At 35.4% G+C, this 144,179-nt stretch overlaps 5 protein-coding genes across 11 annotated transcripts; 2 read left to right on the top strand and 3 right to left on the bottom strand.

Annotated features, from left to right (window-relative positions):
- Positions 1-4,519: 4,519 nt before the first annotated feature.
- On the top strand, positions 4,520-38,574 carry LOC117917445 (probable manganese-transporting ATPase PDR2). Its single transcript, XM_034833733.1, has 22 exons — positions 4,520-4,682; positions 6,000-6,321; positions 7,409-7,501; positions 11,440-11,639; positions 12,863-12,935; positions 13,062-13,234; positions 13,328-13,499; positions 15,721-15,825; positions 15,986-16,096; positions 16,201-16,287; positions 16,430-16,612; positions 17,216-17,266; positions 17,388-17,513; positions 25,867-25,946; positions 27,217-27,325; positions 32,171-32,299; positions 33,614-33,679; positions 33,839-33,910; positions 34,535-34,686; positions 34,907-35,018; positions 35,100-35,216; positions 36,962-38,574. The coding sequence occupies exons 2-22, from the start codon at positions 6,073-6,075 to the stop codon at positions 38,072-38,074; spliced, it is 3,573 nt and encodes a 1,190-aa protein (XP_034689624.1). The 5' UTR covers positions 4,520-4,682; positions 6,000-6,072; the 3' UTR covers positions 38,075-38,574.
- A 475-nt stretch (positions 38,575-39,049) lies between these two features.
- LOC117919416 (protein APEM9) lies at positions 39,050-53,657 on the bottom strand. 2 transcript variants are annotated; one of them, XM_034836615.1, is made up of 7 exons: positions 53,462-53,510; positions 52,281-52,623; positions 49,643-49,807; positions 48,326-48,403; positions 45,084-45,369; positions 40,340-40,701; positions 39,050-39,437 (listed from the first exon to the last, which is right to left on the bottom strand). In XM_034836615.1, the coding sequence occupies exons 3-7, from the start codon at positions 49,789-49,791 to the stop codon at positions 39,305-39,307; spliced, it is 1,008 nt and encodes a 335-aa protein (XP_034692506.1). In that variant the 5' UTR covers positions 49,792-49,807; positions 52,281-52,623; positions 53,462-53,510; the 3' UTR covers positions 39,050-39,304. The 2 variants fall into 2 exon arrangements, with proteins under 2 accessions (XP_034692506.1, XP_034692505.1); XM_034836614.1 differs by lacking the exon at positions 52,281-52,623 and having other exon boundaries at positions 53,462-53,657.
- Positions 53,658-58,999: 5,342 nt separating this feature from the next.
- LOC117918912 lies at positions 59,000-59,463 on the bottom strand. Its single transcript, XM_034835884.1, has one exon. It carries the CDS (start codon positions 59,340-59,342, stop codon positions 59,139-59,141), a length of 204 nt encoding a protein of 67 aa, XP_034691775.1. The 5' UTR covers positions 59,343-59,463; the 3' UTR covers positions 59,000-59,138.
- Positions 59,464-68,314: 8,851 nt separating this feature from the next.
- LOC117917240 (protein AMEIOTIC 1) lies at positions 68,315-75,182 on the top strand. 5 transcript variants are annotated; one of them, XM_034833447.1, is made up of 9 exons: positions 68,315-68,362; positions 68,612-68,661; positions 72,185-72,742; positions 72,826-73,206; positions 73,313-73,409; positions 73,492-73,575; positions 73,763-74,349; positions 74,436-74,547; positions 74,650-75,182. In XM_034833447.1, exons 3-9 carry the CDS (start codon positions 72,258-72,260, stop codon positions 74,767-74,769), a joined length of 1,866 nt encoding a protein of 621 aa, XP_034689338.1. In that variant the 5' UTR covers positions 68,315-68,362; positions 68,612-68,661; positions 72,185-72,257; the 3' UTR covers positions 74,770-75,182. The 5 variants fall into 5 exon arrangements, with proteins under 5 accessions (XP_034689338.1, XP_034689337.1, XP_034689339.1 ...); XM_034833446.1 differs by having other exon boundaries at positions 68,328-68,362; positions 72,115-72,742; XM_034833448.1 differs by lacking the exon at positions 68,315-68,362 and adding an exon at positions 68,398-68,531.
- Positions 75,183-75,466: 284 nt separating this feature from the next.
- Positions 75,467-139,213, bottom strand: LOC117917239 (tetratricopeptide repeat protein 27 homolog). 2 transcript variants are annotated; one of them, XM_034833443.1, is made up of 21 exons: positions 138,742-139,213; positions 137,876-137,999; positions 135,138-135,469; positions 130,362-130,443; positions 129,958-130,282; positions 115,251-115,309; positions 100,581-100,679; positions 98,057-98,148; positions 97,710-97,808; positions 97,524-97,601; positions 96,143-96,227; positions 96,001-96,059; positions 95,746-95,815; positions 95,502-95,593; positions 84,638-84,700; positions 84,383-84,449; positions 79,973-80,248; positions 78,815-78,931; positions 77,251-77,403; positions 76,864-77,011; positions 75,467-75,778 (listed from the first exon to the last, which is right to left on the bottom strand). In XM_034833443.1, the coding sequence occupies exons 1-20, from the start codon at positions 139,152-139,154 to the stop codon at positions 76,916-76,918; spliced, it is 2,781 nt and encodes a 926-aa protein (XP_034689334.1). In that variant the 5' UTR covers positions 139,155-139,213; the 3' UTR covers positions 75,467-75,778; positions 76,864-76,915. The 2 variants fall into 2 exon arrangements, with proteins under 2 accessions (XP_034689334.1, XP_034689335.1); XM_034833444.1 differs by having other exon boundaries at positions 100,590-100,679; positions 138,742-139,212.
- Between the last annotated feature and the right edge of the window lie 4,966 nt (positions 139,214-144,179).

Raw genomic sequence — 144,179 nt, 5'->3', positions numbered from 1 at the left:
ATCCATAGTTTGTAGTTCTTGATCTTCATAATTTCTCATGATGTCCATAGCCACTTGGAATGCAAATATGTTGTCTATAATAACGTCACTATGGTTCCTTGCTTCTACCATGTGACTCATTGAGATCTCTTCAATTTTAGATATTGATATTTGATCAATTTGTGCCTCTTAGGGGTTAACTATTTATCTAGTTGGGTTTCATCATTTAACCCTTTTACATTTGTGAACTCTTCAAGAGTACCAAACTTTTCATATATTATTCGTTTTTTTAGGAACTGAATCATTTAAGTCAATAGGTCTACCATGCTTCAAGCATGTCTTAAATTCATTTGCTATGATATTCTCCAATTGTCCTTCAAGGACATCAATATGTGTCAAAGTATTCACAACCGACACATGCATGTGACTTTGTTACTTTCTTTATATATGTGAAAGCATTAGATAACTGATTTGCAAGTCCTTACAAATGAATAATCCTTTGAACTTCTAGTTCACACTGCCTTGTACGAGGATAAAGATGAGATAAATAGGGTACATACCATGTAATGTCTCTTCATTCTTTTGTAATCGACTTGCCTCCCCCTAATGGCGAGAAAATTGTCTTTTTAAACTAGAAATTTGCATAACATGTAATAATATCCTTCAAAGGTTCAAATATACTAATCACTAGTTGAAGAAACTTCTAGTTCTTTAATGAATATCCATTTGACATTTCAAGGAGTTAATGCATCATTGTTCACCCCGGGGGACCAAGTTGGTCATCTCAAATTCTTTTAAATTTGATAGAATGTCAAGTATCATTCATATGGATTCATGTGCCACTAGTGACATAGTATAAGCTTATCTAGAGTTTTCAATCAGGTTTTCATAAATTCATATATGTAATAATGGCATCAATCAACTAGTGACATAGTACGAGCTCTTCAAGAGCTTTCAATCAAGTTTCCATAAATTGACATGGTACTAACATCAATTATTACATATTGTACAATTAATGAGACAAACATCTTATAATATACTTACTAAACAATCAATATTATGTGTAAATAAAACATAAACATGTATTGGCAAATATGATATGTACTATATTAGATAAAAAGACACAACATAAGAAAATAAAGATCCCACATGAGAATAAACATTTTTTCATCACTAATCAATCAATAAATTTTATCATTAGGATTTCTAAAGAAAGTTATAATAATCTAGGTTAGACATGTTAACCTTCTATTTACCAATCTTTTTCTTTTAATTTTGGTAAAAGTCAATGGAATGTTTGATCGTATGACTAGCATGTATCAACAATTATTTTATGTTCAACTATGGTAGGTTTACTCTACAAACCTAACCTTTTTTTTTCATTTCACCACTTCTAGTGGTAGGGTATGAATTTCTTCCTAGGAAAATAATGACCTTCATGGATTAAGAAGTTATTGTATACTAGATTTATATTATATCCTATTCTATGATTGTATTCCTAATGGGTTACATTCACTTCGAGGAACAATTACAATGAGTTTCTTAAGTATTGCAGTTGCAAATGCATTTTCATGAAACATGACGACTATTTTAAATATGAACTATGAAAATTATAGATTTAGATATTTAAACCTTCATATCTAATAGAAAGAATACTAATGATACATTCAAATCCAAAACATAGAAAATTAAGGATTTCGATAATTGAATTCTTAAAAATAAAAATAAAAATCATATTTCATAACTTCAAACTATAAAATATATAAAATTCTTGTAGTTATAGGCTGTCAGTGAAACAATAGTATTTATATCATAATACTTATAATAATTCCTATTTATGTATAACATATATGACTTCAGATCATCAATTTTCTATACGGCTTTTAGCCATGAAATATTATAAAATTAATTATTCAACATAGATCTTAGTTGTGAGAAATTATATAATATTAATTTTTTTAGTATAACTTTTAGCTATAATAACATATAAAATAATAATCTCTATAGTTTTCATTTATAAGAAATACTTATTTTCTTTCATAAAACTTCAGGCTATGAAAATATTTTACATATTTTTTTTTTCAAGATATAAAATATATACAAAAAATTTCCATATAGCTTCATGATTTGGGCTGCAATAGTATATAAAAGTTTTTGATATAGCTTCGAGTTATAAAAATATGCAAATTAATTATTCATATAGCTTTAGGCTATAACAATATACAAATTATTTTTTCATGTAGCTTTAGGCCATCAAATATAAATTATTATATAACTTCTAATTATAAGAATATATAGGAATATATTTTCCATCTCTATATAGGTTGATCATGATAAACAATATTTTTTGTATTATCATAAAGTAAAATAATTACTATGAATTCAAGAAACTAGCTAACAAGGCAATATTAACTAATGAATAAATTTGTAAGAACTTTTAACTATAATTTTATTACGATAAAATGAACATTTTTGCATAGCATCAAACTATAAAATATTCTCTATATAGCTTCCAACTATAAAATTTCATAAAATTATTAATTGACAATTTAATTTGTATAACTTTTAGTTATACCATAGTTAGAAAATCTCTATATAGCTTCAGGCTATACAAAATTAACACATCAATATTTTCAAGTTTCTACCTTAAGTACATAAAGTATGGCTTTTATAGCTTTTGGCCATGAAAACATTTTTTTATATAGTTTCTACTTTCTACTAAACATTCTATTTTATCGTAACAAAAATGTATAAATTTATACATAACTTCAAGTTGTGAAATATTCATTGTATAGCTTTTCGGTATAAAATTTTGTTTTGTATAACTTTCGGTTATACAATATAATTAAAAGAAATTAAAAGCTAATATATTTCGTAACTTCGGGTTATGATTATTTTGTCATAACAAAAATGTACAAATTAATATATAGCTTTAGGTTATAAACTATTTTTATGTAACTTTTTGTGTATAGCTTCAAATTATGAACTTTCATTATATAGATTTGTATATAGTTTTAGGCTATGAACTTTCATTATTTAGATTTGTACATAGCTTTAGGTTATGAATTATTTATTTTTATAACATCTGGTCATATAATATTGTGCATAACTTTCAGACTATGAACTTTCATTATGTATATTTATACATAACTTCACACTATGAACTATTTATTTTTATAGCTTTTGGCTAGATAATATTTTTTTTGTATAACTTCTAGTTATATCGTATAGTTAAAAATAAACAATTAGAAATCATAAACATAACTTTTGACCATATATTTGTAATTTTGTAGTTTACCCCATAACTTCTAGTTATAAGAATTACATATATTTTTCATAACTTTTAGTTATGAATTTACCCCATAGTTTTGTAATTTACGTCATAACTTCTAATTATAGTGATTGTACATATTTTTTCATAACTTCGAGTTATGATTTTTTACTAGAAAGAAATTATATTCTCTAAGTAATACTTGTACATATTTATGTATTCAAATAAAATAAGCGAATAAGAAAATCAAAGGGCAATTTTATTATATATATAAATAAAATAGAAAATCATGATATAAGTTTATGATATATTTTTTTTGTGAGAAACAAAAGATAAAAGTCTTTCTATTTCTCTGAAGATCCTTCCCCATATATAGGGAGTTACAAAGATATAAACATTATTACCGATGGATCATCTATAAGTTTGTATAATGATACAAATTCTCACATTATACATGAGTAAATAATCTAATTGAAATCGATATGTTTGTTTGTTTTTTTTTTTTTTAATAGCATTCATATATATTTTTTCAAATTTAATTAAATATGATTTTCTTATATTTTTCATGATAAACCAAATATAAAATAATATTTTTTAAAAGCTTTTTTAGTTAAAACAAATATAATATATATATATTTTATATTTGGATGCCGAAAAAGGCAAGGAAAAAAATATTGAAAGATTTGTGATAAAGATCAAAAGAGTATACCTTGTTTGGTAACTCAAAAACAATGATAAAAAATAGTTTTTGAGAACAATTTTTTAAAATTGTTATTTGAGAATAAATGTTTATTTGTAAATTTGAAATATTTTTAATTTGTTTTTAATATTTTTGAATATGTTTTAAAAATGAGTTTTTTATGCTTTATTTGTAATCTTTTTATATACTTATATAATTATTTTTCAAAAACACTCAATTTTCCTTAAGAATATAAAATATAAAATAATTGTGAACATGTTTTTTTATTTTGAAGAATAAAAAAATTATTTTTAAAAACAGCCAGCAAACATACCCTATATTTTTTTTAAAATATAAAGAAAAATACAAAAAAATAAAATAAAAATAAAAATAGATTTAAAATTAAATTATTTTTAATTTCCTTATTTTAACTCCTTCATGTGAAACAAATAAGAATCATAAAGTCACGTTTCTTGTTATTTTTTTCATCCCTTGGTAACTTCCGGAACCAAACGTATTAGTAATTTACTAATTTTCTTTCACACAACTTTTCCATCAAATGATTTTTTTTTTCTTTTTTTCCTCTTTAACTTTTCGTCTGTTCTCTTTCCTACTATTTCTCGAGAACCAAACATAACCTAATTGTTATTGAGGTCCAGCCGTCCGGAGGCCAAGCTCTGTTTTTCTCTCTTCCAGTCTCCCTAGGGCGAAACGCTCTGATCTCTCTCTTCGGACCAATCGCCGCTATAACAGGTACTTTCAAAATCTGAAAATATCTCGCAAAAACCACTATGCTTTTCAATCTTTCCCCAAAATTCCGATTTTTTCACACTTAACTTTTCCATGTTCGGGTAGAAGTTATTGAAATTTACCAGGGTTTTGCATGATCAACTTACAAAACCCTAATCAGTGGTGAAGGACGAAGATTGATGTGGAGTTAAGTGTTTTGAGGATCGCCAAAAACCAGTATACGGATCCGTAAAGGGAATTGATTTTGGGTTAGGATTTTTCTCCATCGGGAATATTTGAAAATTTTCTCCCATTTTTTTCTCATTCTGCTTATCTTATTAACGGCGTGTTCTTGGGTATTTATTTGGATCAGGATATTCACTACAATAATTTTAGTTATTTCGTGTGATCGTTATTATATTTGATTATTTGCATTGAAATATTTATGTATAGTGGTTTTCTGTATTCATCTATTTAAAATTTATATTGATTTATAGCATAAATAAGTGGGTATTAATTTATTCCACCGCAAAGAATGTGGTAACCTCGTGATTAGCGAATATTTGCATATTTCGATTATTTGTGATTACAAAAACATGAACAGCACTCTTCTGGAACCCAGTGTTATTTTCAAAACTATTTTGCTTTTTTTTTTTTTTTTAATATATGTTCTTTTCCAATTATGAGAGCATTTTCCATAGCATTGCCAAGTTGGCAGTTCTGTCGAAATTCCAAATTATGCGTTTGATATACCTAAATGTTGTTATTGGTTGAAGCTGCAACTGAATGTTGTTGTTGCTTGAAATTTCAAATTATTTGGTTAGCATGGTAGTTGCTGCTTTATAAATGTCTAGATTTCAAAATATTTGGTGGCATGTTTGACAATATGTTGAAAAACAGTTCTCAAAAATCAGATTTTGAGAACAGTTCTTACAAATGATTTTTTTCAATTATTTAAAGGAAGAAAATTGTGTTTGAGAATTCAAATATGACTCTTGGCCTATTATCTATGAAGGCCATGTGCACCTATGTGCAATGCAAAAGTTCTTTGCATATTTTCTATACTTTACAAAAATCTCCTTAAATGCCTCAAATTCTTTCTCAAAAATCATCTTGTTTTTAGAACAAATTCCAATAAAATTGTTTTCAGTCAGACCTGTTTTTGAAGTTGGAAAACTGTTTTTGTTCTAAAAAAAATAGAGAAATGTTTTTAAAAACAGTTTTCAAACTTGCCCTTTGCTTCCATGACCTGATTGTAGTTATCACTTTATAAACTTTCTCATGCAACTGTGCAATTAGGCACTGTTCTAACTGTTTCGTGGTTTGCTTCTTTCCTACCAGCAAAAGAGAGCTTGGAGAAGGATTACTTTGGCACTCAATTTTTCACCTTTTAGCTTGGTGGGCAGATAGGGAGATGTTGAGGTTCCATGTTGGAGGTAAAGTAGTGGAGGATGTTGATTTGTTGAGGAAGAGGCACTGGCCTTGGCGCTTGGATGTATGGCCTTTCGCCATCCTCTATACCATTTGGCTAGTCACCGTTGTTCCCAGCATTGACATATCCGACGCCATCATAGTTTTTGGTGGACTCGTGGTACTTCATATTCTGGTCGGGCTCTTCACTGCTTGGTCAGTGGAATTTAGATGCTTTGTTCAGTATAGTAAGGTATGCAGTATGCTGAAGTCATGAATCAAACAAATTTTCTTTTGGGTGAGATGTATTTTGTACACAGGTTTTTCCTATGTGGCACTAATGCCATCTACTTTAAACTTTTTGATTCATATTATTAGTTGTTCAGGTTTTTAACTGATTGATCATTTTTGAGATGATAAAGGTGTAAAAGCAAGTGATGGGATTGATCATGCAGATGTTTATAGGTCTTCAGATATATTCTCTTTAGTAATTGACCTTACAACATTTGTTAGACCATTTAACCATTACTACTTTAATCATCACAGGAAAGCAAGTCACTGATTGGTTTCATAAAGTTAGTTGTATCTGTTACAGTAATGATATAGTGACTAACATATTTAAACCCAAAGCTAATTTAATAGTATTTTAGGTCCATGTAGAGAATGATCCATTAACCTAGTGCACACTTTGTTAGCTTGCTCATCTCATTTTAAAATCTTTCATAAAATGCATGTGGTTTTCAAATTAAAGACTTGACAAAAAATTCTGATTAAAAGATTTAGTTCACATCATGCGATGGTGTGTATGATATTATAAAATTTCTTGAAATTTAAAGAGAATTTTAGGGAATTTGGAGAATTCACAAAATTGTAAGTTCCAAAAAGATGTAGAGCTTCAATAACACATATTTTAAGGTAATAGAGTTTAGTAATTTTAGAGGTAGTTATCTTTGAGAGACTAGTAAAAGGTGAAGGAGAGAAAAATTGAGAATTCACTTTCAATTTAAAATTGAAGATAAATGTGCACAGAGTGCTGGAACTTACCTACTTTGATAGATTAAAAATATTGATGCAAAAAATTGTTCCAACAGTGTAGCAACTAGGTGCACCTACAAAAGAATTACAATATGTGCTATTTTGACTGCCCCCTGTTTTTTAAATTTTTAACCTTTCTGGATCTCTAGTTGCTGGGTTCTGATGCTTCTTTTAGAATTCTCTCTCTCTCTCTCTCTCTGTCAATTCTTGAATGTGTCTTTTTGGTGATAGATTGGATGTATTTTGCTTGCCTAATTGTTGTAAATAATCTTATAATATGTAAAGATACTAATTTTGGTTTGCAGGTTAATAGCATTCAACAAGCTGATGCTTGCAAAATAACTCCAGCAAAATTCTCTGGATCTAAGGAAATTGTACCACTTCATTTTCGTAAATTAGTAAGTCCAACATTAATTTCAAATTCTAAAATCAAGTTTCACTTTTCAAGAGCTGTCACATGATATATGGAAAATGTAATTTCATACTGTATTTCTTTCCTGACAAGGTACTTGAAATTAACGTTTGGTATTTAGTATTATTTAGCTGTCATGGTCTTCTTATCTCTACTTGGGGCTCTGTTATATGGGTTTTATTGTGTAAACTGCTGCAAAAAATGGATCTCATGAAGTTTATGTTAGAAATAAATCAGATATGGGGGAAATCTATTGATAAAACGGGGTGTTCTTAATAATCTTGTCAATCTTTGGAAAAATGTTTGAGGTTTAGTGAGGTACACAAAATGTAGATCAGCAAGCAACAATTCAAGCAATCTGATTTGAATTGCTTGAAATTTAAAAAATGCGTACTAGATGCTAAGAATCCAGGTGAAAAGAGACCTTTTTTTTTATATTTTTTATTGGGTTGAAATAAGAGCATTGAAAGGACAGCGATAATTCATGGTTCATGTCACCTGCTAGGATGGTGCAGTTGTGTAGGTTCAGTTTCTATGATGGTGGCAGTGCCACAATTCTATTATCATGCTACTTTATGAGACAAATTTTATGTATTGAAGTAGTGCTGCCATTGCAATGTGGTGGTTATGTGTTGCCATCTATCATGTACCATCAGATACCTATGCATTTTGGCTCTAGATTTGGTGCTTTGGTGGCTAAATCATGATGCCAACTTTGGCTCTTGGTAAGGTGTCATAGGCGCAAAAACTCCCGTATAATTTTCGCATCTGTGCAATGCCTAGACATGAGATTAGATCAAAGGAACCCATACAAGCACACACAGAATTACAGGGCACCAACCCCCAACTAGTATTTTATTACTTCTTTGAATAAGAATATAAGACATGAATTAGGAAGACTCCCACAATAGCACTGGAAAATTCATGCTCTCTCAAGATCTCCCTCTCTAGATCCCTCTGATTGTGTGTGTCAAGGAGGCTTTTCTATCCCCCCTTTTATAGAGTGGCTGCCACCCATTCCTTGTTAGACTAGGACTCCTCATCCTAGTTCTACTAGGACTCTTCTTGATAGTTGTGGCACCAACCACTCTTACTAGGACTATGAGTTCTACTCAAACTACAATTACAATCACAATAGGAATGAGACTCTACTCATGCAGGGCTCACAATCTCACTTTGACCAACTATTTCATGTTGCTGCCACATGAATCTATGTATAGCTCATGTGCCTTCTAAACTCTCTTTTGGCCCACACATCCGAGTCACATCCATGTCGAGGCTACATGCTCTTGCACTCATCATTTTGCTGCTGTGTGTGTCCATGTGAGTAGCTCTTGTGCGTGCCAAGCCCTCTTCTTGGTTTGCATGTCTGAGTCTCATCCAAGTCGAGGCAACCATCTGTTTCTATGCCCACACCCGATGTCGTTGCGCCTATAGGTTGCATCACATCCTGGCTCCTTGCCCATGGCTTGCATACTTTATCAAGGGTCACTACCACCCCTTGCTCATGTCTGAAGCCCACACTTCTTCATGTTGCCTCTATGGCACCGTGTCACAATCCTTCCTTCTCTTGGTGCAACAACGAGTCGTGGCATTGTGCCCATGACTCCTCATCTATGCATGGGGCATTACACCCTCATGTGTTGCATTTTACATCGTGTCTTGAGTCGGCTTTGTTGCTGTTGCATCTCCATGCTACATCCAAGCAACATGCCATGGCATTGTGCCCATGGCTCTTCAAGCCGCCTTCCACAAGGCATTGCGCCCTTTTGCCACAGTTGGGAGGGGAGTCTGCATCACGCCCCGTGCCATTGTGGCCACTGGTTGCATACCTCCACATGTCATGGAGCCCATCTGCAGGTGCCAACAAGGCTCATCCCCCATGTGCCTTGCTCGTGTCAGAGGCCTTACACTTGGGTGTGGCCATGCCTAAGCTACCACACCTCACCTTGAGTCACCTACTCCCCCTTAAAGAGCATTTTAGGTTGTGGTGACTTGAGGAGGACTAATGGATTTATTTAATAATTCAAAAAATACATAATTTTCCTAGAAAGCCTCTCGTTCTTGTGCGCGCGCCCTGTGCATGTGTGCTGTTGTTGTGCGTGTGTGTGCCTTGTGCATGTGGCTATTGTGTGCGTGGCTGTGCATGTGCCCCATGTGCATAGCTCGTGCATGCATCCCATGTGTGGCCCATGCATGCACCTATGTGCGACCCCTTTGCACCTTCCCTAAGTGTTGCAACCCTTTTGCCTAACTGATGCCAAAAACCCTCTGTCACCTTGTTCCTTTAGGGCTTCCCTCATGGGTGCAAGGTGCCTACCCATGGACCCTTAGTGGCATTAGTGTTTGGGCGAAGGCATGCGTGTTGACATAAGGACCTAGTGTATTTAGAACAGTTGGATGATTGATGGATTGGTGCTTGACTTAGTAGAAAAGAAAACACGGATTGTGTAGACTTTGAGAGCAATAAGGTTGTTGATAATGCCAAACTTGCTAGCTTGCAAATCAAAGGTTTTGACTTGCCAAGAGGTATTCGATTGATGTTTAGATGTGTACTAGCAATTTATGTGGTAACAACAATCGACCTGTGATCCCAATATCCAATACCATTTAGAGTAGTTTCGGATAAAAATATTCCTATTTCTTCAATTCTCGGTTCTACTCGTCCTTTCTCTTGGAACTTTAATTTCCGCTGTAACCTTTCCGATTTTGAGATAGAAGATTTAGAAGGCCTCATGTAGTCACTTGATGGTTTGCATCTATCACCTTCGATTTCAGATGCGAAATCCTAGTCTTTATCTTCTTTAGGGCTTTTTTCAGTCAAATCTTTCTTTCTAGCCTTATCCCAATTTTCTGGTTCTCCTCTAGTTTTCCCTACTAAGTTTGTTGAGAATTCTCAAGTCCCTTTCAAAGTCAAGTCCTTTGTCTGGTTAGTGGCACACAAGAAGTAAATACTAATGACTTGCTACAATTGAGAAAACCCTACAAAGCTCTTAGTCCTGATATTTGTAAACTGTGTATGAAGTATGGAGAATTAGTAGATCATCTTTTCCTACATTGCTCTTTGACGATGGGGTTGTGGCATAGATTATTTCAGTTAACCAAGATGGATTGGGTTCCCCCGAGGAGCATTTTCGACATGCTGTCCATCAATTATAATGGTTTTGGTTTATTTAAAAGAGGGATAGTTTTGTGGCAAGTTGCGAGCATCGCTTTAATTTGGGTTGTGTGGTGGGAAAGAAATGTGAGGATTTTTGAGGATAACCAAGGAATTCAGAGTATCTTTGAGATTTTATTCATTTCCTTGCTTCTCTTTGGGCTTTCTGTTCCAAGGTTTTTAAGGGGATTCCCTTTAATGTGTTACAACTTGATTGGATAGCGGTGTGCAATTCCAAAGGGTTGGTCTAATCTAGAGAGTTTTTATGTTTTTACTGTGTATTTTCTTGTTTTTGTATTCTTGTAGTTTAGTTTTCTTTGGTGGGAGGATTCCTCATCCTTCTTTTGTACTTCTTTTTTCTATCAATATATCCCTTTGTCGTTTCCTATAAAAAAAAACAATCGACTTGTGAATTTTTGACATTGCCATTTTAAACTATTAATATCATAGACCAGCATGTATTCTTATCAATAATTAGGAAATCTTTCTTTAAGTTTGTTATTCTTGATACTAACCTGTTTTTGTACAAAGGGCATACAGTGCGCAGTTTTCTTAGATTATTTCTTCTTTATTTTTAAAATTTATTTATTTTTTACATTCATACTGAGAATTCAAAAGCAGGGTAAGTAATGATAACTTTTGGGGTATCTAATTCTTTCCATTATGTTGTTTTAAAAGTTTTTTTCCTTAATGAGGTAAATTGTGCAATTTATTACTCTTGTAGAATTATTTTTTCCAGCTGTTGACTCAGTGTTTCATGTGTTCAGCTGGTAGGTTCTTCATCCTCAGATGTAGAAGAGATTTACTTCGATTTCAGAAAGCAATGCTTCATCTATTCAAAGGAGAAGGAGACATTCTTCAAGCTTTCTTATCCTTCCAAGGAAAGCTTCGGCTACTATCACAAAAGTACTGGACACGGCTCAGAAGCTAAAGTTGTTGCTGCTACTGAGAAGTGGGGACGGAATGTGTGAGTTTTCTTTCTTATGCTTTCCCCCCTTGTTCCACATCCATCTGTTGAAACACTATAGGCTATAATACTATTTGCTTTTAGTCTTCTTTATATTTTTGAATGATGATATGAGATGATGTAGAAAGTTTTCCTCATTGACAAAGGCTGGCTCATTATCTCCTTTCCTAGCATGTGGAAAGGCTTGAACATTTGCTGTTTCTTTGTCTTTTTTTCTGAGGGAGGCTGCTTTTGGATAAACCCTTGTTTCCTATTTACAGAAACTTTGCTGTGCTTGGCATCTTTCTATGTTGAGAGACTGCTATAAGTTTCTCCTACCATCCCTCTCTCTCCCTTGCTCGTTCGGTCACTCGCTCGCGCACACCGATTTGCACGTGTGCTTGTTCTCTCTCTGTCTATATATATATATATATGATTCACCCCTCCCAGGAAACTGCTTGGTGGGTCCTGTGTTGGCTAGGTAGTGGGTAGTGGCCTTTTGTAGCTTCTCCTCTCACTCATTCTTGGATGGCACAATCTAATTGTTTTATCTTCTCTGTAGTAGTGTAGATCTGTGGCAACAGTGTGGAGGTGTGGTCATGGTTGTGATTGTTACCATGATTGTTTATGTAATTTTTAAATTATTTGTGTCCAACATTGCAGCAGCATTAATGTCATTGTTACATGTCTGTTTGAAAAATGATTTTGTGTTTGTTGAGGGGAAAGCTGACTAAGAATGCCTAGTAGAGCATGTGATGTGGTGAGGATATCATACATAATGTGAGTATGGTGGGAAATGGGGTAAAGGTAATTGCAGAATTTTTTTTTTCAACATCTTGGATGACTGAAGTTGTGAAATTTTATATATTGCTTAGTCCATTCAGTTTCTGATCTTCCCTAACCCATGTTGAGTTTCCATGAGTTGAAATTATGAAAACTATATTGTGCAAGATGCACATTTTGGTCATCCCCTGTTTCATATCTGGGTACTGCTCTAACTTTTATGTCTATCCATAGTTTTGATGTGGGGACACCTCAAATGTTGTCACTATTTGTCTCAACATCCTGTTTTTACTTTTTAGTTTCTGATTAGTTGTATATCAAAAGTCTGTCTTTCTGAGCTGTTAATTTCATCTCTCATTTAGTTTAATAATGCATGGTTAGTGAATCTTGATTTTTCTGAGCATGGTTTTACTTATTATGTTATTTTGGCTTCTTAAATTGGATGTTTCTTGGTCATACAGATTTGAATATCCACAGCCCACATTCCAGAAATTAATGAAAGAGAACTGTATGGAGCCATTTTTTGTTTTTCAGGTTTGTAATCATTGAAAGCTCTTTTGCTTGCTAAGTTACACCATTAATTTTTTTCCCTTTTTTTGTTGTCTTTTATTTAGTTCTTTACTCTTTGTCCACTCTGTCTCATCTGCTCCCTACTTATAGGTCTTCTGTGTCGGTCTCTGGTGTTTGGATGAATATTGGTATTACAGTTTGTTTACCCTATTCATGCTATTTATGTTTGAATCTACAATGGCAAAAAGTCGGCTAAAGACTCTAACTGAGCTCAGACGTGTAAGAGTGGACAATCAGACGATCATGGTGCATCGCTGTGGGAAGTGCGTTATCTTGATGCCAATTGTACTGCTTTTTATTTATTTTTTTTTATATAAGCTGTTTTCAAGGTATTTGTTGAATGTTGTGAATTCTAGGTGGGTGAAGCTCTCTGGGACAGAACTTCTCCCAGGGGATGTTGTCTCCATTGGACGCTCTTCTGGCCAGAATGGAGAGGATAAGACTGTACCAGCTGACATGCTTATATTAGCTGGAAGTGCTATTGTGAATGAAGCCATTCTTACAGGCGAATCTACCCCCCAATGGAAGGTAATTCTTTCTTACCTTTTCTACTTTTTTGTTCCTTGCTAGTTTGTGGTTATGTGTTACTTGATGGATTTGATTTGTGGAAATCGTTGCTATTGTGTCTGTCTGTTGCTTTTCTTTATCAAACTATTTTCTGTTCCAAAAGATTTTTGTTTGCATTACTACTGTACAAGAATGGTTACTTGTTGGATGTTTAAAACCATTTTTATAAAATGGTATTGATTGAAATCTTCTTCTATTATAACAAAAAAGGAAGGGAAAAAAAAGAGTACTTGTGTAGACCAGTGTTTTCAAATGTGTTGGTGAGGCTCACTTCAGGGCATGCCTTGACGCGAAGCGTTCCCAAAAGGCGTTGAAGCGTTCACAAAAGTGCTAGGCTCCTAAAAGGCACACGCCTCTGGAGTCGAAGTGTATCTAGGGCGTGCTTCCGGTGCGCCTTCAACACATCAGTGCTTGAGGCATAGGCGTCAGATGTGTTTTTGTTGCTGTGACTAGACCAAAAAAAATAAAAAAATACAAAAAGGTTTGTCTTTAACCAAAAGACCCTATGGAAAGTGCAATCAAGGGAGAAAACACAAAAAAAACCCTAATTCTTAATTCACTGTTGGTGAATTGTGGCAACGGCTCACTCTGGCGTAGATAGCTTCGACATCTCCCCATTGCTCCAACGAGATCTCCTGATACGGTCCTCAGCTTTTCTTCTCCCTTATCGTTCTCAACTCTTCCTTCTTCTCCCTCTTTGGTTTCCGTTCTTTTCTCCAATTCTAATATCTTTTCTTCTCCCAAATTGGTTTTATATTTTATTTTTCATTTTATATTACCCTTTTTTTTTTTTTTTTCACACCTATAAGTTTCTTCCTCATCTTTCTTTTTTGTTTTGGTTTTTCAAAAAGTATCTCGATCTCTTTGTTTAATGAAGCTGGCCTCCTTTTTTTTTTTTTTTTTTTTTCCCTTTTTCTATTTTAAAAATTAGCAAACTACTAATTTCTTTTTCTATAATTGATTTTATAGTAAATAGTATAAATTTTTAGATAGTTGATTTTTCGAAATAGTAAAAAAATTTAGATAATTAATTTCATTTTACTCTGTAATTTTCTTTAGTTATTAATTTTTTTCAAACAACAAAAAAATTAGACGATCGATTTATTATTTAAATTATTTAGAATATGAATTTGTAGACTTTGATCTTCATTATATAATTAAATTTTATTATTTTATATTCTAAAAAAGGTTATGAAATTAATTTGAGATTTAATAGCAAAAATTTATATAATTCAATTATCTTTTAAATATTTTATACATTTTAAATTATATTTTAATAGTTATTAATTCTAAAAATGATAGTCTCAAAAGGCTTACGCCTTAACGCTTCAAGGCTTACACCTTGCCTCAAGGACATGAAAACGGTTCGCCTTACGCTTTCGCCTTTAAAAACTTTGGTGTAGACAAAGTCCAGGTGGATGCAGACTATATTTCAAGCTTTGACCATTGTGCCATAGGTGTATGGACTAGATATTCCCTTAATATAATGACTAATGAGTGTTTGACCAGTTGTATACTGGTGAACAGGATAATGATTAACGAATGAATTTATTCAGACTGAAATTTTTTTATTGTTGTTATCAATTTAAAAGGGGAAGATAAAAAACAAATAACAGAGCTGTTGCTATAAATGATTGAATGTCTGATAAAAGAAAAAAAATGATTTAATTTCTTAATGTGTTGCTATTATTTTGAATTTTCATCATGGATTGGTTAGATATCCATAATTAACTGGATTTCTTCAAGTATAATTGGAATTAATGCTTCTCTTTTCTTCTTGTTCTCTTTGTTACCCTGCAATAACTTTTGGTGATGCATGTGAAGTACTTTGTTTATTGGGCTTTGGTATTTTCCAAATCCACTTGCAACATTTCTTTTTATTAGAGAATATGTTGTTTCTAGTACTATGAGGTCCTTGATATTTGGCATGCATGATGGGCAATAGTGGGAATATCCATTCAAAGTCCAGTTTATTGAAGCATTCACCCTGTGGGAATTTTATTCTGGGTATGAGAATAATAAGCTCTGCACCTGGTTCTGTGGTATCAGCATCTATCTGAGATGGCATGGCACTATGTATATGACACCTAAGTTCCTGATCAATGCACATCAGACAATTCTATATCTCAATGTTAATCAAATCAACTGATTTCTGACTATGTGTAAAATATGATCACTTCAGGTATCAATCATGGGTAGGGGAAATGAGGAGAAGTTATCAGTGAAGCGAGATAAAAACCATGTCCTTTTTGGTGGGACAAAGATATTGCAGCATACTCCTGATAAGGTAGTTTACTGTTAATTATAAATTTTATTTGTGTTTTACTGTTAAGAAAGAGCTGTTCCCCTTCCTTCCTCTCCCTCCCTGCCCCTCTCTAAATTTTTATTATTATTATTATTTAAATTTGTAATTTCTGATTTCCTTTTTGTTTCCTACTATGAGTCAGACCGTTCATCTTAAAACCCCAGATGGGGGCTGCTTGGCTGTTGTTCTACGAACTGGCTTTGAAACAAGTCAAGGAAAACTGATGCGGACCATTTTATTTTCAACAGAGAGGGTGAATGATTTTTAATCCTTGAGGATTGGTTACTGTTAATCTAAAGGTGCTTTGATTTCTTCTGGATTGCTTGGAATATTTATCAATCCCACATGTTGTTATAGGTTACCGCTAACAGCTGGGAAAGCGGGCTCTTCATTTTGTTCTTAGTCATATTTGCAGTAATAGCTGCCGGTTATGTGCTCAAAAAGGTAAATACATGCTTCCCTTAAAGTTGGATGATGAAATTATATGGTTTTGGCTTAATGCGTATTACTTCCTCTTATTTTCATAGTTCATGCTAATGGCACTAATTGTCACACTTTTCATGTTACCTGGACATCTTTGATACAGGGCCTAGAAGATCCAACAAGAAGTAAATACAAGCTTTTCTTGAGTTGTTCATTGATTATTACGTCTGTGATCCCCCCTGAGTTGCCAATGGAGTTGTCAATAGCTGTTAATACATCTTTGATTGCATTGGCACGGCGTGGGATATTTTGTACGGAGCCGTTTCGAATTCCATTTGCTGGAAAAGTGAGTATTGATGTTCTTATTCCATTTCATGTTATGATGGAGTCTTTGCTAGTATGTAATATTGGGATTGTGCTTTTGCTTATGTTGTGCATCTGGCACATCTTTGTATTTCATATAGAGGGTTGTTTTGGTCATGTTGGGCTCACGCTACTTAACCTAAAAATAGGTTATCTGAAGATTTTGTACAATCTTTCCTCTGTTTGTAACCTCTGTTTGTAACCTCTTATATTCCAAATATCCAACAAAATTTGGCTGTAAGTTAATTTATCCAAAATTAAAAAACAAAATTCAAATTCAGGAAATTGCTGGCTCATGTCAACTGTATTTCAATCACATTCAAAGACATTTTGTATCTGATCTGTGTCCAACATGGATATGGTGCACCTTTCCAAGTGTCTATGCTATGTCAACTCCAGCCATCTACTTACTTACCTCTTGCCTGTGACTGCACTATAAGGTTTTTGGGGTTCTGATAGCTTTGTGTATGATGAAGGTCTGAGGCCACATTTTGTACATGAAAGGGTGCAAGAATCAATGTTTATACTAGAAGAAGAATATCTATCAAGTTTCTGTCTTATGTTGATAATCTCTTTTTCTCTGCAGGTTGACATATGTTGTTTTGATAAGACTGGAACACTTACATCAGATGACATGGTATGCAGTTGTATATCTAGGGCTTTTATGATCATTTGTTGGCTGAAACTGTATCTCATGTTATGTTATTTTCTTTGCTTCTTTTTTTGTTCTTCTTTGTTCTTATCTTTTCAATTACCAGGAGTTCCGTGGAGTCACTGGGTTGACGGATGCTGCAGATCTAGAGTCAGATATGAGTAAAGTGCCTGCCCGCACTGTTGAAATTTTGGCTTCCTGTCATGCCTTGGTGTTTGTGGACAACAAGCTGGTATGCTAATGTAATTTCCTTATATGGTGACTACATGTACCAATAGTCTTTGAGAGTTGGGATTTTATGCATGACCTTTCTTATTCCCAATAGAAAATGAGAATTTGTTGAGAACTTAAGAGTGCAAACAAGGTAGAAAAAGAAGTCCTTTAACAGAAACAAACTAAAAAAAGCACCAAAGTAGCATTTGACCCAAACTCTTGTTAAGGAGGATAATAATGGGCCTTGGATACTTAGAGTTGCCCCATACTAAAAAGTCTACCTCACTGTAGGTGTTGGAGGAACAGAGAATTCATATGAACTCTATATTCATAGGGTGGCATTTTGCTTAAAACTTTTGAGGTCTTTCAGGCTTTGAGCTCAAAACTCTAGGATCTTTGCCATAGGTTTTTGGTTCATTGCTCTTTTGCATACGAAAACATAGGCTATGTTTCAGAACTGTTAAGAACAATTTTTTGTTCTTGAGAGCAAAAAACCAGTAAAAACTCGTTTAGTTGTTGATTGTTACTAAAATAAATTTTTGAGAATTGTTTTGAAAACATGGTGTTTTATGAGAATATATTTTATTGTTTTAAGTTGTTTTCACTTGTTTTCTAAGGGTTATTTTAAAAAATAATGTACAAAAATGGAGAATGATTTAAAATAAAGCATTATATATATGTGTGTGTGTATATATTATAAGAGTTATATTTAAAAAATATTTAGAAATATAGAAAACAGGTTGAAAACATTCCAAGTTCCCATATAGGGATTTGTTTTAAAAAAAATCAGAGAACTCTTTTTGAAAATTGTTAAAAAATGATTTTAGAATATTCATTTAAAAAACATTTCCAACTTAGCCTATATGTTCTATATTATAGCTTTTTTGGGCCCTTTGGCTTGGAGCATTTCTTTGGCATTCGTTTTGTCATGATTTAACCAGCCAAGCAAAGGCTCCAACTTTAGGGGGGAACTTTTGCCTTTCAATCAATTTCTTTTGCATGGAGAACAATTCTAGAAGGTTATCATTGTTGGATAGCAAATTAAAGTTGGATGTAAAAGTGATGAGCCATGATTTCAAGCGAATGAACACACCCATTTGGAAAAAAGGTTAGTAGATAAACAAATTGAGGTTATTAAGAAGGGATGTCATATTTTTTATTTTTTATTTTTTAATAGGCAAGCAAATTAAGCGCCTAGAAAGTAATGTCATTTTTCTATTAGGTGTCACTTGATTGAATACCAATAATTTTTTAGTTTATAATAATCATTTTGAAGGGAAGAAGATTGTGTTTCATCAATATATAAAAGTTGCCAAATGTGGAGTGTGGAAAAAAGGCCTCTATTATGTTTGATTGCCTCTTTGGATGATTTAATTGAGATTTCCTATTGCAATCTTGAAGAAAATGGGTTTTGGCCAAAAGTGGATTAGATGGATCAAATGGTGCATCTCCTTAACCAAATTTTCAGTTCTAGTTAATGCAATGGAACCCGTTTGGTTTTTTTAAATCTCTAAGAGGTTGAGAGGGGGACCCCTTTTTGCCTTATTTATTTATATTGCCTATGGAGGCACTTAATCACATTTTGTAGAGGGCTGGGGAAGGTTTAATATCAGGCTTCAAAGTGGGTGGTAAAGGAGATGAGGGGTTAGAAATGACGCATCTACTATTGCCTGACGATACCCTAATTTTTTGACACTAGTCAAGAGCAATTAGTGTATTTGAATTAGGCTTTTATCTAGTTTGAGGCAATCTTTGGTTTGAAAATTAATTTGGAGAAAAAGTGTGCTAATTCCTATCAGGGGAGTTGAAAACGTGGAGGCTCTTACCACCACACTGGGATGTAAGATGGGACATCTACCCACTTCATATCTAGGCTTGCCTTTGGGAGGGTTTGGGAAGAGACAATATCTAATCAAAGGAGGGAGATTTACCTTGATTAAAAGCACATTGTCTAGCTTACAAATTTATTTCATGTCATTGTTTGTCATTCCAAAAAAGGCGAGTTTAAGATTAGAGTAGAAATTTCCTCTAATATGGGTTTCCGTCAATGAAAAAACCCTGTTTGGTAAATTGGTCCATAGTGGGCTCAGACAAAAAGTTTGGGGGTCTTAGCATTAGAAATCTTTCCACTCTAAACAAGGTGCTCCTTGACAAGTGCAGCTATAGATTTGCAACTGAGAGGGAATCCTTGTGGAAAAGTTTATAGCACAAAAGTTTGAGGAAGAAGGGGATGATGCTCAAAGGGTGTGAGGGATGGTCATGTGGTGGGTGGTGGTTGTGTTGAAGGCAATTAGAAATGGGTGGGAGGCTTTCATGAGCGGATGTCATTTCTTACTTGGCAATGAAAAGAAGGGTGAAGGTTTAGAAAGATAGGTGGTATGGAGACTTATCTTTGGAAGAGGTAGGGCGTCCTTGCTTCTCAAGACAATTTCACTTTAGGGAGATTTAAGGAAGAGAGTTTTTTTTTCCCCATAAATTGCAGAAGCATTCAATCAAGGGAGTGGAGGACGACAAAGTGGGATGGAAGGAGTCCAAGTGTGGCAATCCTTTTGCTACTCCCTAGTTTGAAGAAGAAGAATCTCTTTCCTCAAAAGCATAGTTTGGAATTCCTAGGTTCCTATAAAGGTGGGATTCTTTGCGTGGGAAGCAACATGGGGACAGATTTTGATGATCAATAGGCTTAAAAGGAGGGATGGATAATGCCAAAAAAAATTCTATATGTGCAAAGTTGAGAAAGAATTGGCTAATCATTTGCTACTTCATTGTTGTGAAGCAGTATCATGTGGCAATGGGTATTCTCTTTGTTTGGTGTGGCTTAAGTGATACACTCTATGGTAAGAGGAAATATTTTAAGTTGACATGGATCTTTCATGGAAAGAAACTGAAAAAAGCTTGGTGGGTCGCCCCTTTATATTTTTTCTGGGATGTTGTGGAAGGAAAGAAATAGAAGGTCCTTTGAAGGCTTGGAACAATCAGAACAAACAATTAAATATTCTTTTATGAGCATTTTTTTTGAATGGAATCGAGTGTATATAGAGGTCATTGTACTCGGGATGTGATGGGAAGAAACGGAGTGGGCCTTGGAAAGCAATTAGGAAGAAGTGGGGGTTGTTAGATGGCAGGGTAGCTTTCCATTTGGGCAATGGGCAAAGAGTGAAATTTTGGAAAGACAAGTGGTGTGGAGATGGGCCTCTTTGTGAGTCCTTCCCCTCTCTTTTCTCCATGTCCATGTCGAAGAATGCTTGGGTTTCGGAGGTTTGGAATTCTGTTGGTGATGGGGTTGGTTGAACTCCTCTCTTTGCAAGGGCGTTTAATGATTGGGAGATTGATTTAGTGGAGCGGTTGTTGCAGAAGATCCAAGCTTTCAGGGTTCAAAGGGAGGAAGAAGATAGAGTGATCTGGACAACTTTAAATGATGGGACTTTCTAAGTTAGGTCCCTTTATTCTATGATGGAGCCGGGGGGCCTTTCTATGTTCCCTAGTGAAAGAATTTGGAGGGCAAGAGTGCCTCCCAAGGTAGCTTTCTTTGCTTGGGAGGCTTCTTGGGGTAAAGTTTTAACACAGGAGCAACTTCAAATGAGGGGGTTCTCTTTGGCAAATAGGTACTTTCTCTGTCTATCTGAAGAAGAAATAGTGGATCATCTCCTACTGCATTGTGTCAAGACACGGGTCCTGTGGAACCTCCTTTTCTCCCTTTTTGGTATATCTTGGACTCTTTCGTGTACAGTGAAGACAACCCTTCTTGGGTGGAATGGAGGGTTTGTGGGGAAAAGACGCAAGAAGGCTTGGCAAATGGCGCCTTTATGTATTTTTTGGTCAGTTTGGAAGGAGAGAAATAGGCTAGCGTTTCGGGATGAGGATCTATCGCTTCAAAGGTTGAAATATTCTTTTGTATGTAATATTTGGTTATGGGTCAGGGGTTCCCTAGCAGAGAGTCATTCTTCATTTGTAAGTTTTGTAGACTGGATTGTCTCCTAGTTAGGGAAGGTGGTGTGTATACTCCCTGTATATTTAGAGGGCACTGGTTTTTGGTGTTTCCTCTTTTCGTTTAATATACTTCTTTTTACTTATCAAAAAAATAAAAATATATAGAGGTCATTCTCTAATGATGATAGGCTTTATTGATTACTTAGCTTGAAGTAAGAAGAGAGGACTTGTATTTTGTTATTTTCTCCTCTTCAAGTGTGCCTTTTTTCAGCGCGAAATGTATACATTGTGTATACTTTGCTACTCCATTTGCTTAGGTGCTATTAATACATAGACAATCTAATGAATAAATTTTCATTTATTTACATGAGTCATGCCAATCTATCGCATTACATACTTAAGATGCTGCTTTTTTTTTTTAATTTATTTTTAATTTTTAATTTTTTATTATTATTATGAACTATACAAAAAATGAAGGTGTGATCCCACTGGCACGATCCCCTTGCAACACATGCCAATGACCTCTTTCCCAACTTGATTGCATGAAGTTGTATAAGCTATGCCAACTGCTGCTTCACCAGAAAAACTTTTGCCCCTTGCTAGACGCATGTTGATCCCCCTTTTCAAGGAAATCTCTAGCCAACCCCACTCTCTTTACAGTGTGTGCATGCTCGTCTTTGCTTTCCCTGATCTCCAAACCACTACAATTTTTCTTTGGCTCTACTTGGATCTTCCATGGCGGGACTTCCTACCATAGTTAAATGGAAAAACAAGACTTACCACCACGTTCAGAGAGCAGGTACCTTTCTCCTGCTGGATTTAACAAGGATCCTGGCCAATGAAAATTGCAATGGCACACATTGTCCTCATCACTAGCCACAAAACCCCCTTAGGCATCCCCTACCTTCTTAGAGAGATCCCTTCCCCAGATATGGATTGGTAGGTCCTCCCTAAAGCACCCAGCTTCTGGAGTCTTTCTCTTTAGATGTAGAGTCTTTTCCATGAAATTTTTTCATATCAGATTGCAGCAACTTTTTAGCCCCTGCCACCTTCTCAAACTTGAACAAAATGAGGGAGCTATCCAAAGATGCCGGAGCTTCCCCTTTCAATGTTTAGTTGAACACTACCCAAGAATTCAATGAAAACAGGTTGGGGACCTTGTCTAAAGAACCTCCCTACTTTCCCACAAGGCATCATTGAAGACAATCCAAATTTCTGCTTAAATTCTTCATATTCATTTGAATTCATGTGGATTCGCCTATCTCACCTTGACCTTTGCACACCACCTTTGCATAAGAGGCTTCTTTTAAAGGGATGTCCTCACCTTGCTCCCAAAGCTGAAGATTTGCTTATTGGACTGGTTGCTCCAAGAAAGGACTAAACTCCTCAACTTCTTTGCCAAAGTCTTCCAACCCCTTGGATAATCTCTATCTTCTTCTAGAAAGACCACATTAAATCTATTCTCTTAGAAAAAGTAGAACACATTAGGAACCAACTAGCACCAATGCTACGCATCTCCAAGTTGTAAACTCTTCTTCCCTCCATCCAATCCTTCCTATATGCTTTCCAACTGATTTCATCACTGCAAAATTCTGCCCACTCTAGCAACTAGGAAAGACCTTTCTCGTCAAACTTGATCCAAGAAGGGAAGCCTTGACCCCTCTTTGATGACAAACCTGCTATCTTACCTTTTGATCTTTTGAACCAAAATTTTGAAAGATTTGGACTCAACACTAAACCAACATCTACCCACCTCCATAAGCATCTCTATTGAGAACCATATTTTTTCTTTATATATATATATATATATATGTATGTATGTATGTATGTATACGCGTGTGTATTTTTTTATCGGCAAATAATATGATTTTATGAACAAGTGTCACAAAGATGGCAAACTATAGTACACAGGATATATACAATGAGCATCAAGAGGTGCAATAAAAAAGAGAACAAAAAACAACTCTCTCTTAGTAAGAGCCTAACCAAACTACAAAATCATTTGAAAATAGAGAACCTATATTTGGGTACATCTTCATCCATAAAAACAAATTTCTAGGATAAATTTTTTTTCAAGGCGTGGTTAGGTTGCTTTGCATTGTTAAAAGACCTTCTATTCCTTTCTTTCCATATAGTTCAAAAGATGTACAATGCAACTGCTCTCCAAACTTTCTTGCGCCTTTTATCCACAATGGGAACATGCCACCCTAAGATAGTTTGTTTAACTATAGCAACTCTTTTTTTGATAGTTAATTTTTGTCCCCATTGGGATTTGAACTTGGAACCTCCCACAAACCCTCCCATTCCTTTACCACTTGAGCCAGGCCTCAAGTGCTTAACTATAGCAACTTGCACCCAATGAATACCAAACAACGCAAAAAAAAATATATTCTAGAGGACCTGTCTTGGCACAAGGAAGAAAGTTTTGATCTATAAATCTTTCCTCCACTTTAGAAAGAAAACATCTATTGACTAAAGATCATAACCAATCTTTGAAGTTGATCTAGGGTCAACACCTTTCTTGAATTAGCTTCCCAAGTGAAAAAACCTACTTTAGAAGGTACCTAAGAATTCCAAATCACACTTGGAAAAAAAATTTGATTCCCTAAGCTCCAAGGCAACATATAAAGACTTTACTGAAAACTTATTATATTTTGAGTTCATCTACACGACCTTGTCTTCCCCCTTGTTATCTACCAACATTCCTTGGAATTTTGAATAGAATTCCTCTATATTGTCCAATTCCCAATAATTTAAAAGTCCAAAAAAACATGGGTTCCAATGAACCCCCTCACCTGTCTGATCCTATGAATTTGTCACCCAAGTCTCTTTTGAAATGACTACAACATATGAAGAAAGGAAGGATACACGCAAAGGTTCATCCCCACACCATTATCCTTCTAAAACTTCACCCTCCTCTCATTTCATACCATAAAGGAAGATTTGCTATAAAAGGTTTCCCAACCCTTCTTGATAGTTTTCCATAGCCCCACCGCATGACTGTCTCTCGATTCACAAGACCACCAACCTCCATCTTTCTCCCCATATTTGCTAATAATGACTTGTTTCCAAAACACTTCTCTTTCAGTTGCATATCGCCAACTCTGCTTGCATAAAAGTGCCTTATTAAGCGAAGAAAGGCATCTAATGTCCTAAGCCCCCATCCCCTGTGCATAGACACACACTCTTTTCCATGCACACTGTTGGCTGCTTCATAAGATGCATCTTGTTCTCCAATGCCCTACCTCCCTAGAGGAAATCCCTTTGAATTTTCTCTAGCTTCAGTTTGACTTTCCTTGGAATATTGAACAAAGACAAAAAGTATATGGGAAGACTAGATAATGTATGTATTTTATATGTATTAATCCTGTTCTTGCAATTTCAGTTCTCATTTATGCCCTCTATTTATAGCTTAATGGTAGTGCCCTTTGGCTATATATGAGAGTTCTCAAGTTTGAGCCTCCTCGGTATTTAAGTGGTGCAGGATAGAGGGTTGGACGTATATCACCTGGGTTTAACCATGCCAATACTTGGAATAACTGTCTTGGGGTTGCTCTTCAACCCTATCTATCTACCGTCTACAATATAATGGAATGACAGGCTTTGTGAAGTTCTCATATACCTACTTGAAAAAACAATAAAATAAATCTAAATCTGTCCAATCCTCTATAAATTTAAGTCTCTCTTCAGTTGAATGTCCTCAAATTTCTCTTCTTCCAGATAACCTGGTAGAATGCAAAGTGAGAGAATCTCATTAGATCTTGTTGCAGCTCATGCTTTTATGGCTAGAGAAGAGTCTTGTCCTAGATTGTAGTCATATTCCCTCATGCTAAATCTGTAACTGGTGAAGAAATAAACAATAGACCAATCGATGTTCAACTAATTCAGTGTTAGGATTACATAACACATCCATTTGAAGTTATTTAGTTTCTGAAAACCTGAGTTATCCATCATTCCTTTCTCTTCTCCTTATTTTTCCTGTGTCAAGATATCAGACTATTAGAAAATTTTCAAGTCGGCACCTTAGAAAAGGCCACTTTGAAAGGAATTGGACATTCTCATTGCCATCGGCCAAATATTAGCTGCTGAATTTTGACATAAACAAGCCAAACTGTATAAGAGATCAGTTCCTTGTATCACAACTAGACTTGTTCAATATGTGTGCATGAAGCCTGTATACTTCGTGTGTATGTTGGGGTTCCTCATTTTAGGCGCTATTAATATATTTTCTCTTTTGCCTGTCAAATAAAAAAAAAAAAAAGTGTACGTGAAGCTTTGTAACTGGTGGTCATAAATCTTGGGATGGCTGCAAGTTTTGCTTATATAACACTTTCTGTATGTTTATTAAGCTTAGATAGCACCATATTCGTTTGTTTTGTTGAAACTTGTACTGAACAGCCCATCTTGTAGTCCTGTTAAATAACTAAATGCATCTTTGCTTGTAGGTTGGTGATCCTCTTGAGAAGGCTGCCCTTAAAGGAATAGATTGGTCTTACAAATCTGATGAGAAGGCTGTGCCCAAAAAGTAAGATGCTGTATTTATCAGTATTAAGTTATTTCCCAAATAACTTTGTTCTTAGTTTCATCTTTTTTTCTTTTTCATCTCTGGCTGGAGTGTAACCTCTCAGATTGTTAAATCTTTTGGGTTCTATGCAATTGTAAATATTTTCCTTTTTCTTTTTTTTGAACAAAACTTCTAGAAGGGAAAAAAGATTTATCATAAAAAAAGATGGAGATATAAAAGGAAGGGTTTTCCTCTGAGAGCAAAACATTAAAGAAAGGACAAGGAAAAATAACGCCAGAGAAGAACAGGGTACCATGTACCATGTTTTCCTTATATAAAGGAAAAAAAAAAAATGGAAGAAAGAAAAGTCTTCTGGGATTACTGAATCTGTGTTCTGGAAGGATGGTCTATCAAGTTTCAGATGGCAGCTTGCTAGGCTACTAGATCATTATGGTAAAACTAGTTAACACTGGTGGAAATGAGGGAAAAAAATATTGGTGTTAAATGCAACCATTCAACTTAATCTTTGGTGACATAGTTAGCAGCTTAGTAATCTTGACAGTGATACAATGAATAAATTTTACAAGTAAAATATGGGTAGACTCAACCTATATCATTTTCTATTAAATAATAGCTGTGCCTACCTATATTGTCAAATTATTTCAATGCTAGCAACTAGGACCAAAATGTGACACACTTTGGGTTCAGCTGGAATTCTCCAATTCATTAGTTTACTGGTGGTATGTATGGTGTGCCCATGCTAAGCTCTTTTCCCATTTTGAATGCATGTTTATTGCTGTTGTCATTGATTACATACCTCCTTCAACCAAAAATATGCCAGGATATATCCCCCCTTTTGTAAAGGTAGGAAATGTTTAAATGCGTGTTTATTTCTGTTAGTTGTCATTGAATACATACCTCCTTCAACCAAAACTATTCCCAGGATACAACTTCGATATAGATTTATATAGAGATACAATTCTACATCATTTACATATTCATACAAGTTTACTGAGTTTATTTTCATTACATGTATGCGTACATGCATACATAAGAACACTTAGTTACATCTTTGAAGGATTGCTCCCTTCTTGTATCTATTCAAAAAATAAAAAAAATTTCATATATACATAGGCAGGATATCTTATCTGATATGGGAATCTAGGCTTCCAGCACTCTTTTAGTTTTTGTTTCTTTTAGGGGACAAAATTGCTGATGAGATTTCTAATGTGTTGATGTATGGGCTGTTGAATTCACTGTATGGTCAATTGGTTTTTTCCTTCAATTTTAGGGGAAGCGGCCAAGCTGTGCAAATTGTTAAGAGACACCACTTTGCCTCTTACTTGAAACGAATGTCAGTTGTTGTTCGCGTTCAGGAGGAATTCCTTGCTTTTGTGAAGGTATGTTGGTTGCTTTTTTGCTTATTCATGTCCTTGCATTTTGAACTGATCAAGATACCTCATTTTATCATAATAGATCCTTATGTTATTTGGAAGCTATCTGGTAAAAAAAATGTTATTTGGAAGCTCATGAATAAGAAAGTTAAGCATGTAATTTGAATGATTCATAGGACATTATCAATTATTCTCTCTCCATGATGAAATGAAGTATTTTCTTTGTATTTATGTTTCTTCCTATTTCTGTTACTATTTGATCCTTTATGTGATGTTTATTTTTAACAATGACAAAGGCATGTAAAGAGAGGAATGCACCCAATGAATACATTTTTTTTTATAAAATATAAGCTAGATTTGGTGTGTTTTCAGGAGACAAAAATGAAGGAGATGTCTGATAGGTTTGTTAGAAGCTTGGGGGTTGGTAGGAACTTGGGTTGGGTGTCATTAGATGCAAGGGGCACGGCGGGAGGGGTGTTATTACTATGGGATAAGAGAGTTTTGGAAGGGTTGGAGGTTGAAGTGGGTTCTTTTTCTATTTCTTGTTGCTTTAGAAATTCCGAGGAGGGGTTTGTTTGGGTGTTCTCTGGGTTATATGGCCCGCTTAAAGGAAGGGAGAGGAGGGAGTTGTGGGAGGAGCTAGTTGCTGTCAAGGGGCTTTGGAATGAGCCTTGGTGCATAGTAGAGGACTTTAATGTGGTGCGGTTTCCTAGAGAAACAAGTAATGGTAGGCAAATGTCAACTACTATGAGAGAATTCTCTAGCTTTATTGATGAATTCAAACTAGTAGACCCGCCACTAGGTGGTGGTGCCTACACTTGGAGTGGAGGGGAAGGAGGTTTGCTAAAGGCTTGGTTGGATCGCTTTTTGTTTTCAGGAGACTGGGAGGATCTTGTTTGGGGGGCAATGCAAATTCTTTTGCCAAGACAAGTTTCTGATCATTGCCCTATTCTGTTAGATTACGAAGGGGTGAGAAAAGGCAAAAACCCTTTTAGGTTTGAAAACATGTAGCTAAGGGTGGAAGGTTTTACGGATAAATTTAAAGAGTGGTGACAATCTTACAATTTCAAGGGAAACCGAGTTTTGTGCTTGCTAAGAAGTTACGGGCTTTGAAATGCAACCTGAGTAAATGGAACAAAGAGGTCCTTGGTAATTGTTGATTGGTTGGGTTCTAGTTGAGGGCTGGTGAGTGTTTGCCTTTTTGTTTTTTGTCTTTTGGCATCTCGTGTATACTCCCTGTATGCTTCGGGTTGCCTTTTAAACTCCCTTTTTCTAAATAGCTTCTGTGGGTTTATCTATCCAAAAAAAAAAAAAATCTTTTTCATTTGGCAAACAAACATACTTCCATTCGAGATCTCTTCTTCCACTTGCACTAGAGTCCACTTGAGTTTCACTCTCATTATCCATCTTGCAAACAAATTATTTATACTACAATAAAGTAATTATAATTAAATTAAGAAAATAAAAAAAATAAATATGCATATCATATTAACCAAAAATATGCACATGAGAGTTTTTTATTTGTTTATTTTTATTTAGTAAAATTTTCATGTCAAAATACAATATTTATTTATTTATTTTAAAATGCCAATGAGAGTTATGAGACAAGAACGGAAAAAAATGCAAAAAAGTGAAGAAAAGAGAAAAATACCAAGGTCCCGACAAAGGTACGTCTATTTTTTCTCTATTTTTCCTTATCTTCTTTGTCTTCTTCACTGCTTCACTTCTTCACCGCATAGCAGATGCTATGGCAAAATTTGGGGGTGTTCTCGAGTTGAAAACAACTAGAAAAAGGGGGCTAGAATGAGAAATAGGGCCAAAACGGCGTCGTTTTAGCCTGTCTTTTTTTAAAGAATAGGGACCAAACGATGTCGTTCTAATCTAAAAAAAAAAGGGTTCTCTCTGCCCTCTACAACCCATCACCGGAGAAGAAGACCAAAAGAAGAAGAAGAAGAAGAAGAAGCAGAAGGAGGAGAAGAAGGAGATAGGGGATCAAGGCGCACCTGTAGACCTTGTCGCGTCTTGCCAGAGGCGAGCGCCTTGCACGCCTAAGCGGCGCCTTCGTGAAGTGGCGTCGCCTGCTTCAGGTGAGGTGCCGGAAGGTCGCGTCACGCCGCCTGGAGCCTTGCGCACCTTTCACAACTATGGTTCTTAATTCAATCTGCCTTTATATATATATATATACATGTATATATATATATATATATATATATATATATATATATATATATATATATATATATATATATATATATATATATATTACAAAAGGGGACACAACCTTTGGTACACAGAATGTTTAGATGGAGCACCCAAACAAAGCTAAAGTGAAATAAAAGCATTAGGCTATAGAGAGGGCCTTATTCCCACCTCACCCTATATGTGAAGTCTAGGAATAACAGACTTCCCTCCCCAAGTAAGTCCCCGATCCATGAAATCAAAGGATTTGGGAAGTTAATTTTTCAACATTAACTTTTATAAGTGAATTCTTCAAAAGTTTTCTTATTTCATTCCTTCCATATGCACCAAAATTAGCTCAACAATGGAGTCCTACTCAGTTTCCTCCTCTTTCATCACAAAACCACCTTGCCAACTAGCCAAATGCTCCTTTGGGCTTCATTGATAGTAGACATGATAAATAACAATAAGGTCCGAATGCTTCAAACCATCATGAAATGGATAACCATGTGATCAGACTCCTCCTTTCCCTGTGTTACATTAGTTTGCCTAGGTTATCCCCCTCATTAGTTGGTCTATGGTAAGGATTCTTTAGGTTGTAGACCAAATTACCATAATATACATTGTTGGCTCACAATTACCTAATAGTGGAAGCTTTTGGATCAAATAAATAGCTTAACAAAAATTGTTTTCCAAACAACTTCCAATATACACACACATTAAAAAAAGGGGAACCAACCTGGGATGATACGTTAGAACTCCACACACTGGTGATGGAAATGTCGATCATTGCACACAGTGCCTTGAAGTATGATTTAATTGAAATGACTTATTTTAGAAATCTTTCATATAGGAACATCCTCCCTATCCTCTCTTACAACAAAATTTTAGATGCAAACCATGAATATTTCCATCAGCTTGAGTTCCTAGTCATGAATACTTCTAAGCAACATCAGGTGCCAATGACTACTACATCTATCCCAGCATTAGTAATTAACACCGTTATCTGGTTGCTGCTAATATGAAGAGATACGAGAATTGAAGAGTCTCCTTACACCAGACATCATACCAAGATTTAGTCACACAATTCCCCATGAGAATCCTAGTCAGGTCAAGTTAATGGCCTTTCAGAGAACATTGCACCTCCATTTCCCTTAGCTTGTCCACCACTATTTCCTGCATAACCCATCTCTATCACTTGCAAATCTCCAACTTCACGTGCTTTCCATTGCTTTATTAAGTACACACAAACCTCTAATCTAGAACCTCCCACCATTTTTGTGATCACACTCTATTTGGTCAAATGGAATTTCCCTCCTTTTTCACCCCCTCCACACAATAAGTCTATTTGAAGTTTCTCTGACTTTCCTGAACTGATGCTACTGTTATAATTCTGAAAAAACCTTTTAATAGACGCTACTATTACAATAGTGGATATAATATAGGCTGACAGATTCAAAAGGTAAGAGAGTGAGTCTTGCTGCTTTTGAAGATGTTGCTTATCGAAGAGTTCCACCACTGTGTCATAAACAGCTTTAATCTTAAAAGCAGCACCAAAGGCAAATCCTCAAAAGGAGATTGGTAATTGATCCTCCCTTTACCAGGCTTAGATGCTAAATTCTCCATGATTCCCTCTAGAGTAGTCTCCTTTTTTCTCCAAACTTACGTTCAACCCAAAAACAACGTTGAAATACAGAAGAATACACTTGAGATACAAAACTGTCCCCTTTTGCTCCACAGAATGACAGAGTATGAATTCCAGAAATATTTCTTTCTTTCTCATTGCCATTATATTGTTTTTTATCGAATCATTACTGTATCATGAAAATATGGAGGGGTTAATTAATCATTCTCTCTCTCTTTCATGGTTATTTGAAAATTGCCCTTCTTAGAAATGCCCATAAAGATTAAAGGAATTAACATATATATGTGTATATATGTATGTAATTTTTTTAAAGTTCATTTTTTATGTTTATATCTAAATTATCAAGTTTAGGTGGTGCAGCTTAGTAGTAGCATGCTCTGGCAATGAACCAAAGTCTTGAATTCTGAGCCTAAGTGGTATTTAAGTGTAGGGTAGCGAGATGGACTCATATCACCTAAGGTTTGTTTTGCTCACAGTTGGGATAAATGCCTCGCTCTCTCTGTTTATCCAAAAAAGAATCTAGTTAATATCAGTAGTGTCCTTATGTGGCAAACTCATGTAATTAGATGTGTATTGTCAGAAATGTTAAGTCATGCTCATTTATTTTCAGAATTTCCTGAGGTGGAAGGTCTTTTCACATTTGCTTTTGTGGCCAGTACCACATTTAAGGCTCTCAGTAACTTACAAGCAAACCATCAAGATTAAAAACTGCCTGTGAAAGTTGGATTCACAAGAGTTGCTAGATACATGTTGCTTCAGTTGATGTTAATCAACATTATTTTATTTATGGCATCTCGTATTTTTTCTTCTTGTCAGTTCTATTTTTGTCAACTGAAAAATGACCAGTATGTTTGACTCCATGTGACATTTTTCCTTTGTTATTTTATCATCAGTTGGCTTGTTTCCTCTGTTTTCTGTGCAGAAGTGTGCCTACACTAAATAGAAGCAACTGGAAAAGCAATTCAGATTTAACCTCGCATGGCTCATTCATTATTCTCACTAAGCAAGCTTCTTTTCTCCCATTTCAGGGGGCTCCAGAAACTATTCAGGAGAGGCTTGTTGATTTGCCACCTTCCTATGTTGAGACCTACAAGAAATACACGCGTCAAGGATCTCGTGTTTTGGCCCTTGCTTTCAAGTCCCTTCCAGAAATGACAGTAAGAATTCTCTTCCATGTAATTTTATTTCCGTTGTGTTTTTCTTCTTTGCTTTTTAATTGAAAATGTTCATATGGCAATTTCAGTTCTTTTGTACATTTAGTTAGTGTTAATTTTTATTTATTTATTTTATTTTATAGGAAACAACTTTAGTTAGTGTTAAGTTTTGAAGACATTGAACCTTGAATATGGCAATTTAAGTTCATTGCAAATTTAGTTTTAAGTTTGAAGACATAGAGCCTGTTTGGGAGTGATTCTAGTAAAAGTGCTTTTACCTTGTAGTGCTTTTGTCATTGTCAGTGGCACTTCTATTAAAAACACTATTATGAAGAATGAGTTAATGTTAGAATAGAAACTAGAAGAAGTGCTCTGATAGTGTTTTTGGTGATGCATTATATAACAAAAAAGTGATTTTTAAAAATTTGTCAAATATCTCATTTTTGTAAGAAAAACTCTTTCTAGCATTAGAAAAGTTTCTCACCCTTCTAGAATTACTCCCAAACAAGCTCTGAATTATCACCTTTCTGTATAAGTTCTGCATCAGCAGCAATTGTGAAGTAATATTTGCACAAGTAGCGCAAAGATTGGACTCCTGGCATTATTTACTCTAGATTACCAGGTGTGGAGCAAGAGTTCAGTTTTTCCAAACTAAATTTTAATACTTTAAGGAAAGTAGGTTTCATTTGAGAAATTTTTGAGTATGCTATTTTCTCTCTTTGCAAATATTCATATGCTTGTAAGAATGGATATACTGCCATTATAATAATGGACAGACGGTGTTGCTTCTGCTGTCAAATAACATCACATTCGGTAAAATGAATAAAATTTAAAGGACCCAATGAATTCCTAATTGGAATTGGGGAATCTCTTTTAATTGGTTCCGTGATCACATTGTGATACTTTACATTGTTCAATAGAATTTGAGAACAATGGGATGATGACAACATCTTCAAAGATGACATTCATTATTTCTATTCAACCACAAGGTAATAGTTCCTTGGTTCTTTATTTAGTTATTGTCTAGGCAATTGTTGAATCCTTTCCTTGGGATTTTATTGTTGCCTAAGATTTTACTTTGTATTTTTACTGGGTAATATGTCTGTATTCTTAAGACTGGCTCAGTGGTATCAACTTGAAAAACAATATACCATTATCGTGTTTTTACCATTTCCTAAGTTCATCTTTTTTATTCTATCCATATTTTTATTTTTGGTGTTTCTAAAAACATCTTTTTTCATTTCCATTTTATTCACATTTCATGATGGCGACTATGTATACCTCAGTGGTTGCTTTCTTGTTTTATACTGAATGAAGGTTAGCGAAGCTAGGAACATGGATAGAGATGTGGTGGAGAGTGGCCTTACCTTTGCAGGTTTTGCGGTAAGTAATTATGTATTTAATTTTTTTGCCCTCTTTATATTTTTATTTTATGGTCTACTTTTTAGTTTTTTCTTTAGTATTTAGATCAATTTTGTGTAGTAAGTGCTGTTAACCATTCACATCTTTGTTGTCAACAATGGCTTATCATTTAAATTTCAGGTATTTAACTGTCCTATTAGAGCAGATTCAGCTACTGTTCTGTCTGAATTAAAAGGATCATCACATGACTTGGTAAGCAAATCACTCTTCTTACTAACCTGACCTCTCCTTGATAGACATTTTGTTCACTTAACTAGAGTTTTGCATTTGATTCCAGTTTGAACTTCCAAAATAGATTTGATTTATGGAAATTTAAAATTGGAAATTCAAAACAAAAAAGACAAACAAACTTGCCTCTTCTGTATTTCTTTAGTTTCATGTGGTTTCTAGCAGATAATCTGATTGAGAAAAAAAAAAAATTAGTTTTTCTTTGATCCTGGACGTGAACACAGGATGTTGGTTTCAGAACCCTTGGCGCTCTAGGATTTTGATTTCAGTGTTATCTTTCTCAACTACTGTTGTCAAACCTCATATTTTTCAAAATGATTGCTAAAATTTTTTTGTGTTTCACTATGAATATGATATTGACTGCTTAGTTCTAGACTTGAACTCCTCAAGTTTAGAAGTTGAAACCAGGGTAAGGGTTTGTATCGTTATCTGGGCAGTAATTTCTTGGTGTTGGCTTCCTGTACTCTCATTGGGTGCACTGCATCAAAATATTTCTTCTTATGCTTTTAGATTTATAGGGATCAAGTTAAATGATATTCATCCTAAAAATAAAGTTATCCTTCTGAAGATGGGGTTTTCTAATGTCAGGTAATGATTACTGGTGATCAAGCTTTGACAGCTTGTCATGTTGCTGGCCAAGTTCTTATTATTTCAAAGCCAACATTAATTCTTGGTCCAGCAAGGAATAGTGCAGGATATGAGTGGATTTCACCAGATGAAACTGAGATAATTCGCTACAGGTATATGTGCACCTGCCATAGTTTTGCCATATTTAACATCCTTGTAAACTCAATCTTAATTTCTTGCTTTGTGCCCATATCCCTTGTTTTTGTCATTTTCTTAAATCTATTTGGAAAGGGCCTTATTTCTTCTTCTGCTGATTTATTAGTCATTGTAGTGCAATAACATACTCATTTAATCCCCTCCTGCCCTTCTTTTCTAAATTAACTGTGACTACAGTGCGAAAGAGGTTGAAGCTTTATCAGAAACCCATGATCTCTGCATTGGAGGTGACTGCTTCGAAATGTTACAACAGACTTCTGCTGTTCTACAAGTCATTCCCTTTGTGAAGGTTGTAGCTCATACTATATGTCTGATACTAGTTTTCAGCACAGCTTCATCTTGACAATTCTTATTCCAACAATGCTATCAGGTATTTGCAAGGGTTGCTCCTGAGCAAAAGGAACTTATATTGACCACTTTCAAAACAGTGGGAAGGATGACATTGATGTGTGGTGATGGAACCAATGATGTTGGAGCTCTGAAACAGGTATTCTATTTTTTTGAAAATTTTTAATTATTTGTTTTGTTTCTTGAAATTAAGGGATATGCCTATTCAGAAAGAGCTTGAGTAAGGCAGGGAGAAATTATATAATAACTTTGAATCAAGTATGACATGACCCAAAATAGAGCTGAATGGCAGTCAAGAATTCCTGTGGAAAACCTAAATGGTTGGGAATTGGTTGGCCTTGTTCTTATATAGAGTTAAAACCAATCTGTTTGGGACATGATAGTCAAGCATGGGCATCTGTAAAATATAAAGCCTCCTTCTGAGCATCTAAAGAGTATGACAAATTAAATACTCTATCCAGTGAATGGGAGTCTTATGCAAACAATTTCCTTGCTCCCACCAGCCTCATACTTGACACCACCTGAAGTATGTCTTGGCCAGGAAACCAATGATTTAAACATTTTATTTTAGGTTGTGGCAATACAATCCTAGTGTTACATCCCTGCAAAGGAACCATACCTCCCTAATATAGTGTCCCTTACTGACAAAAGAAGTACCAAGGAATGTCCAACAAAGAGAACAAAAGCTACCAAAGCGATATGAATGAGAATATGATCTATCGATTACTCTTCTCATTTGCAAAGAACACATCTATTTGCCAAAGCCCATCCTCTCTTCTGAATCTGATCTATGGTTAACACCATAACTAGCTTCCCATGCAAAAAAAACACTTTTGAAGGGACTCATGAATTCCAATGACAGCGACAGGGAAGGGAATTGCATGCCTTAGGTCCAGAATGGAATAAAAATATTTGACAAAGAAAACCCCCTTTCTAGAACCCATCTAAACCACTCTATACTTATCATCCCTTGTAACTGACTCTCCTTGAATCCTTAAGAAAAAATCCTCTACCTAATCTAGCTCCCAATGATTCAAATGTCTAATGAAACAAGTCCCCCCCTCACCCATATCAAATCAGGCCTCTGCCACCCAAGCCTCCTTTGATGCAACTAAGGCATACAAGGAGGGAAAGTACTAGCTAAGGGTTCATCCTCACATTACTTATCCTTCCAAAACATCACCCTCCTCTCCTAAAAAGGATATACTCTACTGTCAACCAAGTCCCAACCCTTCCTGATGGTTTTCCAAACACCAACCTCATACCCTTCCCTTACGTTGAGCACCAACTCCTCCTCTCCATACTTAGCCTTACACATATCTCTTACTCCATTTTCCTAGAAGAGACTTATTAAGAGAAGAAAGATTCTTGATTCCTATGCCCCCCTTATTTTTCTCCCTGCAAACAATCAGCCATTTTACCAAATGAATCTTTTTTTCTAAAGCCCCTTCTCCTTGAAGGAAATCTCTTTGAATTTTCTCAATTCTCAATCTTACCTTTCTAGGCATGCTATAAATCAATGGAGGGAGTGGTGGTTTTTTGGTTGTCCTCTCCCTTGAGGCTTATGCCTTTTGGTACCCTCTGTATACGCCTTTTATACCTTGGTGTATAGCAACCTTGTTTGTTATTTATAGATATTACCCTCTTGACTTATCAAAAAAAAAAAAATTACCTCATTCAAGTATTGGGTACTTATATTTTGCTACCATCATCCATCATGTCATAGTTAGGACCATAGGAGGATAATTAGAAAGTGTTCTCTATTATATCATAGGTAACCTGTTTCATAATTGTAAAGATGTGGAAAAAGATTTGAAGTTTTATCTTATTCATTTTTCTTTTTTGGGAAAAAAAGTTCAAATTTTATCTTATTCATTTTCTCAGGCCCATGTAGGAGTTGCTTTATTGAATGCTATGCCACCAACTCAAATTGGAGGATCTTCCTCAGAAGCATCTAAAGATGAAACTAGCAAGTCTGTCAAGTCAAAGAAACCCAAGCCTGCAACAGAAACAACCAAAGCCCTTAGTCTGAATGGAGAAGGCCCTTCAAAAGGCAGATCTGCCTCAAAGTCAGAATCCACCAGTCACTCAGCTGCTAATCGCCATCTGACGGCTGCAGAGATGCAACGTCAGAAGCTGAAGAAGCTCATGGATGAACTGAATGAGGAGGGTGATGGTCGTGCAGTTCCCATTGTGAAGCTTGGGGATGCTTCAATGGCATCACCATTCACAGCAAAGCATGCATCAGTTGCTCCTACCACTGACATTATTCGTCAAGGCCGCAGTACTCTAGTGACAACCCTTCAGATGTTTAAGATTCTTGGCCTCAACTGCCTTGCAACAGCTTATGTGCTGAGTGTCATGTATTTAGATGGCGTCAAACTTGGTGATGTCCAAGCTACCATAAGCGGTGTTTTCACAGCTGCTTTTTTCCTATTTATCTCACATGCACGACCCCTTCCTACACTATCAGCTGCACGTCCCCACCCTCATGTCTTCTGCTCCTACGTCCTCCTGTCTCTCCTAGGACAGTTTGCCCTCCACTTGTTCTTTTTGATTTCTTCTGTGAAGGAGGCTGAGAAATATATGCCAGATGAATGCATCGAGCCAGACTCTGATTTCCACCCCAACCTTGTGAACACTGTATCATACATGGTGAACATGATGATCCAAGTGGCAACCTTTGCTGTGAACTACATGGGCCATCCTTTCAACCAGAGTATCCCAGAAAACAAACCATTTTTCTATGCCCTTTTTGGCGCTGTTGGTTTCTTCACAGTCATCACCTCTGATTTATTTAGGGACTTGAATGACTGGTTGAAATTGGTGCCCATGCCAGTGGGATTGAGGAACAAGCTACTGATCTGGGCTTTCCTCATGTTCTTGGGCTGCTATTCATGGGAAAGATTGTTGAGGTGGATTTTCCCTGGTCGTATTCCAGCCTGGAAGAAGCGACAAAGACTGGCTGCTGCTAACCTAGAAAAGAAGCTACTCTGAAAAAATGAAACCTGACATAGTAGAGAGAACTGCAAGCCGCCACTACAGCAACGCCTTCTGGGAGAGCTGTGCTGGTAAGAGAGCAGCAGCTGCAGCAGACGAGCAATGAAGGTGATATAGCAGGACATTTTTGGTTAAGTAATTAATTAATTGTTGTCTCATTAAAAATTATGAGTTTCTTATTTTTTTTTCCTACCCCCGTAGAAGTTGTTATCCTTGTTCTTATAATGAGAGTAGGACGATTTGAAAAGGCATTTTGCCAACTGCAATTCAAGTTGTCATGAAATATTGAACTCAGCTCAAGAAAGAAGTGAAAACATTCAAACCATTCCATGTTGGATTTGCAGCTCAAGATTAATGAATTTAACCCGATTTATTACTTGGTCAAAACTTTACATGAGGGCTGTGATGCTTCATTGTGACAAGAGTTGTTATTTTGCTTGTAAGTCTTAGCAGTGCAAGCGTTAATGGAAGACCATTTGGTAGGTTTTTATGACTGATTATTGTAGTAATATATGCAGGATGAATCCCTGGTTGTGGGTTCCACTTGTATTTTCTTTTGGGAGCCTTCATGGATCCTGTTTTTGGGTGGATTGTTTTGTGTTGTGATGCCTTTTGTCAGATTCTTCGGCCTATTATGGGTCTCTATGGGAATGATAATGATTCCCGTAAAACTGCTTTTAGTTATGGAAAAACTATTTTCTAGTGTTTTGATAAGAGGATGCATAACCCCAATTTTTTTTTTTAAAAAAAAAAGTGAATACTGAAACAGTAATGGATTAAAAATCACTTTAAATAATTTTTAAATTTGATCGGTGCATTTTCTATCCTTTAAATATTATAATTTATAAGAACATAAGTCTTTGAAAAATAGAAAAATAATTATTTGATTTATTGAAGAACCATCAATGAGTTCTTCAATAAATTAAACCATCTAGCATTAGGCTAGCTTGATCATGTTTTGTTTGCAGGGAATATGAAAGAAAATGGAAAAAATTGACATATCATCCTTTTCTATTTTTCGCTAAATATCAACAAAACACTACGAATTTATGACAACAATGGGGCTAAATCTTACGACAATGCATACCAGTGTGGCCCATGCCCCCAATATATCTATCTATTACGATTTCCAGGAATTATTTAAGGTTCACAAAAAAGGCAAAACCTCCATCCCTCAGTCGATGAAGCACACGGTTTTCTGGAGAAAGAAAGCTGTAATAAAAAGCTTCATGACCGGTTTCCGGGTGCTGCAGCAGGGAGGGGTTGAAGGGCTGCTAGGGGGTTTACTTGGTATGAGAAGGCAAGCTGCCACAAGCTGGTCAAAGCCTCTTTCATGGAGGAAGCTTGTCTGCTAGCAATCCTGGAAAGAAAAAAAGAAAAAAAAAATTGAGACTTACAATGAAATACCATATCAAATAACAAATTCTTTATTCTGGCACCAAATCTATCATCATTTTTTGTATGGTTCTCACAATGATTCAGTGACTAATAATAGAGCTTTATGAAGAAAATGTCTACTTCCTTACTCCGTAAGGGCATAAAGAAACTAACATGGGCAAAAGTTAGGGATGTAAATTTGGCCCGTTGGCCCAGAACCTAACCTATAAGCCTGCACAAGCCTTCCAGGGCTAGGCTTATACTTTTTATGCAGCAGTCCTGCCCGAGGATTAAAATTAAAAAAAAATCTACAAATATTATGCATGAATGGGAATTGACATAACCAACCAACAAATGAACCTTCGCCTTAAATGTAATTATATTTATTCAAGATCTGTGCCTAGGACTGGGCTTGGGCTTTAAGTTAAATTCCCAGCTCGGCTGAAGCCCGATCTCTGAGTCAAATCCAAGCACGTGTGCCAGAGGCAATATCTACAGTGGGGCTATTTCATAATTTACTGGTCTAAGCCTGCCCATATAATGAAACAAGACTGTTTAAGCTATTTTAAGTCAGAAAACCTAGCTTGAGTTTTCAACACAAGTAACAAGAATGCAGCAGATGATGCACAATAGCTCATGGATTTTATCATAATACTATTCACCAAAGTCTATCCTCCCTCCTAGTTCACCATCTTATAGTTCATTTGGTTTGTGTTCAGTAGGAGGTGATGTCAATCCACCTATAAAAGGAAAGGAAAAAGGAAAAAAATCGTGTTCACAAGCATGGTTTCTGTAACATGCTTATGAAAACGAGTCATAGGATACCTTTTTGTGACATTTGATGTTAAAGCATGTGTATAGACCAGCAAGAAAAGAGTATCGTACCTCTTTAAAGTAGCTCGTTTCCTTCGAAAAATGTAATATACTAGAAAGATCAAACAGCCCAGCATAATCTTTCCATTGGATATGACCACCCGAGTATTGCCAAGCTTCAGAGTGATGGAACGGTACCACCAGAAACATGAATCCATTCGTTTGGACAAGTTTAGAACTGTTGTTCTCCTATCCTTCTCTCCATTGGTTGGTGGGTGTTGGGGCTTCAAGCCTTTCAGGTGTCCCTCAGATAGAATTACTTCTTTTGAAGAAGAACAATGAGCTTCATGATCATCCACTAGAGAATTTGACAAGGAACCTTGTGATAATTTGGCTTTAGGGGGGTGAAGGGAGTGTAATGTCATCAAAAGTTCCTAGAAAAAGAAGCAGCAGAATACTTAGAACGAAATTCTCCTCATCTAATAAGAAAATGAAACACTACACTTTAGTTTGAGTCCACCAACACTCATTCAGCAATGTAAGAAAGAACATCAAAGTATTTGGCAATATTTTTGGGTCACATGAAGTAAGTTCACAAACCCCACATTTCATTTTGGTAGATCAATGCTGCCAACTGGTTTAGCCTAGAGGGCAAATCACTTTATTCTGTATCACTCCTTCAATGCCTTTCATATTGTTTTCAACAAAGATCCTTTAGACAGAGGTGGAGCGTAGTCAAACCAATACACCAAACATTATGGATGGTGAATCTTGCAGTGTACATGTAGACCAGAAAGTTTCTTTGTGTAAATCTTTCACATCTTCCCCAAATGTAAGAGTTTAGTCATTATTATCTTCCAGGTTAGATCTTTCTTCTTAGCCTTATCTAATCAATCAACTCCACTTTTCTTTTTTACAACAAAATTCATATGGAAATCAAAGTCCCATTAAAGGTCAAGGGATTTGCTTGTTTAGCAGCCAATAAAAGGGTTAATACCAATGACTTGCTTCAGGTGAGAAGACCTTTCACAATCATTAGTCTGGATAGTTGCACTTTGTGTATGGGCAACGACCTGTTTTTACATTGTCCGAGGACTTTGGAATTATAGAACAAGCTATTCAGACCAACCCGATTGGATTTGGTCTCTCCCAGAAATATTGGTATCATGTTGACAATTTCCTCTAGAGGTTTGGGGAACACTATTAGAGACAAAGTTCATTGGAAAATCACTTGTATTATGTCAATTTGGATAGTATGGTAGGAAAGAAATGTGAGGATCTTTGAGGACAAGTGGAGGACTTCAGAAATGATATGGGATCTAGTTTATTCCTATTTACCTTTTTGGGCCTCTACTGCTACAGCTTTCAAGGCAGTCCTCTGAACATCATCTAATTTGATAGGATCTCAATATGTAGATCAAAAGTGTTAAAATAGCAATATCGAGTCATTTTGATGTCTATTGGTGGGTTCTTCTTTTCCTCTGTTTTAATCAGATTTTGTAATTTAGCAAAAGATTTCTCATCCTTCTCTTTTAATCTTGTATTTTTATGAATATGCTTTTGTTTCTGATTTAAAAAAAAAGAAAAAAAAAAAGGAGTAACCAATAGACGTACTAGTTGATATACCTTGAGAAACACCTTAAAACATTAGGTCAATGTCCATATGTTTAGCCTAAAATGGTGTGAAGGTCAGGAATCCAGGAACCAAATTCACCAAGAACATACAAAGGTAACTCAAAGAAACACAAGGGTTATCAATTGGATGGGATCCATGTAAGTTCTGCTACATCATGACCCGGATCCAATTATATGCACAGATGTTATAGGTCTCATGAGGACTGGATATGGGTTAACAATACAAACACAAAACTGATCCATTGAAAACCCTGACACTTAAAACTAATGAAAAAGGAATAAAGGACAAAACAAAGAAATCCTGAAAATCTACATTATAATATTACAAAAGAAAAGGGAAAATAGGAAACCAAATAATAAAAAATAGAAGTGCCTGAAATCTTATGTGCTTGCATAATCCTTGTGTGTCCAATACAAAGTCCTAATATGTCTGATTTTAACCAGGTATTAATCAAATATTGGACCATCCCCTTCCCAATTACAGATCATATTCAGGACTTTCAAGATGAAGCTTAATAGTCAAGTGAAGCAGGTAATTGGTCTTGAATGAGAACGAAAACAAAGATATTGTGTGCTCTTATCACTAAAAACAACCAAATCTTTGGAAGGAAAAAGAAGGTATCATTGATCATATCACTAAAAACAATCAAATCTTTCATTTGGTTTCAATTATTTTCATTTCAAAAGCCATCCGAGCATGAAAACTTTCAAATATAATGGATTTGATATCTTTAATCAAATCCTTATTTAAGCTACCCGCTTCAGTTGTGCAAAAATCGAGAGGTTGCAAAGGGATTTTTTATGGTCAGGGATTGGGGAAGGCAAAAGAGATTATTTAGTGAGGTGGAATGTTGTGTGTAAACCGAAGGAGGTTTGGGTTTTGGGAATATTTCTCTGAGAAATCTTGCTCTTTAGGGAAATGGCTGTGGAGGTACCCTAAAGAGGGTTCAGCTCTATGACATCATGTCATATTAAGCATTTATGGTTCACACTCTAATGGTTGGGATGCTAACACTTTAGTCAGATGGTCACATCGCTGTCCTTGGAAGGCTATCGCACAGGTCTTTCAGGAGTTTTCCTTGTTTACTCGGTTTGTGGTAGGAAATGAGGAAAGAATTCGATTCTAGGAAGATTTGTGGTGGGGGGACCAACCTTTGGGAACCCAATATCCAAGACTATTTAGAGTAGTCTTGGATAAAAACATCCCTATTTCTTCAGTTCTCGGTCCTACTCGTCCTTTCTCTTGGAATTTAAATTTCCGCCTTAACCTGTCAGATTCTGAGATAGAGGACTTAGAGGGCTTCATGCGGTTACTTGATGGATTGCATTTATCTCCTTCGGTTCCAGATGCCAGATCTTGGCCATTATCTTCTTCAGCGCTTTTTTCAGTCAAATCCTTCTTTCTAACATTATCTCAATTTTCTGGATCTCCTTAGGTTTTCCCTTCTAAGTTCGTTTGGAATTCTCAAGTTCCTTTCAAAGTGAAGTCCTTTGTTTGGTTAGTAGCACACAAGAAGGTGAATACTAATGACATGCTACAAGTGAGAAGACCCTACAAAGCCCTTAGTCTTGATATTTGTATTCTGTGCATGAAGCATGGGGAATCGGTAGATCATCTTTTTCTTCATTGTTCCTTGACGATTGGGTTGTGGCATAAGTTATTTCAGTTAGCTAAGTTGGATTGGGTCCCCTCGAGGAGCATCTTTGACATGATGTCCATCAAATTTAATGGTTTTGGTTCTTCTAAGAGGGGGTTAGTTTTGTGGCAAGCTGCGAGCATCGCTCTTATTCGGGTTGTGTGGTGGGAAAGAAACGCGAGGATTTTGAGGATAAAACAAGGTATTCAAAGTATCTTTGGGACTCTATTGTTTTCCTTGCTTCTCTTTGGGCTTTCTATTCCAAGGTTTTTAAGGGGACTCCCCTTAATGTGCTACAACTTGATTGGTTAGCGGTGTGTACTCCATAAGGAATGGTCCTTTATAGAGTGTTCGCTTGTTTTACAGTGTAATTTCCTATAATTTAGTTTTCTTTGGCGGGAGGATTTCTCATCCTGTATGTGTACTTCTTTTTTTCTATCAATATATCTCTGTGTTGTTTCCAATAAAAAAAAATATATCTTTAATCAATAAAAAAATATCATAAACTCTTTCTTTGGAAAATACTCCATTGTTTTTATTACATCTCTTTTTGAAATCCATCAAAATTCCTATCTCATGAGAGCACCCTGAGATCAAGTGAAAGAAAAATTTAAGAAGAAAAAAATGTCCATTTTATTCCAAAAAAAAATGAAAATCATACACAATTTTTCCAAGGTGAATTTTAGCAAGTGGCAATGACAGCCCCAAAATGATGTCTTATGGTTTTGGCTAGTATGATCTTATTTTTACCAAGCCTAATATTTGATAGAAAAAATAACAACCATAATCTGTCGCAATGATGATTAATAGGAATCCCACAAGTCACTCCCAAGACTAGCCATCCTATCATCCATACAGATCAGAATTCTTAATTACAATCAGAACAGAATGCAGCGTATGCAATGGGAAAACTTAGGACTTTAGCATTTGAAAGGGGAGTTCGATAGCAATTAGCTCACATATTATGAAAGCAAAAGGATTTAGCCCTTGTTTGGTAACTATTTTTGAAAACAGGTTTTTGTTCTCTGAAACAAAAAAAAAAAAAAAAAGGGAAAATAAGTCTGACAACCAAAAACCAGAAAACAATTTTATGTTCATAAATACAGAAAATGGGGTTTTTTTTAAGCATTACATATAAAATGGAAACATCTTTTAGTTGTTTTTTTATTGTTTTCTTATTAGGACTGTTTTAAAAAATAATTATATAAATATGAAGAATGATTAAAAATGAAGCATTACATATAAAAGTCATTTTTAAAACATATTTAAAAACATAGAAAACAGGTTAAAAAATTTCAGGTTCCAAACATCCTTTTGTTTTACAAAACATCATAGAACATTTTTTAAAAAATGTTTTTCAAAATTGTTTTTGAAAACACTTCCCAAACAGTCTTAGTTTCAATTTTCATGTAGTTTCCAAAATCCCCAAAAAATAGATAAATTAACAGTTTTATATCGGATATAATAGTGACAAAATAAACCATATCAATCAATTGTAATAATAACCCAATCTCAAATTATAGGCCAGAAAAAATATGTTTTACCTTTCTTTTTTCCTCAGGTAATTCAGCTTTCTCAACCCAAGAGAAAGCATGTTCCATGTCATTTAGAACACTCCCAAGAAGTGTCACAACATAGACATCAACGACTTCAAGGTACTCGCCAATTCCCAATGTAAAACTCCTATCACATCCTCCCATACAAACCACATTTGGCTCTCTGCCAGCAGGAACATAGTATTGTTCATCCACATACCTCCATTTGCCAAGGAACTCCTCAAGAAATTGTTTAACACCAAAAGTAGAACCTTCTGATATTTCAAAACATGCCCTGAAAAACAAAATAAGTGGAATTCAATTACCTACCTCTCAAAGATATTAGGATTTATCTTCCCCAAATGCTATATTTTCCACAACCCATCTTACACAACCAATTTATAATGAATGTTGTACACATATTACAATCAGAGTGTGTGGGGTACAAGAAGGAGATGCTTCCAGTATAAAGAAAATACTTTTTTTTTCTTATAGGCAAAAAGAGAACATGTATTAAAAGTGTCGTAGAAAAGGCCAAGCAAGTACACACAAAGTATACAATAAAAGCCCAGAAGAAGCGAAAAGGTAAGGAGCAAAAAAAACCTTCCCCTTACTATGAACTCAACCAATCTACCAAATCTAACATAGATAGTGTGGTCCTTAATATACACCCTATGCCAATCCACAAAAGTATACATAAAAACATATTTAATTACTTGGTTAGATTGCTTAACATTATTTAAAGCCCTTTTGTTCCTTTCCTTCCAAATAGTCCACCACAAGTACAAGGAAGCAACCCTTCGTGCTTTCCTCCATTTCTTACACAAGAAAGAGCCATGCCAACCCAACAAATTCCCTCTAATTGAGGAATGCAAAACTCACTTCACTCCAAAAAGGAAATAAATCAAAATCCACAACATTCTTGATTTGCATAAATAACACCCATTCGGGAAATTCCAACCCCTCCTTTTAAGCTGATAAAGAGTTAGAATTATATCCAAGATGCTTCCTAAGCAAAAAAGCTAACATTCATAGAAGCCCAAGTCCTTCACACAATACTAAATAGAAAAGGATCACTAGGTCCTCCAGAAAAGGAATAATAAAAAGATCTAACTGAGAACCTATCATTCTTGGTTTTATTCCAACCCAGATTGTCCTCCACATCTCTTTTAACTACCAAAGGTTGTAAGTTTCAAAACGAAGTTTCCACTTCACCTAGCTTCCTATCATTAAAATGTCTTGAGAAACGTCCCAAGCCTCAGCCACCCATCCATCTTTGTTGACCACACAAGAGAATAAATTTAGGAATGCTTCTTCCGAAGTTTAGTTCTTGCACCACAAGTCTTTTCAGAATTTAAACCTTCTCTCATTCCCAAATAAAAAGCGAGAACTACTTATACCCTCACACTTATTTCTAATGGCCTTCTACACCCTAACTCCATAACTTTCTCTCACTTCTTCCAAATATCCCCCCCCCCCCCCCCCCCCCCCTCCCCTTCACTAAGAATAGTTTCCATTAGCACTCTCCTTCTATAGCAAATCTCCAACTCCACTTCCCAAGCAAAGCTTTGTTTAGGACAACGAGGTTATGAATTCCAAGGCCCCCCTCCTTGCTTAACTGAGCTAGATTCCAATTCACCAAATGAGGTTTTTTCTCTAGTGCACTAGCTCCCCATAAAAAATCTCTTTGGATCTTTTCAAACCTTGACCTTTCTTGGGATGTTGAATAAAGACATGAAAAAAAAAAAAAGGGAAAACTTGATAAAGTGCTTTTGATCAAAGTAAGTCTCCCACCCTCGGAAGGGTATTGTCTCTTCCACATTGCTAATTTTTTTCTAAATCTCTCTTCCACTACATCCCACTCCCTAGAAGAGAATTTGTCCCCAATTTTCTAGATATCCTATAAACTACTCTTACACTATTCTAGTGTCAAATTGGCAGCACAATATGGGCAAAGTAGCCATGTTGCAAGGCCAAAAGATGATAGATGCACACTTCAACCATGTTAGCACATTATAAGTTTTAGGAATATTTTTTTTCCTTTTTCTTTTTACCTTTTTTATTGGAGAAAACAAATCCTTTCATTTAAAATGGGCATAGCAGCACAAGAAGGATGAGCCATGCCTCAAGGAAGTATACAAAATCAAAATCAAAACAAAAGCACAGCACAAGTAGTTTAGTGTTCTTTGGTGGGAGGATTTCTCATTCTTCTTTTGTACTTCTTTTGTCTATCAATATATCTCTTTATCGTTTCCAATAAAAAAAAAAAAGTAGTGAAACATTTCAAACAAAAAGACTTTATGAAGAATGAAAATTGGGATTCTATGATTTCTTCTTTACTATTCTTTTAATTTCCCTTTTATAGAATTTATATGTGAGATCTTGAGGGGGTAAATTTCCTTACTTGAAACTCTCTAAAAAATTAAGCCTCTACAATTATTTTTCAAAAAACTAGTCTAAAAAACAAAGAGTGCAATTAAATATTATATTTTTAAGCACCTTTAGAACTTGGAGTTTTCCATAGTAGATCTCCCTAACACTTACTTTGTTCTGGATCTCCTAAAATCTCCTCTGGCCTGCGTTCACAAATAACCTTCTTGCCATGGGTGGGATTTGGGGCTAAAAATAACCTTCGTGTCTGGGCTTTAGATCTTTCCAATTTACTGGTAGAGGGATATTTTGCTGTAGTGGTCTCATGGGTGTCCAAGTACGACATGTAACTCCATCAAATCCTAGATCTAGCTAGCAACTTGGGTTGTTCTTTCTTCAAGTTCCCTCATTCAACTAATGATGATGTGGATTGACTAATGGGGCCAAGTAGATGGTTTCTTTTTTAGGGGAATTTTTACCCCATTGTGTTGTAGATTGTAGCTATATTCCATACATGTTCTTGTTTCATCCTTGATCAACATAGCTATATTGTTGCTCTTGTTAGGTATTTTTGTCATCCATTGTACTTTTGGAAGGATTTCTCATCCTTTGCTTGTACTTAAATTTCATTTCAATGAATATTTTGTTCCTGATAAAAAGAATAAAAATAAAAATAAAAAGCTCCTCAAAACACTGCCTATGAAATTCTAGCTCCATCACTGGTATTTCTAATGCAATTAACATATGAGAGTTGACTTGATTTGGCAAATCTCAAGGCCAGACAACCCCTCAAATATGGAATTCAACAACTTGATAAATATTCTGTTCAAAATTGAGAATTTCAAATCAATTGAAAAGATGGGTGCAAGAGAATAGAGTACCCAGCAAGAAGAACTTGAATGGGGATAGCCGTAACTGAACCAAATAATTGCCTAAGCTCATTCAGTATTTCCAGTGTCCTGCATCAGTCGAATAAGAACATATTGAGTGATTAGCATCTCAGATCACAGTTATGCATGATGTTGATGTTTGTATATGCTTTTTATGCCATGCAGTAAGATAAAATGTTTCCGCTAATTAGAAGGCTAAAATAGCAGCTTGTAAAGTAAGAAAAAAAATGTCTTCAGAGGTTACAGACAGATTAATACTCCAAGTTCCCCCTGATAGAATCTTAACTAACATCAACCACATCACGTGTTCTGCAATCAATGCGGAGAAACAGAGAAAACTGTAGACAGATGGAAGATTGAAAAGGCAATTCATAACTAGCTGTAAAACCAGTCAAACTTCATTATGGGCACTGTTTGATAGTCAAGGAAGGGCATACCTATAGGATAAGTGTAATTGAGGTGAAAATTATTGACACAGACGAGGAAATATGGAAATGATGAATTAGAAAAGAAACCATTGGTTGGAAGTGAGAAGTCTGACTGCCAGGTGGCAATTAAAAATCAACTGAGATGGAATGGCATTTTGCAGCAAAGTCAAATATCTGACCAAATAGGAGCCATATGAAAATTGATTAAGATAGTGAAAAAAAAACTGATATTTATTGATTAACCACTGGAATGATAGAACAATACTCTTGCAGGATGCAGCCAATTCCACATGGTTGAAATGTGGCTTTTCTTGAGTTTCTAAATTCCTAAAGTTTCCCTAGATTATAAGATTAGAAATAAGATGTGTTAAAAAATGATTAACCAATAACAATGTTTGCCCAATGGCATGAATAGCATTTAAATGATTATTTGAGCATGTTGAGTATCCATATACATCAACCACTGTACCATAATCAAAGGATGAGGTACAAGAATCAATAATCCTGAGAAGCAAACTTGAATCTTTTAAGTTTGTGAACTCCCAAATGTGAACATCTCCCATTCCCTATAAGGGGGAAAGCCTGGCATGGAATTCTATAGTGTACTAATTTTCAAATTTACAGATGAGAGATGGGATTGGAACAACAAGCAACAAGTATAAACATGCAGTGACAAGTGTACTACTTAACCATACTAATAACTAGCTGAAAGAAAATGCAAACAGTAGTCAGAGGAAAGAACAGGAAGAGGATAAGAATTCACCAACAAAGTTACAACAAAGCATGCAAACAGAAAAAACAAAAAAGAAAGAAAAAAGTTAAGATGTCAACAGAAAATAAGGAATAAATCAAAAGAAACGAGATGTGGGGAATAAAGTACCTCCCAAGTTCCTTTAAGGACTGAACCAACACCATACCAGCTGATTCCATTATGTCATACAGTTGATCATCTTCTCTAACATCAGTAGATTTATTGTCACATACATGCTTCAGAACAGAGGAAGCTATTGTCGCTGCCTCCTCAAACATACAGCAAACAAGGTAGCTGCAAATTGTAGCAACAATAAATAGTTAACATAAGGAAAGGCTTCTTTCTAGCTCATAAAATTAGTTGAAAATTTGTGCATAGTTATCAGCAAAAACAGGGAGAGAAAAAGAGAGAGAGAGAGAGAGAGAGAGAGAGAGAGAGATTCTGAACACAAGGGTATAGATATAATATATGAAAATGACGCAGGCAAGGACCATAAGCTCTCCCATCGTATTCGAAGTGCTTTGTTCATATCCATGGACGCTCTCAATGAAAGCATGATCCTAGGGCATTGAAATATGTGTTTGCTGATTATTCTCCCACTGAAAATAGTACATATTGTGAAACCAAGGTTTGGTTAATCTTGATTTTGATGATAACAAAACAAGGTTTAGAACTAATGATCATATTTTAAGTGTGATTACCATAAGTTGGATTAGCCTCAAATTCCTAACACATATGTTGTCATCCTAGTACTAAAAATTTGAGTTTCTGGATGTTACTTTTTCTTTATAAATGAACATCCTTTTCAAGTTGGAAGACCTCTCTTAAGGGAAGACAACTAATGACTAGAAGTTTGTTCAATTCCCTCTACATGTTCCTGATTTGTCATAATTTTTTTGAAGCAATGGCAGAAAGAGGTACCAAGGATTCCCCAGTATATAACTCAAAGACAAATCAGTACCATTCCTTCTTTATTTAATGAGCCAAGAAGGTGTCTTGGAACCAAGTAGCGTTTTTTCATTTTCTCTTATTTCCAAGATACATTTTTTTTTTTATAGGAAACCACACATGAATATATTGATAGAAAAAGAAGTACAATAGGAGGATGAGGAATCCTCCCGCCAAAGGTGAAACTAAACAACACAAAAAGATAACACACTACACTATGTCAACTATGCACAAGCACCCTTGACTATACCGTCCCATTGGAACTACACATTGCTAGCCAATCTAGTTGTAATACGTTAAGGGGAATGCCCTTAAAAACCGCGGAACAAAAAGCCCAAAGAGAAGCAAGGAAATGAATGGAGTCCCAAAAATTCTTTGAATTCCTAGCTTTGTCCTCAAATATCCTAGCATTTCTTTCCCGCCACACAACTCAAATTAAAGCTATGCACGTATTTTGCCACAAAACTAACCCTCTCTTGGACTTGCCAAAACCTTTATAATTGATGAACATCATGTCTGAAATGCTTCTCGGAGGAACCCAATCCATCTTGGCTAGCTAAAATAGTCTATGCCACAACCCCAACGACACAGAACAATGAAAGAAGAAATGATCTGCTGATTCTCCTTGCTCCATACACCTTATTTCTAAGATACATCCAGCTCCTTTTTTTTTAATGATACTAATCTTCTATGCTATCGGTATCATTATTCAAGCTCACACATAATATCCTATTTCTAATCCTGCTATCAATCACTCTAATGGGAGAAAGAACTTTAAAGTATATTCAAGAAAGGAAAGGAAAGGCATAAATAAACTTCAACAAGGATTATTACTAGTTATAATTAAATTAGGATTAATATTTATTGGAATCAAATTAGGAGTAGCTAATTAGGTTATAGAAGAATTAGAATTAGAATCATAATGGATTATTAGAATCCTAGTAGACTTTAGATTTCTTAGAGAAGCCTATAAATAAGGCTAATTGATGTAAACCAGAGTATTGATCAATGATTATGATATTAGTTTTTCCTCAAGTGTTGCAATTCTCAATAATGAGACTCCATTTATTTTCTCCTGGGAGTCTAACTCTGAGGTTCCTACTTCTTCTCTACATCTTCTTTCTCCATATTTTATATTTTATATTTTTCTATTATAAACTTTATTCCTTGTTCCTCTCCTTAAACCTTAAAAAATAAAAACCCCAGCCCACCTATTAGATTGTAGGCAACCATCCTAGGGTTGTCCTACATCACACTATCACCTACTTGTCATTCCTTTGCAATGCAGTGGTCCTCTATGACTGTTTCTTGGGATGTCAAAGAAGCATCATTAGAACCTAAGTGAAACTGCACCGTGCTTTAGTAGATCAAAGCTTCTAAGAAGAATGGAACTGGGGATCTTGTTGATCTGCTCCCATGAACAGACATGTTTTCTGCATGGAATAAGTCTACATTGTAAATACAAGGCAGATGGAGATGTTGAAACAAAGCAAGGTTAAAGGCCAAGGATGTCACCAAAGCCCAAGATATGAATTAACAGACATTTGTATCAATTCTATCAGTGTTCTCCTTTCTCTTCCAGCAAAACTAGACTAGTCATTTTATCAGTTTAATGTAAAGGAAACTTTAATACCTTGTGATCTTAAAGGAGGAATTATATATGAACGAGACTCCAAGTTTCGAATATGTCGATTAAAAAGAAAGATGAGCAAGCTAAAGGAGGCATTTTATGGCATCTTACAAAAACTTCAGAAAAATGACCATGGGGTATATGAACTATTTGCTTAATGATGTTAGTTGGTGAATTAGGATTTAATACCTGGGAACCAATATGACAATATCACACAAATGCTTCCTTTACATAACTCAAAGGGAACGATAGTGTGGGCAATTTTTTTTTGCCTATTTTTTGGATTCTGATTATAATATCTAATCAAGGCCAGTTCAAGAGCACCACAGCACGGTCATCTCATTCTATCTTATCCTTCTTCTTCTTCTCTTCTCTTTTTTTTTTTTTTCCATTCAATCTATGAACTTAAAATCCAGGGTTTGCATGAACCAACGAGAGAAACAACATGGATATGGGGACATCTCTCAAATGAAAATTATCCGGCTATCTCGCATATACAAACTTGAAAAGTCATTGTCGAAAGTGCTATTTCCTGCTTAGATTCAAGCACACAAAACGACGTGAAAATGAACAAACTAATGTACTTTGCTGGGTCAACCAATTTTTTGTAGGAAAAGAGAATAAAACTGAAATTTCTGGGAAAAAATGTGCATATTAACAGCGACTAATCCACGATTTGTTGTCTCGAAAGAAACCCATAACGAAATTAAAGCAAAAAACATATGTATTATGCGTCTCGAAAACATTTACACTCAAAATGAATGCCTGAATCCTCTGTTTGATTGCTGAGAAAGTTAAGATAAACAATAAGAAACTGAAATTTCTAGGGAATAAAAAAATTACATGGATTTATTATTACAAAAATAAATCCACACGAAATTCAAGCAATAAACGAAGTGTTATGTAATCCCACGAAAGATTTACACAGAGAAAATGCCGAATCCTCTGTTTGGTGCTAAGAAAGTGAAGATAAAGGAGAAGAAACTAGAACTTCTAGGAGAAAATTGTACATTGACTTGTTTAAATAGGAAACATGAAATAAAATCACACATCAAAGGTGATGAATGATCTCAAACAAAGATTTTCCACACACAGAATTGTCGAAACCTCTGTTTGATTGGTGAGAAAATGAAGATAATAAAAAGGATAAGAAACTGAAATTTCAAGGAAAGCAATCCATGATTTGTTGTTTTAAAAATAAAAAAATAAAAAGATTTTGCTAAAACTGAATGCCGGGAACCTCTGTTTGGTTGCCAGGAAAATAGAAAGAAGAAAAAGACACGAAAATTATGAATCTGGGAAGTTGGAACTGAAAAAAATAGAGATCAGAAACAAAAATAAAATGGGGCTCGTTTGGTGCTTAACTTTACCTTTCAGAAAGCTCGATTTCTTCCCAAATTGCCACCATTGCTCTATCTCCCTCTCTGGTCTCTTCTCTCCTCTCCTCTCCTCTCTATTCCGCAAACGGATACGTAAATGGGCTGAAAAGTTGGATGGGTTATACCGTTATAGTATTTCATGTTGGATCAGCGAATTATTGGGCCGAGCTCGATTTTAACCAACGATGACATATCGCCAACGAATTTACAGCCCTTCCCCGTTAGCGGCTCGGGCATCGACCCAAGAAGAATCAATTATAAGATTATTGATAATCTCTTATCAACTTCCCCGTTGCCTCCTCATCCCGGGCCAGTCCAAAATTTGGAAAACCGTTCACCGTTAAAAAAAAGGTCATTTATATATATATAACAAGTTTATAAAAATTATTATTACTTTCTATTTTAAAAATAAAAAAATGTATTTAAAATTTTTTAATTTTTTTTAAAAAAAAAAATATATATATATATATATAAGTCATTTATTTAAAAAGGTTAAATTTGAACTATTAATCTAAAACTCATTTTTATATTGTTTTAGGAAAAATATTTTTTTTATTATTTGTTATATTTTTATACATTGATAATATGAAAATATATATTTAATTTCTTTATTTAAATCTTGAAATTTTTACAAAAATGTTATCTAGGAACTAAAATTCAAGCCAATAAAAAGAATTTATATAGTTGCAATTAAATATTTTATTAAATATTCAACTTTTAATTATTTTCATAATATTAATAATTAAGTTTAGTAAATAATATTAATATTCTACCATAAAAATGAAATATGAAATAAAAATAATTTTTTATTAAGAATTATTATTAAATAAAATTACCAAATAACTTTAACATCAAATGATAAAAAAATGTAAATGGGGAATAAAAATATTTTTTCAATTGAATTTTTTATTAAATAAACTAATTTTAATTAATCTTAATTATCACTAACCAAAATTACTAAACAACATTAAATAAAAAATCAATTATAATTTTTTTTTTAAAAAAATCATCTTAATTTACAAAATACATGCTTTCTCAACAATTAAGAAAACGCAAACATCAATATCGTGCTTTCATTTTATTTTTTATTTTTTATTTTTTTAAAGAAGGAAAGAAAAAAAATTCTTTATAGTGTTTTTTTGTATTGACAAACAACTTCGGTACATTTTTTTTCCTAGAAAATCTATTTTATAGATTATAGACTTTTTCTTTTTTTTTTGTCCTTTTTTTTCTCTTTATTTTATAATTACGGTTGGTAATGTAACGGTTTTGTTTGTTACTCGTTTCTCATAGGACGGGTTTGAAATTTAAATAAACGGATTTTGAACGAATTTGAGATTATTTTTTAAAACTCACGACGGATTCAAGTATTGCCTTTTCTCACACCTCCCCTCTCCGTTTAAATATAAAATTAATTTTAAAATTTAATTTAATTTAATTTTTATTTTTCTATTTTTAATACATAGATAATAATAATAATTAAATATAATTATTCAATTATTTATAAAATATATTTATTTTAATGTAATTAAAAATTTTAAAAAGTTTAAAATTTTTCAAAAAAAATTAAACCGGTTGAAACGAGGGTGACTCGTAACCATTGAATTTATCTTTAAAAAGTAATCATTGAATTCATCAATCATTTTTTCGTAATCTTAAATCATGAAAATACATACTTTCTCAACAATTAAGGAAACGCAATCATGAAACTCATGCTTTTATTTTATTATTTATTTATATTTTTTTAAAAGAAGGAAAGAAAAAAAAAATTATAGCTTTTTTTTAATCATCAAACAATATCCGTACAATCATTTATTTTTGTTGTTTCCTAGAATATCTATTATATAGATTATAAATTTATCCTTTTTTTTTTCTTTCTTTTCTCTTTAGGGTTGATAATAAGATGAGTGTTTTCGATAACCCACTTCCATTTTTCCCTAATCTTAAATTATGAAAATACATACTTTCTCAACAATTAAGAAAACGTAAACATGAAACTCGTGCTTTTATTTTATTTTATATTATATTTATATTTTTTTTAAAGAAGGAAAGAAAAAAAAAATTTATAGCTTTTTTTGTATTGTCAAACAACATCCTACATTAATTTATTTTTTTTGTTTCCTAAGAAATCTATTTATAAATTATAAACTTTTCCTTCTTTTTTTTTTCTCTTTAAGGTTGATAATAAGACGAATGTTTCGGGTACCTGCTTCTAATGGGATGAGTTTGAAATTTAAATAAACGGATTTGAAATAAATTTAAGATTCTTTTTTAAAACCCGGGATAAATTCGGGTATTGCCTTGTCTCGCCCTTCCCCACTCCATTTATATATATAATTAATTTTTAATACATAGATAATAATAATAATAATAATAAATAAATAAATAATTTTCAATAAATTAGGTTATAAAAATATAATTATTTAATTAAAAATAATTATTTTATTTAATAATAAAAATACTTTTCAATAAAATGAGTAAGCTGAAAAATAACATGCTCCCCACATGCAATCATCTACTCCACCATCTACTTCCTACAATGTAGCTAGGTAAGTGACTTCTCCCCTCTTCACTCCTTTCTTGAGCAATGAAGAGAAAGCTTTCTCTCGTGCCCTTCAGGGTGGCACAAAGAAATTCGAAATGAGCGCACTAACGGACCATTAGGTGGTCAGTCAATCTATAGCAATAGCAAATAGTATCATTTCCTATTTCTTTGTTCCCTAAGGGATGTATTATGATCTGATAGCTTAATAAGCCTAGGGAAGCACATGCAAATGTGGCTGAACCAACCCAAAGATGAATGGAGGGTTCCAAACCTCCTCATCAAACAATGCTTGATATGCTATCCATTGAGGTGGTCCTCCGTGACTCACTCAAGTGAAGAGAGAGAAGATAGGGTAGGTTGCTCTGAAGGTAGGATAACAAAAGAGAGGCTACTTATGGATTTACATTAACTCATACAGGACCCTAGCGAGGCCCTCTCTCTAAAATGACAAGAACGTATTCTTTCCCTTCAAAGCAACCACTCGAAAATAATTATATGAGAAAGAGGAGTTCTTTCTAAGTAACTTAGTGGTAGAGTGGGTCGGTTGTTAACGGACTGGTCGTAGGTTCGAATCCTATTTGAGAATAAATGAACAAGTTCTTTCTATATATTATAAGATCACCCCCTGTGTCTTAATACGATGCTCGGGTCCTTGCTTTTGTCTTCATTGCGCACTAGCTGGTCGGTGTGAATAAAAAAGTGTTAAGTGAGTGTTTCTGGAACTGACGATTCGCCACATCTTTGAATAGCAACATCTTTATTATTACAGCACAAACCAAAAAAAACTAATTGAGTAAGAGAGGAAGAGCTTTCGCAGCTAAGAGAAAGAGAAGGCCAAGGAAATGGATGTGGCGCCTTTCGTTCTTTATTTTATTTTTTATTTTTTTTTGAGATTGTGTGGTGTATTTTAAGTAGCAAGAAGTTTCTTTACCTTCCCCCTTTTGGTGGTAGTGGTATATACAATACAATTTTTTTTAGCAAAGCTTTGCTTGAATAGAAAGCAGCAAGCTGCAAGCACCTACTTCTATCAAAATGAAAAGTAGTGAGCTTCGCAACAAAAGCGAAGCAAGCTGTATGAGTGCCCTTACTTCGTCGGATTCGTTCAAGCCATTGTGAATAGACAATTGGTAGAACTCCGCAACTTGTTAGGAAAAGTTCCCCACAAAATTAAAAAACTGAACAATGGTAGTATTTTAAAAAAAACTGAATAGTAATAAAATTCCAACAACAATAAAATTCTTTAAAAATAAAAATAAAATTTTCGACCACAAAATCTTCCACTTCACTAATAATCAACACAATAAGAAAAACAAATTAAATCATTGTTTTTAGAAGAAGAAAAAAATTCTACAATCCAAATCATTAAAAAAAAAATATCATACTAAGCAAATATCATATATGGAGAAATAAAAGATTAAAATAAAAAAAGACCACTTGATAATAGTTGAAGTAATTGAGATGTTGCTCGAAATTACCTTTCAAAAACATTTCAATGAACTTATACAAGGTGGTTGTGCATTGGGAAATGGGATTTTACACATGCTCTTATGCATGACTCATTGTTATGTCATAGGTGATGCATCTCTTGTCTAGATAGTAGACGGACTGGTCGTAGGTTCGAATCCTATTTGAGAATAAATGAACAAGTTCTTTCTATATATTATAAGATCACCCCCTATGTCTTAATACGATGCTCGGGTCCCTGCTTTTGTCTTCATTGTGCACTAGCTAGTCGGTGTGAATAAAAAAATGTTCAAGTGAGTGTTTTTGGAACTGATGATTCGCCACATCTTTGAATAACATCTTTGAAATGGATGTGGCGCCTTCCGTTCTTTATTTTATTTTTTATTTTTTTGAGATTGTGTGGTGTATTTTAAGTAGCAAGAAGTTTCTTTACCTTCCCCCTTTTGGTGGTAGTGGTATATACAATACAATTTTTTTTAGCAAAGCTTTGCTTGAATAGAAAGCAGCAAGCTGCAAGCACCTACTTCTATCAAAATGAAAATTAGTGAGCTTCGCAACAAAAGCGAAGCAAGCTGTATTAGCGCCCTTACTTCGTCGGATTCGTTCAAGCCATTGTGAATAGACAATTGGTAGAACTACGCAACTTGTTAGGAAAAGTTCCCCACAAAATTAGAAAACTGAACAACGGTAGTATTTTAAAAAAAACTGAATAGTAATAAAATTCCAACAACAATAAAATTCTTTAAAAATAAAAATAAAAATTTCGACCACAAAATCTTCCATTTCACTAATAATCAACAACAATAAGAAAAACAAATTAAATCATTATTTTTAGAAGAAGAAAAAAATTCTACAATCCAAATCATTAAAAAAAATATATATCATACTAAGCAAATATCATATATGGAGAAATAAAAGATTAAAATAAAAAAAGACCACTTGATAATAGTTGAAGTAATTGAGATGTTGCTCGAAATTACCTTTCAAAAACATTTCAATGAACTTATACAAGGTGGTTGTGCATTGGGAAATGGGATTTTACACATGCTCTTATGCATGACTCATTGTTATGTCATAGGTGATGCATCTCTTGTCTAGATAGTAGACGATGTTGGTTTAGTGTGATGAGAGGCTCCAATTTTTATAATATAAAGAAGTTTCTAAAATTAATATTTACTTTAATTCTTTTGCTAAACAAACATTTGCCTAAAAAGTTTGAAAATTGACACAAGAATTAGCTTCCTCATTCATTACACCACTCCCACTTTTCTTCCCTCTTTATTATACCTAATCCCACTGCAACCTTATTTGTCAACTCCAATATTTAAAGAAGAAAGAATAAAATTCGTTTCACTAATCGGGTCTCTATGAGAAATCGGACTTCATCACGAAAGGTCACTTGATTAAAAATAAAATAAAATAAATTTAAAAAGGGAAAATAAGAAAACAAATTATACATATATATTTTCCTGAGATCATATCTCTCACCCAAAAACTATTAAATAGAATTATAGAGAGAATTAATATTAATATTATTATTATTATAGAGAAATGAAAAAGAATAATTAAAAATTGAACAACAAAGAAGCCCTTATCACACCAGGCAAATTCATAGAAAATATGTACAAACTAGAAAAGGATTCTCCAGGAATCGGTTTTTCAAGATTGAATGACTAATCGTCTGGTGCAGACAGAGCAGAAGAACTTCCTCTTGGTTCTGAAGAAGAAAGGCAAAAAGCAGAACCTCCACGCGCTCTCCACGTCCATGGCCTGGATCATCCCTCCGCAGTAAGGGCACGCCCCCGGAGCTGGATGTCTTCCCACAACCCTCTCTTCTTGATCGCACACGAACACCAGACACATATCGATCGATCGCAGATGAACTGGTTTGTGAAATTGAATCAGGAGCGTTGGGATGTATTTAATATTTATAGAGAGATTCGAAGAAAGAGTCTGGAGAAAACGAGGATGGTCCGGAAGGAATAAGGAAGGTGGTGGGTTTTATCTCCAGAAGATTCTAAATGCTGACCTTTCTATTTCACTTTTTTTTGTGAAGAATTCGTTTTGTTTACGCGGTTTCTACGTCACCTCTAATACGTGTGAAAGTTTGGCCAAGTGCTGCACGTGTTATTGACTTTTTAGTGATGTTGAATTAAAAGAATTCAAACGTTATTATTATTATTATTTTTAGAATTATCTACCAATTTAGGAAATGATATCCTCCCTCAAAACTTTATACTCATTTTATAGAGAAACATTATATATATATATATATATATATATATATATAATAGTCAAACCACAACCCTCTTATTCCTTCATTTCCTTCTAGCATGACCAACAATGTCACTAGAAAGAAAATAAAAGAAAAGTGAAATAAAAGAAAACAACAACTCTTGTTTTTTATACCCAGTATTGTTTTGCAAAATTAAATTAATAAAAGACCCCTTTAATTTCTTTGAACATTTTTCCTTGAATCTAGACTTCCCAAATTTAACTTTCGACACATGAAATATTAATAAATAATTCCTAAAATGAGATATATGATTTTTTTTCTTCACCCACCGCACATTTTTTAAGAGTTGAGAGATGTTTTTTTTTTTTTTTAAATATGTTATGAATATGATATTGCCTTGTGATTATTTTTTATTTAAATTAGACATATTAATATAGTTGTATGAATTTTTTTTTATGATTTTAGGACATCTCCAAGTTAATAAAAAAAATCAATTGTTGAATACCTTAAAAAGATACCTTGTTTTGGACTTATTAGTTATTAACATCATTACAGAATTTGGTACTAAATGAGAGCTAGTTAATTAATTTGATCACTTGGATGATGAACTAGACATATAAGAGATATTCTCTAAAAATTTTCATGATAAAACTTAACTACTTGATATTTGTTTTAGATTTATTTTGTGGAATCCCCTGTTTTGATTATTTGCTAATTTTTTCTGTAAAGAAACCCACTTGTGAATAAATTTAACATCGATTATATATAACTCAGTTTTTTTTATTCCTTTTTGAACTCATTATTATTATTTGTGAATTAATCTCATGTCTATGAAAATTCTTTAAAACGCTAAACTAGGTACACAAACTTTTTCTCATCATTTATTTAAATTAAACCTTGTGATTCAACATTGTCTATTAGTGTTTGCTTGTTGTGTTGAGATTGTATGACATTAGATTTGACTTGTTATGGAGTATGTGACTGCTTGAATGCAATATGATGTTATTACTTGTTATTTAACTTTTATGTTTTATGGAAGCGCTTGGAATGCAAACCAAGTATGTCTTTCTTTATTAAATTTATGAATTGTGTTGATGTGTTTATTTAATTCATAGTATCTATGAATTAATCAGTTAATCCTCACAATGATCTCAACTTACTTAGTAGAGACCTAATTTTTAGGATTTAGAGGAGTGCTACAGTTCTTCACTATACCTTCCCAATAAATAACCTGACCTTTGGATCCAACTTGATTTTCATAGACCTATCTTTTGTTTTAGGAGTCATATTTAGGGTTTTTATTTCTTATTTTGTTTTCACTTTAAAAAAAATAAAACAAAAATAAGTGACAACTCCATTATTTAAAAAAAAATCTTTTTTCACAAACAAAAAACTAATCTCACCATCGAGTTGGGAACAGATATGAAAATGCAAGATCACACTACTTTTACTTCAAAATCCCACCCTTAAAAGATTTGAAACCTCAAACTCATATATAGCAAACAAAATAAATATATTCTTTTCTAAAAAAAATATTAAATAACAATAATGTTATATTTTTTAAAATTATATGATTAGTTAAAACTAAATAATTAAAATTTCTTTCATTTTTAATATATTCACATTTAAATATTACACATATTTCATTTAATAAAATTTAAAATATTAATACATTTATAGTTATGCATCAGATAAAAATGAAATATTATTGATTTTTAATTTATTTATATATTTTAAAATTTTATAATTATTTTTAATTTTAATAATATATTTATGATGTACCGGTTTGATCATAGTTCAATCATTGGTCTTACCAATGAACTGTGAATCAATAACTTTTTTTATTCAATAACTGATCTGATTTTGAAAACATTGTTAAAATGTGTGTTTATTAAACTTATTTAACCAAATCCTAAAATATTTTAACAAATATAATTATAAGAAATAATAAATATATGAGACAATTGTGTTTGGAGCGAGTTGGACCCAAAAATTAAACTTTGGTCCATATAAGTTGCATAATTGATGAGAAGGATATAAAATATGAAGAGACAAATATACCCTTCAAAACTATTTTCTACCACAATGTTTGACAAACTTTTTTGTGTTAAATATTTTTTAAATAATTATTTTGAACATTTATTATTTTTAGAAAACTATTTTTTTTAAAAATATATTCTAAAAATATATCATTTTAAAAAAATAAAATTGACATATTTTTAGTTATTTTTTATATACACAATTTTAAAAATATATTTTTCTAAGATGTTTGATTTTTAAATGATAATAATAATAATAATTTATTTTTATTTTTTTGGAAAATGATGTATTTTTTTCCAAATCACTAAATTATATTAAATTTTATTGAGGTTTACAAAAAAAATAAAATTTAAATTAATACTTTTTTACTTTTTTTTTTTTTTCATAGTGAGCAAAGGTCATTTCTTGAAAGATAAAAAAAATCATATTCTTCTTTTCAATTTTCACACTTTATGGTCTTGGAGTTAAATGATGAATTTATATGAACCAAAGCTTAATTTTTGAGCCAAAGTGGATCCAAAACATAATTATCCCTAAATATATTAATATTAATAAAAATTTAAATGATTTTATCATGTATGATATAAGAATAAATTTAAGTAGTTGTCAGATAATTCGTCTAACTCTAATATGGTGACAAGAATAAAATTGAGGGTCTATAATAATATGTAATAAATGAAAAAATATTTTGGAAATGGGAGAAGAATCAGTCAACCTCATATTTAAATCATTGATAAAGAGAAGGTTGGTCAAGCCTCTTTCATGATTCAAAGTTGCCAAGCATGTTGATCAAGGCAAGGCTTTGAATAAATATTTGCCTCGTGAATGAAATGTACATTGGTTTGGCTAGCCTAGCACATAGACGTCAAGGAGACAAAGTCAACAAAACCAAATTTACGCCTAACTAAACTTGGAATTTTTGCTCATTATTCAATTTATTAAAAAGAAATTGTATAAGATATATGATATTTTCATAAGATATTGACATTTTCATAATCTAATATTTAGTTAATTGACCTAAAATATGATCTCTAATTTGATTTATTAAAAAAAAATTATATAAGATATACAATATTTTCATAACCTTATATTTAGTTACCATACCTAAAATACGATTTCTAATCAAATATGATATTTGTATAAGATTTTATATTCGATATTGTTCTCTTATTTTGATTTGTAGAAGGAATAAATTATGCAATGAAAAATATATATTATTATTTTAATATTTTTAAATTTTAAAATAAAAATACTATATTTCAATTTTTTTATTCAAAAAATAAATCTTTATCATGTTTAATATTATTTGAAAATTATTCTATACTTTATAATTTAGTAAATAATTTTTATTTCTTTATAATTATTTTTATATCTTTTTTTTTAAAACTTATTTGCTTATTTTCCTTAATTATATAAATACTAAATAAGCTTAAAATATCTAAATTCCTTATTAATTTTAATTATATTTGATTTGATTTTTTTTTTTAGTTTTTATGGTGAAATCGATAAAGCATAAGAAAATCATTTTTTTTAATATTTTTTTTCTTAGTACTTTCTGGAAATCAAACCTAGCTTAAAATTTTGTAAAAATGGAAACGAAATATTTTTTGGAAAGCACTTCCCTTTATTTTCTTTTTCTTTCCTCTTTACTATTTCAAAATAATTGAAATGAAACCTTCCACATCTAAAATTATATTCATGCTCCTTATTTCTATTCATATGCTAATTAATATTTGTATAAGCAATTTTTGTACTCTAGCAATGAAGGTTCATGGAAAATTCTCCATCTTGTAGAAGATGAACTAGTCTATCAAAAACTAATTCTAGCAATCTTCCATGTGCATCTTTTGTACTCAATAAGACACAAGCAATTAGGGTTCATTAATTGAACTTCTCCATGCAGTCCTCTTCATGAAGAAGACGAACTTACCTACCAAAGACCAATTAATTCTAATTGGGACTCATCATTAGGGTTTAAATTAGCTTAAAAAACCATGAGATTAACAAAAACCCGAATAAAGAAACATTCAAATTCATCTGAAATCAACAAATTTTTGCAGATTGGATTGAATTTAAGGCTCATGAATTTCAATTCACAAAGTGGTAAACAACACAATACACTAGTTGGTTATCAGAATCATCAAAATTTGTACAAGAAAATTAGTTATCACTTAACAACAATAGAAATGCAGTCCAAAATGACTACAAATTAAGTGCTCTTGATCATGAAATCTGTGATCCTTTGGAAAGTAGACTCATCACAAGGCAGAACGATTCTCTTCTGGGAATCGAACCCGAACTCCTCTGCAGCTTCCGCTAGCAGCTGCTGCAGCATGGGGTTCTTCAAGTATGATATGGGAACCACAAACCTCTTCATCTCTTCTCCCACATATACCACAAAGTGCCCCTTTGGAGCTCTTCTCCTCGTTTCACTATCTTGCTTGTTTCCCATTAATTTTTTTTTTAAAAAAGGTGGTGTCCGTGCGAAAAGCCTAAGATCTCAAAGCTGCAGATCAATGTAGAAATGGGGCAGCTGCTTCATCTATATATATAGAATTTGAAATGCCTTGTTCCACATCGCCTAACCGCACGAGGCCCCCTTTCCACCTCATTCTCCCTCAACTTGTCGTAACCTTTTGTGAAACACTGAATATATTAGTGAATAGTGAAGATATTGACAGTTAGCGTCCATAGCGAATTAATGAAGGCTTGTTCCATGGAGGTAGCTAGCCTTTGGCACATGGCTCCTAGTCTCCTAAACAACCATAACAAAGCAGCATTAGGAGGATGTTTGTCCGGTTTGGAAGCTGCCTTACTTATCCAACCAGTCCAACTAAGAATACCCATAACATATATCATATTTGCAACGGCAATTAGTACCAGTCATCACAAGCGACAAATCCATATTTTTCGGGCCAATTCGACGTGACTCAAAGCGTCTAAATGATAGTATATTGATCATCACCATACTTGATGACTCACATGGCTTTTAATTTATACGATTCAGATGAGTTATTGGAGTTGAAACATGGCTAATTTGCATTGGATTGCGGGCTCAGGGGGTGTCTCGCGGTGCCAAACATGATGTGATGGAATACAAACTACAAAGGGTTTTGCATGGCTGATATATATGGCGTCTTTTGATGGTTCACCTTTCATTCTCATCAAACGGTACTACACTTTTGTTTTGCTTGTTAGGCTTACTAGCGTGATTTGCTCCCCAAAATCCACATGCATTACTCCCTTGCCGGCGGCCTTCGTAGTGTAGGCACTAAGGGGGCAATTCGTGTCACGATCCGCTCCTTCACACGTAAATATAATATAGTTTTCGTTCTAATCCAAGCCCTGTTTGGATCAATATATAGCATATTACTTCTGTATCTAGCCATTCAAGCGGAAGAAATATGAGTATTAATGAATCTCCTTTATGTTGGCCAAGCATAAGTCAATGGAAACAGTACTCTTAAAACTCGCGTTTGGCATTTGAGGAAAAGCATACGTCTCCTTAATTCTCTGAAATGCAAATACACCACCTTAGAGGTTAGAACAGATGAGCACTAAACCAAAACGCTTTTGGAAATTAGGCTTGACAATTCAAGCGCCGATTTTAGCTTTTGAAGACGTACCCAATCTAACTTCCCTCCACAAGCAATAGAGTAATAGAATCTCAAAACAGTTGGGAGTTACCAATCAGAAGAAACAAACAAAGGAAGATGAACACGTAGCACATGTCTCATTAAATGGCCAACCAAGTAAGGACATGGGCATATCCTTTCAGCAAACAGCTGATAAGACTCAGTTTTTATCAGCAATTTTCAACTCTCATTGCATCCCTTAATTTCTCGCTGACCAAACATGTCATAGCCCTGATGTCACTGCATATTTGATGGTGGAATAAAGATTAATACATATGAAATATGTGAGTATTTGAAGGCTTGTGTGCTGGCCATGTGTCCTACTTCTTCTATGGTCGGTAGTCATGATGTGATTGATCAATAATATTACAACTATACTTTTGATTGGACTGGACAAATACATGGAGGAAATGCCTCTCAGAATGAATTAGAAGCGAATTGTTTCAAAGAAGCTCATATTAAATCAAGTGGATTTTGCAATCCTAAATAATGTTACTTTAATACATAAATAATTAATCAGAGCACCCCAATATAGTTGAAAATATTATGAATGTTGCTACATTTACGTATCACCATTTTTATTTCTCACAAAATTGGTGGCGATGAGATGCAATGAAAAGTACGGTAGTATACATTGAAGCCTATTATGAGTGTAGTTTAAAATAAAAAAAAACTAATTTAGAGTATGTTTGACCGTGATTTTAAATGTTAGAAGAACTATAAATTCTTCCTAAAAATATTTTCAAATGCATTCTTAATTAATTTAGTTTTTGGTTTCTTGTTTCATAACTGATAGAAAATAAAAACCAAATCAAATTAACATCTATATCTTATGTCATTCATAATTGTTGGATGAATTTTCTATATTCATTATTAGGTATATTTTTTAGACACAACTAAAGAAAGTCATTATTAATAAAGAAAATATGCATAATAATAAATTCACTTCTTACTAAATATTTTATTATTATTATTATTATTATTATGCAACTTTATTTATATTTATTTTCATTGCCTTGTAGTTTTTGTGCTATAAAGATTTTGCATGTCTTGAATCAAATGCATGGACTTGAAAAATCTAGTTTTATAAAACAACCTAAAATCAATGATTTTAAAATATGTTTATAAATTAGAGAAAACATTTATAGGTTAAAAGCAAACATAGAATAAAAGGTTGAGCAAGTTTTACTAAATAATGATTAAAATCGACAAAATAGACACTAAATTATTTATTAATACCAAATGCGATAACATGTTGTTAGTACAAATATATGTTAATAATATTTGTGAATTTTAATTTCTTCCATGTTTTTATTTGAAGAGTAACTTATTTTTGATATAAATACCCTTTATTATTTTAAGTATTTATATATATATTTAAAAAGAGAGAGTTATTTTTACAAGAAAAAAACTAAGATATTTTTGTTAACAATTTCTCTTTATTAATAATTTTATCGAAACATGGATAGTGAATTTGAAATGAGTAAGACGAAGGAAGGGAATTTCTATCTTTGCCAACAAATCAAATAATTAAATAAATATGTTTTTATCGATCATATGAAATACATGAGAAATATATTTAAAATATTTAAATTAGAAAACATAAATACTATAAAAGTTTGTTTGAAAATGATTCTATGAAGCGTTTTTAAGAGCCCGTTTTTAATTTTTCTAACACTAAAAACACTTCCTAAAATTACTATCAAACACACTCTTATAATTTGGTAAAATTTAAGAAATACTTTTAAAAATCTAAAAAATCATTTATAGTATTAAAAAAATACTTATATTATTTTCTAAAAAAACATTTTGAGTCTGTTTAATAATGATTTAAAACCTTTTTTATATTTGAAAATTTTTATTATTCAAATATTAAAAATACTAAAAACGTTTCATAAAATCATTGTCAAATACACTTTTACAATGTGTTTGATCCTAATTCTTGGAAGTGTTTATGGTATTTTTAACATTTAAATTTTGTTATTTTTAAGTATTAGAAAAATTAAAAATATTTCATAAAATTATTTTCAAATGCATTTTTAACATGTGATTCTCTTAAAAATATTTTTAAATAAAATACTTTTACTAAAAATACTTCAAAAAGAAACATAACCAAACATATTCTTAAATTATGAATAAACTTGTCTATCTAACATGAACATGAGAGGGATGAAAAAGGTAAAAAATATAAATATTACACCCTGACAAGGTAGGAATGGATTTTGTTCTATTTAATGGTTAGTAAGCCCGATATCTTATTTAATATTTATTTATGTGCAAGATTTTTATCATATGAGAAGAAATCACGTGTTATTAATTTTTTTTATATATATATTTTAAAAGGATAATTGGTTGAAGACATTCGTATAAAAAAAAAAGAAAAAAAAAAGTAAATTAATAAGATGTTGATTTTATGGATGGTCGAATAGATAGAAAGAATACGAGACATGTAAAATACCAACTCTCGATGCCAAATATTTTCTAATTCAATGTATTAAAAAATATTAAATTTTAAATTCTTCTTCTGCATGGGCTTGTACAAATGTAAATTATAATTTGGAATTTTCCTTTATAAAAAGGAAAAAAAGGAAAAAACTTGAATTTAATCACCCTAATAATTTAGTTTTATTAATATTAAAATTTTAAAATTAGAAAATATTAGATAATCATTCCTTTATAAAGTTAATTTTTTTTAAAAAAATTTAAAAATATTATAATATTTCCTAAATCAAACCCAAGCAGTCCAATTCTTTTAAACTAACAATTATTAACGAAAAGAATTATTTAATTTATTTCTATTTTTATTAATACCTTTTTTTTAATAAAAATATATTTAAAAAATTCGTACAATAATAAGAAATAAATAAAAAGGAAATTAGAAAAACCTTTAAATAGGAAGGGAGGCTCATGCATGAGTCTCACATGGCACCAATCTAGTGCAACGTGTTCCACCATAGGGCCTCTGCTCTCAGGTTCCCCCTTTTTTCTCTCTCTTCCCAAAACCCCTTTCTGGCGGTTTAGGGTTTTAGTGAATGTATTTCTAGGGTTTCAACACCTTGATTTTTGCAACTTATCCAAGCTGGAAAAAGTTACCTTCTTCTTTTTTTCTCCTGTTCTGATCCTGGGGCGTTTTTTTTAGGGGTTTGGGCTTTTTTTGGAGTTTGAGTTTTTTAAGGTTTTTCTAGGGTTTTTGATGATCAGTTTGTTTTTTGTGTTTCTAGGGTTTTGGTGTGAAGTGGGAGTTGTTTTGAAGTCGCCATTGTCTCTCCAGGTAAGAAAATCTGAGTTTCTGCACCTGTTTTTGGCTAATCTAGGCTGGTTTTGACTTAGGCGCCCGGTTTGGTTCCCGGGATAATGTGGGAAAATAGATGGTTTGAAATCGGTGTATCTGGGTGGTTTCTTTACTTCTTGTTTTGTTTTGCTTGTTTTGAAGCAAGGGGTGTGAGATTTTTGTGTTTTATTTTATTTTATCTTTTTATTTTTCTGGGTTTTCCCGGGAACCAAACAGTGGGTTGATTGATGTAGTGCATTCTGTAATTTGAGTTAAGATATGGGATTCTTGGGATCCTTTGTTGTGTGTGTGTGTGTGTGTGTGTTTTTCTGTTTCTTAGCTGCCAAACAGGTTGTTAGTATGCTAGGATTTTTTTTTTAAGCATAAAGGGTTTGTTTAAGGCTTTATACGTGAATGCAATAAAAGAGATACAGAAGAAAGAAAATAAAATAAGTTGTGGAAAAATCATTGTCTTGGTGTGGTTTGTTGAGACCATTTTGTTATGTTAGTAAAAATGGAAAGATGACAAAGACAAGAAAAGCATGTCTTTAAAGGGGTTTCTGAAAAGTATTTGCTAATTCTTGAAAAGCTTAAAAGGGTTTCTCCCGCATTTTAATTTCAATTCTTGTTCAAATGGAAAATGGGACAACAGAAAGTGTCGATTCTCAACAGTTGTTTTGGTTTCTGTTTCCGAAACCCACGTGAAACAGACCCTTATTTCCTTATCTAAAAGACTCGCACACGCCAAATGCGTTGCTATTGTTTTAGAAAGGGTATCAACAATATTGTTTTAGAAAGTGTATGAACAAGGATCGATGCAAATCGTCTGCAAAGAGCCTTGTTTTTGTTGAAAACATTTTGGTTACAGAACCTTAACCGATATTTTGGGCATTGCTTCCTTTGAATTTCATTGGAAACAACAAATACCTCAAATTATTGTAACCATGCAATCCAATGTTTGATTATTGAAGGCATATGAAAACTTTTGTGGGGTCTTTAGTGCAGATTTTGTATATGAATGTGGATGTGTCTCTTATGATTGATGACTTTACTGTTTTGATCGCAATAGTAGGATTGTAGTTAATTATTTTATTTGTACTTATTACATTGGGACTAGGTGGCATATTAGGAAATTTTTATAGGAAAATGTAGGGAGTTCTGTTTGTATCTTTAGCTCAATTTTTTTAAGTCGTCCAATAATTCAATGATAAGTTAATCCTTGAGATCAACAAGGCTAGTCTTAGGTGTGCTTGAAGTTGCAACATTAAGATTAGGTCAAACAACACTGTCTCACATTTTGACTGCAAGTCACTTTGAACCATATGGACGACTTTTATACACTCACAGACAATATAGCTTACAGAATAGGAAAAAATGGCATTTAGTATCAATCAAAACCCTTAGAAACATATATAGGTAACAAGACACAAAATGTACAGAAACTCAATATTATGGAATAATTCTAAACATTTACTATGTCTGATATTCTCTCAAATCTTCTAATGTACTATTAATTATGATTATTATAGGAAACCATAGTGTTAGAAATTAAAGAGTGCAATCATTCAGCCACGAACTGTGAAAGACAGTTGATTTGTCACAAGATGTGAACCACTCAGTCACCACTTAATGTTAATGCTTGCTGCTTCTTCCCTTTATGATGCTCCTCCCTTAAAGATTACATGTGGAAGCTACTCCTGAAATTGTATGCTTTCAACACTTCATGGTGACACAAATAGAATAGTTTCTCAAATTAATTAAGCATCCTATGCTCACTGCATGAATGGAAAAGATCATATACCTCCACATGAGAAGATATGACCATGTCTTAGCACAAACAATGTCTTAATTAGATTGCCACAAGAGTAGGCATAACATGCCATGCTAACACATTTTAGGCATTATGGCTACAAGAGGCTCCAATTCCAACCAACCAAAGACATAGGAGGAGGTAAAAGCAGCATTTTGATCTAACACTTGATCTCATATTGGCGTTCAATTATTTACCTACTTTTTCTTTTATTGAGGGAATGGAATGAAAAAGAAAGGGAAAGCATTAAACAAATAGAAGTGGAATAAACTTAGTTGTCCTGTGGATTCTATGATGAAAAGGCACAGAGATGGTAATTTTAGAATGGTAAATTGGCTATCTTTTAGGAAAAACTCAGATTTAAGTGGCATGGTTATCAAATCTGAGTCAAACATTGAGCCCATTTTGAAGTTTGAGTCAAATGTTAAGTGGCATGGTTATCGGATCCGAGTCAAATGTTGAGCCCATTTTGAAGTTTGGGCTAAAAATATTTCCTAAATGAAGTTAATCTTATCACAAATCTTCTAAGATACTACTAATGATACAATGCATCATTGTACGCTGTATTTACAATGCTCTTCCTCGTGCTTTGTCTTGATTATCTTCATTTTCTTTTTCTTTTTATTTTTTTTAGCCATTTGTTGCTCTCAAGATGCAATACTAATGAATTAAACAATATTTGGTTCATTGTGATATTGTAACTAATTATTTTTGTTAAATTCCTATAAAAAAAAAACTAATTATTTTTGTTAAAGTGGAATTGGTAGATGTTAGGGGGCACACTGGGCTTTGTAATGCCACTATACTCGTGATTCAAAAATCATTGTCCACACCTATTTTGGGCTCGATACTTGCTTTTCTTTTAAAGAAACTACGAAAAGGAAGTTTTAAAAAAGCTGAATGACATACAAATTCCTTATTGGCAGGACATGCACCTCTCGTTTCTTCCCTCAGTTGTTATTTGCCTGTTTTCATTCTCATCACTGCACATTCCTTGCCACTAGCTAATATAAAAGTTCCAATGGGAAATAACCATTTGTGAGTCAAATTATGGGACAAATTCCTAAGTTGCATGCCAGCAATGAAATCTTCATAAATGAAGATGAAATTTTGAAGCATGAAAACATCAATATTTTCTGGGTATAAAGAAAATAGGTTGAATACTTAATGTTACCATGACTCCCATTGAATATCCCAAGAATTGTGGCTTACAGTCCATTCTTAGAGGCAATTGGTAATTTTTTTTTAAAGATGTGCATTTCTGTGTCACTTGGCTCAATCCTAACAATAGACTATGGTGTTCTGTCAATTATCCTTTTCTTTTCCTTTGATAGGTCAATATTTATTTTTTGGGCCCTGCTGGGACTTGAACGTGGTACCCTCCCAAAATCCCACCCAACCCCTTACCACTCGAGCCAGACCTCAAGCCCATCAACTCTATTTTTTCCATTATTGATTAAAGAAAATTTTGATATTACAAAGGGGAAACTAAATTGGGACCTGTTTATAAATTGGATAGACAATGTGCCATCCTACCCTGACTTGACTCCGGTTAATTTGGGTTGTTGTGGTGAGAAGTCAGATAAAGTTCAACTTCTTTTTTAAATTTTAAATTAGTATTGAATCATGAGGGGGTTGTTCAGGTGAGTGGGAAGACAGAGCTGGGCATATCATTCATGTTTCTGAGCATCCTCTCTTTTTGCATTTCATCAGCAACAGAACCTGTGAAAGACTGGACGAAGCATCGAAGAAGGGCACGTGTTGGTCTGTTCTAAGACACACGGGAATGGTGCAGTGGGGGGCTTGTCGAAGAGTTTTCATCAGTCAGCATGGAGAGAACAACTCTCAACTCTCATCTAACACTGTTGAAAAAGATGGAGATGAAGAAGCCATGGTAGCTGACTCCCATTTGATAAAAGACAGCCAGAAGAGCAAGCGCCTTTGCTCTGTTCCTCGTCAAGAGCCAAATGCAGTAAGATCTGAGAAGCTCTGGGATTCTTGTCACCGGGTTTTCATTAATCAGCAAGGAGAGAACAACCAACAACCTCCATCTAGCATTGTTAAGGAGGATGATGATTCAGACAGAGATGATGAAACAATAACAGCTGAACCCCTTGTGCCAGAGGAAAGGCAGAAGAGAAAGCGTACTTGCCCTATCCAATTTCAAGAAATGGACACAGCAAGATATCAGAAGCAAAGGCAAAGTCGTCATTGCAATAACAATAAAAAGAACAAGGTCAAGAGTTCCATAAACAGATGGTCTGAAGATAGGTAGAGATTATATCAATTATCCTCATTACATCTTTTATGTAGTTATGGTTGGTTATAAAGTCAGCTATGTGTTCATTATGAAGGTATAAGCTGGCAGAGGAAAGCATGCTAGAGATCTTGAAGGCTGAAGGGGCAGTATTTGGCAATGCGATTACCCGACCAGCACTGAGATCGGCAGCTCGTAAGCGCATTGGCGACACTGGGCTACTAGACCATCTACTTAAGCACATTGATGGCAAGGTAGCACCAGGTGGCGCTGAGCGATTCAGACGGTGGCACAACACAAATGGAGTGATGGAATATTGGTTGGAGGGTGCTGACATGGTTGATATTCGGCGTGAGGCTGGGGTGCAAGATCCTTTCTGGGTCCCCACAACTTCATCTGAGCCGGGTGACCTCTCTCATCATCCCATTATAGCTCAAGAGTTGAAGCTGCTTAAGGCAGAAATGGCCAAAATGAAGAAGTAATAAAACCAGAAAACACAATTTTATAAAACAAACTTCCTGTGATTGATTTAGGTATGCTCTGATATTCACTGTATTTATTTATTCATTTTTTGGTATAAACAGAGATGTGCAGGATCTGGTATCCAAGAAGAGAGAGGAAGTTCAACCTTCAACCACTAATCAAAGGCCAAAACTCAACAGTTCCTTGCTTCAGCTACAGGTGAATGTGAATAACAGAAAATATTAGAATAATTTGAAACTTCTGATTCAGCTTAATGGAACTGTAATCTTGATTTTGACAGGAAACACGGAAGGAACTAGAGAATTGGAAAGCTAAGACTGAGAAACAGCTGACAGAGATTTCAAATTCTTTGAACAGTATGCAGGTATCTAAATACTCCACAATCTTGTCTTGTCTTTTTTGCTTTGGAGAAACATCAGAGATTGATATGATGAGATGGGATGACAATGATACACTCCATGCAGTAGACAACCGCAATTGTGAACCTGTTGATTTTGTTTGTAGCGGTAGCATTTCTATTAGTCCTTATCTGGTGTCTTATTTTTTGACAGGAAATGCATGAAGAATTGGTGGAATGGAAAGCTAAAATTGAGCAGCAATTGACAGAGACTTCAAATTCGTTGAGTGTTGTGCAGGTATCAAATCAGTGTGCTACCTTCAGTCCCTCAGCTTCGGGGGAATGGGAAAATTGGTTTGGGAGCAATGAGCTGGGCAATATTCCAGTAGATTTTCCTAATTGGTTGGAGAATGGCGACCTAGTTGATATGGTACCAGAGGAGATAGTACCAGATCCTTACAAAGCCCCACCATCTGAGGAGAAGCCTAGTAATATCCTGGTTAAAATTGAACCCAAGACCACTGGACAAGACCCCTGCCAAGCCTCACCACCTGGGAAGAAGCTGCCCAGTGACAACCTAGTTGATATTGAGCGAGAGGCAACAGTGCAACAACTTTACCAAGCCCCACCTCCTGTGGAGAAGCCTCATGATGCCCGATTTAATATTGAGCCAAAGGCACTGGGCCTAGATCTTTACCAAGGCTCATCAACCTGGAAGAGACCTAGTAATAACCCATCTGTTGACCCCTCTTGCACTAGAGAGCTGGAGCTGCTGAAGGAAGAACTGGCTGCAGTCAAGAGGTAACAAAACTAAGTCCATTTTGGAGAAATTTTAGGATAAATCTTAAGTTTTCCTAGTTTTTTTACATTTCTTGTTGCATTAACAGAGATGTGCAAGATCTAGAACCCAACAAGCCAGAGGAAGATAGTGTTGATTCGACTCCCAATTCATCTTCTTGTACTGATTTGGACCTTGATAATTCATTGCTGCTGATGCAGGTGATGTTGAACCGCATGTTAGGTGGCTACTATAATGTTTAATTTTATTTTTTGGGTTCAGCTTACATTTGGAAATCGTTTCTTGTCTTTTGTTTTGGACAGGAAATGCAGAAGGAATTGGTAAAATGGAAAGCTAAGATTGAGCAGCAACTGGCAGGGATTTCGGTTACTTTGAATGGTATGCATTCAAAGTTGGTGCCAAAGGTTGAAACCGTAGAATAGGATAGAATAGGATATCAGTCATTGCAAAAAGAAAGGGTAGGATGTTAACATGATTGCCAAGGCATTTTTAGGGCAGGTAGGATCGAAGTTTTGTACATGGCCATCCAATTTATCACCAGCTATAAGTTTATATATATATGAGCAGCTAATATATATATATATATATATATATATATAGATATTGCTTAGCAGGTCGTGGCCTATATGAGCAGTTGCTCTCCCTCTCTTTTTCTGTGTTCTCTGCCTCTGTGTGGGTTTTTCTGTATTTACAGGGTCGACGCATGAAATTGGTCATGAAACCATCTTCTCCAGAGAAGATTTCAAACAACACATGTATACACATGGAATCAAAATATATGATGATGTAAGGGCCTCTGATGAACAATGTTCAAGGTTTAATCATCAGAAATTAACTCATGATTCAAGCTCTTGAAACCAACTTCCCCCTCTACATTTGTTGGCAATTTGCCCTGAATTCCGACAGGATACACACGCTACCACAAAACCCTCTACTAAATTGAAAAGCCCTCTGCAGTAAGTAATAAGGAAAAGTCGCCATTTACTATGATACCCGTCATCCACAATAATTTGATAGAAGTACTGCTTCCTATCCTACAAGAAAATTAATGCAAGTTCTGAAAGTATCAGCACTATACATAGAACGGAGCACCATATGGTAAAATCTGACACCAATGTATCAATCAAACTAATCACAAGATCTTTTCATTGACATGCATGAATCCATTTTTACAACAAAGAAAGTTGTCATTAACTTATGTAAAATAGGGTTACAGGTGGGCAAAGACGAGGGGTTCATCAACTACAAAGAGAATTTAGAGTCATGATGGTAACTACCATCCTTACTCTCTTTCAGAAGCCTCAACTCATCTGGTGTGAGGGGTGAAAGGTATGGATATGAGATAAGAGTTTACAAAGAAACAAAAAATGCTCATCTTTCTTTTGAATGGTGTTAACCCCAATTGTTGTGTTGTCTGAATTTCAGTGCCTCCTGGAAACAAAAACAAAGAGAGATATGATAAGGAGCCGATTCTTGTCAGGAATATTGCTCATGCAGTAATGCATTAAGGTGGTTGGAACTATTTAACAACAAAACCATAAAACTAGAAACACAATTCAACAGAGAATAGTCAATGAAAATCAAATCCTTTTTTAACACCTTAATAGCACGAAGATTATTCAGAATCTTTATACCAAAAGAACAGAGCTAACATAAATGATCAATGACAATAAATCTTTGTGTCGTTTCCAATCAAAAATAAAAAATAAAAATATCAAATATGGAAACATTTAAATGCTACTGAAAGAGCAAAGGCCTTCAAACAGATTCAATCATGGGGAGGAGAATTTAAATTTGGGGTTTGGAGAAGAGAAACTAAAAGAAAAGCAAATTGTTAATACAAGGAATGCCTACAATACTTTTTCAGGTAAAAGGGCAATGGAAACCGTAGAGTTCCCAATTGACCTAAAAGCATAAGTTGAAGGATACGAGCTCACAATGTATACCAGGCTAACAAAAACAAATCTTGAAGTAGGGTAATGCTATTCATCAGACAGGTTTTTATTGCTTCTCCTATGCTCACAATGGCATGGGAGGCAAATATTTGCAAAATCATGGGAGATTTTATGGCATGGACTGTACAGAAACAATTTAATTTAATCATGTTAAACAGCATTTTCCCATTGAATAGGTCCATGCTTTTTGGCTGCATGTTACCCACATCCATGGTTAACTAAGCTACTGTAAAGTTGTTTTCCCTCGTCAGATTGCCCGATCAAGGTTTCTTGACAAAATATATAAGCTTGAAGCAACAAATGTTTCTTATATTTATGGGTTTGGAATCTTTCATGAAGAACCATAGCAGGAACTTGCTACAAAAATAGGGGTAAGTTTAACTGTTTTCACTAAATACACATTAATTTTATCAGTCCCGTATCCATCATAGCAACCTGGAGTATTAAATGGTTTTGTTTCAAAAGAAAAATATAGAAACTAGCATAAACAATATTCAAGAGATTCATGTCCACATAACTAGGTTTATGGAATTGACTAAAATAGGATTAGTGCAGGCTTACTTCATCACCAGAAAGTGGATACCATCTAAGAGGAAGTTGCCAAGTAGGGGTTTTAAGTAGGCAATGACTTGGATTCAAGTTTCATCTTCACTTCAACAAGGCAGGCCTGAACATCCTTGAACTCTTCTGTGTCTGAAAAGCTCTCAGCCTGAAATAACAAAGTGGATCTTTCTCATTCTTTCCACAACAAAAAGCAAAGAATAATAGTGAGAGGTTTATATTATTAACATCAGAGAACGTGGTATTACAAACAAGAAGCCTGTCCAAAAATAAAAGCTACAAACAAGTTAAAACAATTTATCCTCAAGTGTGTTTGTGTGGCCATATGCATGTGCAAAAAATTGTTCCAAGTCAATATCTTTTTATGACTAGGAGGTAATATCTTGCCTGTTTAACTATGTTCTTTAGGTGCATTTCAGCTGCAAGGAGTTCTCGATGACTACCAGTAGAGGAAGAAATTTCCATGTACACGTTACAAAGTTCCAAGGAGGCATGTGCAAACTTCTTAAACCGATCTCTATCTTTCCACATATCAGATCCCTGAAAAAGGGAAAAAGAGCATTTTTAACAACAATTAAATGATGATCACAATGAATGCTTGTGATGTTTTGAATTACAAAAATATCTGCTTCAAATACTGGCAATCATAGCTTAGTTGAAAATTTATTAATGGCACATCTTAATAAACTCCAACGAAGTGAATGACCTGAACAGTATAAATTATATCAAAAGTGGAAATCAAACATGTGATTCTCATAGCTATCTTGAACACATTCTTATGTCATTTTACAAGGTGACACTCAGTAAAAACCACAGGAGCAAAATATTTACAAATGTTTCATATGATTATTGAGTTTAAGCTGCACTCATGACCAGACTTCTTACGGTTCAAATGGAAACATAAAAAAGTTAGTTTTTATCATATGTGGACCAAGAGAAGCTGAATCCTCCATTTGCTTTGTAGAGGATCACTTAACCCACTAAAGCTCTGGCCATGTCCTTATTAGGGGTTTGTGTCAGTTGTTTAACTTCTTTGTTGTATTTCTGCTCTTACCTTCTTGTACCAAAAGCAAAATAAGTGATACGTTATCAGAGACTAATATAATGAAGTACCACAACTATCGGAGAACCAGAAGCTCCTCTCTGCTATTCCTCCCCCAAGCCCATAATTTCTGTTAGCTGGATGTACATTATGGGTTTATATCCTAACAGCTTAAACTTTTAAGAAAGTTGGTAACTCAAAATGGAGATAGAGATCTTGGTTCAAGTCTCTCCAACTGCTACTACCCCATTTATTGATTCGGCTACTGCTGCTAATTTGTTGAATCATGAAAAATCTTTTAGTGAGAACTAAGTGAAGAAGGGGATGTAATATATCACCCAACTGTCCCCAATCAGCTTAGAGGATTCAGGCTCTAAAATTACATTTTTGTTCAGGCCTCCTTCACCGTCTCTCTTGCCTCCTAACACTAGAACTTCTCAAGTTGCTCACATTAAGTTCATATATGTTTTTACCAGTGCATCACATAATAATTGAAAATTTCTAGTAGAAATATAGTTTCTTAATATAAAAAACAATCCATGAATTGCAAATGTGGCAATTAATTTTTCTTTAGATATAATTCAAGATTTAATGATAAAAAAACTTTATCACCCTTTTGAGGCAAAGTCACTATATATATTCATGACTGGAGAAAATTAATGCATTGGAATCTATAAATAAATCAACAATAAATTATTCATCTAATCACATACGTAGAGGACTTATTGACTGCTGTTAATTTATCTGCACAACATAGTAAAATAATAGAGATATCTAATAGCTATGACTAATTTTCAAAAAGGAAATACAAAAAAAAAAAAAAAAAAAAGGATCTGTAATGCACCAAAAATAATCAATACAAAATAATAAAAGCAAACTATAATAAATATGAAAATTTGATGTTGATACCTGATATGATCTAACTTGCTTCAAGAGGGCTTCAGAGCACATTGTGAGATCTCCTTTAAGTTTGTGCCATCTTGCATATAAGCCCCATATATCTGCTCTACCACCACTTCGAACTATCTAAATTAGAGAGAGAGATGCTCAACATGAATCAGATATATATATATGCATACCTGAATGTGTTTTGTTGAGTGAAAAATTCCACGTATTGTGAACCACCCTTGGAGATGGGTGGTTTTCATTTTATCATTTCCCAGTAGGCAAAAATAGACTCTTCAAATGTTTGTTTCTAATCAAAAAGAAAAAAAATAAAATAGGCTCTATCTATTATAACCATTGATACATGCATTTTGGCCCTGGATTCATTTGATATTACTTTACATGCTATATTATTCAACTAGAGTGATCCAGGAACCAAAACTGCAGGATCAAATAATGCATTGACAGCATTCATTTTAGCATGGGGATGATCAATGGAAGGACTAAAATGTTCCCAGTAACAATACTTTGTGCCCTAGCACACACAATCTGCCTTTTAAACCAAACCAAATTGTTAAGCATTAACCTAACTTGGTTTGATATATAGTGTTAGCTCATTATCTTATAACTTAAAACTTTTGTGTAAATGGAAGCCTAACCTAGTATATGTGTCTTCATTTTTTGGGAGGTCATGAGTTCAGACCTTGCTGCTTGTTTATTTCTCCCATTTATGGAGCCCACATGCAAGTCAAAAAGGAGGTTGCCTACTAGGGTTTTGTGTTACTGTTAAGGAATCAGTTTAACTCAACTTGATATTTATAAAAGGAAGGTGGACAACTTTATTTTATTTCTTTCTTTTTTTATAACTAGATCCAATATTTATACTCATCAAAGAAAAAAAAAACTAGATACAACATTTATAAAATATTAGTTACAGGGGTTATCAAGGAAATTAACATTGACTCCCAAGATATTTATCAAGTTCAAAGTCTTGTGGATTACATTCTGGGAATTTATTTCTAGAAACATGTTTTTCATTCTCAAGTTTAGATGCTGGAAAAGCAAACACACCCAGAAGGTAAAGAAATATTCATCAGTTTATAACTAGAAATATGTAAGACCACATGGAGAGGGAGTTACAAGTCAACGGTAAAGTGTGTATAACAGTCAATGTTCACATACCTTTTGTAGAACCTTTCCAAGCATCTCAACTAAGTTCTCAGTTTCCCATGATATTCCCACCCCGGATTCTGAAGACATTAAGTCACCAACATGGATAACATTAGAATCAGAGGGATGAGTACTTTTAGTGCAATTGTCATCATTTGCAGCCTCAGAGGACACAGGATGCCTTGTCGAAGTTCTTTTTTCCATTTCTAGTGTTATCCTCTCTAATAATTCTGAATCAATTCTTTTATTGTTAGTCAGATCCAAAACCATCAATATAGCTTCCAGTGCCTGCAAAGAAAAAAAAGACAATCATTGACAAAGAATGGTTCCTATCATCAATTCTCACATATCAATAATATGGTTCCATGCACATAACATGTCATAACCATGCAATGGCAGGTGGACACAAGAAAAAGGACTGAACATTAGATGAAACTAAGCTTCATGATTTATCAGAAACAACTGATTCTTTGACTCATGAACCAAAAGTACAATAAGGATGAGAAATCCTCAAGAAGCTATGAAAAGGAGATCACAGCAACCAGTCAGTCCATATACATAAAAGAAAACAAGTAGAAACAAGTATAAAAACAAAAGCTCATAATGACATCCTACAAAGGAAGAGAAAGCACCTAATGCTGACCTATCCACTAGTTGATTAGCTAAACAACAAATACATGAAATGGAACAATCCAAATCAGTGGTAAGTCAAGGATTTTTCAAATCTAAGCATCCCATTACCAAAGTCCATGCTCCATAGAGATCCAATCAATAACTACAACCAAGTCAGCTTCAAAAAGGATAATGTTGAGGCACCTAGAAGCAGCCAGAGATAGCCTTCCAGCAAAGCTAACAACACTGTGATCTCTCAACAAAGTCCCTTAATGCAAATGTTTATACATCGTATTGAAGGAACAAAACACTCTTCATTAGAGACTGATTGCAACATTCAACTAAATTTTATAGAATGGAGAAGAGCCTAAAAGGGAGGGAGACAAAATGAAGGATGAGTATAGTGATGCATTATCAAGCCTTAACTTTTCTGTACATATAAAGGTGGTAACAAAGCACTCAAAATTTACCCTATTGTACAAGTTCACTGATATCCACAAACTCAATATACATATTTTCAATTGTAAGAGTAAGCTCCACTGGAACTTACAAATGATAGGGATAAACTTATAGACGACTGAGGAAATCCTCTTATTCAAAATTTATAGGATATATCATGACTTTCAATCAGCATTGCTTTATTATAGCGTTTTCCTCTTCCCAATGCCAATTTATAATGACCAAACCAGGGACATAATAACAGCTTTCCTATTTCTTTCTTGTGGTAGTCACCTTTCAAGATCCTTATGGGGCATATTCTTAAATGTCTAAGGCTCTAGGAAGACTGGGTGTATGAAAGAAGAGGCATGGTGCAAAGCATAGGAAGATACAAAAAGGTAGTATTCATTAAACTATAGGCCATGATTGAACCATATGATTGGAAACTTAGTCCCACATTTGCTCCAACTATGGCGGGAAGATGCATGGCATGTAGCAAAATGACATAATGATGGAACTCTCAGCCTCACACTTTTGCCCAAAGCATCATTTGGATTTGGTTTGGTTCCTTAATTTATCCATACGCATATCTTATCTTCCCCAATTCAATAGTAGTTATCCACCAATGAGAACCACTATAGCCTTTTTAGCTCACGATCAAACATGGTAGTCACCGAGTAAACTTTCTTTTTGCTCTTTTCTCTTCTACTCTTTATCCTTTGAAGCAAATTTAGAATTTCACCCTTAAAACCTTCTGTCGGGAAACCTAGTAATCTACTAAACTTGGCCAGACAGTTGTCCTCCCAGCCACCTCCAGTACCCCTCTTTTCCTGCAATGGCCCCTCAAGCTCTGGACTTTCGCGCCTATTGCCTTCCTCTACCAAAGATAGCAACTCTTCTCCCCCCATCGTCCTGTCTTGCAAATCATACCCAATCGTCAAAAGCCTCAGACGCATTTGTACCCTCAACGACACCGAACTCCCTTCACTAACATCTCCCCCCTTTCCCAAGCCGTAAGCCCCACCATTCGCCAGGCTCCGCCAAAAAAAGAAGAAGGAGAAGAGATCCCTTGACCCTCCTTGAGAAGAGAGACGTCGCCATACCTGGAAGCTTCATCTGTAGCTGCCGCCCTAATCACCTCCTCCAGAGACATTGGCGCTAAGTTTCCCCTCTGATCCCCATCGGTAGCCGACGTTAAGTCTCCCAGCTTCTCTCATTCTCTCTCCATCTCGGTTCTCTTTTGTGTCCTAGTGAGAAACTCCTCTTCTGAAGTCTTTGGATCACTAAAAGAGACCACCCCACCCCCCTGGCAAAGCCCATCTCACTTGGCCCAATAGCATCTCCCACCTTCCCTTTTCGGCCCACACCACATCCAAAAGGCCTCACAGCCTCTACCACTGCCCCCTCTCTTCAAAGAACCCAACCCATTCAAAGACTGGGCCTTACTACCTACAACTTCTGACCCGCTTCCCATAACATCCAAATTACAACTGCACAACACGTAACACCCTACAGTCAAACCGTTCCTTCCTATACACCCTTCCTCCTTTGCCTCCACAGTCTGCACCCCTGCAGAATGAGCATCAGCGAAAGCTACACCACCCTTCAAAGATCCACCAAGAGATGACACTTTCTTGTACCCTACATTGTTCCTCCATCTGAGCAAATCTTTCGTTTGGACTTCAGCTGCAGGTAGTGCATGGGCTTCCATCTTCTTCTTCCCCAACCTCTATAAGGCCATCTACAGGGCTCCTACACGATGGCACTACCTGCACAAACCACAGTGGAAATTCCCACCACAATAGAACGGAAAAACACCCTGACCCCACTACAACCTGAGCTGAGCTAGGTAAACTTCTTATGTCCAGCTTCACTAAGATTTTGGCCCATTGCAACTCATCCATGCTGGTTGTGTCTTCATCCTCTGTAATAAAAACTCCACAACCGTCGCCAATCTTTTTGAACACCTCACGGCTCCACAGATGAAGAGGCAAACCCAACACCCTAACCCATGCTTCACTTGCATGACAATCCCTCTGAAAACACCCCATCTTGGGTTTCCACTTCTCCAAACACAAAAAATTCTCCCGCACCCTCCTTCCTCTGGCAAGGACCCGCTCAGCCTCCCACACCATCTCGAATTCAAACAGCATCAACCCTCTCCCTAACACTGCTATTTTTAAACTCCCCCTTGGGAGCCACAGGATTTTCACCCACCTTTTAAGAAAGTCCAACTCCGGAATAGGAACCGCGGAGTCACCCCACCAAGCACCGATTCAACTTTTCCATCCTTCTCTGTATTTCACTAGCCCCCACTTCAAACGACACTGAGTCTCCTGACCTTATAGGTTTAGGCTTAGCAGCCTCCAAAAATGACCCTAACACCACCCCTTTCTCCCTCAGCTGAGCTTCAAGAATGGAGACTTCGCATCTCCACTCCAAGCCCCCTTAATTTCTCTGCTAGAGTGTTCCACAACCCTCCACACACCCCCCCCCCCCCCCACCACAAAAAAAAGTCCCTTTCCTTCTGGAACTATAATACAAAATCTTTTCAGCTCTAAGTCACGAACAGAGCAGAAAAGGAATCTTCCAGCCTCAATCGATCGACGTTCCAGTCTCTATTTCCTTCCCCTCTCCTCCCAATCAAGAGCCCACTTCCTTTCTCCATTATCCCTGCAACAAGGCTCGACTCCACCCAACAAACATCGCAAGCTCGCATCTCCAAACTTGATCCAAGACATAACCCCTCTGCATCTCTACCAAATGCAGCCTCTCAACTTTCCTCCCTCTTTCTCAACCTCAATCTCAAAAGATTTTGCCTCCACTGCAAACCAGCTCCTTCCTCCCCTTTAGACCTCACTCATTTCCATTAAAGAGCAGTTACCTTACCTGGACTTCCTCAATGGCATATGCTTGCTATTTTGTAAATTTGTGTTCATTATTTCATGGATTTTCCAGCATTATTTGTGGCATATAATCCAATACAGAGTTGTATGGTTGACTCATTCTAAATCCTTTCAACACTAATACAAATAGTAGAAACCATGCCTGAATATGAACACTTGATCCCAATTGCATTTAGTCATGACTATGAAGAAATAAAATAACTATCATTAAAGGAATGATGTGATTATAAGAGAATGAACATACTACAAACAAAATTTTGACATAAGTTGCAAAAACAGCATTAATATTATTACTTAATGGAATTGAACAGTGTGTCTTCCACTGTTATCTATCCCATAATATGGCTGGTGAAGTGCTCTCTTTTCATCTTTATATCTTAAACATGAAGCATAAAGATCTATCAAACGGTAACGAGTAAGTACTGGAAAAAAATATTTATCAACAAACTGAATCCATAGATTTCACCTGACCAAAATTGCCTACATCAGCTGCAACCTGACTGTAATTCTCCCACAATTGCCAGCTGTTCCGTCTGTCCATAAACCATACTTGGTCATGCTAAATGTACCAAACTTTTTATAACCACAACGAATCAAGATATGTGTGTGCATGTAGATATATATATATATATATATATATATATATATATATATATATATATATATATAGAGAGAGAGAGAGAGAGAGAGAGAGAGAGAGAGAGAGAGAGAGAGAGAGAACTTGAACTTCAGTGCTTCTTTAAATGCAATGAAAGACTCTTTGCTCTTCTTCTTGATCATATGCCTGAAAAGTTAATTAAGGGCATTATAATCCCTCAAAACCATGACAACAGAATGCAAATGAAATTTAACCACCCAGACGACAATTCCTTGATAATATATGACAGACTAATCTATCATGAACTGCAAAACTCAAATGCAATTGACATGGATCTTAGATGTATTAAAACAAAAATAGTTTGATTGATTTACCAGTGAATCTATTGTTGAGAGATTTGTGAAGAAAATAATGAAATTAAAACCATTCCATAATGGGCAAGAAAACCATCATTAGTCAAGATTTTATCTAGCCTATCAAAGAGGAGAGAGAGAGAGAGAGAGATGCCAACTTTCTACAATTAAAGTACTCTTTCCACTGAGAAAAGTAGTGGTTTGTTGTCAGTTGGATATTCTTAGCATGAAAGATTTTGAGTGCTAAAAGGTGTATTTTGAAAGTGAAGGCAACACTGGCATTTGACATTGATCAGCAGAGTAAAGAGAACTCTTTTTAATTGGTGTTGTCCTTGTGAACAGGAAGAGAGAACAGAAAATCAAATCCTCCTCCATTATAGTAGCTTACAGCCTTTAGGCAATGTTTTCTCTCTTTCTGATTCCTTGTTAACTCCTTGGCTAGCCAACATGGTAAAGCAGGGGCAAGACAAGAGAAGTTTCTCTCTTATCTCCTGGATTTTTTTTGTTTCTTTATTAACTCCTAGTTCAGCTGGCATGATAAAGCAGGGAAAGATGAGGAAATCCAGAAAACTGCCTTTGCCTCTTTTCTGGTATATTTGGAAGGAACATAGAAGAACATTCAAAGGTGATGGAGGGAAGGAAGATTTTTCAGGTTTTAGGGTAGGGGAAGGGGTGGAGGGGAAGTAGAGGTTTAGTACCTTCTCTTTGTTGATCACACCCTCCTCCTTCTATAAGCCTTGTAAGGAGTAGTTGATTTATTTGAGCAAGTTAATTCAGGTAGGGGGTGTTGCAAAAGTGGAGTTGGATTCCTTCCTAGGTTGTGGGGTACTGGGGTGAGTAAGTCCCTTTCCACTGCTTTAGAACTTCCACTAGGGGCTTCATTTAGATCCTCTATGGGATGTGGTGGAGAGGTTCCATAAAAGGCTGGCTTCATGAAAATGACGTACCTTTCTGAAGAATTTCTGAATTCCTTTATTGATTCTTTTAGGTACACACCATACACATATATATACACAAATGACTGAATAAGAAAATATCAATCTAGCTTGATTCTCTCCTAAAATTAGGAAACTGAATCATCCTAAATGATCTCTCCTTTTTTTTTTATTCCTAAAATCTTTCCTAAATTAAAACTCTAACTTTGAATGCCAAATTTCAACACTCCCCCTCAAGCTGGAGAATATATATCATATAATCTCAGCTTGCAAGTTAAGTCTTCGAAGTTAGATCTAGGTAAAGCTTTGGTGATGATGTCTGCGGTTTGGTGCTTGGTAGGAACGTAGTTCAATTTAACCGTCTCACTAGTCACCTTCTCTGTGATGAAGTGTCTGTCAATCTCAACGTGCTTGGTCCTGTCATGATGCACGGGGTTCTTTGCTATGCTTATAGCTGCCTGATTATCACACATCATTAGAATCGGAGATGAACTCGTTTGTCCCAGTTCACTAAGAACCCTTTTTATCCAAATCCCTTCACAGATTCCCTGTGCAAGAGATCTGTACTTAGCTTCTGCACTACTTCTGGCTACAACTGATTGCTTCTTACTCTTCCAGGTAACAAGATTTCCCTAGACAGAAGAACAATATCCAGAAGTGGACCACCTGTCAATGATGTTTCCTGCCCAATCCGCATCTGAGTATACTTCAGTGTCACGGTTCTCTGGCTTTTTGAAGAATAGACCTTTCCCTGGTGTCATTTTTAAATATCTAAGAATCCTGTAGACTGCTTCCATGTGTTCCTTAGTGGGGCTATGCATGAATTGACTTACAGCACTCACTGCAAAGCCAATATCTGGCCGAGTGTGTGAGAGATAAATTAAGCGTCCGACGAGTCGCTGATATCTCCCCCTGTCTACCGGTGTACTTTCTTTCTCGATGCCAAGTTTCTTCTGACTATCCATAGGAGTATCAATTGGTTTGCATCCAAGCATACCGATCTCCTTAAGAAGATCGAGTATGTATTTTCTTTGAGAGACTACAATTCCCTTCCTTGATCTAGCCACTTCCATACCAAGGAAATATTTCAAATTTCCAAGGTCTTTAACTTCAAACTCTTCTGACAAATACTTCTTCAAATTCTGTAATTCCTCCATATCATTCCCAGATAAAATAATATCATCGACATAGACTATCAATATGGCCATTTTCCCGGCATGAGACTTCTTGACAAATAGAGTATGATCAGCCTGACCTTGTTTGTAGCCCAGCTTCAGGACTGCTTTTGTGAATCTATCAAACCAGGCTCGGGGAGATTGTTTAAGGCTGTACAAGGATTTTTGGAGTTTGCAAACCTGATTCTTTGCCATACTTCCTTCGAAACCAGGTGGTATTTCCATGTAGACTTCCTCTTCTAGGTCACCATTTAGAAACGCATTTTTATGTCCAGTTGTTGCAAGCACCAATCTTGATTGACAGCCAATGAGAGAAGAATCCTGATAGTGTTCAGTTTTGCAACAAGAGCAAAAGTCTCCTAAAAGTCTATCCCATAGGATTGTGTAAACCCTCTAGCTACCAAACGAGCCTTGAATCTCTCGACTGATCCATCTACTTTGTATTTTATGGTGAAAATCCACTTGCACCCCACGGGCCTCTTCCCAACCGGAAAATCTGTGATAGTCCACGTCCCATTCTTCTCAAGTGCATCAATCTCATCTTGTACTGCCTTCTTCCATTCTGAAATTTTGAATGCCTCTTGTATTGTGTTGGGAACCTGAGTATCATCAAGAGAAGTAGCAAATGCTCTGTAAGATGATGATAGCCCTTCATACGTAACATAATTCCCAATTGGATGATCTGTACATCTTCTAACACCCTTCCTCAATGCAATCGGCAGAGTAGAATCATCAATGCTGGGAATTAACACCTCTCCAGCCCTATCCTCACCTATGTTCTCTTCAGGAAGACTTGAATTGGAGTCAATATATTGGCCACATGTTGACAGTGATCCGTGCTCTAATTCTTGTCTTTTCCTCCTTCTGATGTAAACTTGTAAGTTCTCATTAGCAAGTTGTGGAGCTATAGGTTGAATAGGCATGGGAGACTGGATGGTCACGGGAGAAGGAACATTTGTGTGCTGGGCTGGCTGGACTGATGACGGCATGGGTGTGGACAACTCAGTGGGCGCGGATTGGGAAGGATTTGGTGACTCTGAGTGAAAAAAAGGTACAGCCTCAAGAAGAGACTCCCAAACTTGATGTTCATTCATGCTCTCCCCCTGAACATGAGATTTGGGATAGAAGAAATGTTCAAAGAAAGAGACGTCCATGGTGGTGTAAAATTTTTTGTTGGTTGGAGAATAGCATTTGTACCCTTTTTGGGTTGGAGAATACCCTAGGAAAATGCACTTATTGGCTCGATGAGCAAATTTGCTACGATTTAGAGGATACACATGAACGAATGCCGTGCAACCAAAAACTTTGAGTGGTAAATCAGAAAAGGCTGCACGGGTGTGAGGGAATTGTTTTAAGAAAAGTTGACGTGGGGATTGAAAGGTAAGCACTCTGGATGGCATACGGTTAATCAAATAGGTAGCTGTGAGAATAGCTTCCCCCCAGAAATAGTTTGGAACATTAGAGGAAAACATAAGGCACCGGGCAACCTCCAAGAGATGTCTATTCTTGCGTTCAGCCACCCCATTTTGTTGTGGGGTGTCAACGCAAGAACTTATGTGGATAATGCTGTGATTTTGAAGATAAGTACTGAGACTACTAGTAAAGTATTCCTTTGCATTATCTGACTTGAGGACTTGAATTTTGGAATTGAATTGATTTTGAACCATAAGATTGAAGGTTTGAAAAATGTGCCCGACCTTTGACTTTTCTTTCATAAGGAAAACCCATGTTACCCGTGTATGATCATCAACGAATGTCACAAACCATCGAGTGCCAGAAATATTTTTTATCCGTGAGGGACCCCACACATCACTATGTACTAAAGAGAAAATAGTCGAAGGTTTGTATGGGATTTGAAGATATACTGTTAGAGTATGCTTTGCAAACTAACAAATTTCACAGTGATAAGATGCTGAATTTTTATTGATAAATAATTTGGGAAACAATTTTGCAAGGTAAACAAAGCTAGGATGACCAAGGCGATAGTGTAACATTATAATCTCACTATCTTTATTGACCTTAGAATTTGACACAGAATTGAAAGACTCTAACATACTTTGAGATTGTACGCAACTTGCTTGAGAGACTTGGTTTGAGAATTGGCCACATGAGAGGAGGTAGAGCCCGGAACACAGTTCAGCACTGCCAATCATCTTCCCCGATTTCAAGTCCTGAAAAACACACGAGTTTGGATAAAATTTAATAACACATTGGAGATCACGGGCCAATTTGCTAATGGACAAAAGATTACAATCCAAGTTTGGAACATGGAGGACAGAGTCAAGATATAAGTCTTTAGTAAGTTTTATAGAACCTGTCCCGGCAATTTTTGACTTTGAACCATCAGCAATATGGACAGATGAATGACCATTACTTGGCTTGTAATTTTGACGAATGGCAGCATCTCCTGTCATGTGATCAGAAGCACCTGTGTCCACTATCCACGGCTTCATTCCTCCTCGATTAGCAGTGAAGGCTACACCGGTAGTACTGCCACTGCCAACTTGGCTTAATAGTTTCTGTAGCATCTCCATCTGCTCTTTGTTGAATGGACTCGGCTCAGGAACAGATGTGCTCTCAGAGTTGGCAGCCACGTGTGCTCTGCCATCTCTGTCAAACCGTGGATTTGGTTTCCAATCAGCCGGTTTGCCATGAAGCTTCCAGCAAGTTTCCTTATAATGGCCTAGTTTCTTACAATAATCACACCAAGGCCTATCCCGTTTCTGACGATCTCCACCACTACTATTAAATGACCAAGCAGCAAGGGCAGAGGCATCCAATGTTGGGGCAGGTTGCTCTTTGGATCCCATCATCACTTTCTTTCTACTTTCTTCACGCCTAACCTCTGAAAAAGCCTCCCTGAGACTTGGCAGGGGTTTAATGCCCATGATTCGGCCTCTAACATCATCCAATTCCCTGTTTAGTCCTAGGAAAAACTTGAACAGTCTCTTTTGTTCCACAATTTGCCTGTATGTTGCTGCATCATCAGTACATTTCCATGAGTGAGTCTCGAATAAGTCAAGGTGCTGCCAATACCTTGTGAGTGTGTTGTAATATTGAGTAATTGTCTGCTCTCCTTGGCGGAAGTCATGTAGGGCTGATTCAACCTGAAAAAGTTCTGAAGTATTTTCAGAACTTGAGTAAGTTTCTTTGGCTGAATCCCATATGTCCTTTGCAGTCCCAAACAGCAAGAAATTTTCACCTATGTCATTGTTCATGGAATTGATAAGCCATGACATGATCATGCTATTTTCAATCTTCCACTTCCTGAAACCCGGTTCTATAGTTTCTGGCATGGCTGCTTCTCCAGTGAGGTACTCATCCTTTCCTTTACCACAAATGAACAGCAACACAAATTGTGACCACTGTAAATAGTTATGACCATTTAATTTGTGTCCTGTGATGAGAATAGGAGAGGAATCACTGCCACCAAGGTTTGGAATTTCAGATCTGCCCCCTGATTCTGGTGCCGTGACGCTGGATACTTGTGATGATGTCATTCCGTATTTTGTCATGGACCAGAAAGGTAGAAGAACACTTCCCAAGGCACGTGCAGGGATTGGAGTTGAGAAAAAAATAGCCGGAGGACGCCGGAAAAAACTAATCGGAGGGCCCGCGGAGGCAAAAGAACCCCAAAAGAGGCACGTGTAGGGCTCGGATGGCAGAAACAGGTAAGAAGGGTGGCTGGTCGGCATCAGGCGAGGCTGGAGGAGGAAGCGCGTCGCCGGAAAGTGGCTCACGCGCCCTCACGCGCCGGCGCGTGAGATGCAGTCGCCGGCCGGAAAAACGCACGTGGCCAGCGGCGTGGATGGTTTTCTGGCTCCGGTGATTTGGGAAAAATTGGAGATCTCCTCCAGGCGCTCCTTGCGGTGTGGGAAAAACCCGTCGCCGAAAAAGTTCGTCGGAAAAGTCGTCGGCGGTGAATGTTTTCTGACGACGATTCGACCGACCGGAAAGCGTTTTCTCCCTTGGCTCTGAGAATAGAGACTGATGACCGGAATGAGAGATGGCCAGAGAGAGAGATGGTCGGATTGAGAGATGGCCAAAGAGATTTGGCCGGAATGAATGATGGCCTGAATAAGAGGTGGCCAGAAGGGATTAGGGTTTTAGAAAACTGGCTCTGATACCATGAAGAATTTCTGAATTCCTTTATTGATTCTTTTAGGTACACACCATACACATATATATACACAAATGACTGAATAAGAAAATATCAATCTAACTTGATTTTCTCCTAAAATTAGGAAACTAAATCATCCTAAATGATCTCTCCTTTTTTTCTTATTCCTAAAATACTTTCCTAAATTAAAACCCTAACTTTGAATGCCAAATTTCAACACTTTCTAAGGGTGGGAGACTCACATAGTTGAAAAGTACTCTTTCTAGCCTCCCCATTGACTTCTTGTTTCTGTTTGTCACCCAAAGGGTGGCGTGCTTGAAGCTGGAAAAGATTCAACATGATTTCTTATGGGGAGGTGCAGCTCTTGAAAAGAAATCCATCTAGTGAACTAGTCAATTATTTGTATGGATAAAAAGAAAAGAGATCTTGATATTAGAGTTTTATCCTCTCTCAATAAAGCTTTGCTTGGAAAATAGTGTTGGAGATTCACTTTAAAAAGGGATCATCTTGGAGGAGGATTATTTTGCGAAAATATGGGGAGGAGCAAGAGGGTTGGTTTCTTGTTTAGTGAGGGATGGGTACGAAACTGGTTTGTGGAAAGCAATAAGAAGAAAGTGGGGTGGGGGGTGGTGGGAGTGGAAAACTACTGTGGGTAATGGGAGGAGAATTAAATTTTGGCAGGATGTTTGGTGCAATGTCTCACCTTTCTCTGTCTCTTTTCCGTCTCTTCTATTGCAGCTTCTTGAAAGGCTTTGGTTGCACATGTTTGGGAGCTTTCAGGTGAAAGATGACATCCACACCCTTGTTTCATTAGAGATTTCCAGGATTAGAAGTTGGATAGTGTTGTATATTCATTAAAGAGTCTTCATGAGGGTCCAAGCATGACGTAGGGAGATGATAAGCTATTATGCGAGGGTTCTAAGGACAGAAAATTTTTCATTAAATCCTTCTGAGCAACTTTAGAGTCAAATGCTGGATCCTTGTGTTCATTCAAAGGAAGTTTGGGGTTTTTAGTCCTCCATAAAGGCGAGTTTTTTTTTCTTGTTTTGGGGGGCAGTATAGCAGAATTTTGTCCTTGGATTGGCACAAAAGAGAAGGGTGGCTTCTGTAAAATTTTTGCTGCCTGTGAAAATGTGTAAAGGAATCAGATAACCATTTTCTTATCCATCATGAAAAAGCTAGGAATTTATGGTTTTTGTTCTTCTCTATGTTTAGTGTTTCTTGGGTGCTTCCTAATATGTTGAAAGAAATCCTGATGGGTTGGCACAAGAGCTTTGTGGATAAAAAGAGGAGAAAGCTTGGAGAAGCATAATATTTGAAGGTTAAGTGTTCAGTTCTTTTTTTTTATCAGAAACAAAATATATATATTGATGATATAAAGTTGAAGAGAAGGATGAGAGATCCTTCCCACAAGGTACAAAAACTGATCAAAGTAAGAGTATACCTTTCACTATGCGAGGAGAAATATTGATAAAAGCATGTACAAAATCTCTCAAAAATCAAAACCAAACTCTCTCAAAAGTTATCTACCCCTTTCTAATTACAAACCAAAAGCCAACTAAGTAAAATAACATTAAGGGAAATTCCTCTAAAAGCGATTGTACAAGAAGCCCAAAAGGAGGAGTAGAAATGAATAAGATCCCATAGCATCCCTTCCATTCTATACTTTTCCTCAAAAATCCTAACGTTTCTCTCTTGCCACACAACCCACAATACAATGATACATGCAATATGCCAAAGCATCTTGCCTCTAATTGAATTCCTCAAGCCTTTAAATGAAATAATCATCATATCTCCAATACTTCTTGGTGAAACTCAATCCAAATTAGCTACACTGAAGAGTTAATGTCAAAGCCCCAATGTTATTGGGCAATGTAGAAAAAGATGATCAATTGATTCTCCACTCTCTTTGCATAAAATGCATCAATGAGGACTAAGAGATTTGTAGGGTCTTCTCACGTGTAGCATGTCATTGGTATTAACCTTCTTATGCACCACTAATCACACAAAGGCCTTGACCTTTGATCGGGCTTTTGATTTTCAAACAAAATTAGTCGAAAGGAATTGAATTTGATTATAGGGCTTGGACAAGACCATGAAAAAAGATTTTAGTAAAAATGAGCCAATGAAGAATAAGGACCAAACTCTTGAATTTGTGGTAGAAAAAGACAAGTGCACTCAATTAAGTGAAGACATGAGTCTTTCAAGGAGTTCAATTTCTAAATCAGTGAGATTGCGTCGGAAATTAAGATTCCAAGAAGACGGGTAGGAATTTCCAAGGACGCCAGAGATGGTAATATTTCTCATTGAAATAACTCTATAAAAGCCTGCAAATTATGAGCTCAATGGTTGATTTCCTCACCATAAATCTTCCCAAAATTGGATTCTCTCCGCATTCCCTACCACAAGATGAATGTAAGGGGAAAAGTCCTAAAAGATTTGAGCAATAGTCTTCCAAGGACATCTACGTGACCATCTAACCATAATGTTGGCGTCTCGTCCATTAGTGTGTGTCCCATAAATGCTTGAAATCACATGATGTCACAGACCAAAACTTTCCCTAGGGAACCTCCAAAGCCACTTCCCTAAGAGAGCACGATTTCTCAAGGTCGTCTTCCTTATTCCTAGCGGTCCAAACTCCTTTGGTCTACACACCACATCCCAACTAATAAGATGATTTTTCTTCCCCTCCTCAATCCCAGACCATAGGAAAATCCTTGGCATTTTCTCAATCTTTAAGGCTACTGATGCTGGTTACTTGAAAAAAGGGAGGAAATAGTTAAAGATATGAGACAAGCAGGACTAAATTAAGGTTATCCTCCCCCCCCAAAGACAAGAAAGTCTTCTTCCACCCGTCTAACCTCCTCGAGATTCTATCAACCATTGGATCCCAAAATCCTATTGTCTTTGGATTCCCTCATAAAGGAAGACCCAAATAAGACAATTAAATCACTGGTAGTATACAAAAGGGCTTAGAAGGAAAAACAGAGAACCAAAAGCCACAAGAACAATCAAACTTCTTAGAAAACAACTTCTCTTGTTTCTACCATGTTCTTATGGTCCCATCAGTTCTTAGATGTTTGTCCTCCATCCTTGTTAGACTTTGTAAATGGTTGGGGGCTCAGTTTTTTGGGGCCTTATGGGTGTAGTTTTGCCATTCCCATGTATGCATGGGTTGTGCCCCCACTTTTTGTTTGGTACCTTTCTTGTAAAATCCTGCTTTTGCCTATCAAAAAGGAGGAAAAAGGATTTTTAAGGGGCAAAAGTTGTCTGTGATCAAGTTGAAAACATCCAGCTTAAATCTTATTTTCATAATTTTCAACAAATAATGCTATTATGAAACTTCAATGACAATCTTTGCAGTAAAAAAAAGAAAAAAAGAAAACAGCTCTCTAAAAAAAAATCAAAGAACATCCTAGGGCAACTTGGGATTGGTGGTGTGACTTGAAATCATTGAGGTTCAATGATCAAAGCATACTTTATACCTACAGCTGATGGTTTTGCTATTGAGGCCAAGGTTGTAGTGCTTTTGGAAGACCTTGTACAAGCAAAAGCTTTGGGATTGTCCAACTTTTTGGTGGAGAGGGATTCTATTGTTGATATCTTATGGGTGGTTAAAAAGGAAAGAAGTTCATGAAGATTTGATGGGTGGCTGCACAAAATATTTGACATCTTTTCAGAGTTGGAATACCCCATTTGATGGGTTCCCCACTTAGCTAATCAGTGGCAGATGGGCTGCCTAAAAGGGGAGCAAAGCAGTTAGTATCTTTTGTTGGAGATTATGTGCCTCCTTGAGTCTACTTAAGGTTTGTTCAAATGTTGCTTCACTTTTGTAATTTCTCTTGTTTGACTCAGCTGTATGGTTCCTTGTAAAGGAATCCATTCCCTTGTCTCAATATAAATTTGTACATTGTGGAAGGAAATCTCATCCTTCTTGATATTTTTAATTAATAGAAAATATCTTTGGGTCTCTGATAAAAAAAGGTACGAAGAGCAATAAAACTGATTTAATAGGGCATGGAAGATTTCAGCCTAACAAAACAATACTTTGCTGCAAGTTGATTTGATCTAACAAGACTATACTCTTTAACAAGCTCAAATTTAAAATAGAGTTTCAGGAGTTGATAGACTTAATAAGTATCTAATCCTTAGAAGACTCTACATTAGTATAGTATGAAATTTATGCGAAACAGTGAGAGAGGAGAACACATGAGGAAGCCCCTACAGGAAACACAAAAGTTATCACATTGGTATATGGAAAATATTTGAAAACCTACTCGCTTAAAAAAAAAACAAAACAAAAAATACAAATATCGTTTTATTTGAATCTTGCAAGATGACAAGTTGAAATATATTCTGAGTGGAAAAGTTAACACTGTAAGATGACAAGTTGAAAGAACATACAAACAAGCAATATTATTCCAAGCCTCCCCATTTTCAGGATCAAGCTGAACAGCACGAGTAAACCCATCCAGTGCCTTTTCAATATCTCTAGCCTGTAATATGTTTTTTATAAGTAACTCTGAAAAACTATAGAAGAGATTAAGAATTCTGCCTAAAAAATTTCTAACTTTTTATTTTTATGATTGTAATAGTGCAAAACACTAACAAATATACAATCAGCATAATGCAGTTCATAAAAAGTAACCTTCAATGCAGCAGCACCAAGTGCAAACCAGCCATCTGGATACAAAGAATTCAAGGCCATTGCAGACTCCCTGTGATGTGAGCAAACACAAAATCAATTTCTTTTTCTCTTTTACCAGAAACATATTTCATTACTTGTACTTGAGAAATATGATCAAGAGAGAATAATCGTACACCAGGATCGACTAAGAAATAACAATGATTATTGAAGGCAAACTAAATAATAGAAATAAAAAGATGCTATGAAGCAACATACCAAAGGATTTTAGATGTCTCATAGTCACCCCTGTTGTATGCACTACGAGCAAGAGATCGCTGCCAAACAAAAGAGATAGTTGTGACAAAAAGTCGGCATAAAAAACATCTTATGCTTGACTATTATGCGTAATCAAAATCACCTTAGCTCGAGCGGACCTATTGTTTGAAACCTCGAGAGCTTTCTCATAGCAGGCATCATCATTTGTAACATCACCCAATGAACACCTGGAAATGAAAACATTTTTGAGCAAGTCAGACACATGAACCAATCCCTAAATAAGATATTCTCCATTTTACATGACAAATTTATCATGTAAAAAGGAAAAGACAATCATAGCTAATCCTTATCCACGTAAATTATGGCGATGATAAATATGAGAATGAATGAAAGGATATTAGAACCATAAACATTAAAAAACGGAGCTTCAAGAAGAACAAGCAAATAATAAACTTGAAAAGAGCAAAGCACTAATAAAACTATATGGAATAGGGGTACTTAGTAGAAGCTTTGTTTCTCTAAAAAAATACATCATCATAGCATAAACAAACAGCATGGAGAAAGACAGAGGTACTGTCAAAATAATGCTTAGAAAGGAAAAAAAAAAAGGAACAACTACCATATATACTGAATTTAGAAGGAACATACATGATAGGGAAGGGGGTACTCTCCTCGATTTTCGTTTTGCTCTTTTCCCTCAGGTTTATTAGTGAAGAATAAGAGGAAAATGGCATATTAAACCGTTCACAATTTAATATAGCATTTTGGAATAGATAGTACATTTTTCTTGCTTGAAGATGAACCTAAAGCCTAATGCACATACATACATGCATGCATGCATGAAACACATAGGCCCATCTACAGCTCAGGAAAAATCAGATATACAATATCATTTTAGCCAGCATGAAAGCCTACTTTTAAGTCAACAATTAATTCTACTTGGTTTCCACCTTTAGTTTCTAGCTCTTAGGTCATTAATTAGTATATAATATTCAGTTGATACTCAAGTCAGTTCAAATAGGCTGCAGCTATTTAAACTTCAATAGGGTTCACCCACAAACTATAATAAATCTTGACTTATTGAAGGAAACAAGATACAACAGTTCCTATCTTCTTTAGAACTGAATTCCATATTATTGTATCATGTTTCAATTGTTTAGTTAATACACATAAATAACAAATACTTCTTTATGCTTATAAAAATGCAAACCAATTTCTACATGTTGACACCCTCAGTGAAAATGACTTGATGTGTCTTTGGAATGCAACTTCAGAAAATAACAGCTTAGTGTTTGATCCTGCAATGAGCAGACACATCAATTTTACAACACTCAAAGTAACCGGACTAGAGCTCAGTAGTGAGCTTAACAGTTACCTTCAAATAAAACTTCGTCAAAAAGTACACTTGTCCTTATCATACCAACCTCATCACATAAGCATATATACTTTTGATTGCATTAAGTGAAATAAAAAGTGAGTCCTTATAAGTGGAGAAAATTTAAATAAACCAAGCACTAACTTACCATAACCTTGGGTCTCTTGGCATTTCAGACAGACGTGCCTTGATGAGTTCAACAGCTGCTGCTTTTTTCCCCAACAGGCTGTTGGTTACATCATATTCAAATGATTCTCTCATTGGCAATGATCATACAAACAAAAAGGTTTGACATAGCATGCAGTAATAGATTTAGACATTGATTTCCTCATACCAGTAGCAGTCTATTAGATTATTCCACAACTCAATGTCCTCAAAAATCTTGATTGCCTCACCTATCAAACCACAGCTCACTAAAAGTTCACCATATTCTCTTAAAGAGAAAATGGGGAAAAATTATAACAGAAATAATTAGTTACACATGTCAACTCCACATAAAATAAAATAAAATAAAAAATAAAAAGCGACGATACAATATGTACAGAAATAGAAGGCAACAAGTATGATGTGCAGTGGCAAAAAAAAAAAAGAAAAAAAAATAGAAATTAAAGAAAAAATTCTGCTTATGCATGACATGATAGAGGCCCAAATTTCAGAGAGATTGAAACCAAAGAGTTATACTTTCGAAGCGCATGAACAGTAGGGAGATAGACCCCATAACAAAAATTAATCCTTTGAGCCACTCCGGGAGAACATGCATAGATACCCTGGACCTGAAATAATTGGAAACATTAAATGAGATTTGATATGAAAAGAACTTGAAGAAAAGCAGATTAGCATTTCTGAAATACTAAGGCTTGACACTTTTTTTTCAATTAAACTAAGACTAAAAACAGATACTAAACTAAAACAAACAATCAGTTGTGAAAAGGGAAGGTAAACATATTCTATGATGGTCTCTTTTTCGATAAGTAACTTCTTCACATGGAATCAAACCTGAAAATTCTTCATCCCCACCCCAACTCCTTAACGCCTAAGCTAGGCTTCAGGGTGGAGAGAAGAAAATCTATTCTAGTTAGGCATGAACTTTTTTTTTTTTGATAGGCAAACAAAGGAAATATTTAAAAGCACCACACAAAAACAAAGGGGCACACCCTATGTATACTGGGGATATCACAAATTTTTGAGCTTATAAACTTTGACTATAAAATCATTAGTCTCCTTAACCTGGATTTTACTATCATCAAAACCAGGATTACACAATCCTTAGGCTAACAATTATACTAAACATTTTACATTGCTTATAGATAAGGGTGTTTCTTCTGTTGGATTCCTTGCTCACCTAATCATGTGTTAGCAAAACAAGGAGCCAAACTTTTGATCTCTTTTGTTAGGGATTCTTTACCTCACCTGATTTTGTAATTGTAACCATTTTCATTTGAGCAATTCCCTTTGCTTTCTTGAGAAGATAATTATTCTTGTTTCTGATCAGATTTATGTAGTGAATTGTGTTATAGGGGAAGGATTCTCATTCTTCCTTATAGTTACTTACTAGCAATGAAATGCTTGTTTCTGATTTAAAGATAAAATAACGAGCAAAAAGAGGTTAAAAACAAAGGCATTCCAGCAGATTCATGAGGATACGAGTGTAAACCTCATAAATTCAATTAGTAACCAAAGAACCATATGAAGACTCAAGGGTGGTAGGAAGTCCTCAATAAAAGTTTCTAGCATTGACCTTCATTTCTTAGCTAGTTAATAAGCTACCTTACTGGAAGACTGACATCTAAGAAAAGAGACTGTCCATCTCTTATAACAGATCTAAGATCTACAGAATCCACATATACCAACTCCATGCTCCTCTCCTCCCTTGAGAAACCCATAAAACAGCAATTGTGAAGTCCCCTTCCACCCAAAATTTAGTAATTCATATTTTTTTTCATCACCAAGCCTTTCATATCATCCTCTATAGCAATCTTGAACCACTTGGCTTTAAAATAGCCTCTATTGCACTGCCCCAGTGATCTCAAAACACCCTACCAATTTCCATCTAGCTCAGATTCCTTTACAGACATCTATTAAAGTTTAATTTGAAATAGCTCACAGGTGGAGGTGCCCAAACTACACTGAACCCTACCTTTGTCCTACTGCCTGCACTACCGCAATATAACTCCAAACAAACAAAACCATTCCAAGAGAGATAACCCATGCATACTCTGTAAAAACCAACTTTCTACAACAAAGTAAGTCAGCAAACATTTAAAGTCTCAGAAGAAACTGATTCCACGAGTTCCTATTACTCTTTTCTTCAATCTTAGTATTGTTACAGTTATAGTTTAAGTCAACAGCAAGCTTTCTTTATTTCTCCAACCTAAAATTGTAGTTTGGAAACCTAAACCTTTTTCCATCTTTAAGACTTTACCTAAACACGCCCAAACACTAAATTAGCTGCTTTCCAAACGTTTTAGCAACCTGTTTTTCAGAATTTTCAATAACTTACAATCTAAAAAACCATAAGCTTTCTTAATCTATGGCAGAACCAGTTAACTGATTGCAGACAATAGTGTTCTGAGATTCAAGTGCCCTCCTGCATCAAAACTACAGAAAATATATTACGTTGGAATATGTGAAATCCCAGGCCAAAGATGGTGTTTGCAAGCACCAAATTAATTTAATGAGACAGATAAAGAAGGCCACAAGGAATAGATCATTATTACAAATGTTCGAATGACTAAGCAATTTCTTCACACAAAATCATAATCATATCAACACTAGGAATCAACAGAAAGGAAACTAAATCAAGTATATCCTTCTTTTTGTTTTCACAAAATTATCAGTTTTCTAACAAAAAGGTAAATAAAGCACATAGCATACAAACCTCCACAAATTTGAAATTGAAATTGAACTTTTACAAATATATAGAATAAGGGAAAGCAAAGTGCAGCAAGGTTTATAATCATAGAACAACATGCCCAGTCTACAGTAGCAACAAGAAGTAATAAAAGAAAAATTGCCAGAAGGCAAAACCTTGAAAGATGATCTTTGCCTGGCTATATAACACAGCATTACAAAAATTCATGTTGAGGGAGCTACCATGGTGATCATTTATTGAACTCAAGAAAGAAAGCTCCATGAAGGGTCATATATTTGGTCAAATTTTAAAGTCTTATTACAAAGATGCATTTTTTTAGGGCATTGTTACAACATGTGATACCAGTTTATCCATCATCAGCAAAGCACGCTCCTTTGTACGACCACGTGTTGACTCCCATCGAATACGTAAGATGTCACAACAACATCGAATCTAGAAGACACGGAAAAAGCTAATTAGCAAATCAATATGGGATCAGAATTTAATAGAAAGGTTGGATGATAGTAAACATAAAATGACTCTCTATAGAAAACAACAATTTATTATTTAAAAAAAAAAAAGGAGTACAGAGAAGCATGAACAATCCTTCCAACAAGAACAGGACAACAAAAAGATATAAACAGCTAAACAATAATACAAGCAAGCTTCTACATCAACAGAGCTGATGCAGAAAAGAAATGCAAAATTCAGTGAGGAAGGAAGCAGCTGAGAAAATGCCTCTGCCCCTGAGAATCCCCCTTGGCCAGCCAATCCACAACCTGATTGGCTGACCTGGGCCTCCAAAAGAAAAATGCCCAGCTTCTTAAGAAAGTCTAGTTTAAAAGCCACCAATCCTAGCCAATGGTCCTCTGCTCCCTTCCTTCAATCATCCAAGATAGAGCAATAGCTAAGTTTCTTCCACTCCAAAGTTTCCAAGGCCCAATAAGGAGCCTGCATCAAATGCTATATAGTAAGGCTAGGATCTCCAACTCAATAGCTAAACCCAGACCAGTATTAGGAAAAAACTCTGATCAAGTTGACACCATGATCCCAGAAGACTCCCACAATCCCCATCTAATCCATGTTGCCCATCGAACAACCATCAAGAGTGGAGTTTAAGATACCCTAGAGAGGGGGAAGCCACTGAACCCTAACCTCATCCCCACTATTGTTAAAGTAGCACAACTCCTCCCTCCAATCCAATAAACTCCGGCTAATAGAAGTGTGCAGGAGCTTTTTGGTAACAGACCCCCATAAGATTCCACCCAATGCCTTGAACTCTATTACTGTCCTATCTGCTGCATTACTGGGAGGGGCCCAAGAAATCTAACCGCTCAGAAAATCCTCTGCCACAGTCACAAGGATACTAGAGTGACATAAAAGATGATTCATAGATTTGCCACTGTTTAAGCATATTTCCTTACTTGGCTAACAAGACAGTGAATAGCTAGCCAGGCACAGTACCTAGAAATTAGGGCTCAACATGGAGGAGTTTTTACCAACTTGAGTTGTAGCATTGGCCTCTTGTAGTTTTTGTTAGCCTTTTACTTTGGTTCGGAAATATTGGTTGTACTTTCTTCTTTCTTTTCTTGTTGGATTTTGTACTGATTTAAAGGCAATTCATCCATCATTGGAACTTCATATTTCAAGAAGAATCAACCTGAAGGAACAAGCAATCCAGCATTCTCTAGTAAAACCATAAAAGCACTACAGAGAAGATAGACCATTGACCTCCTGATCGATCAGGATGCACCCAAAACAAAAATTTCAAGAGAGGGAGAACTCACTACTGAGACTGGACAATAACAGGGGAAAGGCGGCATCTCAACTCTTGAAACAAGGTAAAGACAGGATAGAAACTGCCTAAGGGTGAGCCACCTAGCTAAAGATCTTCACAAAAGCAGATTTTCCATCCACCAACAATGAAGAAATGAATAACATTAAATTAAGAAGGAAATCTTCAAATAACTTTCCAAGGGCAGCAGTGAGACCATCTAACCACAATGTTTGCACGCCAACATTGGAATGCATCACATAAATGCTCTTGCTAGCCCTATGCCACAAAGAATATCTCCTAGGAGAGCACCACAACCACTTGCCCATAAAACCTTCATTCCTTTGGAGAACCACAACCAAACCCCAACCCTCACACACCCCAACACTCACTTCCCCCACCCCAATACTCACTCTCTACCCCCTCAAAACAGGAAACCCTAGACACCCTTCACTCTTAAGGTTTACAAACTTGACTCTAACCTACAAGGGGATCCCTCTTGCCTTTTCCCATACCCAAACAGAAAAAATGTAGCACTGATTATTCTAAATCCTAGAGACAACATCTATTGGAATTCTAAAAATTGTCATGTAATAAGTGGGAATATAGGCAAGATGAGGCTGAATCTCCAAGGGATAAAAAGGGCTTCTTTCAGCCTTCAAGCTTTCTTGTGTTGTAAATTAAGTCCTAGACGTGTGAGCTCAAGGATTCCAACCTAAAGGGCTCTAGGGTGTAGAAAGAGGCCAATCGCTAGTTCTACCCCATGCATGAAGTGATAATTTTATCTAAGATTGGAAACCAAATATAAGCATAAAAAATCATTGTTATGTCAAGGACCCAATAAAAATATATATTAGGAGTCAAAAAAAAATTATATCTGATTACTTAAAAATATTGTCATTACCAACAAGGGAGCCCTAACCTCAAATTTTAATAAACAGTGCAAGACCATCACAATTTTTTCATTTTTTTTTCCTGATAGGCAAGTAAAAAATATTATTAACAGTGCTAACAAAAGGAAAGGCACACTAAGATACACAAGAAGTATACAAAAGTGCCCAATAAACAAAGATCAAGAAGAGAGAAACAAAAAAATAATAGATAAATAAATAATCCCTCTCCTTACATAGCCCACAACCACTAAACAAAATCTACCATAGACATTTTTTTTTTTTTTTGATAAGTAAACAAAATCTACCATAGACATTGACATCTCAATTATAGACTTTTTAACCGATCCAAAAGAGTACATATAAATAAGGATTTGAGAGTGTGGTCCATATGTTCCACAGCCTCAAACAGCCTTCAACTTCTCTCCTTTCAAATGATCCAAAATAAGCACAAAGTAACAACCCTCTACACTTTCTTTTGCTTCTTCCTTATAAAGGAGTCATGCTAACTTAAACAAGTTTCTTTTAATGACGAAGGCAACACCCATACTATACCAAATAAGGAAAATACTAGTTGCAGTAAGATCCTAGCTTTAGCACAGTGAAGGAAAAAAAGATCAACCGATTCTTCCCCACCTTTGCACAAATAACATCCGTTCACCAATGTCCATCCTCTCTTTAAATGATCCAAACTCAAAATCCTCCACCAAGCTATCTTCTACGCGGAAAAACTTGCTTTCATTGGAACCTATGGAAAGATAGGAGATTCACTGCTGAAAATTTGGAAGTATCATCTATATTGAGAATATTTTTTATTCTTTAAAATATTTCAGAATATTTTTTTCTATGAATTATTTCTTGTAAATAGGTTATTCCCTTAAATGGATTTAGACCATTGTATCCATAAATATGATTGTATGTAATGGTAGCAATATGAATCAAAAATTCATTCTCCAGTCATCTTTGTGTTCATGGTATCAGAGCCGCCCTAAACCCTAGGATGGACTTTTGAGCGATTTTTGGGCGATCACTCATAAAAATAAAAAATAAATAAAAATCAGCATTTATATGGTCTTCTACCAGATTTTTTTTCTCGATCTGGTTTGTATTCCAGATTTTTTGTTCTTTTCTCAATCTGGTTGTGTACCAGATTTTTTAATTCCTTGAACGATTCCTCTACAATGTCTAGAGTATTTTCTAATGAAACCTCGGGGGATTCCTCCAACATTCAGACTTCTCAGAATGGTCAGATTTCATCGACTAGGATTGTTGAAAGTCCAATCTTGCAGATCACTACTCATCGACTGAATGGACAGAATTTCTTGCAGTGGTCACAATCCGTGAAGTTGTTCATTAGAGGAAGAGGTAAGATCGGCTATTTGAATGATACAAAATAAGCCCCGAATATGATGATCCTACATACCATGTCTGGGATGCTGAGAGTTCTATGATTTTATCATGGCTCGTTAATTCTATGAAACCAGAGATCAGCCAAACATATATGTATCTCAGCACTGCCAAACAACTATGGGATACAGTGAGTGAGATGTACTCAGATTTGGGCAATTCCTCGCAAGTTTATGAGTTGAAAATGAAGATCAGAATTACAACACAGGGGAATATATTTGTAACAAGTTATTACAATATGCTGAAAAGTTTGTGGCAGGAACTTGACTTGTTCTATGACCTTGAATGGTTGTGTACTGAAGACAGTGCTCAATATCAAAGGACCATGGAGAAGGACCGTGGTATGGAATTTTTAGCTGGCCTAAACACGGATTTGGATGAAGTGAGCGGTTGTGTTCTAGGAAAAGAGCCATTGCCCTCAATCAGTAAAGCATTCCCTGAAGTTAGACGAGAAGAAAGTCGTAGGGGATGGGAAAAAAATTGACCAACAGTGAGAATTCAGCACTTAATGCTACTGCACCAGCCAATAAAACAGTTGAGCAGCATACAATCAGAGACCTGCAGCCCAGATTTTGAATAATCCTGATGAAAAGCCCAAGGTATGGTGTGATTATTGCAACAAACCTCGGCACACTAGAGAGAAGTGCTGGAAATTGAATGGAAAACCAGCAAATTGGAAGGAAAGGAAACCTGGAGAAAAGAATGGCAGCGGAATGCAAGCTACTGCAGAAACTGAGATTCCATTTAGCAAAGAATAACTCGAGCATCTCTACAAAATGATTAATCAAGTCCATGTTCCTAATCTTTCTTGCAATCTTTTGTCAGTTAGCAAAATAACCAAAGATTCTAACTGCTTTGCAAAATTTTGTCTCTTGTTGTGAATTCCAGGACCAGCATTCGGGGAAGATGATTGGTAGTGCTAGGATGATTGATGGACTCTATTAATTTGATAACAACCCCTCAAAGGTGAACAAGCTCAAGCTGCGAGTAATAGTGTGATTTCTATTCCTGTTAAAGATGAAATAATGGTATGGCACAATAGGTTAGGTCATCCTATTTTTTCTTATTTGAAACAATTATTTCCAACTTTGTTCAAAAATTTGAATCCTTTGATATTTCAATGCGAAGTTTGCCAGGTATCTAAACATCACCGTGTTCATTTTTCGTCTCATCATTATCAAGAATCCAAACCATTTTACGTAATTCACAATGATGTATGGGGACCTTCTCATCATCTTTGTGTTCAAAACCCATATATTTCAAATTACATCCACAGGAAAAGGTCTAATCTCATCTATGCAACCAAAGAATAAAAGGCTTTGATTAAGAAGTTTCCACTCTTCAAATATATCCAAACCGCCATATCTTCTTCATCTCTATTTATTGAACTCGCTTGCAATCTCATTGAAACGAATCAACATTGTCCAACTCACACTCAAAAAAATTGAGAAACATGGAGTCAAATGATACATCCCTTACCTAAGCGTCCTTTGATGCAGTTATGTCACATAATAAGGGGGAAAGAAGCACCCAAACTTGAACTCACCATACCATAAATCCTTCCAAAACAAACACTCCTTCCATGGACAAAGAGAAGGCCTCAGGCCTTTGTTGAGGGTAGACAAATTTTGGATATTGTATTGGTAGTTGATGAAGTGGTAGATGAAAAAAGAGTATGGGAGAAGTGGGGATTGTCTCTTAAGATTGTTTTTAAAAAGTTTATGATCATGTGGATTGTGAGTTTTTCTACATCATGCTTTAGAAAAAAAAAAAAAAAGGTTTTAGATAGAGATGGAAATCTTAGATTTGTGGATGTTTATCATGTGTAAGTTCCATAGTACTAATAAATGGATGCACTAAAAAATGGATTAAGGCCTCAAGGGGTTTGAGATAGAATGATCTGCTCTTTTCATTTCTCTTCACCATTATGGCAAATGTGTTGAGTATATTAATGTAGAGAGGAAAGTAGTGTGGTACCTTTAAGGGATTCTTAGTAGGTAAAGTAGAACAAGGGTGACTCATCTACAGTTTGTAGATGGCACTATATTCTTCTTAAGAGTCTGTTCAAATGAGTTTTTTTTTATAGGAAACGATAACGGAATATATTGATAAAAAGAATGTACAATTAGAAGGATGAGAAATCCTCCCACCAAAGAAAAACAAGACTACAAGTAATCAAATATAAGAAATACAACGAGAAAAAAACAAACGGTCTATTTACACACCGCTAACCAATCAAGTTGTACCACGTTAAGAGGTATCCCCTTAAAAACCTTAGAACAAAAAGCTCATAGAGAAGCCAAAAAACGAATAGAATCCCAAAGATACCCTGAATTCCTTACTTTATCCTCAAAAATCCTTGCATTCCTTTCCCGCCACACCACCCACATTAACGCGATGCACGCGTCTTGCCATAAAACAACCCCTCTCTTAGAAGATCTGAAACCATTAAAATTAGTAAAAAACATGTCAGAGATGCTCCTTGGGGAAACCCAATCCATCTTTGCTAACTGAAATAATCTGTGCCACAACCCCTTGGTCAAAGAGCAATGGAGGAAAAGGTGATCTACTGTTTCTCCATGCTTCATGCACAACTTACATATGTCGGGACTAAGTGCTTTGTGGGGTCTTCTCAATTGTAGCAAGTCATTAGTATTAACCTTCTTGTGCACCATCAACCAGACAAAGGACTTGACTTTGAAAGGGACTTGAGAATTCCAGACAAACTTAGTAGGGAACACTGGAGGCGACTCAGAATATTGGGATAAGGCCAGAAAGAAAGATTTGACTGTGAAAAGACCTGAAGTAGATAAGGACCATGATCTCTTATCTGGAACCGAAGGAGATATGTGTAGAGTCTGTTCAAATGAGTTATGAAGTCTCATTTTGTTGGTGTTTGGGTATGTTTCAGGATTAAGAATAAATGTAGATAAGAGTACCCTATTAGGCATTAATGTGAATGTAAGGTTTTTTATTGAAGATAAATCTTGATTTGGCTACCACTTTAGAATGTAAGATTTATTATTGGCCTTTATTTTAACCAAGTTTCCTTTAGGAGGGAACCCTAGAGTTGTCTCTTTTTGGGATCTAATTATGGAAAGAGTTTCTTGATGGTTAGATGGTTGGAAGAAAGATCACTTGTTTTTTTTTTTTTTTGATAAGTAAAGAAAATTCATTTATAAAGAGACGCCAAAGGAGCGACTCAAGGAATACAACCTATGCAAAGTATACAAACCTATACCCCCACCACCAAGAAAGGCCAAAGACACATAAAGACCCAACCCAAAAGGCCCAAAAACCTTACAATGATCCCAACCAATCTATAAAATTCACCAAAGTTTGAGGGCATTCTATTATAAACAGCTTTGCCTCAGACCAAAGTGAGCATAAAAAGGAGTATTTCAATCTCTGTATTGATATTTCATCATCCTTAAAAGCTAATCGATTTATCGCCTTCCAAACCGTCCAAAAAATATGCAAGGAAGCCGCTCTCCACACTTTCCTGTGTTTCTTGCCAACAGGAGAAGTTTGCCAACTAAGCAAAGTCTCTCTAACTGAATACGGCATCACCCAAGACACCCCAAACAAAGAGAAAAGCAACTCCCATAAGACCCTTGTCTTTGAGCAGTGGAGAAGCAGATGATCTATGGTCTCCTCCTTTTCAATACACATGAAACATCTATTCGCCAATGACCATCCTCTTTTCTGAACAAGATCTAGGGTTAGCGCCTTACCCCATGCGGCCTCCCACGCAAAAAAACTGATTTTGGGCTGTACCCACACCTTCCAAATACAGCTAGATGGAAAAGAAATAGGGCAATCTGCCTCTAGAGCAAGGTATAGAGACTTGGCCGAGAAAATGCCGCTCTTTGTTTCAGTCCAAACAGCCTTGTCATCTACGTCTCCAAGGACTCTCTTCCCATGAAGACACCCCAAAAATAATTCCGCCTCCTCCACCTCCCAATCATTTAGGGATCTTGAAAAACACGGGTTCCAACCCCCCCTACCCCCCTGCACCAAGGGATCCCAAACATCCGCCACCCAAACATCCTTTTCAATCGATAAGGCATAGAGGGAAGGAAACGACTCACACAGAGGGGCATCCCCACACCATCTATCCCTCCAAAACCTCACCCTCCTTCCATTGCCAACAGTAAAAGAAATCCGCGCACCCACCAAATCCCAATCCATCCTTATTCCTTTCCAAAGCCCCACGCCATGCGCCTCTCTCACTTCCCGAGTGCACCAACCCCCTCTATCTTCCCCATACTTCCCTCTAATTACTTGATTCCACAAAGCCTCTCTCTCGTTTGCAAAACGCCAATTCCATTTAGATAGGAGTACCTTATTGAGAATGGAAAGGCATTTGATCCCTAAACCCCCTTTTTTCTTGCTTGCGCACACCACCTTCCATCTTACTAGATGTGGTTTTCGCTCCAAACTGCCACCGCCCCAAAGAAAATCCCTTTGGATTTGCTCTAGTCTTCTTCTAACTGAACTTGGTAATCTCAGAACAGACATATAGTATATGGAAAGATTAGACAAAGTACTTCGGATCAAGGTTGCTCTTCCTCCCTTAGATAAGTATTGTCTCTTCCACATAGTCAATCTTTTGCGGAACCGCTCTTCCACTCCATCCCACACTGCCACTGACTTAAACGGAGCACCCAAAGGAAGACCCAAGTAAGTGGACGGGAGGCTACCCACTTTACATCCAAAGTCCAAGGCAAGATCATCAATATCCACTACCCTCCCTACTGGAATGAGTTCACTCTTGTCTAAATTAATTCTCATCCCCGAAGCGGCCTCAAACCACATTAGCAGCCAACTTAGGTAAGTCAGCTGATCTTGGGAGGCTTGGCAAAACACCAAAGTGTCATCAGCAAACAACAAGTGTGAAATCTGAATCCCACCTTCATTCCTTCCCTTCACCTGACAGTCCGAAATATAACCATTTTCCACAGCCCTTTTAATGAACGAGCTGAATACCTCCATGGCAATCACAAAGAGATAAGGCGAGAGAAGATCACCTTGCCTTAAACCCCTTGAACTTTGGAAAAAACCCTTAGGCATTCCATTAATCAACACAGAGAAGCTTGCAGTGGATATACACCACTTGATCCACCCTAACCATTTCTCCCCAAAACCCATTCTCTGCATTACTGTAAGAAGAAAGGACCAATCCACATTGTCATATGCCTTCTCTATATCAAGTTTGCACAAGATCCATTTTCATTGTTCTTTAGAATCGAGTCGATGGCTTCATTAGCTATTAGCACCGCGTCTAGAATTTGTCTCCCCTCCACAAAAGCCCCTTGAGCTTTGGAGACCACCTTTCCAACCGCTCTTTTGAGTCTATTGGCTAAAACCTTAGCCAACCACTTGTATAGGCTTCCCACTAAGCTTATGGCCTGAAATCCCTCAAATCCTCAGCCCCCATTTTTTTTGGGATTAAGACCAAAAAAGTTGTATTTAGCCTTTTAACGAATTTACCATGTTCATGAAACTCCCTAAAGAATCTCATCACGTCTTCCTTCACAAAATCCCACGCAAACTGCCAAAAAGACATTGTAAATCCATCAGGACCCGGGGCTTTGTCCCCACTACAACCTACTAGCGCACCGTGTACCTCTTCTTCCGTGAACGACACCTCTAAAGCATCAGCATCCAGGTTTTGTAGCTGTTCACACTGCAGTCCGGCCAAAGAAGGGCGCCATTCCCCCGGATTGGACAGCAGAGTTCTAAAGGCATTTACTATCCCTTCACTAATCCCATTCTCCTCCGACTTCCAAGCACCATTAATTCTTATTCCTTCCATGTTGTTTCTTATCCTGTGAGCATTTGCCATCCTGTGGAAGAAACTCGTATTTCTGTCCCCTTCTTTCAACCACACTTCCCTAGATTTTTGTCTCCACGTAATCTCTTCTAAAAGAACCCATTTTTTGTATTCTTCCCTCGCCTCTCTTCTAGCCTCCATCTCTTCCAACGTCAATCGGTTTGTCTTCTCCTTTTCATCCCAGAATTGCATCTGATCCAAAGCAACATTTTTCCTATTCTCCACCCTTCCAAAGACGTCTCTGTTCCACTCCTTCAGTTTAGTCTTCACCACCTTTAGTTTTTCAGCCAGAACAAAGCTTGCAGCACCATTAAAGTTAGCCCCCTCCCACCAGGCTTTCAATAAATCCTTAAACCCCTCCACCTTAAGCCACATGTTCTCAAATCTGAAGGGGGAAGGTCCATTTCTCAAGCCCCCTCCTTCTAACAGGATTGGAAAATGGTCTGACACTGGTCTCGGTAGAACGCTTTGCCTTGCATGGCTAAACCGGCAATCCCACCCCTCATTGACCAGGAATCTATCTAGTCTTGAAAGGGTCTGGTTGTTCACCCCTCCACTCCAAGTGAAAGGACCCCCAAACAGAGGCAAGTCCTTTAAATGTAATTCTTCTATTACATCTGCGAATCTTCTCATATCTGAATTAAAACTCCCTCCTCTACTGCGCTCATCAGGACTTAGGATAGCATTAAAATCCCCAGCAACACACCACGGCCCATTCCAAAGGCCGTAGATGGCCCCCAGCTCATTCCAGAGACTTTCCCTATCTCTCCTCTTAGTCGGACCATAAACCCCTGTGAAGGTCCACGTAAAGCCATCCTCACAATTTTTAAAATGGCAGGAAATTGAACATTCTCCCTTTTCTAGCTCGATCATCTCCAGCACCCTATTATCCCAAAACACCACTATGCCGCCCGCTGATCCCCTTGAGTCCACAGTTTCCTAATCTAAGAACCTTCCCACCCCTATGCTCTGAATAATCCCTCTTGTCATCTCCTGTATTTTTGTTTCCTGCAGACAAACCAAGTCCACCTTATTCTTCTTAATCAAGGCTTTAATCACCTTTCTCTTGTCATTGTTATTTGCCCCTCTGACATTCCAATATAGAATTCGGATCTTCATTTAATTTTGGAAGAACTGCCCCCCCCCCCCCCCTTCTCCTCCAATATAATTCACGGTCCATTCCAACTTCCTCAATTCCCTTTCGAATTTGGAGGATTCCATTTTTCTCTTTTTCCTACCAGCCACGTTCCCCTTCTTCCCCTTCTGAAGTTTTCTTTCTTTCATTCTTTTGAGCAAAAACAGGATCTCTCCTTCAAAGCCCTCCGTCGGCATCCCGAGGCATCGGCTGAACCTAGCCAAGCAACTGGACTGCCAACACTGCTCACCCACTTCGTTTCTCTCTTCCATAATTTCCTGATTATCCCATCCCGTCACTTTCTCTACCTCCTTTCCAACAGTCCCGAGAGCCATCCCCGGCGACCCTAGGACCTCTTCCTCCCTTCCATCCGCCATAATCATTCTTAGAGGGTCCATGTCTATTCCCCCAGAATCACTGCCCCCAACTGAATCGACAATCATCCCGTCCCACCCAGAACGAGAAGAAGAAGAATAGAGAACCCTCTCCCCAAACGAAAAAACATCCCGAGAACAAGAAGATGTGTACCTGGCCGCCTCCTCCTTTAGAACTTCGTCGGTAAGCTCTTTGATGTTAAAACCCGGAGAGGACGAGCCCTGTAGGACGCCGATCAAGACCCCGTCTGGCCACCCATATGCCTCCTCCCGACAATCCTCGCGAGCCCTAGCACCAGCGGAAATTAAAGGATAAGAGATAGAGTGCTCGGTCCCAGCTGAGCCCTTATGTGGAGCCAACTGGGGGCGGCCCATCTCTTTTGCAGGAATAATTGGTAGTGGGCCTAAATGGGGCGGCCCACATACCTCAAGTCGTCTCTCCTCAGCTGGCCCCTTCTGGGCTTTTGGCTTGGTCAATTTTATAGGTGGGCCTAAGTGATCCAGCCCACTAACTTCTTTGATGGCCACCGGGTTCTCCTCACTGGGCCTCCTCTCCACTTCTGATTCCAGGACCCAGCCCGACCTACCATTTGCTTTAACTGCAAGCCCATCTTTTGGCAGACTCTCCCCACCATCCTTCTGCCTCTCTGCCACTGCCCCTCTTGTCTGTGTCATGTCCTTAGGTGGTAGAATAACCCTAGTCCAGTCATGCATGCCCCACATTCCTTCTTATTTTTTGTTTTATTTTAAGCGTCCAACTAAAGAGCTCGATAGGATTAAGAGATAATAGAGAGACTTTTTGTGGTGAGACATTAGGGAAAGAAAGAAAGATCATCTTATAGGTTGGGATTAGATATGTAATATAAAGAATGAAATGGGTGGGTTTGGTTGGGAAGATGGCCTTGAAAAATAGAGCTCTTAGGTAAATAGTTGCAAAGGTTCCCTAGGAAGTGCAATGCTTTATGGCACAAGATCATTTTGAGTATCCATGAACCACACACTAATGGATGGGATATCAATATTGTTGTCATAAGGTCTCATCGATGTCCTTAGAAGGCTATTACACAAATTTTCCCTATCATTTTTCATCTCACTCATTATTTTAAGGGTGATGGTAATAAATTAGGTTTTGAAAAGATATTTGGCAAAGCGACTAATCTTTTTGTGTCCAATTTCAAAACTTTATAGTATGGTGAGGTCAAGATATTCTTGTGATTCTTCAGTTTTGGTTGAATCCCTTCCCTCTTTGTCTTTAAATTTCAATTTTCGACACCAACTTTCTAACCAAAAAATTAGGAACTTACTCTCCTTCATTGACAGTAATTTATGCATATTTATCATCCACTTTCCTGGATACAAGAGTTCTTTGACACTCTCTGGTCCATTCTCCAACAGTTCATTCTTTAAAGTCATTTCTGTTTCTGCTAACTTGATATCCTTTCCTCCTACAAACTTCAATTAGAAGTCTAAAGCCTCACTCAAAGTCAAGGCTTTTGCATGGCTAGTGGCAAATATGAAGGTTAATAGTAATGACTTTCTATACAAGAGGAGATCTCATAAAGATCTTAGGCCAAAATGGTGTATCATGCGTAGAAGTGGAGAATTTATGGAACATCTTTTTTGCATTGCTCTACAGCACTAATATTATGACATAAGTAGTTTAGACTTGTTGGGATTGACTATGTTCTACCTAGGAGTGTGGTGGAAATGTTGATCATTGCTTATCAGGGTTTTAGAGGTCTTCCTAGAGGGAAGTAACTATGGGGATACTGCTAGTCTCGCGTAAATTTAGATTATATAGCAAAGAGGGGAATACAAGGAACTTTTAGGACAAATGGAGAACTTTGGGGACACTATGAGATTTAATCTATTTCTCCTCTCTTCTTTGGGCATCATCTTGTGCACCATTTGTGGGCACCCCTTTGAGCATTATACTACCAGACCGGAACCTAGTAAGTAGATCTACTAGGTTGTTTAAGGAGATACTCCTTACATGGATGCCTCCTCTAATGGACAACATCAAGTTGAAATTTATTGGGTGCTCCTCCCAAAACAATTGGGAATTGAAGGAACACTTATGGACCATCATGGAACATTAGTAAAAGCATTATCTAAGAATGTTAGAGTTGGTCTAGCCATCAAGGCAAAAATATTAGCCTTGCTGGAAAATCTAAAGGTTACTAAAGTTGGGGGATTATCCAACCTTCTACTAGAGAGAGGATTCTACGATAGTTCAATCTTGGGTAAATAAGAAGAAAAGCTCATAGACGTTTGTTCTCTCTTGGAGGTTTGGTGGATGGCTGCAATATTACTCTAGGAGTTGGGGTGTTCATTCTATTGGATTCCTTAGGCAGCTATGTAGTAGATATGTTAGAAAAATGGGAAGCTAATCAATTGATTTCTTCTATAAGGGATTTTCTACCCCGCTAAGCTTTTGAGTTCATATTTGTAACCACTTTTAGATGTGCATTTTGATTGACACACAGAGCATTTCTATCACTTTTTATTTGAGCTATACAATGGTTGTTGGAGGGATTTTTTATATTACTCTAAGAGTTGGGGTGTTTATTCTATTGGATTCCTTAGGCAGCTATGTAGTGGATTTGTTAGCAAAATGGCAAGCTAATCAATTGATTTCTTCTGTAAGGGATTTTCTACCCCCCTAAGCTTTTAAGTTCATATTTGTAACCACTTTTAGATGTGAATTTTGATTCATATATAGAGCATATAGTTTTTTATCGCTTTTTATTTAAGTTATGCAATGGTTGTTGGGGGGTGAAGGATCTCTCATCCTTCTTTGTATTTACTTATATATTTTTTGGACGGTTTGGAAGACGAGAAATAGATTGGCCTTCAATGATGATGTGTTTTCGATCCAGAGACTCAAATACTCTTTTCTATTTTCCCTTTGGTCAGATGCAAAGTTGTTTATAGTTGATAGCCCTCTAACTTTAGTTAGTTTTGTTGATTGATTGGGCTCCAATTAAGGTTGTTTTTTTTACCTACCTAGGTGTTTGTTTACTTTTACCTTTTTGGCCAATTTGGCGGTGGGTGTATAGGTATTGTACACCATGAGCCGCTCTTTTGGCATCTCTTTTTTAATAGATCTTTTTTCTTTACCCATCAATATCTATCAAAATCCTGTGCAAAAAAATGTAATAACTACTTCCTAAATTCAAAATAATTATACAGAGAATCAGCCTTTATAAATTCATGAATCAATGTCATAATAAAGATGTAACCTTAAACGATAGAATATGATATTTGACACTTGCTTGGTTTATGGTGAAAGAAGGATCCAATCAAAGAAATATAAACTACAATGGCACCAACAGTATCAAGATGTTGTGACCATCTGCATACAATAAAGTTCAAAGGCTGCTGAGAATCAATTGCCTCTTTAACTACTTCCTAAATTCAAAATACTCATACAGATACATCAGCCTTTATAAATTGCATGAAGCAATATCATGATTAAGATGTAACCTTATAGAATAGAATATGATATTCGACATTTGCATGATTTATGGTGAAAGAAGGATCCAATTAAAGAAATATAAACTACAATGGCACCAAACAGTATCATGATGTTGTGACCATCTGCTTACAATAAAGTTCAATGACTGCTGAGAATCAATTGCCTCTATAAATGGAGCCATCTCCCATCCTGAAACAGAAAGAAAGCAGTAATTAACTGAATTATAGAGCCTAAACTAAACTATACACAATACTTATAGAAACCATTGATGTAAACAAGAATATAAAATTACAACAAAGGATGATAGATCCTAGTTAAGTAATAGAGAAGAAAGCAAAGCCACATTTAATAAGTAATAACTATACACTACAATACATTTACCACATCCTATCGCTCTAGATAATTTCACAAAGAAAGGATCAATAGACATAAAATAGAGCCTCATGTAATCTGTGAGGGGGAGAAAGGAAGAGAGAAGGCAATGATTACTCACTTAATTAGACCATAAAAGTTCTACAAAGTATAAATACATAATCTTTTCAATTATTAGAGGAAAAAAAGTTTAATATACAGTTATTCAATCCCTAGAATTACTCCACAATCTACTCCCTACCAAATATACAGAAGACATTTTTTATTTTTATTTTTATCAGAAACGAAGAAGATTATATTAATAAAAGAACAAATACAGGGGAGAAAAAAAGAGACAAAAGAAAGAGAAAAAACCAAGGGAAGCATGAGAGGTCCTTCCTACACAAATACCAAGGAAAAACACCCAACAAAAACTCTAAAAACAAAGAAACCCCATCAATCTTCAAACTCTTGAAACGCAAGCCCCAATCCAATTGAGTTGTAGAATGCTTAGAGGAACTCCTCTAAAAGCTTCAATACAAGAAGCCCATAGAGAAGAATAAAACCGGATCAAATCCCAAACCATCTCTTCCGTTCTCCCTTTATCCTCAAAGATCCTATTATTTCTTTCTTGCCACACCATCCAAATATACAGAAGACATTAACTAAACCATATTCTATGAATCTAGACAATTCTAATGTAGCTCTCCCAAACACTTCCCCTCAAGCTAGTGTATAGATGTCATGCATTCTCAGCTGCTAACCATAGATTCAAATGTGATTATTGAGAATTATTTTGTGAAGATATCTGCAAACTATTGCTTGGTTGTCACAAAAGGTGTAGAAATTCGTCCACTCTCAATTTTTTCTTTGATTAAATGTCTATCCACCTCAACATGTTTGGTATAGTCATGTTGAATTGAATAATGTGCAATATTATTTGCAACTTTGTTATCATAATAAATCTTCATCAGTTCTTTAGGCTCCAATTTAAAGTCTTTGAGTTTAAACTCTTTGAGTAGTCCTTTAATCCACAAGATTTCACATATTTCTTGAGCCATAGCCCAAAATTTAGCTTCAACACTAGATCTTGTCATAACCATTTGTTTCTTGCTTCTCCATATAGCAAGATTGCCTCCTACAAAGGTGCCATATCTTGTTGTTGATCTTCTATTCACAAAAGAGTCAGCCCAATCTATGTTTATATATGCTTCTATTTGAAGATGGTCATTTTAAGTAGCCTTTAAATACTTTAAGATTCTTTGAAGTGCTTCCATGTGACATTCCAATGTTCAGTGCATAAATTGGCTTAACATACTGCATAGGCTATGTCTAGCCTTGTATGGGATAAGTAAATCGGTTTTCCAACCAGCGTCTGGTACATCTTTTCTCAACGGAATTTCATTCTGTAAATGGACCCTAATAAAGTTAATTTTCACAACAGAGGCAAATGTTTCTTAATAGTCAACGTCCTTAGCTACTAACCTAGCCTTATGTCTCTTAATAGATCCATCAACCCTATATTTTATAGTGAACACCCACTTATAATACTCGTGTTTCTTTCCCCTTGTAATTTAACTACTTTCCACGCTTCATCTTTATGTAAAGCTCTTATCTCCACAAATATTGCTTTCCTTCTAGTTTAAATCTTTTATAGCCTCTTGTACATTTTTTGGAATAAACTCAAAAGATAACTTAGTGGTGAAAGCTTTATGTGGAAAATCCTATCATTGACAAATCTTTTTCCTATATTTTAGATCTAGATTTTATGGGATGAGAATGAAAATTTTATTAGGATTTTATATGTCTCTCTGTCTATTTTCTAGGTTTCAGTTGTTTACATTTTTACCATTTGCAACTAGTCTATAAAAAGGGTTCATCCATATATTGAGATATATATATATATGAGAAAAGTTAGGTTTTCTCAAAGGTACCATTTTTCATGGTATCAAAGCTCACGGTTCCCCACTGGAATCACTAAGTGTTCAGCCTTCATTGCTGAACTTCCTTTGTTATATTATTTCCAGGTTGAGACGTATTCCTGCTCTGTCCTTCTGAGAAGTCAATAAAGCCATGTCTAGAGAGACACCCAAGCTGCAAATGGAGAAGACATTGTAATCAATGCTTCAGCCTCCAACAAACAGTTTTGACAACTTGACCTAATCAGTCACGACCCATAAACTCAATGGGCAAAATTTTCTTCATTGGTCTCAATCTGTAAAACTATATATTTGAGGGAAAGGGAAGATCAGGTAATTGACCAGATTGACAAAGGCTCCCTTAGAAGATGATCCCAAGTTCCAAACATGGGATTATGAGAATTTCATGATCTCATGACTAATTAACTCAATGGAACCAGAGAATCAAACATATATGTTTTTACCAACAGCAAAACAGGTGTTGGATGCTATAGTGGAGACATATTCAGATATGGAGAATTCAGCCCAAGTGTTTGAGATCATAAATAAGATTCAAGAGCTTAAACAAGGTAATGATGGTGTTACAAAACAAAATAACACCTTGAAGGGACTCTGGAAGAGCTGGATATGTTTTACGACCTTGAATGGACTTGTGTTACTAATAGTACCCATTATGTTAAAATTCTTGAGAGGGATTGAGTCTTCAAGTTTCTGGCCGGTTTGAACAAAGAACTTGATGAAGTTCACAAATGCATACCAGGCAAAGACCCCCTGCCATCTGTTCAAGTTGTATTCTCAGAAGTTCATAGAGAGAAAAGCAGGAGACAAATCATGATGGGGACTCCTACCACACCTAATATTGCAGAAGATTCTACACTTGTAACAACATTCGAAGCCACTACTAATGCTACCCAAAGAAACCAGAAATAGGGGGATGAAAAAGGGAAAGTCTGGTGTGACTTCTGCAATAAACTAAGACACACAAGGGAGACTTGTTGGAAGCTACTGGAAAAACAGCAAACTGGAAGAGCAACCAACCACCAGATAAGGCTAATGATCAAGGATTCTAATCTGAGCAACAACCTATCTCCACCTTAGGAGGAGCCAAAATGCCTCTGTTCAGTAAGGAACAAGTAGAGCAACTATTTGAACTTCTAAAGCAGATCCAGAGCCCCACTTCTACCCCTTCAGCCTCTTGTTAGTTGGCTCAAAAAGGTAATTTTTTAAAGTACTGTCAGCTTCTTTTGATCATAAGGCTTCTTGGATCATGATTCAGGTGCAACTGATCATACGACCAGCCTTTCACATTTATTCTTATCCTACACACCATGTCCTGGAAATGCTAAAATCAAAGCAGCTGATGGGTCACTTTCTTCTATAGTAGGAAAAGGGACAATCACAATTTCAGATTCCTTGGTGTTAAAGTTTGTCCTTCATGTCCCAAATTTGTCTTGTAACTTGTTATCTATTAGCAAACTCACAAAGGATCTGCAATGGATCATTAAATTCTTCCCTTCTCATTGTAAATTTCATGACTTGGCTTCCGGGATGACGATTGGCAGTGCTAGGAACAAGATAGACTCTTTTACTTCGAAGATGATATTACATTGAATAGACAAGCTCAAAAGACAGCAACTAGTGATACTTTTTCTGCTCATAGTGAAATAATGTTATGGCATTATAGACTCGGGCACCCAAGTTTTCCTTATTTGCAAAAACTTTTCCCTCCATTATTCAAGAATAAAAATTTCTCTTCATTTCAATGGAAAATTTGTCAACTTGCTAAGAATCATCATTCTATTTTTCCGTTTTGTCCCTACAAAAACCTTTTACTCTTATACACAGTGACATTTGGGGCCCTTCTAAAGTGACTAACTCGTTCGTGACCTATATTCCATGTTTAAGAAAAGATAAGGTCAAAGTTGCCAATGACTCTTTTATTCCCATTCATGGAAGGGTTCGATTTCTTTGTCTTCTTCTTTGACGCTACCATTTCTCCTCATGTTCTAAATATTGCTTGTAATTTGTTGTCCATTAGTAAGGTTATAAAAGAGCTAAACTATAATGTAACTTTCTTTCCCACTGAATGTGTGTTTTAGGATCTAGCTATGGGGAAGAGGATTGATAGTGCTGAAGAGAGAGAAGGGTTGTATTACTTGCATCTTGAAGTGTACAGAAGTGCCCAAGTTCATGTTATTGGGGTACTCAAGAATAAAGTGAAGGAAATTTAGCAGTTGTACTATCGGTTAGGACTTCCCAACTATGTTTTTATTATAGGCAATTAATATATACATTAATGACACCTAACAAAAAGCACACTTAAGTATACTGACTGCAAATCTCTATTGTAAATAAAATACTAAAGCTTAAATACGTGGTAACTGTGGCTAAGAAAAACTAGAGATAAAGTTAGCATGACTTTGTAGTATTCTAAATTGTCTTCCTTTGAGATAAATTCTAATGTGTTTATTTGTTTTTAGATTAAAAGGATTAATTATTTGCTAAAGTGATTGAAACCCTAAATTAAATAAATAAGGAGAAATTTCCTGAAATATTCATGAAATAAATCAAACCAAGAAAAATGTCTCAAAGAGTTTCACAACCCATTGTCAAATCCTTAGAGAGAGAAAGAGCATTATAAAATTTAGGGTTTAGGAGCAAAGTCAATCCATGACCAAATTGAATCCTAAGGCCAATATTACATCTGGAACTTAGATTTTTACTATTAAAACACAGATCTCTTAATCCAATTAAATATAATGATTAATTTTGATTTTTCAGTTTTATTCAATCAAAAGCCTATATCCATCTTTGTAGATTCGACCCTTACATTCGTTAACAGTATGATCAAATTATAGTAACTAATGATCAAGGTTTTCCTATGAATCACTAGTATCTTGATAAGAATCCTCTATAATTCATCTAAGAAGAACTAATATAAAGGATCTATTTCTAACAATCTAAACTTGAAAACATAATCAAACCATTCAATACATTTTCGTTTCTTGCTACTACTCCTTTGGATTCTTCACCTTTGTGTTAGCATCTTTGGATCAATCAAGTTAACCAAACATGGTGGCAGATTTCTCCTCACAACCTATGTTTGGTTGCTAAGAAAATAAAATAGAAAGATTAAAAAAGAAAAGAAAAGAAAAGAAAACCTAAAACATTATTAAAGACTTTCAATAGGTGAGATCAATCTCCCTCTCTCTATTCTTTCCTCCTCTCCTAAAAAAAAACTTAAACTAAGAGAGTTTACATAATAAATTCAATAATCTAACATATGACATACTTCCATTGGCCATTTATTAGAAAGAAAAAGTCGTAGAAAACTTAAAAGACTCAAAATATTACGAGTTCTAAATGAGTATCATGCATTTTGACTTGGGTGGAGGCATTTGGAACTCGTTTTGACGTGTTTCCAAACTCAAAACTCGATCACTAGTAGCCGAGTTCAAAATTGGAGTGAGTTCAAAATGGCTGGGTTCAAAATTGGAGTGAGTTCGAAATCAATTTTGAACTCATAAGTGGGAGGAAAGCTCAATCCAAAATCCAAGCATGTGAGTTTAAAATTTTCTATGAATTTCAAACTCACCCACTGCCCAAGCTATTTCACCATGTTTTCAGGTTCAAAATGCATGCCTCTTGTTTGGAATAGGTGGCGGGTTGGGGTTCGAACTCAACCTCTACTAAAAGTATCCTTGCATTCCCTTGAGTTTCAAATGGCCAAAAACCATTTTGAATTCAAGTTATCAATTTTGAGCTCATTATTCTTCTCTACCCAATTTGCTTTAAATGTGCGTAACTTCCTTGTTTTTGCTCTGATTTGCACACTGTTTGAAGTGTCGGACTCCCCACTTCTTGAGCTTCAAAACGATATGCAACATGTCAAAAAATGACCTTGGGAAGTGCTCCAGATTTCAATTCAAAGTTACAGTATATGTTGCCGCTAGATTCCAAGTTCTAAATTGCCATGTGAATTAGTTGAATTTTGCTTCATGCTTCCTTTCCCATGATTGTGTGCCTTCTTTCTTACTTCATAATGACCATTCTTCATTTTTTAAGCTCATAACATCCTCATCTTGTCTTTCCTCATGTTCCTTGAGTCTTGACTCTTTCATTGAAGCATATTTAACCCCTTCTTCTTCCTTGGTTGATAATGACTTTTGCACTTAGTATTCTTTTCATCCCTTAAACTTGGAATTAGACTCAAAATAGATGTTAGATCCATAACTAAGGTTTGAACATCAATTTAAGTTAAGTTGGATGATTTGAGCTTTTATATTGTATAAATTATATCATATATGTGTCATTGGAGCACATATTTTGGCTCTAACCATATACAAAGATGTCGAAAGGCCAAACCAAGTAGAGGGATATATAAGAAACAACTCCCACACACTACATAGAGCTCAATTAATCAATAAAGTCTAACATGGACAAAGAGTAGTCTCCTATGAATGCTAACCAATTCCAAAAAGTAATACATAAAAGATTGTTTGAGAGCTTGATTGACTTTGTTAGTATTCTCAAATTCACACCTATATCTTTCCTTTTATATGGTTTAATATAGGCATAAGGAGTAACTCTCCGAACTTTCTTCCTCTTTCTCCCAACAAAGGAACCAAACTTTTATATGCTGAAAAATTTTCCGTTCTAGACTCTTTTAGATTTGAATGTGAACTTTGTGAGTTTTCTTAGAGTCGTCATGTTTTGTTTCTCGTGCAAAACAAAAAATTTAGATCTTGTTTTCCATTATTCATAGTGATGTATGGGATAATTTCATGTTATTTCTTATTTTGGTTTAGATGGTTCATAAACCTCATTGGTGATTGTACTAGCATAACTTGGATTTACTTTCTCAAAATGAAGTTTGAAGCAATCACAATTTTTAAAATCAATTTCATACAAAAATTAAAGTTGAAAGTATATTATAATAATATTTTGGGATGCGGGGCGGTCAGCACCCCAAGGTTTGGGTCCCCTTGGAGAGTCCTAAGAGCTTGACCATGGAAGGTTCCTTGATTATAAAAAAAAAATTATAATAATATTTTAGGATCTTATCTTCTTAAAATTGGGATTGTTCATTATTCCTCATGTTTTGATATGCCCCAACAAAATGGAGTGGCAGAGAAAAAAAACCTACATTTGTTGATAATTGCTAGAGCCTTATGGTTTACTCACAACGTCCCTAAAATTTATTAGAGAGAAGAAATAGACATTTACTGATAATTGCTAGAGCCTTATGGTTTACCCACAATGTCCTTAAAATTCACTAGAGTTATGTTGTCTTAATTGTTACTTATTTAATAAATCGCATACTCTCTAAGACTCTAAACTCCAAAACTCCTATCTAGGTTCTAAGAACACTATTTCCCAATATTAATCTCTTTAGGTCCCTTCCTCGTAAGGTTCTTAGGTGTGCAACCTTTGTTCATCTTCTAAGTAGGATACAATCTAAATTAGATATTAGAGCCATTAAGTGCATATTTCTAGGTTATTCACCTACACAAAAAGGGTATAGGTGTTTTAACCCTCATACTAAGAAAAATTTTGTCACTATGGATGTAAAATTCTTTGAAGATTTGTTATACGCTTCCAATAAAGATCTTTAAGGGAGAAAATAGTATAAAATAACTATCATATCCTTTAGATCAACCTAATATGTGACACCCAATTCACCAAATACTTCTTTGATGGATCCTATGTTTGTCTTTGACTAGCCTTGCACCCAAATCGATACCGTGTAACAGGGAACATGAGGGGAACCGAACTGGAAACTAAACCAGTAAATGTTGATCCAATCCTTTTAAGAAGAAAATATGACAATGTAATGGATCTATCTCTCTCTCTCTCGTACCAATCTTCAAATCTAAAGGTTGGTAATTTTGATACTCTTTTAATTTATTTTTTATTTTTTTATTTTTTTGTTGTTGTTGAAAACCTTGTTTGATATTGATCTTGATGTTCCTATTGTAATAAGAAAGGGTATTAGAAGTTGTATAAAACATTTTCTTTCCAATTTTGTGTCGTACCATCATCTTTATCCTTATTTAAAGTGAAAAAATGGTACCTTTGAGAAATTGGAATCCCTTCTTGGAAGAGGATTGAGTCCTTTTTTATAGATTAGTTATAAAGGGTAAAAATGTAAATAATTGAAACCTAGAAAATAGGAAACTAAATTTTGTATAAATAAATGTATAAAATCCTAATCAATTTTTCATTCTTATTCCATAAAATCTGAACTTAAAAATAGGAAAAAGATTCATCAATGATAGGATTTTCTACACTCCTCAAGTTGGCACGAAGCTATCAATCATTCCCAGCTTGCAAGTTAATCACTTGAATGAATCTCTTTGAAGTCCCTTTGTAAGAATATTTGCCAATTGCTTCTTTGAAGGAATATAAAGCGTACAAATCACTCAATTTTTTATGCTTTCTATAATGAAATGTTTGTTTACTGTAACATATTTGGTTTTTTCATGATATACAGGGTTATGAACAATGTTCATTATTGCCTTATTGTTAGAGTATAATTTAGGAGTTTTAGTCGACATCCTCTATTTTTGTAGGAGTCTTCTTAGCCATAAGAATTCACAAGTGCCAAGTGTTAATGCTCTAAACTTTGCTTCAACACTATGTCTAGAAACAATTGATTGCTTCTTGCTTTTCCATGTGATCAAACAACCTCCAACAAAGGTGCAATACCCTGAAGTTGACCTCTTCTCACTCACAGATCTAACCCAATTAGCATCGGTAAATGCCTCAACACTCATATGATCTCTCTTTTTGAATAACAATCCCTTTCTTAGAGTCTTCTTTAGATATCTAAGAATCTTGTACACTACTTGAAAATGTTCTTCATGAGGGGAATGCATAACTTGGCTAACCACACTTACTGCAAATGCCAAGTCCAGTTATTTAGCGAGGTAGATAAACTTTCCTACTAATCTCTAATATCTTCTTGTATCTATTACAACTCCTTGTGACAACCTCAACCTGTAATTAACATCAATTAGAGTATCATCATGTTTGCAACCAAGTATCCCTGTTTCTTTCAAGAGATCTAGGGTTCCTTTATGAGATAAAGATCTTATTCTTTGATCTAGCTATCTTCATGCCCAAGAAGTATCGTAGCTAACCAAGATCCTTTATTTCAAAAACTTTGTCTAGGATCTACTTTGGTCTCTCCATTTTTTGTAACACTATTACGAGTCACAATAACATCATCTACACAAACAATGAGAATATAAATACCTCCATTGTTTGAATGTTTGTAGAACATTGTGTGTTTTGATTGACCTCGAGTGTAACCATGGTCATGAATTGACTTTATGAACTTGTCGAACCAAGCACATGAACATTGCTTTAGACTATAAAGGGATTTTCTCAACTTTCACATCTTATCAGAGTCATACACATCCTCTAAGCCAGGGGTAGATTCATGCAAACTTCTTCTTCAAGTTCTCCATTGAGAAAGACATTCTTTACATCTAGTTGACATAAAGGCTAATTGAAATTAGTTGCAAGAGATAGTAATACCCGAATGGTGTTCATTTTTCGCTACTAGAGCGAATGTCTCTTGGTAGTCAATATCATATGTTTTAAGTGAAACCTTTTGCAACCAATTTGGCTTTATATCTTTTGATTGAACGGTCTACTATGTATTTAATAGTAAGCACCTACTTGCATCCCGCTAGATTCTTCTCTTTAGGTAAGCTCAATAAGCTCCAAGTACCATTTTTTTCAAGAGCTCTCATCTCCTCCATAACTGCTTGTCCCCATTTTGGAACAAGTAGAGCATCTTGGATATTATTGGGAAAAAAATTTCTAAACCAAACAAGTGAGTTGTAAAACCCTTTTAAGGTTGGAGACAATCTATGATAAGACACATATTTAGATATAGGATGCATAGTGCAAGATATAATTCATTTCCTAATGGAAATAGGAATATCAAGGTTTGACGGAGGAATGGAAGGGGAAATTGAGTTACCTTTGTTTGGATTTGCTATAGGTTCAAGCTCATGGCAATATTCAAGAGGTTGAACTTCTGTTGCTTGAAGATTTTGCTGTCTTGAATAAACATGAAGTTTTGATTGTGGAGCAGTGATAGTGATATCCCTCCTTGAACTAGATCGATTAACAACTTGTTGTGGCATTGGAGGTTTTAGGCTAGGGGCCCATAGTATCCTAGGTGAGTCATGGATGATTTTGGCCAATTTAAGGTCTGATGGTTTTTGGCTAGGAGCCATATTGGGTTGTGAGACAACAATTGGTAGGGGTAAGGAAAATTCCTAAAACAACTCTTCCTGGGGTGAGCTCTCCCAACAAAGAGGAGTTTTTGGGAAATAAGGCTGATTCTCAAAGAAGATAACATATATAGTGGAAAATTTTTTTCTTGATAAAGGATCATAACATTTGTAGCCCTTTTGAGTCGGAGAGTAGCCAATAATTACACACTTGAGTGCTCAAGGATCAAGTTTGCTTTAGTGATATTTATAAATATGGATAAAAACAGTGCATCCAAAAACCTGAATAATCTAAATATGTGGGTAGATGGTTGACAATTGGTCAAGAGATGTTTGGAAGTTGAATATTCGGGTAGGCATTTGGTTAATCAAGTATGAAGTGGTAAGAATCACTTCTCCCCAAAGATATTTTATAACCCAAGTGGTAAACAAAAGAGAACGTGATACTTCCAGCAAGTGCTTATTTTTAACAACAATACCATTTTGTTAGGGGTTATCAACACGTGAGCATTGGTGGACTATTCCATGTTCTAATAGGTAGGAACTAGGAAAGGTATTGAATTATTCTTTACCATTATAAATTTTTGATCCTTGTATGTTTGTTTGGAATTGGTTTTGGACCATGGTATGGAAATGCTTAAAGGTTTTTCTGCATCAGATTTTTCTTTCAAAAGGAATACCCAACATACTCTAGTATGATCATCGAAAGGCATGTGAATCACTAGTCATGTGACCAGTTGCCCCTGAATCAATGACCCAAGGATTAGATGAGACATCATAAAAGGAACTCAAAGATGTATGGATTCAGCAAAATTACTAGAGTTTTAAGTTCCTAATCTGTCTCAAAATTTTGTATGAGGAACATTATCTAAATGTTGAGTTGTCCCACCAGGCATGCCATCTTTAGGTTCAAAATTCTCTGTTGTCACAGTTTGATTCACCTTCTTCTAAGGTTGTTTGCCTCCTTTCTCACCAAGAGAAGAAGGTTTTCCATGTAGTTTTCAACATGTTCATTGTATGTCTTGATTTGTTGCAGTAGTCGCACCACCTAGTATCTTTCTCCCTAGGTTTTTTTATCCCTAGTTTGTTGTGACTAGTAGCAACAGAGTTAGCACTTCTTGAACTATTGTAAATGTTAAGCTTCTTATGAAATGGGTTTCATCATCATAACCCTATGTTATTTTTCACCGCTCACATACGAGAAAGTTTAATCTAAGATGGAAAAGGTTTCTTACCAAGCATTTGTCCTCTAACCACACATCAAACTTGGGATTGAGCCCAACTAAAATTCAAAGACTCAGTCTTGTTCCAATATCGCCACATCCTCTAGTGATTTTGTCTTTAAATGCTAATGTAGATCAAATTCATGCCATAAAATTGCTATAATGTTGTAGCAAACAGTCACAATGAGATCTCCCCACTTTGTCTTGTGAATTGTTACCATCAACTCAAATATCCAAGTAGCATTTACTTTCTTGGAATATGTCTGTGATACCACATCCCAGACTTCTTTGGCAAGTTAATAGAAAAGGTTCATTGATCTCAAGTTCCATCAAGTTGATCAACCATGGGATGACTTACGAATTTTCAGCTTCCCATAATTCAAAAGAAGGATTTGAGATTTTTTATTCCTTAATGGTACCGCACAAATACCCATCTTTCTTCTACTCTTAAGGTAAAGTTCCACAGCTTATGACCACCTAAGAAATTCTTACCAGTCAGCTTTTCAGAAATAATTTGGAGACCGATTATCATAATGGGTGATGGATCTAGGCTGTTAAGTTGTTTCAATAGGAGTTTATTCAAAAATTCCTGTCATTGGTAAAACAAATAGGCAGCACAAGAAGGTGAAGACCAGAAAAAATTGTGAGGAAAGGATTAGAATATATTTCCAGGCTTTGATACCATGTGAGTAGAAGAGAAGAAAAGAGAGGAAAATGATTCCTCACTTAATCAGACTAGAAAAGTTTTACAGGGTACAAATACACAATTTGTACAGCTATTAGAGGGGGGGGAAGTCCTATATACCACTATTCAATCTCTAGAATTGCTCCATGATCTACTCCCTACCAAATATGCATAAAACATTGACTAAACCAAATTCTATGATCTGGACAGATTTTATGTGGCTCCTGCTAACATAAGCATAAGAAGCTTGAACACACCACAAACTGTGAGTATAAATAAATTAACAACTAGCAATTCAAATTCATGAAGGATCTTAAAGAATCTTCTAGATTGGGAAATTATCTTATTAGTTCATCTTATGAAACTTATTAGGAACCACCAAATCATATATGATTTGACTGATAAAGATTTTTACATTTCAAACACCTTTTTTCCAGCTAAACCCTACATTCTATGCTAACCAATAATACCCTGTTACACTCAGACTACAACTCTAGATATGTTTCTCATGATGGGTGCGCCTTATCTGAAGGGAGTGGAGCATAAATAGAAGCGCTCAAAAAAAGAGTTGTTGCATCTTAAATCACTTACCAAATTGCACACAAAACATCATTTTTGAATTACCCAAATCCTTAAAATCAAATTATCCACTCTAAGGATGTTATTCAGAACTACCCCACAATAGAGAAGAGACCTTGAAAGGAACTATACTACTCCACTCAATAAAGCCTTCAACCAACCTCTGGGGTCAGCTATACAAGTACCTTCTTTTCCTTTCAACTCTAAGGCTTATACTACTCAATTCAATAAAGCCTTCAACCCAACTTTGAGGTCAAGCTATACAAATACTCTAAACACTTAAGGCCCATATCACTCGACTCAATAAAGACTTCAACCCCAACTTTGGGGTCAGCCATATAAGTACATTCTTTCCCTCAAGGCCATGTTATCCATCAATTAAAGGGAAATCATTCCATCATCAACTTCTTCATTCTCTTGTTTCTACTACATCATGCTTTTCGGAACCCTTTGACTTGATTCAAGCTCTCCTTATTAGCAATTCATTTCCCTCCATAGCACATGACTGAGCATGCCCACTTTCCTTGTCCCATCCTTAAGTAGTGGAACCTCTAACTTATGATAAAAGCATTCCTTTTTTCTGTAGCTTCTTCCATTGTCACGCATCCATTTTAACATCCTCAACTTAGTTACACTCATTCTGTGAACCCATGTAACCTTCCAACTTGAGTTCAATTGGGAAAAACAATCATCATTACCAAAGAGCATCATCCACAACAAGCTACAATCATCTTCTCCTATCACATTATCCAAAAATGAATACGAATAGAAACAAGGATAAAAAGAACTCTAGAACTATAAGAAGCATTGCCAGTTGAGTTTTACAAAATTCATATTCCAATCCTGCAAGTTGTCATGAAAACTACTAGGAAAGGCTGCATAAAGGATTATTACCTGCCCATATATCCTAACAGTACCCCACTCATCCCTGACACCCCACTTGAGAACCTATCTTTTTCGAAATGATGCACCCAATTTAGGAACAGATTTCTAAAGACCATGTAGCCTTGGATCTCATAGTCTTAACTCACCTACATCACTGCTCTCCACCAAAAACAATTCAGTTCTTTTCTTTCTTTTTTCTTTGATAAAAAACAAGGTAATATAATAAATAGAGGAGAAAGCACAAAAGGGATGAGGCGTCCTTCCAAGTTGAAAGAGAATTAGCATAAAGAACAAAGAATCCAACAACTTGCCCTCCATGCCAATGTCATACAAAAATGATATTGAGGGAGATGGTCTCCCACATAGCCTAATGCAAAAGAGGCTCAAATTAGCCAACATCTCAGCTTCCTGATTTGTTGATCTAGGCCTCCATGTGAAAGATCAGCCCACATCTCTAGACAGTTCCACTATCCTCATTAGTCAATAGTCATATCTCCAAGGTCCTGTCAAATCATTAGTCATCCAGGAAAGAGCAGTGATGAATATTCCTCCAACAAGATATCAGAGAAACCAAGCAACTTTGCCTCTCTCAGGCCTTGGTCCTCTCCAATCATTAGTCATCCAGGAAAGAATATTAGCTTAGTCCTCCTCCAACAAGATATCAGAGCAACCAAGTAACTTTGCCTCTCTGTGGCCTTCATCCTCTCTAGTCAGTCATACAGGAAAGAACAGTATTTGAATCCTCCTTCAACAAGACATCAGAGAAACCAAGCTACTTTGCCTCTCAGACCTTCTAGAAGGGTTAAAGATGTGAATAATTAAAATAAAATTTAGGATACATTTTGAATTTATAAGAATACTATCACTACTAATTTGCAGTAAATAGAATGAAACCAATATCAAAGTCAATTAAGTGAATGTCCATTCAAAAGGTCAGCCAGCTTACTTTGCATTTCATCATGCCGAGTGCTCTTCTCTATTAGAAGGCACTGTGCTAGAATCACTCCCTGTTGAATCGCATTTAGAGGAACAGCAGCAGTGCCATCATTTTGAATGCCTTGTGCTCCAATTCCAGGGTTGTCATTTTGTAATAATCTTGGCGTCATCAATACATCGGAAGCTTCACCTTTTCCATTTTGATGTACAAGTGAATTATTTTCACCAATTATAGAAGCATTAGTTGGGAGTTCAGGGCTTGTTGAGGGGCATGTATCCCCACTGTTTAACATGCTTGTGTTTGCAACAAGTACCAGTTGTGCCTTTGGTTCCACCTGTATCCAGTAATGATCTGTAAAGTAATGAAGGAAAGTTTGCAACAAATTTCCAAACACAAAATTTTGAAGTATGTACTTGATGTACAGTCCGGAAGCCAAGTACTCCAGTGACAGAAAGCTGAAGCCCAGATGCCACTTCAGCTGATTCAAAATTCAGCCTGATACCATAAAGAGGCTTCAGAAAACAATAGATAATAAAGTAGTCACCAAAACCAAAAAAACCAAAGGGAGAAACCCTCTTTTCGACACTCAAAGAAAGACAGTTGAGTATATTTAGCAACAGCATAAGGCTAGAGTTCAAAAAGCAGTGTTGTCAACATATAAACACATGACATTGAGGCCACCAAATTATTCACTAAACTGAAAATAATGTCCCAATAGTTTAACGTAAGGGGAATACAACTTCATAACCTTCCAAAAATTTCAGTTTTGCATGTAACTGACAACAAAAAAAGGGAAGGAAAGACTGGACTATGGAATATAGCTGCTCTACAAGTGTTGGCAATATGCCCTTGAGGCCTGACTCAAGTGGCAAGGGGATGGGTGCTCTATTCAAAAAGAGATTATAAAGAAGGGTTTGACCATGTACTTTTCTATGCTACCATTTCTGTGATTAGGACGAAAAATTAGGAGGGATCCAGGCTTCTTTGAGATCATGAGGAATAGACTTTGCTTTTCACCTCCCTTAAGGTACCCATCACCAAGGATCAAAGTATCAAAAAATGCGAAAATATCAATAGTTGAATTTTACAAAGATATAGGAAATATTAGACAAAAAACCGAAAAAAAAAATATCGATGATACTAAAATTGAACAAAACTCATAAAAATGTTGAGAAAAACTCTAAATGATAAAAACAAGTAATCATACACATATTAAATATGTTTTTTTGAAGAAAACAATATATGATAAAATTTGTGATGTTTGACAGTATTATGCAAAACTTGAAAACACACTCATACCAAAATGATGACTTAGTTGTACCAAGTATATAAAAGAAATGATGATATATGTATCATATTTTGTTCAAAAATGTTTATAATTTTATTTTAATTTTTTTTATCAAAAACAAAAATCTATTAATGATAATAATATTATTTACAAATTTATATTTATCTTATATCCAAAAAGTTTAGAAGACATAAATAAGTTAAGGATTATACATATGTATTATCAAAGCTATGATGACTCAGTGTCACCCATTTTACATAGAAAGACCTAGTTCAAGTCTAACGTTCCCTCTTTAATTTTTTATTCCAACTATACACACGTCAACATATGAGTAGATAGTCATCTTGTGTCTCTTGGATTGCACGTCAACTATACACACGTCAACATATGGGCCTCAAGATATTTCCAAAGCCTAGTGCACTACACACCCTCATGCACCTTGGTTAAACCAACAATACCCACCTCATATTCCCTCTTTCTCCTTGTTCTCTCCCTCTACTGCAAACTCCATAGAAGCACATTTCTACTCTCTCTCTCTTTAGAAACCCTAGGATATGAGTTTTGTTGTTTCTCTAGAAACCCCAAGAACCTGAACGAATCATGGTTGGAGCTCTAACAAAAAGGATCCATGGAAGAGCAAAGCTTGGTCTTGGTAGCTTCAGCCTCGAGACCATTACCAAGTTGCAATCTTCATCACCAAAAAAGGCCAATATTCCAATGAAATTTCACCAAAAGATAGCAATAAAATCGAAAAATCTGTATACAATCAAGAAAAAAATCGATAACTTTCCATCAAACCATCTTTCTTCTCGATTTACCGTATTGTGCCTTCGAAAATCCTCATATTTTATCGAAAATCGACCAGATTTTCATCCATGCCCATCACTAAAAAGCCCAATGGAGTTCCTATGAGCTTAATCATGAAAGAATGTGCAACAATTTAATCTATAGGAAAGTATAAAGGGAGCACTTAGCCTCAATCAAATTCTCCTCCCAAAGAGCCTCTCAAGCTTTATCTTGATATGTACTCTAGAAATCCAAGCCAAATGAGGGTTGAAGAGATTATTATAGAGATGACATAATATGTTCCTTTTTCGAAACCAAATGCTTGAGGTTCGGTAAGAAATAAATCCTAGCACAATTAGGGGGTCATAGAGGTTAATAACGGGGGTCAAGGACCATTTTGGTATAGTGATAAGAGTCTGCTCTACACTTATAGTAGTGGTTGGTTTCTCCATTCAAATAGAGATTCTAACTCTTTTGAAGGGTCAGTTGCAAGCTAAATATTTGGGTATTTTTAATCTCTTAGTGGAAGGAGATTCTATTGTTGCCATATCTTGGATGACTAAGAAGGGGAGAGGTCATGATAATTCTTTAGAGTTAGGTTTTTCCTTGTGTTGGGCTCCTTACTTAACCAATCATATTACAGATGCCTAAGTAAAATGTGGACCCAAGCTACCAAGCATTTGGATTCTTTTGTAAGAGATTCTTTCCTCCATGAGTTGTCTTAAGCATTGTTGCAACCATCTTAAGTTGTGAAATTAGAGTTGCTTTTTTGGATTGGCATAAATTTACTTCTTTTAATCAAATTTTGTATACGGTTGTGTAATTGTCAGAAGGGTTTTTCATCCGCCTCCATAATTACTATTTCAATGCAATGGAATGATTGTTTCCAATCAACAAAAAAGAGAGGGAAAAAGAGAAAGAAAGATGGTCTAGGGCTAATTCTCTCTTAGGTCTTCTTAAGGAGTACACATCCTTAGCAATACAATAACCTAATAAGTAAGGCAGAGATATGGCAAATCCCATGTCCTTAATGGAGGCTTTGATGACAATCAAAAAGCAAATAGGTTGGCTAAGAAAGATAGTGCACCCCCACCCCCCTCCTCCCACCACAACCACCACACACGCACAAAGGAAAGAAGTTTTCCTAGGGGTTTCCATTGTTTGGTGTTGCCTTCTTTTTTTTTTCTTTTTTTTTTGTTACTTTTTCTACAAGGATAAATAAATTTAAAGGAAAAAAATCTAAAACCTCTCATCCTTTTTATGCATCCATTTTCCTTCCATTAATAAAATGTTTCATCTCTTGTCACAAAAATTCTATTGCAAATCTGTCTCTGCAGCCCAAATATGACTGGCCTAAGGCACTTAAAGGGCATCCATACAAGAAGCCAACAAATTTGTAGGCTCTATGTGTGCAAAACACATAGATGAAGTGTGCACATGCCCAGAAAAAGCACATAGATGAGCTTTTAGAAGATATCTCATCCTTTTTAGGCATCCATTTTCCTTTGATTGATAAAATGTTTCATCTCTTGTCAAAAAATTATATTCTAAATCTGTCTCTACAGCCCAAAATATGACTGGCCTAGGGCACTTAAAGGGCATTCATACAAGAAGCCAAAAAATTTGTAGTCTCTATGTGTGCAAAACACAGATGAAGTGTGCACATGCTATATATGTGGGATTTAGTTCCAACAAGAATAGAAGTTTTGTACAGGTGAGTGTGTGTGTGTGTGTGCATGTGTGTGTGTGTGCGTGTGTGTGTGTGTGTGTGAGAGAGAGAGAGAGAGAGAGAAAAGGTAATCATTAGCTTAAGTAAGGGCTAGGGAAATGCAATAGAGAAGTTTAACAATAAGTGTTTCAAAGAGCAAAATGGAAAACAAAGAAGTCCCCTTACCTAAGACCTCTAGAAACCCCAATCTATCCCTAGCCCTCTATCAAGCAAAACAACATAACAAGCCAACCTAAGACACCCCAAAGTCACACATACCACTTAAAATCAAAGCCTTCATATATGCTTTTCAACATGATGATATGTTTTTTGAAACCCACCTTAAAGGTAACAACTTCCTCTGGGAGTATTTCTCATGTAAGCTCCCATTAGAAATTAAGATCATATCAAGAATTTGCCTTCCCTCGAGATGAGGGCAAAGTCTCATAAAGAAACTTACATATTAGTTTAAAAAGAACCTTTTCTATGATCTTATACAAACTAATTGTCAAGCTAATAGGTCTAACGCCATAACCATTATAAATTAATCTTTATTAAGGACTAGAGCAACAAAACTGGACTTGGGATTACAATTAGTCTGGCTTTTTAGTAGCACTCCTTAAAACCTTCAAAACATCCATTAGCAAAACCACCTATCTTGATCTTTAAAAGGCCTCTCTTATTTCCACCTTCTAAAAAGGCCTTTTCAACCACCTACCTTGGTCCTAAAAATAGAGGCCCATCCAAGTGTTCAATCATAAGCCTCTCCAAATTTTCTCTCATATGAAAGCAAATTCTCAAAATCTTATATGAAATTAATTCATAATCTTTAACTTTTATACCATCTACCAAGTGGATATATTTGACCAATTTTTCTCTTGATCAATACCAAATGATGGAAGAATTTGAAGGTGCAATCCCCTTCCTTGAGCCACAATCTTTAACTCCAACTCACTTCCTCTATGAGCATCATTTCTTCTAGCTTAGATTTGCTAGACAATCTAAGGGATCTTACATTTTCCACCATTTTGCCCATGCCCACTTGACCTCACGTGGCTAAACCATTTTGAACAAATTTCCCTTATCTTGTTCTCACCATACAGATGAGTAAGCATCTAGAATTTGACATATAAATTTGTTTTTTATTTTATTAATAATAAATTCAAATCATGGGTTAAAAAATGTACTGAACAACAATTTTTTCACAAAAAGAAAAATACTTATTCAAAATTGTCTTGCACATCCATATGATTATTAAAATAAACATACATTTGATTAAACATCAAGAACAAAATGAGTGCTTAAAGAGAGAAATTCAATGAAAATGTCCTAAACCTAGTATTTCAAAAGGATATCAATTTGGCTACAAGGGTGCCCATGAAATGAAACTAACTCACAATAACTAACCTGGAAGAATCAACTCGCCCATAAGTATATTCCAGTATTCCAGCTTCTAAATGAAGCATTGAGACAATAGATGATAATTCTTCTTCATGTAACTCAGCACCCCAATAATTCGACACTTTTTCCAAAGTGCCAAAATGATGAAAAGTTTCACCCATGAAAACTTGCAATAAATCAAACAAAGAAGACGACCGCTCATCCAACACTCTCTGTTGAAAGAGTATGACCCTAGCCAGCCACCACGAAATGCTTCTAACTCCATTCATGGAAGTGAAACTTCCTTCAAATAACAAATCTTTTGTCCTCATTAGCAACATCTTTGCAAATACTATATACTACAAACAACAAAAAGACTTTGCATCAAATGAAGAGGTAAAGCAAATAACTTATGACAACCAACAAGAAGAATGACATGCACAAGTACATGACCTGACACTTGACCCTACAAAATTAGTACAACATAAATTATACCATCAAAGAGCATTCATGCAAAATATATGCACAACATTATGTGATTATGTATGCATATGGAAACATGTGCATTACATCTGCAAGGAAGCAGGGGTGGTTTGAGATATTCAAAGTAACTTATCCCAGTATATAGTGAAGTGTCTGGTTGTAACTTGCAATGAAAGCACTTCAAATGGTCATCCTAACAGATAATATGCTCGCATATATGTCAAGGTTGATCAAATTTCTAACTTTGCATCCACTTGACCAGAAATAACCAGAAGTCATGTGTTCAGAACATGTTTAGTTTTAAGTTGGTCCAATATGACAATCCAATATTCATTTTTCCCTTTTCAGATCAGAAATTAGATAGTATCGTGTATAAAATAAGTCACATATGAGGAAATATGAGGTGTCCTTCAAGCTAGGGAAACGTACAGGAGTACAAACAGAAAAAGAAGATAAGGACCAAAAAAAGGCTCAACGGTGCAACCCAGATCTGACAGCTTTCCCCCCTCTATGTATAGAACAAAGTCAGTCTCCAATACTGCAAAATAGAACTGAGGAGCAACCCAGAGAATTCCTTGGACAAATACATCCCATCAAACATGAGAAAACCGATAGGCTCTATATGGCAACTATTTTCAAGAATAGTTTTCTGTTTTTTAGAAAGAAAAAAAAAACTGAAAAAACTGAAAAATACATTTGGCAATCAGAAATTGTTTTTTGTTTTTTTTTCTGTTTTCTATTCTCAAAAAACAGAAAACAAGGTGTTTTCAGATAACTTTTTTTACTTGTTTTCAGTTGTTTTTTTAGAGTTGTTTTAAACAATAATTATACAACCATATATAATGATTAAAAATAAGTTATGGACATAAAAAATATTTTTAAAACATATTTAAAAATATTAAAAACAGGTTAAAACAATTTTAAGTTCTCAAACAGATTTTTGTTTTACAAAACATCAGAAAATAGTTTTCAAAAACTGTTCTTTAAAACTATTTTTTCAAAACTATTTTCAAAAACAATTACCAAACAAGGCCATAGTCTCCCACAAATCACCCACTGGTCTCCTCCTATCCTCAACAGTCATTGTATTATTCTTTAGCCAAATAACCGACAAGGTGGCTAGGATAGTTTCCCCACCATCAAGCTCCCTCTAGGATTTCTCTCTATCCCTAAGAAATCACTAGCAAGCTTAAAATACCTCAAGGAGCTATCCACAACCCCTGCTACAGGGGATAGTCTCCATAGAACACCAAAGTGAAGGGGCAAGAGAGAACAAAAAGCGTCCACAGAATCCTTACTCTCCAGGCATGAGAAGCCACCCTTGGGGCTAATGGCATTATAGGCCTACTGAGCTAGAGCATTTCATCAGTATTTACCTTCTTATTAACTACCAACCATTTGAAGACTCAACTTTTGGGACAGTCTTAGTAGATTATGTGGAATTAGCTTGAGAGAAACAAAGAATAGAATCATTTCTCCAAGAAGCATAGAACAAAGAATTTGGACAAAAAAAAAAAGCACTGGAATACAAATCCCAACAGCTCTCATCTGAGATAGTGGATAGAATTGGGAGGGAATGTTTAGGAATATGTCCTACAAATGACATTTATCCTACATCAATAATCTATAGCATATTTCATGATATGAACACTCACAAATGACTTTTACTTGGCATCCCTTATTTGTACAACCTCATATTGATCGTCCAAAGTTGTACACAAAGTTTTCCTGACTTTCTTTTCATTTGGTTACCTACAATCCACCACAACCTATGTTCAGAAATTACTTTGATCAACTTTACTTCACCTAATTTTACAAATATATAATCAATACTACTCTAACTAGCTCCTCCAGCATTTAATAAAACCTCTAACCTGCTAAATCTTTACAAACAAATTAAAAGCCATCAATGAATCCTTAACTCAAAAATAATACCACCAAGTTGGCTACATTGAAATATAAACTAGCACCCAAATCAAAAAAACAGAAGAAGTCCGTCTAAAAACCCAAAAAAATAAATAAATAAATAAAGGGAAACTTTTTTTACATTATTGGTTTATTTGTTAAAAAATTCATCACTGTGTTTCCAAAAAAAAAATAGGGTGAATTTGGTTGAGCAATTCATAAATTGATGGTTCACGTTGTGCCTAGATTTGAGAATTCAGTTAAAATCACCAATGAAAATTATAATGCTTCATGAACCAAACAACAAGTGAATTTAAAAGACAGACAAACAAAAAGTGAAAAGGTGAATACATTAAAAGTGCAGAAATGAGTACTACCTGGAGGTTATAGGTTTTCCCAAACAAGTCAGAACCAGAAGACATAAGCTGGATTCTAGCCCAATTCTCCCACTCTTTGAATGCATTGGCATGTAAAGGACTCAAAGGCAATCCATCCAATGGTCTAACAAAATTAAAACAAACAAATAAATATAAACTTATACATTCTTGTTTTCAAAATTTTGTTTTAAAATATGTTTGATCATTGCATTTCTTTTTTGTTAGACTCCGCAACATTTTCCTTCTTTTTTCCAGGAAACAGACAGAAACAAAAACACTACTTTTTCCCAAAAAGATTAGGATCTGTCCAGTAACGTTTTCGAAAACAGTTCTAAAAAAACATTTTTGAGAAAATTTGTCAGTTGTTTTCCCAAACAGAACTCAATTATAAAAACAGATTTCTCCAATTACTCTCCATGAAGGTAATAAGAATTATATTTTTAATTGTTTGATTGAATACTCTAAAAAATCACTTGAAAACAATTTTAAAAAATGCTTTGAGTCAATAACATTCTCTTTGGAAGTCAAAATGAAAACTAGTTTCTGATTTCCAAAACAAAATAAATGAAAGCGAAAACAAAGAGAAAATTCGTATCACATTCTCGAACTTGTTTTCAAAATATGTCCTGAAAATGGTTCATTTACAAAAAAATTCAAAACCCCAATTTCATTCTCCGTACCAAACAATTCGATTGTTGCGTTTTGTTCATTTTTTCCCCCAAAAATTGACAACGACATTTCAAATTAAAATCAAACAAAAATTAAAAAATGCAACAGACAATCAAACACATTTCTCAAAAATCCCAAATCATGTTTTCAAAACCAAGTGAGAGAGAGAGAGAGAGAGAGAGTTGAGGAGTACTGACCCAGTCAGATTACACTGAGTGAAGCCAAGAAACGCCGAAACCGCAACACACATCACCAGAACAGTTCTAAAACCCCTCTCCACCTCATTTACCGACTCGTCCACCAAGAACGAGTCCACCCGGTTCATCAGCTCGGAGTAGAACCGGTTGGCGCAGTCGACGGAATCATCAGAAAACTGAGAGAAGAATTCGTCTTTGAGCCTGAAGACGTTCCTTGTGGCGTCGGAGGAGAGGACTTCGGCATAACGGCCAGCCTCGATTAAATCAAGAGTGTCGATGATGGTAGTGAGGAGAGGAGTGGCGGCGTGAGATTGCGGCGGCGGTGGCTGTTGTTGGTGCGTCGCTGTTGTACAGCGGAGCAGGCGTAGCTCGTAGTGGCGGAGGAGGTGCAGGTGTTGTTGGTACTCCGCCATGGGGTGTGGCGGAAATGCTTGTGTAGGGGTTTTCGCGAAGGGTTTTTGAAGGGTTTTGGGAGTTTACACCGAAAGTTTTGGAATGTCCACAAACCGCTTTTTAAAATTTGTTTTAAAAGGTTTTTTGTTTCCCCCCCTCCTTAATCCTCACTCTAAAAAATGTTATGAACACGATTTTTGTTTAGTAATTTAAAAGATTTTTCTTTTTTTAGTATTTATAAAAATTTACAATTACCTTTTTTTTGTGTGTGTGTGTGTGAAAACCATATCACTTTACTTTTAAGATTATGCGCTACACTTTAAATTACATTAATTAGGATTTCTTTTTTATGCTTTCAATATCCAAAATCATGTTCAAAATGGAAAACACACACACACACACAATTTAAGCTACCAAAATTAGTTAATCAAATGTATGTAAATATTGGATGAGTTCTAACTTAACTCAAATGGATGCAATCTCATAAGTACAACTTTATTATCCTTTTTATATCGTGTGTTATCTTTTATATTTGTAGTATATATTTGAAAATAAGATTAAAAAATAATAAACTTAGGATTATACTAGCTTTTAGAATTAATTGGTTAATTGGATTAGACTAGTTTTTATGTGAAAAAACTAATCTCCAATAAAATACAATGTTCTAATTAGCATTCTTAACATTCTTTCCTAATAATAAAGGTGATGATATGGAAATGTCATGCCACACTCTATCTCTCTCTCTAATTTAAAAAGAAAATATGAAAATACAATTACTAACAACACTTTTTAATGCCAAATATATTTATGCATTTTTATAATAAGTTTAAAAATGCTATTCATATTCCTTAAAAAAACTAAAATTTTAATTTGGTTAAAAAAAACTCCCAAAATCCAAAATTTCATTGTGTTTTCCAAAATTACTTTTTAAAAACCTATAATAAAAAATACTAATGTGTTTCCTCAAGGGCCGTGTTCTTTGAGCATTTAACTTTTAAAAGGCAATAACTAGAAAAAGTAGAAAAATAAATTTGTGTGATGCAATAAATGTTACATTGTCACATTTTTCATACTTGACATGAAAATTATTCTTAACACTAGTTTGTTGTAGTTTAATATGTTTGTCAGATGCACTCATACCACAAACTATGCACTTTATATCGTCATTGAGTTGAGAGTTGTGAGCCGTGTTAACTAGAAAAAGTCTTCAACATTATGAAACCCCTAAGATATGAGGTAGTGCATGTGTGGAGGTGATGACCACCTTGCATAGAAGCATCCCATTTCTTCGAAGGCATGTAGAAAGTTGTGTACCATCCAAGGGTATGATCACTTCTACTAAGGACCCTTTTCAACTTACCATTTTTTATAGCCTTTTTTACCTTGTGTAACGAGCTTTAGATCATTGGATTAGAATTTCTACCTACATGTGGGTGCATTCAAATATTTAGTATTGTTTTAGTCCTAGCATGGATCCAATGTTCCCTCCATTTGGTCGACTTTTTTGTGTACTCAAAAATCTGTGCAAGTTTAAGTATTAATTGGACCGCTCTCCTGTGTAGTGTCAGCTTCCTTGGTTCATTCATTAAGTCGAGCCTGCATTCCCTCTTAACTCTAGAGTTTTTGTTGTGCATCTAGTTTCTGTTTGTTTTCTCGAGTCCATACATCATATGCTATGTTGCATTGCATCATTTGTGGCATCATGTGTCATATTATGAGATCATTTTGTTTTATATTTTGTAGGAGTTCATCTACAATCCCAATCTTGGTTCAGTTCCCTATGTCTGAGCTAGAGAATGGTAGTCCTATGTTACAGAGCATCTCTTAATGGATTCACAGTCAGCGTCGATTGATCAATTCACTACAGTCATGGTGTCGATTTAATAGACATTATCTAGTATAAGTCAACGAATTGATGGTCAACAGAATAGGCGGGTAGGTAGTACTCGAGGACACGCCATTTGATTCAGTGCTACCACCACTACCTCCACCTATTCAAATATCAATTTCATATGTCGCACCATTTGTTTCAGATGATTAGACTACTATTATTTCGCCAATTGTGGCACTAGTCCCTACTACTATCATAAAGGATCCTCACCTCTGCATGGACCATCTTGAGTAAAGGATGAGGTAGATGCTAGTCTTTAAGGGGATTATTTCTTAGGATAACTTTGATGGTATGTCGGTGGCTACTTTACTGACAAAGTTCAAGATGCTAAACATCGAGAGATGCATTAATATTTGGTGCCCTCGTTTTAATCTCGGACTTTATAACACAGTTATGAGAGCTCATAGGTTAGACGAGGCACAATTGATCACTCTATTTCCATTATCATTGAGTAGCGCTACCCAAAGGTGATATGTTTCATTAGAGTCGTCTCATCAAAGGACTTAAGAGGATTTGGCATATGAGTTTTTGATATAGTATTTATTTAAAGATTACTACTCAAAAAGAACATATTTTATATAATAATTTTCATGAGTTTAACATATTTTGAATAATAATTATGTCTTAAACACTCAATTAACATACTTGCACTATTGCAATGCTTCTAACAATTCTTTTAAGTTTTGTAAGTGACATTAAGGTGCATTTAATGCCCAAATGTGCATAAATACTAATGAACTCGTGGGAAGATGATGAAAATGATGTTGATGATAGACAAAATGCTTAGATTTGTGCAAGTAATGAAACCAAGACAAAGATGAATGAGATTAATAAATGGAAAAGGAAATAGTGATTTCACATGTTCATGGTTGTGTGAATTAGACTAGAAGAGGAAAGTTGTGCTGCATGATAAGGAGTATGTGTGAGTTGATTTTTCATGAACATAAGAAATTTTGCACAACCATATGAACTAGTCTAGAGAGGATTCAAGTGTTACAGTCAAGTGTTACAGTCAACTGAATTCCATTTTGTACCATTGTGGGAAACTATTAGTTCTCATGCAAAATGACCAAAGCTCATGTGAAAATTTGTGTTTGATCCCATATTTCATATTTTTGAATTTGGAAGTTTCCGAAAGAGTTCTAAGATGATGCCAAGTGCCCATTTATGTAATTTTCCTATAAATAGAAGTTTGAAACTCTCATTTGGGGCTTTTTAATTTTTTTGATACTTTTTGATTTTGGAATTTTCTAGAGACTCTCTATCTCTTATTAGAATTCTCTATTTTTCTTCATTTTCGCTTATTTTCTTAGTATCCAAACATGCCTTGTGAGATCAAATGTCCAAGCATGAAGGGCTAATTCTCTTTCTTTTCTTTTCTTTTTTTCCGAAGGAATAAGGATTTGGAGGCAACATTTATGGTGAATTAGATAAATAAAGCTTTAATTAACAAGATAATTTGATCCAATTGATTGATTTATTGAATTTTGAAGATTTTTCTCTTCAAATTAGCTTAAATGACTACTACAATGCAAACAAGGTAGATTCATTAAATTCTTAAAGTTAGATTTAATGAAATTGAATAGTTGCATTGTGTGAGTCATTGGAATATGATTTAAGATGAATTAAATATTAAATCACCTAATTTGAAGAAAAATTAGATTTAAACTTAAAGATAAATAAAAAATCAATTTAGATGAGAATTTAGATTTTCAATTTAATTCAATGAAGAGTAGATCTTAACACCTATTTTTCCATAAAGATTGTTTTATAGAAAACCCTAACTCTGAGAGTTTATTTTCCCTATTAATTTTCTCTCTAAATTTAAGTGTTTTACATCGAATTGTTCTTCCCAATTTAAAATCATCATTATTTTCATTTTCATCATAAATTGTTAATCTATTTTCACTTGATCATATTCATTTCTTTTCCTTCCATTCAAATCTTAATTACCGAAAATAATTCATCTTGGTGGACGACACCTAAAACCATTATTCTACCATAGTTTTTGTTAAAAAACATTTTTGATTGGGCAAAAGTTACCTTAGCATAGTTGAATTAGGTTATAAATTTTGTTTTGATATATTAAACTGCAAAAATCCATCGATCATGTAACAATGATGTGGATGTTTCTCATAGAGAGTTTAAGTCATTTAGACAGAGATCAAATGAGTTTATTACTTTTTCTGTCTCTCATTGACAGGGGAAGACGGTAGAAATGGTCAAGTGACTGACAAAGAGAGATCATATCAACATGATTTTGAGAAGTTTATAACTTAAGTTTGTTAGTCATACGATGGGTGTTCCTTTTACTGACTTCAAATCATTAATTCAATGTAAATGAGGGCATATCTAGAGGATTATGGAGAAACACTATTTTTTCCCTAAATGATAAGAGGAAAAGAGTTATTAGATTATTTGAAAGACATGGAGAGGTTAGAGTTGTTGGCACACATATGAGGAGATTAGTTTCCCAAAAGGTTGGTAAATGAATTGTATTTTTGTGAATAAAAAAATTGAGATCATTAACTTAAAATTGTTTTTTTTTAATGCAAATAAAATTATTTTCAAGATATTGTGATATTTGAAAATAATTAAATCAATTTTCTAATTAGTCTAATAAATTAATTTGTGCATTTCCTTTACTGATATTGTGTATTATTGTTTTTTGTTTTCTACCTTTTGCCTCCTTGTATATATATTTGCAACGTATTTTTTCTTGTATCCATGATTCATTAATCAATTGCCATAATTCGTTCTATTTGTTTAATAGAAATCGTAGGTATATGAGTTCAAATGGGTGCTACAATTTATCACCATACTTTCTTGATAGGCAACCTAATCCTCAAATTCGTTTTTTATTTGCAAATTGTCCTTTATTCAAGTAATGAGTTACATAGAGTTTCTTTCTTATTTTGTTTTCTCTTTAAAAAATAAACTAAAATGAGTTAAAACTCCAAATGTTCAAAAATCAAATTTTTCACAAATAAAAAACAAGTCGCATCGTCAAGTGAAAATGCACGTGAAAAATGCAAGTTTACAATCCTACAAAGGAATTGACAAAGAATGATTCAAACTCTCAAAAAATAGAATAATTAATAAATTTTGTAGATACAATCATATAAATAAAAGAACAAATTAATATAACAAATAA

Source organism: Vitis riparia, chromosome 7 (genome assembly GCF_004353265.1).
Source record: "Vitis riparia cultivar Riparia Gloire de Montpellier isolate 1030 chromosome 7, EGFV_Vit.rip_1.0, whole genome shotgun sequence".
In the NCBI taxonomy this organism is placed as follows: Eukaryota; Viridiplantae; Streptophyta; class Magnoliopsida; order Vitales; family Vitaceae; genus Vitis; species Vitis riparia.
Note: the sequence above shows the minus strand (reverse complement) of the source record. Positions and strands in the feature narration are given on the sequence as shown.

Coding starts and splice junctions, on each gene's coding strand:
- LOC117919416 (XM_034836614.1), bottom strand. CDS start 53,499: ATGGTGGCAATTTGGGAAGAAATCGAGCTTTCTGAAAG. Junction 49,808..53,461: donor GAAATCGAGCTTTCTGAAAG/GTAAAGTTAAGC, acceptor TACAATTTGCAG/CTACCTTGTTTGCTGTATGT. Junction 39,438..40,339: donor AAACGAGCTACTTTAAAGAG/GTACGATACTCT, acceptor TTTTCTTTCCAG/GATTGCTAGCAGACAAGCTT.
- LOC117917445 (XM_034833733.1), top strand. CDS start 6,073: ATGTTGAGGTTCCATGTTGGAGGTAAAGTAGTGGAGGATGTTGATTTG. Junction 16,613..17,215: donor GAATTCCATTTGCTGGAAAA/GTGAGTATTGAT, acceptor TTTTCTCTGCAG/GTTGACATATGTTGTTTTGA. Junction 34,687..34,906: donor ACTGAGATAATTCGCTACAG/GTATATGTGCAC, acceptor CTGTGACTACAG/TGCGAAAGAGGTTGAAGCTT.
- LOC117917240 (XM_034833447.1), top strand. CDS start 72,258: ATGGTGCAGTGGGGGGCTTGTCGAAGAGTTTTCATCAGTCAGCATGGA. Junction 72,743..72,825: donor AACAGATGGTCTGAAGATAG/GTAGAGATTATA, acceptor TTCATTATGAAG/GTATAAGCTGGCAGAGGAAA. Junction 73,207..73,312: donor GAAATGGCCAAAATGAAGAA/GTAATAAAACCA, acceptor TGGTATAAACAG/AGATGTGCAGGATCTGGTAT.
- LOC117917239 (XM_034833443.1), bottom strand. CDS start 139,154: ATGGCGGAGTACCAACAACACCTGCACCTCCTCCGCCACTACGAGCTA. Junction 97,602..97,709: donor AATCTAATAGACTGCTACTG/GTATGAGGAAAT, acceptor TGTAACCAACAG/CCTGTTGGGGAAAAAAGCAG. Junction 78,932..79,972: donor TTGGAAAGGTTCTACAAAAG/GTATGTGAACAT, acceptor TCTCTAATTTAG/ATAGTTCGAAGTGGTGGTAG.
- LOC117918912 (XM_034835884.1), bottom strand. CDS start 59,342: ATGTGTCTGGTGTTCGTGTGCGATCAAGAAGAGAGGGTTGTGGGAAGA.